This window comes from Cyrtonyx montezumae, unplaced genomic scaffold, assembly GCF_038088225.1.
Source record: "Cyrtonyx montezumae isolate F1298 unplaced genomic scaffold, pur_monq_1.0 scaffold_23, whole genome shotgun sequence".
NCBI classification, from domain to species: Eukaryota; Metazoa; Chordata; class Aves; order Galliformes; family Odontophoridae; genus Cyrtonyx; species Cyrtonyx montezumae.
The window spans coordinates 4,522,115-4,660,496 of NW_027071970.1; the positions used below are offsets into that span (position 1 = coordinate 4,522,115).

General features: G+C 43.5%; 6 protein-coding genes across 11 annotated transcripts; 3 read left to right on the plus strand and 3 right to left on the minus strand.

Moving 5' to 3' along the window:
- Positions 1-697: 697 nt before the first annotated feature.
- GGT5 (gamma-glutamyltransferase 5) lies at positions 698-17,271 on the minus strand. Its single transcript, XM_065738971.1, has 12 exons — positions 17,070-17,271; positions 9,032-9,162; positions 7,698-7,784; positions 6,810-6,999; positions 6,099-6,256; positions 5,528-5,677; positions 4,944-5,080; positions 4,088-4,290; positions 3,559-3,650; positions 3,010-3,119; positions 1,411-1,518; positions 698-1,185 (listed from the first exon to the last, which is right to left on the minus strand). Exons 1-12 carry the CDS (start codon positions 17,228-17,230, stop codon positions 1,039-1,041), a joined length of 1,674 nt encoding a protein of 557 aa, XP_065595043.1. The 5' UTR covers positions 17,231-17,271; the 3' UTR covers positions 698-1,038.
- A 16,225-nt stretch (positions 17,272-33,496) lies between these two features.
- SMPD4 (sphingomyelin phosphodiesterase 4) lies at positions 33,497-49,162 on the plus strand. 2 transcript variants are annotated; one of them, XM_065738961.1, is made up of 19 exons: positions 33,497-33,552; positions 33,754-33,840; positions 34,526-34,668; positions 34,805-34,880; positions 35,677-35,785; positions 36,146-36,198; positions 36,612-36,763; positions 37,410-37,542; positions 38,021-38,092; positions 41,170-41,259; positions 43,766-43,911; positions 44,361-44,451; positions 44,913-45,013; positions 45,260-45,423; positions 46,006-46,211; positions 46,710-46,937; positions 47,733-47,864; positions 48,028-48,156; positions 48,634-49,162. In XM_065738961.1, the coding sequence occupies exons 1-19, from the start codon at positions 33,514-33,516 to the stop codon at positions 48,958-48,960; spliced, it is 2,478 nt and encodes an 825-aa protein (XP_065595033.1). In that variant the 5' UTR covers positions 33,497-33,513; the 3' UTR covers positions 48,961-49,162. The 2 variants fall into 2 exon arrangements, with proteins under 2 accessions (XP_065595033.1, XP_065595034.1); XM_065738962.1 differs by lacking the exon at positions 41,170-41,259.
- A 1,984-nt stretch (positions 49,163-51,146) lies between these two features.
- On the minus strand, positions 51,147-75,003 carry MED15 (mediator complex subunit 15). 3 transcript variants are annotated; one of them, XM_065738964.1, is made up of 18 exons: positions 74,852-75,003; positions 71,358-71,445; positions 70,136-70,187; positions 69,559-69,588; positions 68,442-68,657; positions 67,580-67,839; positions 66,981-67,337; positions 65,909-66,001; positions 61,048-61,167; positions 56,493-56,635; positions 56,087-56,214; positions 55,358-55,492; positions 54,955-55,018; positions 54,723-54,789; positions 54,162-54,322; positions 53,797-53,963; positions 52,842-52,940; positions 51,147-52,727 (listed from the first exon to the last, which is right to left on the minus strand). In XM_065738964.1, exons 1-18 carry the CDS (start codon positions 74,917-74,919, stop codon positions 52,594-52,596), a joined length of 2,382 nt encoding a protein of 793 aa, XP_065595036.1. In that variant the 5' UTR covers positions 74,920-75,003; the 3' UTR covers positions 51,147-52,593. The 3 variants fall into 3 exon arrangements, with proteins under 3 accessions (XP_065595036.1, XP_065595035.1, XP_065595037.1); XM_065738963.1 differs by having other exon boundaries at positions 51,147-52,730; XM_065738965.1 differs by lacking the exon at positions 61,048-61,167 and having other exon boundaries at positions 51,147-52,730.
- A 177-nt stretch (positions 75,004-75,180) lies between these two features.
- Positions 75,181-90,349, plus strand: KLHL22 (kelch like family member 22). Of its 3 annotated transcripts, none has more exons than XM_065738970.1 (7): positions 75,181-75,392; positions 82,401-82,653; positions 83,300-83,465; positions 84,473-85,191; positions 86,137-86,329; positions 87,907-88,140; positions 89,148-90,349. In XM_065738970.1, the coding sequence occupies exons 2-7, from the start codon at positions 82,427-82,429 to the stop codon at positions 89,523-89,525; spliced, it is 1,917 nt and encodes a 638-aa protein (XP_065595042.1). In that variant the 5' UTR covers positions 75,181-75,392; positions 82,401-82,426; the 3' UTR covers positions 89,526-90,349. The 3 variants fall into 3 exon arrangements, with proteins under 3 accessions (XP_065595042.1, XP_065595040.1, XP_065595041.1); XM_065738968.1 differs by having other exon boundaries at positions 75,182-75,392; positions 82,384-82,653; XM_065738969.1 differs by lacking the exon at positions 75,181-75,392 and adding an exon at positions 80,814-81,304 and having other exon boundaries at positions 82,384-82,653.
- A 5,409-nt stretch (positions 90,350-95,758) lies between these two features.
- Positions 95,759-107,927, plus strand: CRKL (CRK like proto-oncogene, adaptor protein). The gene is made up of 3 exons (XM_065738990.1): positions 95,759-96,161; positions 98,861-99,323; positions 107,395-107,927. The coding sequence occupies exons 1-3, from the start codon at positions 95,848-95,850 to the stop codon at positions 107,527-107,529; spliced, it is 912 nt and encodes a 303-aa protein (XP_065595062.1). The 5' UTR covers positions 95,759-95,847; the 3' UTR covers positions 107,530-107,927.
- Positions 107,928-120,126: 12,199 nt separating this feature from the next.
- On the minus strand, positions 120,127-131,258 carry LOC136050047 (T-box-containing protein TBX6L). The gene is made up of 9 exons (XM_065738664.1): positions 130,982-131,258; positions 127,167-127,311; positions 126,110-126,212; positions 125,493-125,657; positions 125,015-125,161; positions 124,584-124,654; positions 123,348-123,439; positions 122,320-122,512; positions 120,127-121,450 (listed from the first exon to the last, which is right to left on the minus strand). Exons 1-9 carry the CDS (start codon positions 130,995-130,997, stop codon positions 121,024-121,026), a joined length of 1,359 nt encoding a protein of 452 aa, XP_065594736.1. The 5' UTR covers positions 130,998-131,258; the 3' UTR covers positions 120,127-121,023.
- Positions 131,259-138,382: the final 7,124 nt, after the last annotated feature.

A 138,382-nucleotide genomic window follows, 5' to 3' on the forward strand; every position in this document is an offset into this window, starting at 1 on the left:
GAAAAGTTCATGAGCTTTCAGAAAATTGAAGTTGGTGGGTAGTTGAGAAGTGCTTTGTTAGACTTGTATACTAACATCAGATTCCTTTGGCCATCTTAAGTAGGGCAATATTATGGCGTTAACATGAAAGAGCTCTTATGGCCAGATGAATGTGTTCAGGTCTCTCCTCCACAAGCTCTCAAATAGACATGCATTTTCATTCTTGTAATCTTCAGGGAACATCTGAGCCTAGTTGTGGTAAACAGGGAGTTACTCAGCATCAATTCTGGCTATGAGAGAAAAGTGTTTTGCAACTGCAACAACACTTTTAACAGTCTTGGTGTTTACCTGGCCAGGAGAAGCTAATGCCTATGGAAAGTCTTCAGATTATATGCCCTCTGCATTTTGAAGAAAGTTATAAAGCTTCAAAAGCAGTGCAGCGTTTCCTCAGCTGCTGTCTTCTTCTGCCTTCCCAAACGACTTATCTTCTGCAGGCACTGAGGAGGAAATGGCATAGATGGGACTCTTCTACTGCAGGGAGAGGTGTCAACAAGGAGCAAAGCAGAGGCCCTTCCCAACCAGGAGCAGCAACTTCACATTGACCCATAGGAGGTTTAGTCTTTAGGTGACCAGTAGGGAGGGTTGAATAAGGCTTCAGCTCATGGCTTCCATTCTCATGCTTGGCAGCAAGACTGTACTACGGTGCACAGATTTCATCTGCCATTCTTTGGAAAGAGTAGGGCTCCTCTGGATGGGAAAGCCAGGAGGTAGAGTGTGAAGTTTCACTTTCTTCTCTTTCCAAACCCACCCTCAAAACTCAAATGCATACAATTTTGTAATCCTGACCCAACAGACATTTCTTATAATCCTCAGAAACTTACTCAGTTACTTCACATTGCTGAGCCCCAGTAATTAGAAGCTTATCATGGCAACAGCCTGAAAGAAACCAACTCTGTTCTTAACCATGACTCTCCAGCAACAGTGGAAGACACATGAATCTGAATCTAGTTATCTCCTGTGGTTTTGACTAGAATAGAGATGTCAGGATGGTGTTTCATGCTAATATCCAGCTGATTTCCCCAGCTTCCTTTTATCAGAGTAAGCAGAGATGCATTTTCCTTCCTTGGAAACTCCCTGCACGACATTCATTGCTAATTCAACTTTCTGTTCTTTGTGTCCTCTTTTCAGCAGGCTGTTCTTAACATCCTGCAGGAGGGAGAGCAGAAAAAATTAAGTGGGGCAGGGACCTGAAGTCTTTGTGTTGCCAAGTGTAGAAATGAAGCTTGTATATGCAGGGTCGGGTCAAGAGAATGTGATTTAAGCAAGAAGAAGGTTAGCTAGAAGCAAAATGCAGATTATTCAGGAGAGTTACAGAAGCCATCTCCTTCCCATCAAAAGGGATGATAGGAAGATCCAACCAAGGCAGCTCACCTCACTGAAGTGTCCCTCAAACAGGATATTGTTTTTGTTGGTATGCATGATGGGAGATGAAATAGCACGTTCCAAGTCATAACCAAACCACAGCTTGTTTATAATGGCCTGCAATGAAACAAATCCCATGCTAACTGAAGATGTTGAATCAGAATCTGAACCACATCATCTTCCTCAACATTAGTGTAAACCCTTACCAAATCCTGCTAATGGGATTGTGCAAAACAGGACTGTAAGATTAGTCAGTCTAGCCTAAGCATCCTTTTGTGGCAACAAACAGGAGATGTTGAGGGCAAAATAGAGTGAACACATAATGATACTCCCATAATGCTTCTGCCACGCCAAAGAGCTGCCCTTCAACTCAATAGTAATATAATAGATACTTAATACCTTCCTACTGATGACTTTTCTATTTTCGTATTTCATAGGAAATGCCCCTTAGGGAGGAGTTCTGAGAAAATTGTATGTTACGTTTACAGGTTTTCTTGATAATCAGTTTTTGTTCTCTCTCTGGTATCAGCAACAGTGAACAATCCTTTCTTCACTTCTCCAAGTCACTACCTTTACAGATTTCTAACGTATCCTTTACCATCATCACTTCCACCCCAAGGAGTCCTAGACTATTTTAATCACTATTGCTCTAAGGCTGTTTCATATCCCTTCCTCATAGCTGTGGTTCACTTAGATGCAGTGCAGTTCCAGTAACCACTGACATCTCACAAAAGCTGCTTTTCTAGGTGGCTTGTGGATATGGTGTACTGTATAATGCCCATCCTTTACCCTCTGGTACTGAAGCAGTCTGATGGGACATTACATTTCAGATATTTGTATAATTTGTTTCTGATTCTGCTACTGCTTATTTATTTGTCCTGCCAACTATACTGACTCTGGATGTCCAGAAATAAAGTCTTCAGTTGGAATCCTTCCTCTGCTTCTTTCCACATGAATTAAAAAAGAAGACTTTCATTTCTTGATGTTTGTTAGACTTCATGCTTCAGCAAAGTATTTTTCTTTAAGATGTGTTACTCTCTGTATATGCCTGGAGGTGGCTTAGTGTTGTGGCTGTTTCCATCAGGTAACTTGTTGGTTTGGCTTAGGGGCCACAAGGTTTTTAGCAATGCTTTTCTTCTTTAACTTGCTATTTAATTCTTCCAGCTTCTTCCCTAACAAAAAAGAATTGAGGGAGCCAGCTAGCACTTGCTCTAACCTCCAACCTGCAGCCTTTAAAGGCTTCTAAACTGGAAACAGAACAAAGCATCAAGGAGTCAAAGCCCAAGAAGAGCTGAGTAGAAAGAGCAGGTGGGGACTGACTATGCTGGAAGTCTGGGAGGGCTGAAAGAGCTGGCAACTGCTGTGGGTTCTCCCACCTCCTCCATTCCTGTTCCCTCCTGGTAGAATTACAGTTCAACAGAGCTGAGGCTACCCTCGCCACAGAAAAGCTACAAGCAAGAAGTTGAAGATGGACTGAGTTTGTAGCACATCATCTTCACTGCCTTCCACTTAGCAGTACTAACAGCAGCAGACTTTTTTTTCATCCAGCCTTGTGTGTGCTCAGCCTGCTGGTTGCAAGGTGTTTCTGTGCAGTATCTGTTCACTCACCATAGAAGTAGCACTGATAATCCAGGCCCCACCTGCCCCTCCAATCACCAGCATGTCTCCTGACTTGGAGATGAGGATAGAAGGCACCATTGCTGAGGGAGGCCTCTCTCCTAGGGCAAAGGCAGAAAGTATTATACCTCCCACGTGTCTGCTGTGGGCATTAGGACACCGATTTACTTACCTCAGCTTTGCATTCCTCGTGGAGAACCAACCTGCTGCTCATTCCTCAAGAGACCCAAGTTTTCCAGAAATCTAGATTTCTTGTGCTGAGACCCCATATACAAGAAACTGGCCCTGCACAGTAGATGCTAAATAGGACGCTTTTCTTGGTGCAGGACAGAGCATCGAACAGTTCATTTCACAAACCACTGTGGAATGGTTTCTTTACCTCTTTCCTCCTTCCCTACCCACTCATCATTAGCTTCTGCATTTTTTCTCTCATCTAGAGAAAGATTACCTACTGTTTGTAGATCATCCCTGCCCATTTGTACATAGTCTGATTCTCCACCTTCTGGACTTGAGCTCTGCTTTGGGGTTGGGAATACTTACCTGCCGAAATAGTTTTCTGTGCTGTGCAGAAATCAGCAAGTTCATTATTCAAAATGATCCCAGTCTGGCTGGAATAAACAAAGGAGCCAAACCTGCAGGGAGAAAGAAAGCAGCCTGTCAGTAACCAGTGCTCTTCCACTGTGTGTGACATTAGCCTAACATGGTACCCTGCTGGCTTATCTCTGCCTTCTCCCAACCTGCAGCCACTCCGACCAAAGGTTTCTAAAAGTATTTGTCAGAAATAAGCTCTCTCAAGTGCATGTGAGAATTTGCTCAGCCCTCAGAACCTCATCATAGCTCAGGCAGTTGTTAGGTGTTAATGAATTGTGGTGTTCCTTTGGGCTGCTCTCACAGGCCTTTGCTATCACATAAAAAAAGCATTCACAAGCAAGAGATTGCCTAAATCACTGAAAACCAAAGTTGTTTGTTTGTTTGTTTTTCATTTATGGTAACTGGCCTTTGCACATACCCTGTGAGGCTGATATCATGAGCCCGTGTCACTGAAATACCAACCCCTTTGGCTACTCACGGATAGTTGATGGTACTGGTGGCAGACACAGCACTGCCATCTGCAGCAAGCACAGAGATGTGGCTTGTTCCTCTGCTTTCGTAGTTGTGGTTGGAGGCATACTTCCAGAAGTCATAATGGTCGAGTGGATGGTCACCACGGGCATCGATTTGGCTTCTGATACGCTCAGCAGTCTTGTCAGACAGTATCATTGCCACAACCGTCTGCAATCACAGCAAGGGCCTATGCCATATGGCACCACACTTCAGCAATAAAAGCACGGGGAATTAAGGAAGAAGGGGGGGGGGTAAATTCAAAGTGTTGGCATTTGTCTTCCAAATAAACCATTCCACATGATGAGCCCTGCTTTCCTGGGAGTGGCTGAACCCTGTGGTAGGAAGTAGCAAATTGATTCCTTGTTTTGCTTTAATTGCATGTACAGGTTTTGCTTTACCTAGTAGACTGTCTTTATCTCAATCCAAGAGTTCTTGTACTTTTACCTTTCTGACTCTCCCTCATCTCACCTGGGTAGATCAAACAAGTGGCTGAGTGGTGCTGAGCTGCCTGCTGGGGTTAAAGCACAATGCTTGGCCAGCTAACCAACACTGCTCTTGATTAGCACTTCTAAATAGTTTCTTTCCTCCTGTGGGTGCAAGACAGGAGGGTGTCAGTGCATCACTTGGTGCTGTAGCATTGTGCTGGCAGGCAGCATAGCCTGGGCAATAGGTGGCCTTCATGAGGGCTTAGCACGTTGGCTGAAATGAGTTTGGGAGAATGCAGGAAACTGTTGTTTCTCCTCTATCAAGTAGTGTAGAAGAAGCTGCCAGTGTTGTTGGTGTCTGTCAGTACTGCTGTGCACTGTACTATACTATCTTACCTTAACTTCAGAAGAGAAGACTGGGTCATGCATCTGGGGTTTTAACATATTGCCAAACTTTAAGGCCTCTGCAATGAGATGGTAGGTTTGTGCCTTTTCTTCTGGTGTCGCCAATGATGCTTCATGGAATTTATACTCTAGAGAGGAGAATTTATTTGTTCGGTTAACAGACCCACTGTTCATTATTTTTTCTTGAAGAATGTTATATACTGTTTAAAGGAGCCTCCTTTCCCCACTCCACTTTCTGGAAGAGAACTGTAGAATCGTTAAGGTTGGAAAAGACCTTTAAGATCATCCAGTCCAACCACCAACTTACCAACACCATGCCCACATTCCTCAATGCCACTTCTACATGTTTCTTGAACACCTCCAGGGAAGGTGACTCCATCACTTCCACAGAAAACATTTCACTGATGCTGAAACACTGTAAGAATGAGCCAGTTCCTCATCCTGCTGCACAGGATACTCACACTGCTTCTTTGGAGCCCATTCTAGCTCACCAAATTCTGCCAAATAATTTTCTATTGCTCTAGATCAGTTCTCTTTGCAAACCTCTTGCAGCACATTTTCTCTCAGCAATTTACCTTCCAATAATTTGAGGATGAACAGGAGCACAGCACCTCCCATGGGTGGTCCAGGAGAAAACACTGTGGTGTCGTTGTTCAGGGTAATGTTCAGAGCTGAGGATACTTCTGCTTTGTACCCCTTAAGGTCCTCCATTGTCATAACAGACTCTTCAACAGAAAACCAGAGGGACAGTATTAGCATGTTAACATACACTTCTAGTAGTAGGTGGTATTGGCTGGGCACATCAGAGCCTTAGGAAGGTTTCTGAAGGGTCTTTACACTGAATTTCTTGCACCAAACACAACAGTGTTTTCCTGTGTCCTTATCTAACACCAAACACTAGGACATTACAAAGCCTAAGGGGCCTGAAAAGGCCAGTACATGAGTGCTATGGGCAAATGCCTGAGCACTGGCTGGCTCTCATCCCTGCTTCTGAGCTAGGTTACAAGAACAGGGAAAAGGTGTTCACCCTGTACCATCCCAACACATGTAAATGGCATATGTTGGCTATGCCCAGGTACCTCCTGCTGTCACACAGATGATGGGAAGAAGCCTGTCTACTGGTATTACAATAAAACTGTTGCCTACCAGCTTTCCTAATGTCTTCCACCAGGGCTTTTCCAACCTGCCCCTCATAAAATGCTGTAGCTCCATTTTCTGCCAAAGTTTTCAGTGTCTTCTGCAGTGCTGGCCACCTGAAGGTCTCTCCACGTGTCAAAAACCTTTGACCATCACATATCAATGGGCTGTTAAAAAAGAACATCCATCAGATTACAGAACGTGCTGTTCCCAGTGCCAGACCTTCCTTCCTACCCACAGCTGATTTGGTTTCTGTGTGTCATATACTTTTCAAGCCAGCACTATACTGCAGTCTACATGGAGAAAAGTTCTCAGCCAGCTGCTACCCACAACACCAGGCACATTTTCCTGAAGACACAGTTTTTCCTCCATGGGAACTAATACTTTGACCCCAGCTTGGACCAGTGAGGCTTCCCTGAATAAATGCCTGCAATAGGGCCCTGCTGTCAGGGGACAATTTCCACATAGATGGAGGCAGGCTACATCCATCCAGCTCCTTATGAGCAGATGTGTTTAGCAAAAAGCTTTGCTGTGCCAAGCAAAAAAGTAAAAAAAAAAAAAAAAAAAAAAGTTGCTGACAGTAAAAGATTTCCAAAACAAACTTCTCTCTCTCTCTCCATAGCATTTACTGAGCAGCAGCTGCAGCAGCCTGTGCTATATGTTAGCAGAATGGCCAGAGCTGAGCGTCCCTTGCACTTCAATTTAATTTGTGGGTCTTACCACAGGTTTCGTCCCACTCGGGAGAAGTTTCGGTGATTGATTATTTTGTCCATAACTGAGTTAACAACAAGTGGCTCTGAAAGGAGCTGGATGGTTGGTTCAAACAGGGATTTCCATGGCAAGCGGCCGTGTCGCTTGTGGGCTTCTTCATACCCACGAATTTCTCCTGGTATAGCAATCCATCGGGGACCTGCAGAGCAGAAGTGCAGTGTTACACCTGGTAAGTCACTGGCCTGTGGATTAAACTCTCTGAAAGCACTCAAAAGTGTGGATACATAGAGGCAGAACTAAAAGCAGGTTTGTTTTTTCTTCCTTTTTCACTGTTCAATTGTTTCTTCCAGTACCTAATAGAAAGGATAGAGGTGCATGGTGAAAGCACATGTCACGGCAAAGGAGGCTGCAGCTAGCATGTTCATGCAGGGCACGGTCAAACACTGATATTGGGGTCAAGTAAGTCTGTGAAACTCCCCATTCTCAGAGAAGATAAAAAGCGTTACAGGACAAGGCCCTGAGCAGCCCGCCCCAGCTCTGACATCATCCTGCTTTGAGCAGGAATTGGAGCAGAGACCTCCAACCAAAGCCATTCGTGATTGCTTTCCAGCTCTTCTTCCAGAGGCAAGAAAATCTCCAGGAACAAGGACACTCCTCAAAACAAAATGTGCTAGGGGAGGAGAATGGACACAGAAAAAAAAAAAACATGGAGAGATCTAAGACGTGCTGCTAAATTTAGAGTGCCTGCTGCCAAATGGTGAGAGCCAACGGACATGGAGTGACCACAAGTGGAAGTGAGGTGACAAAGAGATGCTAAGCAGATCTGAAGCCCAGCAATTCAAGGCCCCCAGTTCCTCCACCCTGACTTCTGTGCACTACACACTCTGAGGTCCTTACCAACGGGTAAAGGAGCACAGCCAGACAACAGATTGTGAGGAACATCTCGGGGAGCTGTTTCACGGGCATTGATCACCTCAACTGTTCCTAGAAAAGAGGAGAAAATACGTGACAGTCTCTTCCAAAAGGCAAGTGAACATCACACAGCAAGTAAGCTCAGCAGACTGACCAGCACCTGCCTAGAGGCAATGAAGGTGCAAAGTCAAGGCCAGCATCCGCATCCCAGCAGCTGGGATATGCTGCTTCACATCTGATGCAGCTTCCTGTGTCTCCTCTACAGGTGGGACGTGTCAGAGACAAAACGTGAGCCTCATGCTGCTCGACTGGCCATTTTCCAAGTGATGACAAGGGAAGGCCATCATGTTTGTATCATCAGAGCCACTCGGGGCTCTGCACAGCAGGATAATTGGGGTAGCAGAAGAGAAGGGTTGTTGATAGGAGGGAAAGAGGCTCTTCTGAAAGAGGGGGAAAAAAAATAGCATAATTTGGCAAAGCAGTTACATTTCTTGAGAAACAATTGAGAATTTCCAGACTTGCAACTCTGTGATACTGCTTGGAAGGGTTTTTAAAACTGTGATATTGTTATTGTGTCCATCAACATCTATAAGCTCTGGGGGTTTTTGGTAGCCAAGGCAGTTAAAAAAAATTAAAAACACAAAAGCAGGAACACAGTAATGCAAGAGATTAAGCCAAACACACAAGGACTTCCCAGCAGGCCCTAAAAACTGCTAGATTCATATTTCTGAACAGAAGATGTGTCTCCTGGAGCAGGAGGTCTCAGCAGCACTTTGGGGAGTCTGACCCACACCAGAGACAGTGTGAGATGCTCCCCATAGCAGCATGCAATGCCTCAGCTGCTGCTGCTGCAGGATGAACCCATGAAGCCCTACCCCAAGGCTCCACCAAACCAGTGACAGCCCTGGGATGCTGCCCTTGATGCCAACACATACACCTCACTCCACTCCCAGCTGCTGCCATGGCAGTGCTCCCTCCAAGTGGCAGCTCAGACAGGACTGCTCATCTTGCTGCACCAGCCAGATATATGACTTGGAAATATAATTTGGGATTGCTTTACAGGCCAAGAAGAGGCAAAGTCAGTTCATTTTAAATGCAAAGCTCCTTCCCTACCACCACACACGTTCTAGCTGTGAACACCCGCACTCTTCAGCCCTGCTCTGCATGTGAAAAGCTTCTGGGACAGCTCCTGTAAATAATGCTTTGGATTAAGAGCAAATATATATTCTGTGTGTTTCCGTACACAGCTTTTATGTAAAAGGAATTACTCAGAGAACATGAAAGACTCTGACCAAGGAGAGTGCAGGGCTGGCCCATACCTGTGCTTGCATTATAGATTGTAAATACGACTCCACCACCCAGGCCTGAACTCTGGGGGTTCATCACTGATGTGCAGATCAACCCAGCAATGGCAGCATCCACAGCTGAGCCTCCTCTTTTCAGGATGTCCCTGGAGTAGAAAGGGAAGAAAGAAAAAGACAAAACAATGTTAAAATCCAGGGATGATGGAATGGAGGGCTCCCATGAAAATCACAGAATCACTGGCGTTGGAAAAGACCTCTAAGATCTTCTAGTCCCCCCACCACCAACACTGCCCACTAAAACATGTTCCTTAGTGTCATTTCTACACCTGAATGCTTCCGGGACAGTGACTCAAAAACATCCCTGAGCCTGTTCCAGTGCTGGAGCACAAGAAGTTTTTCCTTATATCCAATCTGAACCTCCTCTGGCTCAGTTTGAGGCAATTCTCTGTCTGTTATTCAGGAGAAGAGGTTGACCCCCACCTTGCCACAACCCCCTTTCAGGGAGTTGTGGAGGGCCATGAGGCCTCCTCTGAGCATCCTCAGCATCCAGTGCTGATCTTCCTCTGGGCAAGGAGTCATGAGACAAAGCGAACTGCAGCTGCTCACAAATGCTCTTGACAAAAAGAGAAGATGGGAAGGAACTCCCAGACACGGAGACAATGCTCAGTACAGAAGGGAGAGCACTTACATTCTGGGAACCAAACAGATTATTTTTGACTCCCTACCTACCATTCCCACTAAAAAGGCACATGCTATACAACAGAGATGTGGAAGCAGGAATAATGGGTCCATGTGCAGCAAGACTTCTGAGACTCACTGTATCAATTAGCATGAATTTCAAACCTTACTTCACTGTTTATGCAACGTGCTTTCCCAGGCTTCTGTAGTACCAGTACAAAAATTCCCCCACCATCCTCCTTTACCCACAAATAAAGGAAAAAAAAAAAAGTAGAAAAAAAAAGAAACCACCATGGAACAACTGATTGTACCCACATACAGCCACACCAAAAAACACAAGGGCATTGAGGCAGCCTCATGCTGTTGAAAGCAGAGAATTTCTGCTGAAGAAACATGTCTCAACAAACCATCCTTTGAGCACAGCCGTAACAAAACCTTCTCTTTTCAGTGGAAATATGCTGCTGGTGAAGCTGGATTTCCTCGTGTAGCATGCCAGCTACCAGCCCTGCTGTTTGCTAAGAATGCTTCTGAGTGGTCAGCTTGGGGTATTGCTTAGGAAGGACAAAGTCAGAATGGTAAGTGGAAGAATAGTTCATCAACTGGAGTGTAACTGCTCCCAGAGGCTGTGGCAGGAACACAGAGCGCTCAGAGGGACTGCTGTTTGTTTTACATCCATTGTTGTCGCTGGGACCGGCTGGGGCTGGGAACAGGATACACTGATTGTGGCTTTCCTTTGTTTAAGTGACCTTAGACCTGTTGCCTGCAAGGAAATGCTACATGGACAACTGGGGAAAAATGAAACCACAGGGAATCACGGGGCTTTCTGTTTGCAGCCTTGCACAGCTTTCAACCCAGCAGCAAAAAAGGCTGCTCCCTGGCTGTTGCTCCGAAAGTGGTGACTGAGGCTCAGGGTTATGCCTGCAGGAGTCCTGGGAGCGCATTAGAAAGCTGGGAAAGGAGAGGGAAGGACCACAGCAGTGACCTGGGACAGTGGTCCTCCGAGCCCATGTACAAAGCCTAGTGCCAGGGAGAAACAAAGTCCTGAGATAAACCTCCTGTGAAAAGCAACTTTCAGTGTAACCCAATGCAGTCAGATGTTAGAGAGGAGAATCAGGCACACAGCTGTCATTTTCCCAAAGCCTAAGAAGCATTCACACGTACCTAAGTGGTGGCACTCCTATGCTGTCTGTCACCCAGAGGCCCTCCTGCCACTCTTTCTCACTACATCTCCAAAAATACCTGAGCTTGCAGAAGCTTTCCCCAGTGAGGATCTGTGTCAGTTCTGTGTCATGGCCAGCTGCCTCCTCCAAAAGGTAGCAACAGAAAACATATTTAATACTTGTACACCCACGTGGCTCATTTCCAGCCACAGAACGGTGCAAAGATCATTTGGCATTGCCAAATAATTATTTACTTGGGAAAACACCCTTTACCTGCTGCTAATACGCTGCCATGGCAGTGGGCCAAGGCACACAAACATGAAGGTTTCTTATCAAGAGCTTATACACGCTCCCGCCCTCCAACAATCCCAATTATTCTGTGTTATTCTGGCTGTTTTTAACTTTGGCTCCCACTGATATCAGGGAGGAGAAAAGAGGTCTGAGCAGAAAAGGTGCACCCGGTTTAGGGTGACAGACCTCTCCGGGAGCTGAGATCTGAGCTGTGACTGCCAGTGGTGGAAGAGACACAAAATCCTTATCAAGAAACCAGCGGGAGGAGGATGTCCTCAGTGGACTCAGCAGCACTGCCCCAGGCTAATTAAGTGCTTGTTTATGAGCTCTGAATCACTCCATCCTGCCTTGCTACCTAAGTGTTTTCAGATGGGTCATACCCACGATGCCTGTTTTGTGAGTGCCCCAGGAAGACAGGAAAGCTGGAGGTAATATCGATTGCTCTTGCCCTGTGCCTCGTGTAGTGGGGCCCCAATTCCTGGCTTGATGTTACCATAATAGACAGCAAAAATAACAGCAGCAGCCAACACATGTACACCCTTTCACAGAAAAGCTAAGCAAGTTTTGCTTTGTCCTTGGTCACAACCCCTCATTAAACTCACTCTGCAATACAAACAAGACAACAAGAGAAAGAAAGGATTTCAGATGTTCCAAAAGCACTCTACATTCCTCCGTACCTCGTGGCAAGTGTAACTGTCACCTCTGGAAGCAAATACAGCTTGCTTCTTGCTCAAGGGAATGTGGGTTTCCAGGTACCCACTGCCTTCCAGAGAGCACCACGGGATGGAGAGTAAGGCTTCCCATCTGGGAGCACATCAGAACCCACATGGGATGAGCATGGTCCTCTGCCAGTGTTTCCATGGGAAACAAGGGGAAGGGGGAAGGAAGGCTGAGATTTCTCCCTCAGATGAGGCATTACACTGGCTCTTCAGAACATAGCAGGAAGCATGTCCAGCTCCAGGTCTCAAACATACATACCTTGGGGGGCTCACCAACTACACTGATGATGTTTCCAGGCTCTAGGGAATATTGCTGACATCCCAGCACTCCTGGGACCCATGATGTGGGATAGCTAAGGAAAAAAAAGCCTTACAGTGAGGCTTCTAGCTCAAGCTCAGAAGTCACTGATCCCAGCAAGGATAAAACCAAATCCTGGTCACAGTTACTAATGACTTCTTTGGAGCTGCTTTGTCCTTTTACCTTCGATGCCCTATATGCAATCAGAGCAGAGCCCAAAGCCCACAGCCATGCTGCTAGCTGCAGACTGGCTCCCAGTCTTGACAGCTTCCCACTCTCCCTCAAACCTATCTGAAAGACAAGGAAAAACGTTCTCTGATCTGGTTCTTGGCACATCATGGTCAGCTCCCCATGCCCAACTTGTCTGCCTTGAGCCAGAGTGCTGCCACTTCCCTGGAAGTGTCTGGGGAATTCAGGGCCATCACATCTTTCTCAGCCAGACAGACTAGATGAACACTCCCTGTTTCATTAGTTTGCCTTCCCTTATTTGGATCATTGCTGAAAATACCTTTATTATAATGCAAAACCTTAGAGAGAAATGTAACCTACAAGCAAAGCTGTCTGGAACCTTATCAGGTTTCTCTGGAGACAACTTAGTACTACAGCCAGCAAGATTTGATAACCATATCCTTCCTGCCACTTAGTTTCAGGTTCAGGGCTTTATCATTAACAGTGTTTCCTTAAAGTCAGGAGCAGAAATAGCGTTTCCTCATAGAAGAGGATGTTAACAGTCAGGTCTTGTTCCAGAAGTACTGAAAGAGCGCTGCACACACCCAGGAGGGGTGAATAAAGGCACTTCCTCACACTCATCTTTTCAGTAAAGCTGAGCAGTGCTGGACTAAGGTCTATAGTTCTGCTCTGGGTTAGAAGAAGCTGATGCTATTTAAATACACTTAAAATGCTGGGGTTTCAATTTAATTTTATTTTTCCCCTCTTAATTTAAGACCACCCATTACATAGCTGTCTGACTAGGATTTATGAGAAGCAAAAGCAACAGCTGCTTCTGTAAAAAAAATAATAAAAAAATACCAAACTTAGAGATGTTAAAACACAGAATGGGAAGGCAAATCCTTTGGGATATAAAGGTTTTCCAGAAAAGCTGCTGGGTCATCACTGAAAAGGGTTTTTGCAGATCCCCTGCTTAGAACAGCTTCCCAGGAAACAAACTTATTTTTTTTACTATTAAATTCTCACCCTCCCAGTGCCTTGTTCTCAGGGGGGTTCCTGAGGAAGCCAGTTCCCAGGGTTTGTGCTGTGCTGCACTATAGACATGAGATCTGAGGCAGCTGCTGGGTCAGGTCAGCTCAGCACACCTCTCTGCAGCAAATCTCACTGCTGAGAATGAACCTTTCTTCTAAAACTCTCCCTGACTTCATGCTGGCTCTTGTGTGTCATTTGGGAAACACATAGGTGTGAAGCAGTGGCACAGTTCAAACAGCACCCAGGAAGGGCATATAATGCTTTTTGCACTGTTGATGGAAAAAAACCTCCTCCACTGCGAGGAGAGAACAAGAGCTTCAGAGCTGGAGGTGAATGTCAGGTTGGGCACTGCTCGCTGCCAGGCAGGGCAATCAGCTCCTGCCTTCTCACGGCTTCCCAACATGAGGACAAATTACTGAGGTGGACTTTGGTACCGCATCTACATCCCAAAACTCACTCTATCTTCTCTTTCAGCCTCTTATCCCTCTCTATTTAAGGGAGGGGCAAGTTCAGGGGCAAGTTTTCACCAGACTAGGTCCCCTGGCTGTGTCTGAGAGGACAGACACTCATCAGTTGCTCAATATTTGCTTTCAGTCCCCAAATTCTAACAGTAAAACCATCTGCAGCGAGAGACTCAGCCTCATTCAGCACTGAAATCAGGCACCAATAGCTAAGAGACAGTCAAGCACAGGACCTGCCAACAAGGATGATGATGATGGAGGCTTGCCAAGGCTGCTGGCTTTCTGCAGGGAGCCAAAGAGTTGCATAAAAACTTCAGAAAACTCAACCTCACGCAATCCGAGCATACACAAACACCATCTCCAGAGACAGGAAACTGCAGCCTGAAGATGACAACGCAGCACGAGTTAAGAATAAGCAGCATAATGGGAGTTATGAATCCGTTCCACTCTCTCCATTTTGTAATAAGGAATTAGAGCTATGTGGTCCCCTCGCTGAGCCTTCCTTCACAGCTGAGCAGTCACAGAATTCAGACATACAAATGTCCTGAGGTGCTTTCCCCAGCTCACCATCCCACTTATTAAAAGACACTATCACTCTTAGTGCAAGAGGTTTGGTTCAGTTGTTCTCATTAAGTTCATTTAAAGGCCCTGTTAGGGGAGCACAAAGATTCTGCTTTGTCAGCCTTAATGCTGACAAAAAAAACCAAAAATCATCACTTAATGCCCCAAAAATTTCATTACTGCTAATGACAACTCACTGCAAATTGGACAGCAGAGCATATCGTTCAGGTTGTTGGGTTTTTGGATACGTGCTTTTTTTTTTTTTTTTGTAAAAGAAATAAGACTTTTGATTAAAGAATGAAGTTTGTGAGGAGGTCAGAGATTGGGTGCTGCCTTTTAACTTCAAGCATTTCAGGCACGGAACACATCCTGTACTTGGAGGTTCTCTGAGCATCCCCCAACATGGGCTTCTGGGAGTCCAGGGGGATTTGCTGGATAAAATAAATAAAAAAAAAGATGGCTGGGGGCCAGCCCAGGGCCCCAGCAAACAGAGGGACTGCAGAGTCATTGGGGACAGCAGGGACAAGGTGGCACTATTGAACCTCTCTTTGCACTTGCCTTTAGGAGCTGGTTGCCATTACCCCCACTCTCACCAGTCAGGCTGATAGATTCAATTACATCACGTTGTTTTCATTTGGTTATATAACTTTGCCATGAAGCCTAATTAGCTTGTTTTTCCCATGATGCTGTGGAGGTAACTCTTTTCTTCTACACATGTTTCCACTAAAAGCATCAACATAAATGAGTTTGAGGAAAGTCGTTCCATTTATTTCTCTCTTGCTCTTGAATTCCTCTAGAAGATTTTAAGCATGCATATATTAAGCCAGCAGTGGTCTGACTTTAGTCTTGACAGCTCACTTCAATTTAGCAAACCTGCTTGCCCTGAGGGGGAAAAATGTATATAAAATATAAGTTATGAAGTTTAAATCTACATACTGTATGTATGTATATGTGTGTCAAGAACATATTATTCATCTTTGGTAGATTAATTCTCTAGTGATTTTCCAGCAATGACAGTAGAAATTAGCCTGCTCCATCCCTGAGCTGTAAGGTTCCCCAAGAAGTCTGTCGCAGCTTTGGGTCTCAGAAAACAAGGAAGAAATGACTGTCCAGAGGGAGACAGGGAAATGTGAACAAGCAGACATGAGTAGCAAAGGGCCCAGCAGGGACTCAGGAGTTGCAGTACAAGTCCCAGCCCTTGTGCCAATGGGAATCTCATTATTCATTGTGCTCTTCTAACTCAACTCTTTGCATCAGCCCAAGCCCAAAGAGACAGTGCCAAACTTTGCAAATGTTTGCATAATTGCAGAAAAAGGAGATCTAAATACACTACTTACTAAAAGAAAAAACCTCCCCAAATTGATTATTTCTTCTTGCTTCCCCCCCTCCAACATCTCTTGACTTGGGGAACTAATCATTTCTGAACAGAAGTCAACAGCACTGTTGTAATCTCATAGCCACACAACTAACCAGCTGGGCAGAGTATGGAAAGGCACTAGGGCTGTGCACAGAAAGATGCTTGGCTTTGCCCAACTCCTCCTTTGTAGCTGAAGTTAGGGGCCAAATGAAGTGCAAGCTCACAAGTAGCAAACAGCAGGACCTAATAGATAAGGCTGCTTGGAGAAATGGGATTTCATTGCCACTGCTGTGACAAATTCCTGTTTGAGGCTAAAGATCTCAGCCAAAGTAAGCAGGAGGCCTAACCTGTGGTGTAGCATTAAGAAACAACTACTTGCTTCTTGACATACACACAGACACAATGCACTTCCCCCGGACACTCACAAGCACTGTGCCAGTTTGTCTCTGCACAAACTACAAGAACTGTGCTGCAATGACACCAATCCCTGCCTCACACCTCCAGCCACATGGCAGAGCACACAGCTTCAGCAGCTGCACGTGCTGCACTTACAAGCTACTGTAAGGGTTTAAGTTCCATCCTTCCACTTTAATTCATTTAAAGTTTTAAGATCTGAATTAATAGCAATAGTAAGAGTTAAGAGTTAGAATGTAAGAGAAAGAAGTTGTTGTAAAAACTAAAGTCTTACAACCAGGGCAGCTAGAGGATTTTCTTCACACCTACATTTTCCTTTCAACCAATGTAAGTTATGTCTTCTATACTTACACAGACTTGGTTGAATTTCAATTACACCTGCACTTTGCTTTCCGATACACAGTGCCTTTCCTGATAGCAGATGTGCCTGCTGCAGGCTTTGGTCCAGAAGTGCACTTCCTAAAGGCTGAGCCATCCACTCCTCTTTATCCCATCCACCTGCTTGCCTTCTCCCCCCAACTGCAGCCTGGCTGCAGCTCCCTGCTAGCCCTTCTCACTCCTTTCCTAACAAATTCCTAAGCCACTCATCCAACAGACATACCACCATGAAGTAAGCAGTTGATTTCTTTTCTCCTCTATTAAACATAACATTGCATTCACGTTCTATAAATATTTGCACCTTCCCGTAGGCCAATTATGTGACACAAGGTAACTAAGATAAGCATCAGAGGCGTATCCCCATCTGTTTTCTGAGCTGCCCTGCTGCCAACAAGCACCCAAGGAGCAGCATCTCTCAGCCCCAGGAACAGGGGATGGGGCAGAAACCCAGCTCGCTCCCAGTCACTGCGTGTACCTGTCTGCCAGCCCAAGCACACACAACACAGACTGATAAACCAAGACATCCAGGCACGTACCGGCTGATGTCAGAGCAGGTCTCGGTGTCAGCAGCCACAGCACCGTGCAAATACTGCTGAGGACCACACTTGGGTTGAGTCAGGGTGACCAGGAGCACAACCACCACCGCCAGCACCCCGAGGGTCAGCAGCACCAGGCAGCAGATCCTTCCTGTCGTCATGTCTACTCCTGCACAGCCAGAGGTGCCTGGGAAGCTCTCAGTCCTCCTGTGAAGGCGCTAGGGGAAGTGGAGGGAGGTCTCGCTGAAGTGGGCTCTTCCTCCTCTGATTGACGATTACATTCTTTAAGATCAGAAGCCAAGACAAAGGTAACGGCACGCTTTTTCTGTCCTGCTCTCTTATGCGTGAGACAGCTCTCACTCTCTTTTACAAACTAAAAGTATTTTCTGACAAATCCTCCTTGTACCCCTCCACTTCTCCACTTTTTTTTTTAAGTCTCTGATGAAAACATTTAACTCATTCATTGCTGGAGCACTTCGAAGTGAAATCTCTGCACTGTTTTTTTGGGTCCATGCACTTTCTCTTTCCTTTCATTCTTGCCACACAAAACAAACTACAAAGCAAAGGCAGCCCACGTGCTGAATCACTGGGAAAAATCACAGCACCCATCCTACATTGCACTCGGGGCATTTTCTTTCCACAAGACTACTCGAAGAAGTAAAAGCAAATCACTTAAGAAATACAAACTGGAACATTCACGTTTACCTTAACGTTTACTCCACCCTTCTCAGTGACTTGCTTTATATCTTGCCATTATCCACTCCATACATCTGTAAAAGAGCATAACAAAGTTGCTTTAAAACAACAGCACATTTCTGCAGTAATCCACAACTTTAGAGTTAAAAGCTCTGGGGGGTCCAGCTTGCATCACTCAGCAATCACAGCACCTGGGAGGGAAAGGGCTCTTGAAAAACTCAGAGCAGATTTCCAGCACAGCACTGATGAGCAGCACAGCTGGTCCCAGTTAGCTCATTCAGAGCCTCCTGGTCACACTGCTCCTCACACACTTAAAAAGCTAAAGATAAGGCTTTGTATCTGCCTGCTGCCTTTATCAGAATTGCTATCTGCGATAGTTTCCCAGCTAAATTTTGGGGGAGCATTAGGCTGGGCAGATTTATTGCTGTATTCCAGTATACACTTCTAACCTGTGCACATTGAACTGCACCTCATAGCTAAGTAATGCTACTTCATGTACCATACCTCAATAAATGGCTTTGATAGACGAACGTGTGGTTTTTGTATCTTCCCACAAGTTCATCTGGGGGAACTGAGAATACTCCAAGAAAAATATGTAGTATTGTCCAAGATAAACCATGGGCCCTGGGGACTCATTCTTGGCCTCCATGTCTCCATCTGACTTAGAAACACCAGGTATATTTGCCAACAAGCACAGCTCTAATGTGACTTCGCATTTCACCCCATTGCAAAACATCCCTAATCTTGTAAGATTTCTCAATCTCTGTGTGACTTTCATTATTTATTTATGCATTATTCCATAACACACCTGAAGAACAAATCACAGTGGGTTTAGGGAACAATTTTTCTGTAAATAGTAACCGTGGCCACTGAGAGACTCAAGTGGATTTTGCCCACGTGCTTTCATCAAATGCCACGGAGAAGTTAACTGTACACTCTCCAGATTTCTTTGAAATTCGGTTTTCAGCTCAGCAAGACAAACACCTGTACACCTGGATATCTGGCAAATAACTCTTGTGCTGCCAAGGAGGAGTCCTGAAAGTGGCTGAGATCATTATCCCCCAGACAACTTCCAGACGTGCCAGAGCATGGCTGGGATCCACCACAACAGGTAACTCCCATAGGCAAACCCTTCACACTCAGGAGTGAAGGCTCAGCCTCCCTCCCTTTTTTGATGCACTATCTCTACAGTCCTGACAATATACATTTTCAGCTTTGACAATATGATGCTGCAAAGTCTGCACCGGCTTTATAATCTAAATTATACTGATAAATAAACGTATTTCAGTATTAGTTTAATTAGAACTGCAATTATTAACAGAATTTATTAACTAACAAATAGGCCCAGAATCAGTGGTGTTCTTTACACTGTTTGGGGTCCCACTGTATTGTTTTCCAACTATTTGACTGAGAAAAAGTTTGAAAATTGTTAACCTCTGAAGTACAGCATTATGAAGGTTAACACAACACCCCAGTTACGTTATAGACAGTAATAAATCACTAAGGGGTACAGAACCTCAAATTTTAAGAGCATAGTATCGCTACAGAGTGGAGGAGCTGGGAAGAAATTCCCTTGCAGGCAGCTTACTGCAAATCAAGGAGCCACCTTCTGAGAGCACTGAGATGCCAGATGTTTCTAAGTCAGCGGAGAAAAGCTACGATACAGACCCTCCATTCAGCACTCTCCATCTCATCTTTGATAAACAAAGAGCACCCTAAGCACACCTCACACTCAAAGCGATCTGTTAGTGTCCTGACCATCCTTCTCTGCCTTTTGTCTTCGCACTGCTCAGATCACATTGCAGCATACTCAAGGGGATGCCACGTTCTGATGGTGCTTGACTGCAGAGCAGCATCTGCAGTCGCTGTGCTCTTACCGTAATAAAAAAGAAGTGCATTTTATATTTCTCAACCTTAAATTAAGTTTAAGTGGTTGGATAAGAATCTAGGAAAGTTTCCAAAAGCATGCAGCCAAAGCCAAATTGGATGGACTCCATACACTGTTTGTTTCCTCATCATCAATCATGCTACAATCCAGAAACATCCCTTGCCTTTGTGCAATAATCCAATAGCAAAAATAGAGGCAGTACTCTGAATTTATTGTTCAGACCTTCTCAGAGACATATCGAAGGATGTAGGCTGCAGATGTTGGCGCTCATGATGCACCAGGTAGGGAAACCCTAACCTTTGCAAGTGGCTTTCTTTGCACACAAACAAATTTTCTTTACTGATGGCCATGATTTTCTCCCGTGAAAACTGTTTGTATAGTTTTTAGACCTCTGAAAAAAAAAAGAGATACTCAGAAATTGCAAATCCTGGTACCAAAGAGCTTATCATTCATACTTATGATGAAAACTAAATGCATAATCTCCCCTAAATTCATGAAAACCAAATTATGTTTCTTTTGTTACTGAAACACTCTCTAGAATTACTCCTGTACTTATGCGTCAGCATTCAATTCTTTTTATGACAGAGCAGCAACACTCAAGATTGGATTAAAAGTGAAACCACCTGATGCAGCATTTAACTCTTTTTGGGAGCAAATCCAGTGGGAAATGTTTTCTTAAAGACTAAACCTCATCTGTAGAATTACCACAGTAGCTGGAAATACTGACGCTAGGAAATAAAAGGGAGTCTTTTGTGCATCCAAAGACACCAAGAGCAAATGTTGTCAGAACTCTGCTTTGACAAAACGAGGCAAAAGTACTATGGTAGTGACCACAGAAAATATCTCTGATGGGTATTAACTTACTTGAAAGCATCAAACTCACTGAAAGTATTAAATAAAATGCATTTTATAATTAAATACACATTTACCCATGTATGACAACTTATAAAGCATGCAGTGATGGTTGTGTAAGATCTCAGTGAGACACAATCTGTGATATTATCCCAGTTGAATCCTTCTATTATTAAGTGCAACAAAATACTGCTGAAGTCAAAAGCAATTACTGTGATGCTATAATGAAGTCAATAAACAGAGAATATGGCTCAAACCCACAAGCCCTTTGGGAAAACATCTTTTTTTAGGGATGCTTTAGATGCTATACACTACATACATGATGGTCAACGACTAACAGCTCTGTTCAATCCTGACACAGTATGTCACTATAAATAACAAACATCTGCTCAGCCAGTGCTTGCAGCAAATGAAGACCTTCCAACTTTAAAGATCTCTGGCAAGCCAGTGCTCTTAGCTGTTCATTGAGATCCCAGGCTGCAAAAGCCCACGTCTAATGCTGGGTTCCCCATGCCAAAGGCTGGCACTCTGCTTGCTGCACTGTTGTGCTGGAGTGGAACTGGGGGAGGTGTAAACTCCCCTGTTCAAAGGAATCTCACTTTCTGCAGCCCAGGCAAGGCCTGCCATTTTTGCCTGCATTAGAGAACTGGCTAGAAAATAAGAATCACAGTTTGAATCATTTATATTTTGGAGTTCATTCACATTTCGGAGTTAACTAAAAAAATTCCCAAGTTACTCAGTAATTTGCCTCTGTTTAGTTTTCTAATGAACAAGATACTTGCCAAGAGAGTGGAGCCAAGAATCAGATTTAAAATCCAATGTATTTGTTTAAAACTCATGTCGGACACCAAGCTGTACAGGAGCTTCTAAGCCAGGTCCTCAGCTGGGCAAAAATCAGAGCACTGCTCTGCTGTCAGCAGGGCTCATCTGCTCCATAGTGGCTGAGGACCTGACCTTGCTTGCTCTCAGCAAGGCAGGTATACAGGAGAAAATTATCTGAAAGCAGAGAGCAGCTAATTTTCTCTTCCCTTCTTGTCCCTTCTTCTCTCCTCTCTACTTCTTCCACCGTTGTATTTTACAGAACCTTAGCACAGTTATTTATGCTCTTTAGAAGACCTTACTTGACACTGATGGGAAGCACTCCCATTAATCTCAACAGAGACTGACCTACGGCCTCACAGCCTGCCCCCAGCCATTTGTCCACGAGACTCTTGCTCTCTTTTGGCCATTTTGTAGAGCAGGAAGTTCAAAGGCAGCATAACTGTCTCCTCTGGCTGCCTTGACTTTCATATCTCAGCAGTGCTGAGCTGGGAATGGAGGAGCTTACAAAGCAGAAAGGCACGTTCAAGTGCTCCCAGCCACGGTCAGCACCAGAGCTGTGTACAGCAGGGTTTGCTCAGTGCTCTTCAGCCTGGAAGTCCCTTGATCTGATCACATCTGAAATGCTGAGATCTGCCCTGAGAGCTCAGCCCTGGAAGCTCAGCTGAAGGACTTAAGGAGCTTAGTAAAAGCCAAATTCCTGGTGAGAGGAGGTGTAACAAGCACAAGGGGGAAATTCAAAGGGATCTCCCTGCCTGAGCAGTGGTGATTCCTTAGGTCAGCTTGAGCTGTCCTCTTTAACCTCCCACAGGGGTTTTGGAAACCTCTGTGGTTTCATTACAGCCAGGTATGGGAGGCTGTGAAGACCTGAGAAGACCTGTGAGCTTTGTGCTGGGCCAGGCTGTTGGTGGCTGAGAGCAGAGCAGGCAGAAAGAAGCTGCTGTGCCCAACAGAGCTAAACCCTGCTCAGGCACAGCCCCCCCTGAGACAGCCCAGGATCTCAAGCAGCAACGGAGATGCGAATAACAGCATTTAAATTGTGGCAAAACCCACAAGTTTGCCTGCTTGTCCTTTCCCAAGCCTCTCTAGCCCCTGTCCTCTGGTTCCTAACTCCAGCCCCTGCCTCCTGCAGCCAGCTGATGCCTGCTGCCACCACCCAGGAGGTGTTTGGCAAACAGTGCATACACCATGCCCCAAGCAACTGCGATGCTACAGCTGCCCTAGGCTGCCTGTGCAGCTAGTGCAACTTGGTGTTGTTTTCTCCTGTTGAAGTACTTGATTTTAGTTGAGTGTATAGAAACAATAGAGACCTTTGTCTTAAGAAGCCATTTGAAAACACACTCCTGCTCTCAGAAAGAGAAACAAGGAGGGGATATATATAATATATATATATGTATTTAAATCCCCTAACTGAGAACTGAAGAAAAAAAAAAGCCAGGAGCAGGCTTTTCTGGGATTCCCAGGTAAATGGCAAAGCTGTTCTGAGTACAGCAAGTCTTTCCAAGTGCTTCATCACACTGAAATCCATGAGACAGGAAGATCAGGACTAGCATCTGGACTTCATTTTCTCCTCTCCAAAATGAGCAAAACTGCTCGATCAGAGGACAAACAAAAAGAGCCAAACAGATCCCGTTTTCCTCTGGAGATGGCAGGCCCCTTCTCTCCTATTCCTGCAGCTGTTTCTGAGCAACAAGAGCTTACACACAGTGTTTGTGCTGGAGTTTCGTTTCACACCAAATCCTACATCTTATGGGAAACCAGCACATCCACCTCTCTAGCTAAGCACAGCAGCTTATTCATTCACCCATTTACGTGGCAGCTCTGTCTAAAGCCAGTTTCTCTTTTGCACACCCTTACTTGTCACCCACTCACGCTGCAGAACAAGGGAACAGCTGAGCTGCCTGGCAGCTTGCTGCCTTCACGTCCCAGCTGTGGGTCTGGCATCCCTCCTAAGCAAAACCTAACCCTTGCTTCAGTCCTTCCTAAAATAATTCAAGTTGCTAACTCTGAAAATACAATTACCTTTTCACTGCTGGGTGCTGTTCTAGCAAAAGTAAAACAAATGAGCTCAGACAGGAGCTCTGCATCTCCAGGAAGCTGCACACAGGGATCTCTACAAGGGATAGTGGGAACAGCAGGATCTTAACTGCCTTCATGATCTGATGTACTTCACAAGCAGAGCAAAAGAAAGAGAAAAAGCAGCTCTACAAACAGCCAGTGCTGTGTCCTGGAGCACAGTTATTGGGTTAGTGCTGACTGTACAACTGTGCTGATGGTGCAAGTACTATTCCACAGACGCTCCCTGATGACTTCTTTTCCTTGTGCAAGAACACAAGAAAGTGCTTTCTTCACCAGAAAGCAGCATCCAGGGTGGGAGAAATTCAGCCTTCTGGGGTTTGTTTTCTATCCCTTTTTCTTTGCTCCCACTCATCTCTCAATGATTTTTTACTTAGGAAATTCCCCAGCATTCAAATCCTTTCAAGAAATAGTGTTTCCAGGCTCTTGCACAATTCCCTTTGGAGTTGTTGTATTTACCCTTAGCCACTTTCCCACACACTGATCAACGTGAATGGCTTCTTTCCTCCTTCAGAATTTTACACCCTTTCCTCATGGGACACACTGGTATCATGATCCCAAAACTTACTCAGCTGGAACACAGGGCAAAAATTGAAGAAATTGCTCATGAATAGGAATGAGCAACTGCAATGGAAAACCATCCTGCTTTCCCACATTCAGAACTAGAATATTAATTAATCTTTGTCGATGTTAAGCATGTAGTATAAAAATACCAGAAGAGAGCTGGATGAACATACTGTTATTTCAATAGAGAAAAAGCTGTTTTTAGAATTGTGTGCATATCCCAATCTTCTACGTGGCATACTTAATGTTGTGTGCTGTTGAGAGCTGTATAGGATGCCACACACAGTACTGCAGGATTACCAAGACACTGCTATAGTCTTTTCCCAAAGCATATGGCAGTAACTGTACCAGCACAGAACTTTTTGTCTCTTTGGTTCAATTTACTTCTGCTTTATTCACCACAAGCTTCATCTAGCCTCCAGCCCAGGGACAGTAATGCATGGACTTCCATAAAAGAAAGATAGCAGCACAATGAAAAATAACTCCAAAAAATCTAAGATGTTACATTTTTTAACATAAAAAGCAGAGCCACTGGTGTCAATATCAAAGCACAGATAAAAGCAGCAGCTTTTCACAAAAAGTAGATCAGTCTCCGCTGCACTGAGGCCACTGTAGAAAGGACAGAGTAAATAATGCACACAGAAACACCTGGTTTGTGTCTGCTACAGATTAAAGGACTTTCAGCAGGGAGTCCTATTTTAATTAAATTCACTTGAAAGCTTCAGGAACACAGAAAGAGGATCTCATTGTGGGCATCTCCAGGGCTTCGTGCTAGCAGCCAGAATTGCTCTGAAACAAAAAGTTAATGGACTTGGTCCTTCAGCCTCCAAAATGGAAATCAAGAACACAAAACCCAGGTCCAGGTGCCACAGCCTGGGGCTATCTGGCTTCCTTTCTGACCTTCTCTGCCTGTCCTAGCAGCTTTCACAGTACTTTCACTTCTAATGTGTGGTTCAGGCAGTGTTCTGGACACTTTACTGGGCTAAGAGCCCCTCTCCCATCCAGGCAACACTAATACTTTGACAGAAACCTGCTGCTCATTTGCTCCCCTTTAACACCCTCCTGCCTTGATCTTGATCCCTTAAGCCTCAGTGAGGAATCCACACAAGGACCTGGAATAAAGGCTTTGGGAATGTGCTCTAAAAGAACAAGCAAAGAGAAACAAAACCTTTGAAAGTGCTGCCTGTCTTGTGACAGACCCCTTAGCCAACCAAGCCAGTTCTTAGGGGCCCCTTCTGAAAAACAAGACGAAGCACAGTCACAGCCCAGTGGGAGTCCTGGAATATGAACTGAAAGGAGATTTACAGTAAGAAAGAAAAAGGGAGATTTGAGTAACTGCTTTCTGTTATCAACAAAAACAGGCTTTATCTGTTCAACCATAACCCTATGCCTACCACCAGTGTTTGGCTCCTGCCTCATGGGTGCCTTGGACAGCTAGGTGGAGTTTCCTGATAAATAAATGCATGTATGCTGTGACCAAAGAGTCCAGTGTAAACACAGAACTATCCCAAATTACAGCTCAAAAACAAAAAACTACACTTATCAGGACCCACTGGAAACCAAAACCAAATTCCTGTCCCGGTTGTATTTGTGCTGGCACTTAGATGAAAGGTTTTGACAATCACAACAGAAGCAGCAGCAACGCAGCTACTGCACTGAAAGCACACTACCAGATGAACATCATGTATTTCCAACAGATTACATGACAGAGTAATATTTGGGTCAGCCTATAGTTAGGAGCTGCTACTCACAATAGTCAACTTTCACATTAAATGGAAGACTATACTTGCTTGTGAAGTCCAAAGAGCTTCACTGGTGGTTCTTCAGCAGCAAGATGAGGATTAAAGGTAACTACTTGCTGCAGTTTAACTCTCGGAGGACAGGTACCTACATTTTTTAAATCAAAGTAGCATTCTTGATAAGAAGGTCAGAAGTTGGAACTAGGCCTGGCTCTCCTCACTTTGTGCTGATGCTTATTCATTTGCAAAAGCAAATTCCCATCCTCCTGATACTGCTCCTGTGAGAGTGCTGAGGTGATTTCGACTTGGGGTTGTAATCTGGTATCTCCAATCAGCCTTAAAGTGTCAGTAACATTAAAGTGGCATAGAAGAAATGGAAATATTTAAAAGCTGACTAGTGACCTTGGTGAACTTCTTCATGGTTGACTCAATTCAGCTGCAGCCAGAGTGCAGTCAGAGCAAAGGGATTCTTGCCAAGGGGCAGCCTTTTCAAGACATTGCCAGGAACTCCCTAAGAAGGAGACATGCATATAACAACAGCTTTATATATATTTAAGAATTAGCACCCCATCAGCACTGCATTCTGGGTAAATAGACTGCAACATTCACACAATATGATGTCAAATAAAGAGGGATCTCTTCTGTATTCCTCAGTGTTTAGCCATTTCCTTTTAGTAAAATTAGCAGGAATGTCACATTGAAATATTCTACAAGCAAAACTGCCAGCAAGAGGCAAGGAATCACACAGCCGCAGCTTGCCAGCAGTGGTGAAGCAATGTGAACGCCTAGAGGTTAAGCTAGCAAGGACAGGACGTAAAGTAACTGGGATCACTCAGCATGCTACAGACACGAGGAATGAATGCAAATGGCTCAAAAGCAGAACACATTTCTGGGAAACAGAGGAGAGTCTAAGAACAGAAAATAAAACAGGCTTGAAAATGATGCTCATCAGTTCCTTACTGAAACTGCAAACTCTATGCTCTCCCTGGACCTAATGCAGTTTCAAAATGGGGCCCTTTATAAGGGCATGGTGAACTTAATCTCTATTTAGATAGGAGAGCAGCTCCAAGAAAAATGAGTGGGTGCTGCAGTGGTATTGTTTTAACCTTGGTTGTGCTAGGGAAGACAGCTATGGTATGTTCTTTTGCTTTCCAGGGCTGACATCTCTAATCCTTTCAGTTCATGTGGATCTCCATGGCAGGCTGTGCTAGAAGAAACATCCCTGCATGATCCATCTGAGCCTCAACACGTTTAGAAACTAATGCTCCATTTAATTAATAGTCTGGGAGACGAGGACACCTGCAGGAAGAGGGCTAAGGGATTTTCTCCAGGCTTTTGCTTACCTGCTTGAAAAATAGTAATCAGGAAGAGCTCTAAGGTGACACCCGAGTGCTGCAGCAATTTTCCAGTGTTCAATGTTATTCCTCACTATAACCTTATGAAAGAAGGAAAGCACTATAAGCTCAGTAGAGAAAGGGGAAAATGAGGGTCAGAAAAGCGAAATGACTAGTGGTAACTCCAGCTAAACTGCTGCTGTGAGACTCCTTGCCTACTTAACAGGCACATACAAGTTGCTCACTTGCTGACATGTGCTTGGAGATGTCAGATAAGGAGCAAAGCATAAGGCATTAAAAGAACACTCATTTGAAAGCATTTTTCTTCCAGACAATCACTCTGCATATTGAGGCTGTTTCCCAGTACTTGGTTCAACATCACATGCTGATGGGAAGCTGGGAATAATTTTTTTTCTCCTTTTGCTTCCAAGGATTATTAGTGCACTCCTATCTCAAACCTGCAAGCTTTTCCTGCATCTCATTTCCTGCCCCATGAGGGAAAGTGAGTGATTGAGTGAGTGAGGCTGTGTGTCACTTCACTGCCTATCAGTGTTAAACCACAACAGTCCTTTCAACACTCAGCATGGAGTTCTGGAGGAAGCTGAGGCAAGGATGATAACAGGAAGAAATCATGGGGAAAACGTGCTGGAGTCATGCAGCCCTGGGAAGCCCAGGACCAAGACTGGAGCAGGAAGGATGGCAACCCAAGGTGGGGACCCCACACTGGAGCAGGGAATCATAGAATCACAAGGTTGGAAACCACCTATAAGATCATCTAATCCAACCTGGAGAGTTCTCCTCAGAGAGTGAGGATGAAGGAGCAGCAAAGACGTTACTGACTGTCCACAGCCCCCTCTGCCCTGTGCTGCTTGGGGATAGGAAGCAGAAGGTGGATGGGAGGTTCCTTGGAGAACAATTAGCTTCCTTGCTCTTTATCTTAAAAGGTCCACAGGCAAATAGCTTTGAAAACTATCACTTCTCAGCAGAGAGGTCAACTAAAGCTCTTCCACTGGTTCCTGTTGACTCAGAGCCCTGTCCAGCATTCACAGAAGTTTCCCACTAGTTTTAAGAAACAGTTTCTTTCCACCTCAAAGGATCATCCTTATTTGCTCTTCCTTTTTTTGTTTTGTTTTGTTTTTCTTCTTGAGGTCCTGCAGCAGATCCTCGTTCACAAGCTCTGTGCAGTGTCCCATTTGTGCATTCTTCATCTTGCTTGTCAGGCTGAAATACCCAATTTCCAAGGCTTTCAACTGTCATCTCCTGGTCAATCACCCCAGCAATTTATGTTGATTTCTCTCATCTTGATAGCTAGGGGCTAAAAACTGCATGTTCTAAAAAGCAAATTCTTCAGATGGGTAAATGACTGCAGAACCAGAAAGGATGCAGATGAAAGACCGTTGGCAGACAGCCATTAGTGGGGGAGAGACATTCTGTTTCTCAAACAGTGCTTTCAAAGGGGGAAGAGGAGATTATTAAAGGTATCATTAAATAGATTCACTGCTCTTTGAGAACAGTACTATCTGGTTTTAACTGGAAGGATAAAAGTAAAGGATAAAAATATCACAACAGTCACAAAAGCAATGAGCTACAGCTTACTCCACCCATACTACAACTCTGGACTGTCTCCCTTCCCAAGGCAATTATTTATTCTATACTGTATTTTATTAAGCAGCTCCATTTATAGAGCTCCATTTACTTGTTAAGTGATATTTTTGTGTGTGTGTGTGTGTTCTGGGGATATAAAAGTACCCGGATGCTAACCTAATCCAAGGACATCTTGCCATGGTGGTGGGTATATAGCAACCTGGGGGAAACTGCCTCTCAGACACACCAGGGCCATCACACTTGCTTGGAACCAGCACAGCCTAGCAAGGAGTGTCCCCATCCACCCTGTGGACACATCTCCCTATCACAGCTTATGTCATGAAATTACAGAAGGTGCTGGGAAGCAGCATGGGAACATGGAGACATTTGTTCTGAGAACAATCGTTACCTGACACTCATCAGATTCGCTCTGGAAAGTGCAGACTCTAGAGCTGGAAGTGCAGAACTGACAGCCAGATCTGGGGCTGTGTAACAAAGCCTCCAGCCAGTCCAGTGCTCCATGTTTCACCCCTCCCATGAGTGCTGTCTGGGGAAGTGTGGGCACACAGTGCTAGGATGGAGACACAGCCAAAGGCAGCCCCAATATAGCACTGCAACTCAAAGAAGAAAAAGTGACACGTGGTCAGTAGCATTTTGCAGGAATATGGTGAACTGGGAAATGGAAATTTTAGTTGGGCAAAATATAAACAGCAAGCAGAGCTCTAACAGCATGCTTGAAGTCAATACTGAGCAACTCAGGCCTATCTTACTGCACAAAGGCCTTGCTTCAGACATATGGGAAATATCTAGAAACAAACAAAGCCATATATTTCATCTTGAAGAGTTGCTTCCTTCAAAATCAACAGGAAAAGATTCTCAGAAATGGAACAAAGTGTTTTTTCCTCCAGCTTAACCCCAGTAAATTAAAAATCAGAACATGGATCACTTGTCAACTAGAATGGAAAATGCTATATGAAAAAAGTCACTACTTCCCATAGCCCAAACCTTAGCCCTCAATCCCTATGTTAAGAAAGCAAACTCAGTTTCAGTAGCAGTAATTCTCACTGTATTCAATTTAGCCCGAACTCTGGACCCAACAGCTGCTTTAGCTCCCTGCTTAATGCATCACCCACTATACTGCCAATAGTCACATCTTATCACAGGTTTTGAAAAGTTGAAGTTGCTTACTCCTCAAGCTTCTGGATTCATATAATAATGGAAGAAATCCAGATTTCATGAAAAAAAAAAGTATATTCTAGCACACATTGATAAGAATATCTTCAGTCCTAAATTTGGAAACCTGAGAGTACTTGTAAAAAGGCACAAAATACACTCTTCAGTAAATCAGAGGATTGCTAAGGTACCTCCAAGACTGCGGGAGGCAAACTGGAGGTGGGACTACTGACACAAAGCTGCCAAGCAGCATCCTATACAATATCTGCTTGCAGAAATTAAGCACAAATGTAACACATTTGCGGAAACCATTAGGAGAAATGAATGCATATAATAGAAATTAACTGAAATAAGGAAAAAAATGTGTTTTTTTTTCTCTCCTTCATGTATACAGTGGAAGTTACTTCAAAGATCCCTTTTTCCAGCAGAGCTTCCCAGCAGCCCCTGGAGATGACACATTTCAGTAGGTACCCATTCTGATGCACTCCTGTCCTCTGCTTCTGGGCCTTCTCAAACCAAAGAGTTTCTGCACGTTTTACTTTGTATTAATAGACAAAGAAAATGCTCTCAGACCTAATATAATAGCTATAGCATAAGCAAAAAGCCAGAGCTACGTTTGTAGGGAGCCTTCATTTCTGCCTGAGAGTGCCCTGTGATCCACAGTGCATACATGCACAATAGCCTCACATTTGAAGAGGAATCCCATGCAGAAGGCCCTATCCTTAGAGAATCATCAGTTTTCTGTTAAGATCCTACTACAATATATGGTTTTTTTTTTCAGAGAGAAGTTTAATACTTGATTTTCTCTTTGTCCTGACTACATAAGTTAAAGGTACAATAAATTACTCATAGGTCTATACACTAAACGCAGTCAGATGGGGATGCTTTGCCATGCAATGGTTAAGCACACACTGAGAACCTGTTGTCACTTCACTCAGAAGAGGTTAGATATAATGTGTGGGTCTCATCTTTATCCAACAAACTCTGACTTCAAGCTTTAGCAGGTCTGTGCATGTAAGGAAAGGGACAGTGTAATGTTGACATCTGCATGTGCTGAACAGGTTTGGACAGAAATGTTGCTTCAACTGAACCAGAAACATTTCCACTGCTCAGAAAATGCCCCTTTCACTTCACCTAAGGACTCTAAGCCTTGTTCCAGCTGAATTCTCATTATCTGGTAGTCTGCTTTTGCTCCAATCAGACCATATTTTCTAATCGTTTCATCTATCCTTGACATCCCTGACACCCAAACAACTCTCCAGCCAAAAGAACATATTTGACAGAGCTCCTTGCTGTTATGACATTCTAACCTGTCCTTACAGTAAGTGATGAAATCAATTTAATTTTGCACAAGCAACATCGTCTAATTTATCAGAAATCAATGCTGTTTCTTTAAATTAGATTATTTCTACTTGACTGCTTTCTCTCAGATTTATTGATCAATGTAATCAAGTTAAATGCATGTGAACTTGTTCCCAGCTGGGACTTCTGGCTGCTGCATCTGAGTCAGACATCCGAAGATGCCAGTGGCCAAACGCTCACCTGCTTCTCCCACCCCTGACTTTAAAATAAAGACTCTATCTTTTGCTGCAAGCTCTGCTTTACTTTGAAGTGCACTACAAAGTCATTTGTTTTTATGACAATTATAAGAATTTGGCTACCTCTGTTAAGCTTGACCAAAACCAGAACACTGTCATGACTGCACCAAGGTGACAAAAGGATGGGTTACTCAGGTGAAGTGTTGGCATGGCTGAAGTTAATCACTTCAGCTGTGCACTTCCTCGCCCTATAGAAAACTCTAGCAAAGTGACTGATAAAAAGTCAGAGCAAGCACCAAAGCATATGAATGAATGCAAACCACGCTTTGAGAAAAGAGCACAAACTCTGGCTATGTTTCTCTCTGGAAAAAACACACCACTGATATTTTAAAAAGCCCTTCCTGCTGCTATGGCTTAAAGGCTGCTATAACCTGGGAGAAGGAGAAGGAAATCTAGGTAAACAACATATCACAGGATGGCATAACGTTTCTGGACCTCAAATTCTCCATCTGCAAAATGGGAAAAAAAATACATACACTACCCACAGATACATGTTTGTATGCTGTGTGTAAGAGTGACAGCAGAGCTATACCACTGATTTCAGCTTGCTCAAGAACAGACCTGTAAATATAAATGGACCATCACTCCATGGTCCTCCTTATCAGTTCCATAGTTATTAAAATTGTTTAATAAACTTCTCCCGTTAAACTATTTTATGAAGTTAATTACATGAGTGTTACTGGGCCATTCATACAAAGCACCTCGCAGCATTCAGTTTCCACTTATTCTTCGTGTCACTTACTTGTAATTGTTTTCTTTATCACACACTGGAAACGCAACAGTCCTCCCATTTTCTTACCTTCTGGTAACCGGAGCCATAACTTTCACAGCTGAACGCATTGCAGCAGCTTTGCAATCAAGTCACAGCTGCTTTTTTCCGAGCTAAAATAGCTCTTTATCCCCACCTGGAGGAGGGTCCTTTCAAACAGGAATGTTCATGCTCTGCCCGTAACGGCTTACAACTGCAAATGCTCTTGTAAAACAGTGCCAGCATCCCACCTGGGCCATGCATTGCATCCCAGCAAACACAGATCCAACAGTTCTGTTTCACGGCACTTTTGCACGTGTCAGAGTCTCTTGCATGTTACCAGCATGCTACATTCAAAATACTGGGCAGTTGTTAAAGATAATAATAATCATACGGAACATAAAACAAGAAATAAGTGTATGAATTCCCTGGCTGAGTTCCACTCGGGGCTGTCAGGCAAGCTGATATTTTCCCTTTCCTATAGTCGATTGCTCTGCTGCTTGCTTTCCCTCTTTGTATGCAGCAAGGGTTGTGAGACACAAAGCTGGCTGGAATGCAAGCCCACATCCACCCCAAGAAACAACGTACTGCTTTTAATGTTGATCCTGTGAACCTTTATGTATGCACTGAATGATTTTACACTTGTGAATGTCACCTCATCAGACATGATGAATAAAGTCACCTTGCAGGGCCAACCTTTCCAAAGGAATTCCTCTATTCAAACGCAATTTTTACACTTCTTTTTTTCTCCCAGTGATGAAGTATAAGGGCAGCATCACCTTGTCTGAACTTGTACACAACCTAAACCAGAACATTTTGCTTAGCTATTCCTCCATCGTGCATAAAATACAGCCAAAACAGCCATGTAAACCTACACATGAACCACATGAATCTTTCTGGACCAAACTGGTAACCCTTAGCACAAATCAACTGAACAGGATTATTTTCTGTAATCGTGCTTAGTGTACTGGCATTAACTGCACAGCTGACTTCAGAGCATCATACAAATCATTATTACTTTCCAGGCCTTGGGCTGAAATTTCCTCTCTAAGCGTTACTACATGCGTACTGCTGAAATTTCTGCAAAAATCCCATTCAAAAGAAAAAAAAAAAAGTAGCAGATAGGTCTTCTATATATTTTTTAAATATTATTATTATTTTGGCACACATATTACTGGTGCTCCAGTAATCACAGTGTACTATTTTTTTTTTCTTTTTTAAAGGCATCCATTAGAACAGCTGGGAAGCGCGTCGCCATAGCAACAAGAGCACTGGAGAGGGCGCATGATGTGACGTCATCACTGCGCGCCGGACGAGCGATGACGCCAAAGAACTGCGACAGCTGAGGCGCGGCGGGAGGCCTGGCTGCGGACATGGCCGCTCCATACCTGCAGCAGCCCAGCTTCCTGTTGGTGAGTGGGGTTGGGCTGAGGTCTGGGGGAGGTTATCAGCGCTGAGCTGATGCGCCTTTCGTTATCAGAATGGCGGTGTTGCTTTAGTAACGCCGACAGGAATGCTTTGTGGGGAGCGGTGTAGCGGGGCTCGGTGCCGTGGCTGTGGTCAGCGTTGCCTTTCTTGGCGCCGGGGTCTGATTCTCGTGTCGCTTGTAACAGGCCACGCTGAAGGCGGACTGTGTCAATAAGCCGTTTGCTCAGAGGTGCCACGATCTGGAAACGCTGATTGAGGAGTTTCCTGCCAAGGTGAGCGGCTGCGGGCTGCCCGGGAGGACCCAGCTCTGGTCGTGGGGGTCTCTTTGGGTTACAGTTGTCTTTGTTCTTATTACTCTAAGAGTTAGAATCACAGAATCCTTAGAGTTGGAAGGGACCTCTGAGGGCCACCTAGTCCAACTCCCCTGCAGCAAACACGGGCACCACAGCTAGATCAGGTTGCCCGGGCCTCGCCTTGGAAGTCTCCAGGGATGGGGCATCAACCACATAACAGCAACCTGTGCCAGTGCCTCACCGTGCTCACTGTAAAAGACTTCTTCCTTCTGGGGATCTTGGTTGAAACGTTGAGTGTCTGCTACTTCCCAAGTGTTGAACAAACATTTCAAGTCACAAAGGGCTGTTTCAGTTGACTGCACTTTGTTTATACCTTTCAACCTGCATTTATAGGGAGAACTAGAATTTAGAGTGGTGTGCTGCTAATTGGTGTTGTGGCAACTCCAGTTGGAACAGAAATGAGGATAAATTTCCTGTAATTGCCATAATATATTATTTTGGGTGGAAGCTCTGCCCAGACATTAATAATCTGGAAGCAGTAATAACTAATTGTGTGCTGTTATTAGCTGGTAGAAAGTAGCGTTGTATATTCTGAAGCCTGCAATAGGGATTGATCGAGCAAGGAACCATAAATGCTCACTTGTGGTGTCTGTTCTCCTGGCAGGAACTACATGGCATCTTCCCGTGGTTGGTGGAGAGCATTTTTGGTAGCCTGGATGGCATCATCGTGGGCTGGAATCTTCGCTGTTTGCAAGGAAGAACAAATCCTACTGAGTATTCTGTGGCTTTGGATTTCCTGGATCCCAGGTAAGCTCGTGCATTTCAGTACAGTAAAAAGCACCGTGAAGAACTGACTTTTTTACATTGGTGCAAACATGTAATTGCAGAAGAGAGACAAAAAAGAATGCTTACCATGTATTTTCTTTTCAATGCTGGTTTGCAGTGGTCCAATGATGAAACTGGTTTACAAGCTCCAAGCAGAAGAGTACAGATATGACTTCCCAGTCTCCTATCTTCCAGTGAGTACCTGAAACATTTATAAGAAGTAGGTGTTGCAGCTATTGGAACATTGCACACATTTCATACGCAAGGTTCAACCTAGGTCATGTTACAACATACATGTCTCGTTAAATGGCTGCAGAGGAGAATTCCCAGCCATAAATTTATAGGAGATGGTGGCTATCAGCAGCTAGATATTTGTTCTGCTAAACCAACAATGTTGCACTTTGATTCTTGTTGCATCATGAGAGAAAGTGGTGCACTTCATAGTGGTTACCAGTAGTTGTAGGGTGGAAAACAGTTTTCCATGCTCATCAGGGAGCAGTGCTTTGAGGCCATGAGTTTGAAGGCCAACTACTGTCCTGGAGATGAAGTATAATATTTCACAGCTATACAGAAATGGTTATCTGCCAAGTTGTTCCACTATATTTCTTCTATTCTTACCACTCATTACCTAGTGACCTCAGTACTTCCCATAGTTTTTAAGTAAAAGAATAATTGTTACTCCACAGCTCAGTTACTCTAACAAAGCTATCAGATAGACACCACTGTACTGCTGCTCCCACTCCAACTGGAAAAAGTCTTAATGAATGTTTTTTTTTTCTTGCACTGAAATACTCATTTTTCTGTGAAGAAGTTGGCAGTTACCTAAAGAGAGTGGATTTGCACAAGTAACAGCTGCAATGCAGTGAAATCCCACTGAGCTGAATTTTGATATGTTCCCAGAATCCTGGAAGGCAGCAGTTTCAGAATCTGAAAAGATTCACTGTAATTACGTCAAGTAGTCCAACTGACATTCCATCCTCTCTCTTTCAGGGTCCTGTGAAAGCATCAATACAAGAGCAGGTCCTACCAGAATGCTCTTTATACCACAACAAAGTCCAGTTTCCTTCATCTGGTGGTTCAGGTTTGAATTTGGCTCTGAGTATCCTTTCAGCAGTTAGATAAAGAGTCTTCTAAGCCAAAAGGCTTGTTCAGTTTCCTGCTTTTTACTTTTTATTTGTTTACTTTGCTTTTTTTTGTTTGTTGGAAGCCATTATGGGTTTCAGTTCGAGACAAGCTTTCTCTGTGTGTAGCAAGATGTGTTTGCATTCCTCTGACTTACTGGTTATGTTTGGTCAATTGGAAAGCAAGAAGGCAGACCTGAATTTGCTGTTAAGCTCTCTAGCAAATCGACATACCTGTGACAAAAGAGAAATGCAATGTCCAGTCATCATCCCCAGATATCTAACAGATGTACCTGTTGTTTTTTCCTATTATTTGATCCTTGACTCTGTTATTCCAGATCCATTTGAATATTACATGTTTTATTTTGCAATTAGTTTAATTACACAGAAGGTAAGTACCTTTCACCATTTTAAATAGTGTGAGTCTTTTGTAGCAGTGCTTTAAGAGCCTTCTTAGGGGCTGTCCAGCTAAATGGACAGTTTTATCTATCCTAGAATTTGTTACTGCTTTAGTTATCTAAGGAGATGATGTTGATAGAAGAAATATCCATCTGGAATGTACCAGTAAGCAGTGTGTCCAATGATACGTGAATGTGGAGCAGGCAATGGATTCCAAAAGAGCTTTCTACCAGTAGCACAATTCATACAGTCAAAATCACAGTAGTGTGTGCTGTGCTGTCTGGTTATGTGGTTCCCCCTCCTGATGTTACCTGTGCCACAAAGTGGGATGCTCTTCTCATACTTAGTTAGATTCACTGCAACAGTTCCCATACAACTAGTTATTCTACCTGCTGTTTGTTTCAGAACTCATCCATCACCCAACATATCAGCCCTTCCAACAGTGCTTATTTCATCTTGGTGGACACATATCTGAAGTGTTTCCTACCCACAGAAGGAAGTGTCCTTCCTCCACCTTCTTCAAACCCTGGGGGAGCCATCCCTTCTCCAACTCCCAGGTAATGACTGCAGAGCCAGAGGCACATTGTGATAGCACTGCATAAAGAATGTGGCTTGTTGGAAATAAATCTCTATCAGGAAGAGGCTCTCTGTCATCACTACGTACTTGTTACATAATTAGAGAAATAAAATAATAAATATTTACTTAAATGAAACCTCTGTGGTAAAACTGTAAGTCTGAAAAATAGCTTCACCTTGAACAGGAAAGTACATGCATCAGAACCTACATAACAAGATCACTGCATTTTGAGTGCTGTCAATATTAGAAGTTTTATATTAATGTAGAAAACAAAGGGCAGTGCTACCCTTTATAATTGCATTTTGAATACATTTCATGAACATGAATGGAAAAGAGAAAACAATAATAGGAGAATGTTGTTTTTAAAGACAGCATTACTGAATATAACAAGGGCTGTGTCAAGCTGGCTCGATGCAGTGTGAATAATAACGTGGTGTTGGATTTTGTTAATTTAAATGAAAATGACTTGTAATTACAGCATCATTCAGAATTTCAAAATGTGCTATCAACTGTGCAATTTTCCTTCTTCAATTGTTTTTTCAATTAAGAAACCAGTAATCAAAAGTAATGATATATTTCCCTGTACTGAGGCTTAATGACTTCAGCATTTCTATTCACCTTCAAAGGTCTCCAGCTGTGCCTTTCACTTCCTATGGCATGCATCACACCAGCCTGCTGAAACGGCACATTGCCCATCAGCCTTCTGTGAATGCTGACCCAGCTTCCCAGGAGATATGGAGATCAGAAACACTACTTCAAGTAGGTTGGATTTAAGGGAAGGGGGGAAAAAAGACCCAGCACATTTCTTGTTGCTAACTGAGGAATATTTTTCCTGAGAAGTTTCTAAATCTGGTTCTTTTCTATATGTATGTGTGTATATATATATAAATGTTACATCAGCTCTGTGCTTTAAGCAAAGGTTAAATGCAGAAAAGTTGCTTCTCCTCACCATCAGGAAAGGGAAAGGAAAATCTGGATTTAACAGTTGTTCTGAAACAAGTTCCTATCACATCGCTGAGCTCAATTACCTGATGTTTATTTAGCAGGTGCAGCAGTGCACCAACACTCACTTATGTTGATTGGATGATAACCTGAAACATCCGTGAACATCTGCATGCCTTATTTACAAGTACAGATTGGTTTCCAAATGACCCACTGTGGTCTTCATTACCTTGATAGCAACTGACAAATTCTGGAATAGTTGTTCCCCTAGCTGAGAAAATATTTGTTTTTGCAGATCTTTGTTGAGATGTGGCTTCATCATTATTCACTGGAAATGTACCAGAAAATGCAGTCCCCTCATGTCAAGGTAATCGATTGTATTTCGCTCATGTACATCATCTGAGGTTTGATTTATCTTGGAGTAAATCTGTAGAGAATTATTTTGGTATGCTGCTCTGATGGAAAGAAAACTTACCTAAGTATCTACATGAGTGTGTCCAAATTGCTACTCTCCAGTTATGGAAAGTGCTGTGCGTCATCCAGATTTGGCTTCACTGCAGAAACAGTGGTGTTTCTTTTTCGTTTTATTTTGGGATGGTCACAACCATCTGAATATCATCTGAGCATCAAAGTGCTAAATGATGGGAAAGATGCCACTGTAAAACCAGGTTAAATTGCACTGGGGTAAAAAAAACTGCTAAAATAATCAAAAATTGATTTCCAGGAGAAATAGCAATTCAGTGTTACTGTTAACCCTGAGAAATTTCAAAATTCTTTATCCACCTTTTAGGATAAAGCCAAATTCAAAAGAGAAATTTTACTGAATTGTCTTTCAGTTCTAAGTGCATAAACCATTTTGTTGTTTCGTATTCCAAAATAGATTTTTTACCATAAAATGGTGTCAGAAGCACTTTGTGGCTACAAGTTTAGAACAAGTTCTTGCCCATTTAATGTACTGTTTTAAGGAGTTTGTGATGGCCTGTCCAGTAAAACTATTGTATATGATAACTATGTAATAGGGAGGATAAGATCAGAGGCACTATAAATGCAAAAGGAACTTTATGGAGAATATGTTGATCCTTAAAACTCTTTCTGAGTTTAGTGGGATTTCTGTATGAGGGGAGAAAAACACAAAAACTACTCAAGATTTATTCTTGTTTGAAGGAGTAACAAGAGCTCATTAACAGAAATTCTCCTCAGCTTCACCAGGCTGTAAAGTAACAAACATGTATGTTTTGTTGGGGAAGAGCTGCTGGGTTCTCTTTTAATCTTAACACTGCAGTCAGACTTCAAGCTCTTATTAATACTGAAGCATTTACACTTGAGAATCCCAGCAGTATGGCTGTGCACCAGTGCTTTGCTTGTCTGTCTGTCTGTCTAGTCTTTGTGCATCAAGTGCTGTGCTTAAGCCAGAAGTGATGACTGCTAAACTTCTCTCCTCTGTTTGCTCTCTGTGTTCCAGATGCTTTCTTAATTAGAGAGACAATTTAGGCAGGAACTCTGATGTAGAATAAGGCCTAAGAGAAGCTTAAAGTTACTGAAAAATCATCACTACATGCTCCTCTATGAGGTGTGTTAAGTTGCAATTTGAGGCCACTGCTGCCTGCTGATACCTTCATCCTTTATGAGAAGCAATCATGGACGTGCAAAAACAGTCTTTTTTTTAATGCCTGAGAAAGGGACAGGAATTGCCTGCAATATCCAAAAATGGATGAAGGATCACTTTTGGAGGACTGAGGAGAGGTTCCATTTGAGTTGGGGACAGAACTGTTCAAAGTCATTGTTGCTTAAACTATCCTCCTGAAATCACTGTATGAAGCTTTAATAGTCTGCTTAATAGTTCCTCAAACAAGGAAGCAGAATATGCAGAAGTACAAGCTTTGTTTTAACTTAAGGGTTAAAGGGTTTGACTGAAAATCCAAGATCACTCTAAACCTTATTTATAAAATGATGACTAGTTAGGCACATTCACTTGATGCCATTTAGTCAAGAATTAGTAGGAAATAAAGTTATTTTGAGAAGGTACTTTCCTGCTGTACTGTTTTGAATTCATCCTGGGTCTGGTTCAAACCTGCGTGGTCACTGTTATGCTGAGTTTCTCTGCACTCTCTGTTAATTCAGCTGTTTCCCTGTTCTTTTACATTCTCCGTTCACTTTCTCCTCAGATGATCCAGAGCCCAAGCATGCAGCATTTCTTTTCCTATTCCCTTCTGCTGTGATCACAATGAACTCTTACTAAAAAGTTGTTGGTTCTTTATGTAATGCTTCCTGACCTTCCAGTGCCAGGTGCCACAGACCCCAGCACTGCATGCAAACACCTGTTAGAGGACAGGCTCTTGTTACTGATTCTGCAGCAGATGATGTGCTTGAGATGTTGAGGAACTTGCAGTAACAATTCTACCACTCCAAGAAGAGTATAAAACCAAAGGATACCAAACTGGCCCTAGAGAAGATTGAGTGAGGACTGATCAAAGGCAACAGAGGTGTGATCAGGGGAGTTAGTTTAGATGCCTGACAACAGTTGCTGGGATCAGTGTAGTGTACATTGTTTCATGTTTATTCATTGATTTCATACATGTGTGTCACTGTTTGCCACAGTATCCTTTTCACCATCACACTGTCAAGAAATTTATCTTCATCCAAGAAGGGAACTGGTGGAGGCTTGCAGGGATTTCAGTGTTAAGGCAAGTTGCCATTTGCATGAGCATAACACTGTATGTTAGATCTCCTTTTGCTTTTGTGTGTGTTCAATGTTTCCCAAACAGTAAAAGCAATACCCTCTTCTGAGGAAGTTCACAAGACCTGCAAACCTACCAGATGGCCTTGAAGTACAAGAAAGGTGACTGATCACACTAACACTGATCATGAAAAGCCAACCTCTTCCCCTTCTTCCTCTTTGGGAGGAAGAAGAAAGTATGAATTTGAGTATCTTCCTAGTACACAAATCCTGCTTCTCCAGCACTGCAGGAAAAAATGATAAAGCTTTCAATTAGTATAAAAAAAGCATGCAGAAAAATGAACATTTATTAACTATTGGGAAAGAAATAAAACCAACACTGTAAAGCCCTGTTGCTGAACTGGGGGTTTAGGATCAGTTGTTCTTGTGGACCTGATGTAGTTCCATAGTTTATTGGGGAAAAGCTCCTTTTCCTGTACTGCTACTTGATCTGGGGACAGCAAAAAGAACAGTCCACAGCCACACTTCTTTCACTTGTATCTGCAAGTTGGTAAAGGCTGTGAATCACTGTGGAACCATGCTACTGGATAACTCAAGAGGATACTGTGGCTGCAGTTGTTATTGTGATATGTTGTCCCTGACTGTATTTGTGATGTTCATTTTTCCCCACACCCTTCTTCCTTGGGCTCATTCTCACTTTTTTTTTCTCTTGCTCTCTTCTCTCCTTTTCCCCCTCACCCCTTCCTTTTTTGTTTCTGTTGTCTCAGCTGGAGGTTCTCCACTACAGACTCAGTATCTCCAGTAAACACCACGGTAGTCCTGCCCAATCCAGCTACCAGGCCCTCCACGCATACCAAGTATTATCATCTTTTCATTGTTTCCTTTTTAAAAATCTTGTTCCATCTTATAATCTGCAGAGTGTACCGCTGCTCATAGAAGAAGCTGCTATACAACTACCTCATGGTTTAATAACCTGAGTACAAAATAGTGAGGTACAATTAATTTTTAGTAAGAGCAGATAGTGAGAAATACTAGCAAAGGTCGTGGAGAAAGCATTTGAAGTTTAGTGTGTATGAGGACTAATTGGGAACTCCATGTTTAGAATGCATTCTTTTAATGCATTGTAGGAGGACATTTGTTATCAGCTGTGCTAACTTCTGACATCCATACTGGCCTCACTGACTGCAGACTTCTGCCTCTCAAAAACTAATAATCTATGCAAACTCTGACTGGAAAAGAAGATCAGAATTTGCATGGCTGTAATCCAGAATGAAAACAGTTGATGCCTAGTTTGTTCGGGTGGGTTTTGTTTGTTTTTTCAGCCAGGGAAATGCCATGGGATAGTGCTAAATTTGTAGTGGCTGTGTGAACTTGATAGTCCTGCTTTGCAAAATGACACAAGTGGTACACTTGCAGATTGTTCAGGAAATGTGCATGCAAGAACATTCCTGCTGGACCAGATTGCTGATTCTTCTTTCCTTACTCCAGCCCTTTGTTCACTGGGTTTTCATTCTGGGAAAGGGGAGGGCTAAGCACATGCAGTATAAAGCTCTTAGTACAGTATAAAGCTCTTTAGTACTGGATGGAATTTTCCTGCTTTTACATCTGTTATTTTTGTGCAACATCTCAAGATGCTGCTTAAAAACAAAAATAGGAATGACTGCTTGGCTACCACTGCTTTTTTTTTTCTGCTTTTTTTTTTTTTTTGCTACTTACCTAATTACTGTGGTAAGAATAGCATACATGCATACATCCTGTAACCTAAGGTTTGGGGGAAAAAAAACCAGCAATGGTTATGAGGAAAAATACCTTTAAAGCAGTAATGTTCCTTGTGTTGCTGATCTGGACTAGGAGAATAAGAACTCCTAAATGGAAAAGCTGTTGTGACCTGAAGTCATGTACTGAAATGGTATTTCTGCAGGTTCCAAAGGTACTTTCAAGTGCAGCCTAGAATGACACCTCTTGGCATACAGCAGGATACTAAATGTCTTTGATTAGTTCTGGACATCTTTATCTAAACTCCTTAGGACTCTAGAAAGCATGCTTACTTACTAGGGGCTGTCAAGAACACAAGCAAGACCTTCAGTAGAACTGGTAATAGGTTATCTGAGGTTCCTCTAGTGGAGCAGATCTGTCTGTACAATAGTAAGAGATCTGTCAAGCTTTGGTTCTTCTGGAGTCATCTTTAACATGTAAGAAAACCTTAAGAAAAACTTTTGACCCAATAAAAAATGTGAAAGAGCATCTGTTAGCTCAGGCATCACAGGCAAGAGGACATGGACACGCACAGTAGCTATATGCATATATCCATGTACATACATAGCTAGAGCAGTCAAGAAGCAGAGGCTTTTTATATGAAATACCAGTCAGTCTCCTAGAGCCACATTCAGAAATCTTACCTCAGCATAGCTTCATTATGGCATTCTGGAAATGTCTTGCAGCTACTAATACACTTTTCCAGCCTCTTCCGTTATATTTGCAGCTGTAACTTCAGTTTCATATACACTCTTTCTAGAAATATGAAAGCTGTGAGACAGAATATAAATGGTATCTTAAACTTCACCTTCAGTAGCGGATTGAGGTTAGTTCACTGTTCCTAAAGCAGATTACAGTAGCAAAGGAGTTAAGGGTTTGTCTCCAGACTGTGCAGCAGCCCAGCTCTGGTGTTGGGCCCAGAGCTAGTTCCTTTTTTTACCACATTCATCTCCCTGCTATGTCATATACTTGCTCATTTGCTAGCAATGTCACTGTGGCTCACCATCACTCCTTGTGCTATTCCTACCTGGGCTACTTCTACCTGTAACAATGCTAGAAGTAATAGGATCATGCAGGGCTTGAAGCAGTACATATTCCTACTGTAACTCTTTCCAGCATTATTCTTATAGGACAGATGAGTACCAGCAGAGTAAGGAGAACTCTAAGGAAACTCAGCCAAGAGCATAACAAAAGATCTTTTGTGCTGTTCACAGCAGTGAACTTATAGCCATAGTGAAAGGCTGAACACCCTTCCTTCAGACAGGGATAGACTGAAATCTACACAGATTCTGTTCTGTTATGCTCGCCCATAGAGAGTGCTATTGTGGAATTCAGTGCCTTAGAATACTGCAGATGCTTTTTCTTACAATCACGTTATCAAAAATGCACTATTATTTTATTAGTGAACTGGTGATGGCAGAAGGCTGATGCAGTTTGTCCTGGGGAGCATGTCTGTGTAAGGTTACCTGGCACCAAACTACAGTGAAAAACCTAAAAGAGAGCAATTGTGTTTAAATTTCTATTCTGAAAATGCCACTTTTGTGAATGATCTTCTGGAGAGTTAGCATGTAATGGCTACTCTCTTCATGTCTTTTGCTTTAAATGTAGGAATCATTTAAACCCACTGAAGAGCACGTGCTGGTGGTAAGACTGCTTGTGAAACATCTGCACACTTTCAGTAACAGCCTGAAACCAGAGCCTCTCTCCCCTTCAGCCCATTCCCACACTGCCAGCCCACTAGAAGAGTTTAAAAGGTAGGTAGGTGCATGAGCAGTCTGTCTCTGGAACAAATAGATTTTCTGCCTGACAAACTGTGTTTTCCATGAGATGTTTTGATAGCTAAATTGAGGAGTACATCACTCAAAGCATGGGAGTATGTATGTGAGAGCTTATGGAAAATATCTGTCATACTTATTAGGTAGGAAATCAACTTCAGAATGCAGATGCCTTGCCTGCTAAACTAGTCTTGTTTTGGTACCAGTCAAAAAAAAAAAGAAAATGCTACCAGAGGCTTCCAACTAAGGTTAATGGAAGGTTTTACACGTGTATTTAAGTTGAAACTAAGTGGCTGATGGCTTCCATTAAGGAAAAAAAAGTCTGGGTCAGTCTGTTCTGTATTTGCCTTTCTGGAAGTGGATTGGGTTGTTAGTTTTAAGACTCAGTGTTGGTTTATATGTTTGACTGTGTCCAAATCCCTATACAGGGTTGTGATTCCTCGGTTTGTCCAGCAGAAACTTTACATCTTTCTGCAGCACTGCTTTGGTCACTGGCCACTGGATGCCTCTTTCAGAGCGGTATGTACCTGCTTAGCAGAGAATGTGCTCAACAAAATTGCTATTAATTACTACTGCCTAGCACCATTCACTTGCTTGTTTTGTTTTTTTCTTAAAGCAGTGAAATCTTTTTATAACACATACACTTGATGTTAGGGAAAGACTACCAGTTAGAGGTATTTAAAAAGAAAAAAGACTAACGGATTTTGTGACAGAGGCTTTTTCTGACATTGAAAGTGGTGGCTGCTTGGAAAGAGTAGCTACTCTTAAAACAGATAGAAGGCATTATTTCTTATCTAATAAAACATACCATGAATATAAATTATACAGCATTAATGATAGCAAGTTCCTGCAAACATTACTTTCTACAAGCAGGAAAACTAATAGGTCGTGATTTAAAGTAATTAAGAGTTGAAAAATAAAGTAAGACTTCACTGTTTTGTGTGGCTTTTGCTTAGGTTTTTTGTGTGGTTTTTGCTTAGGTTCTTGAGATGTGGTTAAGTTACTTACAGCCTTGGAGATACGCTCCTGAAAAGCCACCTCAAACTGCAGAGCTCCTGCCTCGCAGCGTGTCAGAGAAATGGTAAGCAGGAAAGCAGCCATGAGTCTGAAACACATCTCAAGGTATCCCCTAACGTGAATTAGCTTCCTGCACAAGATCAGAAATTATTTCTTACAGCCTTTTGTTGTATTCTTTTTGTCTCAGTGCAAAGAGATAAATCTTTCCAGAGATGATAGTACAAAAACGTTCCCTTAGTGAATTTCTAGCAGACAAATAAAAATATATCTAAGTAGCTGTACTCACAAATCCTGTACTCACTCCTTACAGGGCTGCCTTCATTCAAGAAAACCTACTGATGTACACCAAGCTGTTTGTAGGATTTTTGAACAGAACTCTTCGAACAGACTTGGTCAGCCCAAAAAATGCCCTCATGGTGTTCCGAGTAGCCAAGGTCTTTGCTCAGCCCAACCTAGCTGAAATGATCCTGAAAGGTAAATGGATATTTTGACATCTTATGCTGTCCTGTCTCTTTCTTCTCAATAGGTACCAACCTACTTCAGAAGTACTGAACAGATATACTGTCCTGTTTTACATGCCACTTTACCATTAAGATATCTGTGTCTTCACATTTATTTCTAACGTTACATTTCAAATTTTCCCTGAAGAACACAACATTGGGTGTTTACAGTAAAGTTAGTATTTCTTACAATAGTCTTATGTGGTTATTTAGCTCAGGATTGGAACTTCTTATATTCCTAAGTGTGCTTATGCTTAGAAAAGAACTAGGCAGCTAGTTACATTTTCACTTAAGGATAACTAGGAAACTGGAAATTCAGGAGAGGCAAGATTTAACAAGTATTAATTCTTTAAATGTTGTGATTTTCCAATGCCTTAGTTGAAAACTAATTATAGGCTTAAAATGCTGTCTGTACAGCTGGCATTTAAGTATGCTCTGATGTAAGAAAATGTAAAATACCCTAACCCAACTGCCTTAAGATGCTTTGCAGCTAGACTTTGTTCAGACAAAACCTGAAATATTATGTGTAAGCTTCTTCACTACTCTTAAATTCTAGGAGAACAGTTATTCCTGGAGCCCGAGCTCGTTATTCCTCATCGTCAACACCGACTTTTTATGACTCCCACACTTGGTGGAAGCTTCTTGTCATCATGGCCTCCAACTATTACAGATGCCTCCTTTAAGGTGAAGAGCCATGTTTACAGCCTGGAAGGACAGGACTTCCAGTACAAACAGATGTTTGGTACAGAAGTCAGGAACTTGGTAAGCAACAGGCATCTCATCACGTCTTTTGATTTTGACAAGTGTTCTCTTAATTCTGAGCATCTATAGCATCCATGTTATGAGAAGTTAGGAGTAGAAAACTTCACTTGGCACAGCTTTAAAGATCTGCTTGCACTTTGGTAAATAAGATGATGATGTAAGGGATTAATAGTTTTTATTTCCAAATGTTTACTGTGAATTTCTGATTCATTATATTGAGCAATATCCATCAGCCATTCAGATAACACTAGCAGGAAGAAGGAAAAAAAAAAAAAACAGGTGGAAAAAAATCAAGCATTTATTAAATACTTCAGCTGCAAAGAACTTATGTTCACCTCATTGAAACGCAACTAACAGACCTAGTACAAGTTCCTGTGAGCAAAGTGAGCAAGTCTGCTGTGCTTGCTCCCTCGGTCAGGTATGAAGGCACAGTTTTATCCATGTATTGATGTTTAACAGTCCTCTACAGCCTATATTTAATTACTGTGTTTGTTTCAGGTGTTAAAACTGGCTCAGCTGATCTGCCAGGCACAGCAGACAGCAAAATCCATATCAGACCATTCTGCAGAGACAACAGCTAGCCATTCCTTCTTCTCGTGGTTTAAGTTTACAACATCTGAGATGAATGGCACAGGCAATGACCTTGATGAAATTGGACAAGACAGCATCAAAAAAACAGATGAATATTTAGAAAAGGCACTGGAATACTTGTGTCAAATCTTTAAGGTATGCATAACACCTTTTTAATGAGTTCCAGTGAGGCAGCGTGAACAAAAGCCAGGATTTCTCAAATACAGTTCTAGCTCTCTTACACTTTTTGGAGTCACAAAGCCATGCAGTGACCCTGCCAGAAAACTTCTAAATACAGTATTAGGCTTGACTTCACCTAAGTACTTCAGAATGCATTTCAATATAAACAGAACTGAATTTATAATGATCAAGCCCACTTTAAGTAACCATTTTATTGAACTCTTCTTTAGCTTATGTAACTTAAGTTGTACCTACTCTCACATTTACAGAGACAGTGCCCAGCCTAGACTTGAAAACCAGTCCTGTGTCTTCTAAATGTAGAGAAGTACAAGAAATACAACATACAGCTGCAGCTCTACATAAAGGGATGCACTTGATGTTGTCTCTTCAGTTAAACTTGGAACAGATTAAGTTCAGTTTGCTGCATACACTCAGAACTAATTGTAAGACAGCTATTTTGGTCCTCTTGTGGAGAAAGGGGGTATCAAACAGAGTGCTTCTCTGGCATTTGATAAGTACAGAAATCTCAAGACTTAATCTCCTTTTTATTTCTCATGAGGTGCTTTTAAAGGATTTGGTACTTGTGCTGTTTGTCAAAGGCATCCACTGCTAAGGAGTTTGTGAAAGGGAAGGCAGATAAAATAGATCTTTGTTATGGTTCTATGATTTTTGTTGTATTATTGATATTCCACATCATAACATCATGTGGTATATTGGGAGGTCAATCTTTCTTCTAAAAATGTACTTTAGCACAGTGTTGTTCTTCAACAGCTGAATGAAGCGCAGCTGACCCAGATGATGATGAAGTGTGGGACAGCTCAAGATGAGAATGGAAAAAAACAGCTTCCAGACTGCACTGAAAGTGAGGATGGCCTCATTCTTACACCCCTTGGCCGGTACCAGGTGAGAGGAGAATAATTCCATACTGCTGCCCGAGATCGTTCTTAAGAAAACAAGCTGTCCTACATCTCAAGAAATGCAGTTTTCCTGGGGCTAAGCAAGCTGCATGTATAAAGGCATTTCAGGTGGGAGCTACAAGATACAGGGTTTATTTCTTCGTTTCTAGATGATAAATGGCTTACGCAGGTTTGATGTACAGTATCAAGGGGATGCTGAGCTTCAGCCCATACGCAGTTATGAAAATGCCACTCTTGTCCGCCTCCTGTATCGTTTATCCTCAGCCCTTAATGAAAGGGTAAGTACAGCACAGTCTTTCACTGCAAATTCCTGTTCTTTATTAATCTACACATATGCGATGCTTGATTTGTTCTTGCATTCTCTTCTTTATTGAGGGTGTGCAATGGTATATACTGACAATGGATGTGTGCATAAGTATTTCCTAATAGCATTAAGCCTGCTAGTTTACCTCTAATTTTGCTTTCCCTACACAAAACACTCAATATTTTAAATTATCTTTGCTTGAGCATAATATAATTCCGAATAAATACTCCTAAAACTGGAAAAAGGAAGTCTTTTTCTTCCTATGGACACAATGGAAGTCCACAGTTAAACAGAATTGCTTTAGTGTATTTGATACATTTTTAACATCTCTTGTTAACACTTTCCCCTTATAACCTCATGCTACAAATGAAGAAAACTGTAAAATAAGTGATGCTTACCTTATACCATTAGTTGCAGTAGAATACTGATGTTTAAATTTTCCTTGCCTCAGTTTGCTGATCGGATGGATGTGCTTTGCTCCAGGGAAGATTTTGTCGGCAGATTTTGTCGCTACCATCTTACAAACCCTCACCTCGTACAGAAAATCAGGTACAGCCCTGTGCTGAAGGACAGAACAAACCAGAACTGGGGACCAAGAATCAGTCTGAGGTTTCTGGCTAGCTACAGGACTCTTATTTCCTTGCTAATGCTGTACTTCATTGCATCCTGGTTTCACGTTGGGCCAGTGGGTTGCACATTCATTATCCTATGTAGTTATTTTCTGTATGCTGTAATAATGACTTTCTTCTTTGAAGGACAGAAACCACATGAACAGTAACTTCCTTCTCTCATTATATTTGTAAAAATAAATGTGCAAAGGATAATTATCCTAGGCTATCCAATGAGTAAAGTGTTTTGAGTTATTAGATATCTTAATATTTTCAATATCAAATTCAATTGAGTTTTTATAAACAACTGTGAAGTTGTGTGGAACAGTTAATGTAAATTTTATTTTTATAAAAGTCTTCTTATGCGTTTGAGTGAGTGTGACTTTTTTCCAGGATGAGAAGAACAAGCCATCACACTGAGAACACAAAGTCATTGGTCTCTACAATGCAATCTAGTCTAGAGCCATAAGGGATATTTCACTGCATGGTGCAGAACTCACAGGGGTTGTATGAACTTACTAAGTTATCCAGACCTATGGTTCAAGTTATTCCATGCTGGAGTAGAGCATCTGGAGGACTCTATCCTTCAAATTAACCTGCACATTATTAGATACCTCAAGCATAGCATTCATTAAGTTTGTTCTCCAAACCACGTTAGGGATACACCACAAATACTGCTTTGTTTCTTTAGCAAAGAAACAAAAAAATACATGTACAAACATTTTTATTCAGTAATACAAGTTACATGCTTGCCAAAACTGCCTATCAGGAATACTCCTAAAAACAGTGAGTACCTGAAAAACAGAAATTGCACCTACACGATAGAATCAGTTGTTCACCACAAAGTTCTCTCTAGTTTGAAAAATCCTATTAAAAATAATTTTTTTCTTGGACGATTTGAACTCATCTCTGTCCTCCATGTTCTTCCTTTAGAAGCAGGACTGCTTAACCTTGGGAGATCACCTGGCTCAAAGAAAATTAAGGGAAAGTAATTTCAGAATAACAGCTTAAAAATCAGAATAATGCCTGTCACTCCCTCAGCTGAATCCATGCAAACAGACTATACTAATTTCCAAAGCTGTCTCTGTTTATACCCAGCCACTTCAGTGCCAACCAAAAGCCAGGTAAGACAGTTCATCAGCTAATCTGTGGAGCTCATTAGGATGAGAATTCTTAAAGGTACTGAGTTAAAAGGAAATAGTTTCAGACAATCACGGTAACATTTATTTAGCAATCAGTTTGATTGCTACTCCACTGCCCATTAGAAGTAAAGTTTTGTCACCACTGAAATGGAAAAAAAAACAACCACCAAACCATCTTCAAACTGTACTTGAAAGTCAAAACTTATTGTTCATCTTGCTTGACTGCTGTGAGCATTTAATGCTGTACTTATATGGCTCAGCTCCTATTATCATTTCATTTCAATTAGAAGCCAATTATGACTGTTTTGTTCAAGGAATGAGAGGATCAGACTGCCATATTTTTGATTTCACAACATATTGTGTATTTCTGAGAGATGGGAATCTGAATTTTTCATATATGTTTTCTGTGTTCACATTAATTTATTGCCAATTCAGTGCATCTTTCCAAGAATTTGGGTTTAATGCTTTTATATTAACAAGATTTATAAACAGTTTATTATCATTTGCCCATCAAAACAAACAAGCTATGTTGATTTCCAGCTATTAATTTGACATGCTGCAAACACTATTCATTTTCTGTTTTCAGTGTTTATTTCTTAATTGAGATGCTGCAGAATGCCAGAACGCCTACGCCACACTGATCTTAGTCTAACACCTCCTGCCATCTTGTTTGAAGGAAAGCCACAACAGCACAAGGGAAGTACTGGAAACCTGAAAGACATTTACAGCGTGGATATATTTTTAAATAAATTAAGGAATCCTATTAGTGTTTCAGAATTAGACCCTAGCAAAGCTTAAAGAAAAGGTACAGAAGAAAAAAAACACCACTTCCATCCTCACTGAGTTATGACAATTATGTAGTTACATAAGCGTATAAAGCTTTTGTGATAAAAATATCTCTGCAGCAGAACTGTATTGTTGCCACTGGTTCTTCTGCCCAAAGAAGCAGCCATGTAACAGTACTGGTTAAAAAGCTGTATCTTTTCTTGTAGACATAATCACTTATCTCCTGACCAGGTCTTTCAATTATTTTGCTATGAGGAGCATAAGGATGGTGCTGCTTGAAATGAAGAGCTATTTAGATTTCTTCTCCTAACCCTCAAAGTGCATGAGTTTCCACTTACCCTAGAACAAAGTACCCATCATCCAAGGGATGCAACAGAACTGGTATCTGAAGATCAACATGGGGAGAGTAGTGTAATGTTAGCATCCAACACAGGAATAATAATAAATTTATTACAATAGAAACAAACAGAGAAAGCATTTGTTCATGTACAAAATACTGATAGCATTCTGCTGCCTCAGTCCGTAGTTATTAAGTACCCACACTGGAAAAGATATTAAAACTGATGACATCACTCAGATTTACAAAGGTCAATGCAATTTCTTGACAGTACTATAAGAGTGCAGCTACTCTTTATGGTTGGCTGCACACTACAGGGAGACAGAGCAGGATATAACTGGGACATCTGAAAACTGAATTTGTTTCTGCATTAGGAAAATAAGAGCAAACAAATTATGAGAACAGGGAAAACAGTGAATTAAATTAATTACTCATGGCAACTCTTTTCATTGGAAGTGCCCAACAATACAGCAACTGACAACCAACCAGAGTGCTTGTTATCGCTCAAGGCACAAAATATTGCTGTCAGCTCTGCTACTGAGCTATGTGATTTTTTGTTGGTTTTTACTTTTTTTTGTCCTTTTCTCTTTAAAGGGAAGCAAAACAAAACAAAACTCACCACTGTAGCCACTAAACTGCAACAACTCCGCCAAGCAAGTCAGATGCCTCAGACGGACTCTTTTCCATTAGGAAGGAAGATATGGCTACAAGCCTGCTGGATTGATCTGTGGTGCTAGAGCTTTAAACTGTAGCTTCACCATCACCTTTACACACACATTTACTTATGTGGGAAGCCTGTGTGCACATTACTATCTCCTCTTTCTAACTGCCACACTTTTGGAACAGGAGAACTGTGGTCCGTGCTAACCAAAACTCATTTATGCAAAGTAACATGTAAAATAAGCTATAAAATATTTTCTTTCCTTCTGTTTAGTCATTTCCCCCCACCAATATAATTATCCTGATTTATCTCACATATGTGAGTAATGCCCCAAAAGGCTGTAATGTATCCCAACACTGGGCAAAGCTAATAGGCAAAAGATTCCTGCAAAGACTAGGAAGTTTGCAAGCAGATTCTAGTTGCAGGGTTTTTTTTTTTTTTATTTCTGGGGGAGTATCAGGTCACAAAACATACAGTGTGAAAGGAATACTGGCACTCAGCAAACTTTTTGAAGCAAATTATGGCCTTCTCTCCCCGCTTCCTCTTTTATCAATGAGACTCCCTGATTGAAGTCCACAAATAATTTCTTCTCTAAGAAGACAATAAAAACTCCTAATACAGTCTCGAGAACCATATATACACATTCTGCATATTTGAAAATGCTGACACAAGTCCACAGAGCCAGAAGATAAAAAGCATGAAATCCAGAACAAAAACCAGGTCCTCTACTGAACCTGACACCTAGAAACAAAAAAACCATAAGGCTTCTTTCTTCTGAAGTAACCTCCTCAAAATGCCCATGACTTTAGCAATGGTACGTGGAAAAGGCCAGCTCTTGAGACTTAATTTCTTGCTTCATGATTTAGAAAGTGACATGTTATGCAGCAGAGAGGCAGGCTTGACGAATACTTTGTGCCCAGGTGTTTAAGAGTGCCGTGACTGAATGCTTGTCTGGAAGTTGCAATAGTTTTGAAGTCATGTATCGATACACTGACTGCAAGAAGGGATTGGCTGCTGGAAAAAAAAAAAAGGTAATTATTTCAAAAACAATTACATGAGGTGTTCACATTTCCCCAGTGCTACTGTATGCACATGCCCCCAAATAACATGCTAGAGTCCTCATACCATACTGTCTAGGGTTTTTTATCCACAGAGGGCTCTGATCTGGATAGTCTGCTGGAACGCTGAGCTGTAGCGGTGGGACATTTGGAAGATTCTTGTCATCTAGAATGCAAGCACATTTCCCATCAGAATAAAGCCTTTTTTTTTTTTTTTCCATCCTGTAGGAACACCTTTTTCATACGTAATTCAGCTCAGTTTCTAGCCTCTGAGCCCCAAGAAGGAACCAAGAAGTATACTGATATAAAACAAAAATGGAAAATCTTGTTGCTTGGAGTTTGTTTATTAGAAGGCTGGCCTGGCAAAGACAAATCTCTCTCTTAAGCAATTCTGCATATTACTGATCATTTAATCATCTGACCTCCATTAAGCTAGACACCTCATTTTGGAGGATTAGGTGTCCTCTGTTCTAGATGTGAACAGTTCCCCAAACAAAGGGGGTGAAAAAGTACCTGTTTTGCTCTGATCCCCATCTGGAAAATAAGTTCACAGACTATAACACTTTCTGCTTACTCAGCTGAGAAGGAACAAAGATGTCTGAATTCCTTCTTCAAACATATGTAATTACCAGTCACGATTAGTACCAATTGGTAGACCCTTCCAAAAATTAACTCACCATTTCTCTAGCTCTATCCGAGTTGGAAAAAGAACAAGTCTCACATATCAGGTAGCAAGGCCATTGCTAGCAACAAGTAATTTTCTACACACAATGAGATTAATGGTTACAGCCTCAGGGTGAGTAAAGGATGGGTCAACCAGGAATGAAATTTCCATGTGTACCCTAAAGAAGACTGTACAGAATATCATGATTAAGTTGCTCTGTGATACTGGTAAGTACAGATTTCATGCAGAAGTCACAGGTTGACAAGATTCAAGACTCAGCCAAAAGGAAATAAAAAACAAAAAAAACCACACCTCAGGCTCAGCAGTTATTTCCAAATTCAGCTTTGTTTCTTCTTACCTAGCTTGCATATGAGATGAACTGTGCCATTATTACTGCAATGGGAGGGGTCCAGGTTCACCAGGAACTTAGGATTTAATCTTGCAACTTCCCCTTGTAATACATTTGGTATAGTCTGTCTGTCATCTTCTTCATATTTTCGTTTTCGAGAGGAGATAACTGGGGCCCTATGTACAATACAGTTCACAAAAGAACTAGGTGACAGTGTGATGCCAACACTTCATTTGCCAAACATTGTACAGGAATAGAAAGGTACAACGCACACCTGGCCATAAACCCATCCCCAATCTTTTGACAGTTGGAATAAAGAAACATTTTTTCCTCAAAAAATGAACATTTAAAGACAGTCAGTTAACGATACATACGTGATTGGTGGACCATGAATGGCAGTCATAGCTGGCATAAAGGTGCGGTAAAGGGAATGGTTGAAGACTGGTGAACGGATGTTGGCCAAGACAGCATCCAAAAGTGGCTGACACAAGTACTGCTGCTTGGTGGGAGGCACTGGGGGAGGTGGTGGAGTAGGCTAAAACACAAAAGGCCCTTTTGTTCTTAATCGTCACCAAAAATAAAAACATCTTTCTGCAAAACTTTATAGCAGTAAACTTCCAATGCATGAAATGCAAAGAATTCCCAAAACTGCACACAGTAAAATTAAATAAGTCTGCAGCTTTCTCCTGAAATCAGCTGCAGAAGTTCACAGAAAGCATTACTCAGATATCTGCACAAAACCCAAGAATGTGAAAGCTCCACTAAAAGATGCACACAAGGTGATTCATATGAACAGCTTGTCAGTTTTTTCCTGTTTCCTTATATTGTCCAACCTCACTTGAATTCATAACAGCATAAGCAACAAGAAACACAAAAACGTATCAAAGACTTTCTGGAATTGATTGCTTATATTTTGTTCAGCAAGGATTACATACCACAGCCATATCATTCTTAAGCTTCTCCAGTGCAATTTCACATTTCTGCAGTGTCTTCAGAGGGCATCTACAGAAGATAACAAAGTTCATCACCACAAAACAGTCACTGCAGCTCAATTGTTTCTGCTGTCTGAGCCCCACGGGAAACTTCAATGCTGACATGGCCAGATGCTAAACAGCGCACGTCTGGAAGAGCTGGGGAACATACAACCACTCAGAAGGAGAAAGTTACCGTTTTGAAGGGTCAGTCAGGATATCCAGAAGACTCTTCATTTTACTCAGGTCCTTCTTTCTATCTGAAAAAATATCAAGAGATAAGCATTAACTGTGAGGACAGCTTCCTTGCATACAGAAATATATCATGCTGTTAAAAGTAAAAATATTAGCAAACACTGAAGAAAACAGTGAGACCCATTGAATAAACTATCAGAATACATCCCAAAAATATCAAAAGTTAAGGAAAACTGATAGGAATTTAAGGATTTACCCACTCTTTCTAGTAAAATAGTTACAATTGTGAGGAAAAAAGCTGTAACTGCCATTTCTAATCCCTGGAATAGAAACCATCATAAAAAGGTAATGCACTGCTTCTTCCATTAGAAGAGAGAGTTGACATACATGAAAATTAAACTCACCTTCATTTTTATCAATTTTATTGATCATCCTCCGGAGTGGTTCAATGTATTTTGACAGCTGTTTCAGTTTCTCCAGATACTGTTGCTCCTCTGACTGGCTAGAACTGGCTGGACTCATGACAGAGTTTGGGTTTCCTGGCAAGAAGTAAAGACTGCATGTTGCATGGTTGATAAAAGAACATAGATCTGAAACATGGCAACTCTCAAACTGTAGTTCAAGTCAAACACAGAAATCCACATCTCGGTGCACTCCACAGCTTAAGTACTTATTCAATCCTGTAATCTTTTTGCAGAAATAACATGTTCTGTGGACAGTGCAGCAATTCCCATTTATTACTTTTTTTTTTTTTTTTTTAATTTTCTGAAAAGGTCCAAAAGTTTCATATGCTCTTTTCCCAGATTCTCATTTTCCCTCACTCTGGTACACTAAATGCTAAATCAGCACACAGAACCTGCTGCAGTTTTCCTTCAGCCTGCGCTTTCTAAACTGCAGAGCACACAACACTGTCAGCATGTTAACTCACAGAAACAGAAATTGTTTTTTGCAACTGGGATAGAGAAGAGCTCCATGATACATTTAACTTGCCCACTATTTGTTGTTGTTTTTTTTTGTTCAGCAGAACTGTTTAATGTTTATGTCGTGCCAAATAATAGCTGTAGTAATTCCTGGGAAATCTGTTATCAAAATAGATCCCAATCCACAGTCTGCGATATAGATCTCACATTCACCTGGAGTGTTTAAAGGACCTGGGGATGGGACACTAAAGTTCTGAGGCGTTCGTGCAGCTGCTGGGCTCTGTGATGGTTGTGGAGAAGGACTGGGGAGAAAGCTGCTGGGTGAGGGAGCTGGGCCAGAGCTGAAAAATAAGAAGAAAAACAAACCTGCCAGAGTCTGACAAGGAAGCATGATCAGCCTGCACACAGATACACTTCTAGTAATCAATGCTATGGCACTTCGGAGATCCACCAGTAGATTTGGGAAGGATTTCATATATAGGGGGGTTTTCAGAGTGTATTTGGCATAACACCACCTATACTCTCACAAAGTTAACATTAAAATGTATTGAATTCAATGGAAACAGTGTAAGCATGTCAAATGCTTCTAAAAAGCTTCCTAAGTTTCAGTCCAGCTCACCTCACATTTGAGTTTGGCTGAGAATTTGGTTGGCCTGGTTGAGGAGATGGCTGTGGCTGAGGTGGTGGAGGCATTGATTGAGGTGTTTGAGCTTGCTGGACTGGAGATGGGGATGACATCATGGTAATGCTGTTCTGGCTGACCTGAAACATGGAAAAAGAGTAAGGTCAACAACAACAAAAGAGAGTAGGCAACGGGAGCCTAACTAACACACTTTAACTATGAAGAGAAGCATATCTTCAGCCCTATAAGGAATGAAAATGTTAGTTTACTGTTCTTCTCCATAGTGAAACAGTCCCATCTGTATCACTGTTGAGACCTTTATGGCAGTACTTCCTATTAACTTTACCAGAAATAACAGTTAAAACTGCATGCAATTTGGATAACTGTGTAATGACTGTTTTTCATTTCCCAAACCAACATGCTGCAATTAAAATGTCAGAAGTGCCACCTGAAAAACCTGTGCTTTATTCAAACTAGGGTAAAGAAAAGCAGGGAAAAAAAAACCAAAAGACAGTTCTAACATGAATTAACAATCCTAAAAAAAAAAAAACCTTTGTGTTTGAATTTTGATTACAGACTTCAAAGGTCTGTCAGATCTAACTGTAGCTTTTCAACTCATTTTCTTCAGGTTGAAAGAAGAAAAGTAATTAGGTAAATCAAACCACCAGTGTCTTATACAGCTTTGCAAATCAGAGTGGAGAGAGAAACAGTACAAACTGAATGGCTGGGTGGAAAAAAGTGAAGTAGCTTTCTGACCTCTGGAGAAAGATGAGGTACACCTAAAGGACAAAAAGACAAATAAGGAATTTTCAGAACAGCACCAAACTCTGGGTAAAAGTGAAGTTTATTCTGCACACAATGAAGTACTAGAGCCAGATGATCTTCAAACTAAAGCAATCTCTCACCTGTGCTCACGTCACAGTCTTTTTCTCTTTCATCACTTAAAACCAACAACAACAAAAAAAAACCCAAACCTTTTATCATGGCTAGGAGTACGGTACAGTGATGCAGATATTACATGAGCATATTTGTTTAAGGCAAGTTCTATGACCTTAGGCTACACATATAAAACAGTAAGTTAAATTAGCCTACTCAGCAACTTACAGAACTCCTGAGTTGAGCATCTTTAAGAATTAGCAACTCTTTCCATCAGTATAAACCACCTTAAGCATAGATCCCTACCAGACCAACGTTTCATGGACACTAAGTTTGGTGTTGTCCTTCACTCATTCATTAACAATCCATCTAACTCACCCATTTTCAAAGGATACTAAATGTGACACAATATGCTTTCTTGGAAAACCATACAACTATGCAAGAGAGTAAATACATTATAAGATAAACCGAATCTCGTCTCCCACAGTCTAGCTCTCACAGAAACCAACCACCTCAGCATCATTTGGAAGTTACAGTATGAACACTCCAAAAAACAATTCCTGACTTTCTGCAGTTCTATTTAACACTCTTCTAAACAGTAAGTGATTTAGATGTCGCACTCATTTTTGTGGAGCCAAACTATGACCACTTCCAAGTGGTTTAGCACTTCCTGAAAAACAGGCCCTTTTAAAGTATGTGAGGCTGATTACATAAAATTAGTTTTGAAGACTTAAATCTTTGTGTTTTGGGAAGGAAGAAGAAAGGCTGCTTCAAGATTTTTACCCAGATTTAAGCTTCTGTATCTACTTCAACATCAAGATCCCTTCACATTAATTTACAGATGTAGAAAAGCAAAGAAAAAAAAGCATGTAGCATCTACTGCACACATAAGCATAAAATGAATTAGTGTTATCTGTTTAATAGTATTACCTCTTCTCATTAAGTATACCCATAGGCAAACAGCCTTCCTTCTTACAACGTTTGCTCTGCGTTAGCCTCATTTCAGAACTCCAAAGGCTAATGCCTAATATTACAAAAAACTTAGATATTTTCAGCAACTGACTCAGAAGTATGCAATGCCAAACTTACTTCCTTATGATCCTTTGAAAGCAGTTCATTTGATACATAATCATTTCAGTGAAGGGAGGGAGAGAACTTTCTTCAGGAGGTTTAGATCCATTGAACTCATTTAGCTCCTCATTTAACTCCAGAGTTAAACCACGGATACTAGACCCTTCATTTTCAACATATATAAGGCATATATTTAGATCTTTGCATTTTGCCACTGGAGGGTAAGATTTTATGCATCCAAAAGCATACTCAAGGACAGATACTACAGTCCACCGAACACTATATAACTGCAGTTACCTGAACACTCTATGAAACCACAGTTTTATGAAGCTTTACCCAGATGATATTTAGGTTTGCACAACATAAGTTTTCACTTAATAATAGCCACTAAATCAAAGCTATTCTTAGTGTTATTCGTAGATTATATCATGCTGGAAGATGAATGTAGCTGAGATCTACCTCCAATAACTGAGTCTCAGGCAAGGAACAGCACTCAGGGCTAGTGAGTTTTTCAGAAGCTTCCAGATAAGTCAGTAGAACATGCAGAAACCAACACAAGGAAAAGGAGACTGCAACAAGGAAGTATATATTCTTTTGCTGAACTCATAGTAAAAGAAATCAACAGCCAAACAACAACAAAAAAAAAACCCACTGCATAATTAGCTGAGCCTTGCAATAAAAGGACAGACAAAATGTGTCGATGGAATGAAAACAAAGAGTCACAAAATACTGATACAGCATCTGGTTCATTTGTTGAAAGAGATTCTTCAGGATAACACCAAAATTCTCTCAGATTCTGAGTGACTAATGACCAGATGTATGCTGCAGCCATTCACTCCTATTGTGAACAGCTGCAAGGGCTCTGATGACATGGTAATGACAGCATATCCAGCAGACAATATTGCTCAAGCATTTAACAAAACTAAGAGGTGTAAATGTCAACAGTTCTAAATTTTAATTCACCTAGAACTAGAGAAGTGTTTTGGCACTGAACGGTAGAGATTCACACTGAGTCAGAGCTATCAAATTATATGGTATGCAAGACTAGTTTTTCCCCAAAAGCATAAAACACTTTCTTGCCCATTTTGCCACATGGTTATTACCCACTTTCATGAACAGATTTCCTTTCCTCTTCTGCCTTCTTTGGTTGTTCAATTTTCTATATCATTTTCCACAGTCACTTGGAAATTAAAGCCCCTCAACAAACACAGACATGACAGCAACAAAGCACTATGGCACTGAATACTAAAACTAATCTAATGCCTAAGTATCTATCAGAAGCCTCCCCACATCAGTCCAAAAATGACTGCCTCAGTCAATCTAAACTGCTACAGCAGATTAAGCTCTTAGCACACTCTTCTATGATTCAAAAGCTATGCCTGGGTTTTATTTTAGTTCACATACACAGTTACCTGCTCTGAAATGATTGCCCATCTTAAATCAGAAGTGACAGATGTCTTCCCTGCACCACCTTTCTGATCACTGTAACTACCTTAGCAGACTTCTGACAAAAACAGGCTGCACCTACTAGACTTGATGCAGTGGCAATAAGCAGTTTCCAGCACTCCACATCCCCCAGAAAAGATTGCAAAGGAATCAAAAATGAAGGAACTTACACAAAACCTATGAGCAAAATGCAACAGTGTTAAGTAAAACTACACACCTGGCAGTAAATTTAAAAATTAATACCTAGACAAACAAGACATTAGGTTCACAAACACCAGATTTTAAAAATGCAGTTGAACATTCTCCCACCACCATTATGTGATGCATATGTAAAGCAGCACCAATTACACAGGTTACAGCAAACCACAGAGTTCAGCTGAGTAGTACCCCATTTTATGACATACTAGTAAGAACTCAGTCCTATTTCATTTTAGTTTTTCCCACTTTTGCTCCCCTCAAAAGACAGATTTTGCTTGTTAAACACGTCTGTGGGGTCTTCAGAAGACCAGGACCTGCACCAGGTAAATGCAGTACTCTGATCTCTAGCATCTTCCAGCAACACATGGCTAGGTGCTGCCCACCTGCCTACACAGGCTCTTCTCAGGCAGATGCAAGTGGAGCCCTTCTGGTAGCTTCTCCTTCACAACTGTGAAGGAAGAGAACAGCTCAATTTTTCTTGGACCTTGATTACATGCCAAATTGCTATTCAAACTGAAATGAGTTATTATTAATGCAAGAGGCACTTGTAAAGAATGTGAATACATGACAACTAAGATCCTGGACACAACTCAACCAGTGCATTACAGTACATTGCAACACTTCTGGAGACACTCCTAAATGCAAACTCATTGTGGACTAAATAGAAATTTGGAGTTCTAATTTGTGATTTGCATCAGTTACGAACATTAAAAAGTTCTAAGTGTTCTAAGAAAGACCTGTGCAACTTGGAAACCCCTTGATATCCCATGCTCTTAGAAAACCTGCTGTTTGAAATGAAAAACGTTCCGTGATAAACCTAAACAGCCCAATACCCTAACACCACCAACTTACTGTTCCACGAAAAGGTGAACTTCCCCTTGCTCGAAAGCAAGGGCCATACAATCACATATTGAATGCTTTGTGCCATACCTGACACAATGTGCTTTGACTCAGTAAATACCTGTGGCATTTGCTGTCCGCCCATAGGAATGGAGCTTGGCGGTGTAGCAGACACTGCGGTGGTAGGCGGGAACCGTGGTCTTATTTGCATCCCACCTCGGGCCATAGGTGCGGTGATCATCTTTGAGGACAGAGGGACAACAGACAAAAGTAATCGCAAAACAAGAAATGCAGTGCACTGGCAGGATGAGAAGCACATGCAACCTCCAGGAATCAGGGGGAGGGGGAGCATGAAGGGAAGGTTAGTGAGCTTTCCTCTAACAGTTACCCTAACACGCTAGCTTATAAATCAAACTCTTTTTTACGTCATTTCTATCCCTTATTAGAAATAATTGAATGAATTCTAGATATCTTGAAAGCACTGATACGTAGGTTCAGAACTGTCAAGGGCTGATAACACTACCAACAGCAGGAAGAGTTTCTCCTACATTTTAAGTTTCTACAATTACTGGAAATAAGTGCTTGAAGACTGCTGTTAAGAGCGTTCTAGATAAGAAGCTTCTCTGCCTCTGTAAGATCATAGGTTTCTGATGTTCTTTCCCTCACTGTGGTCTCGAAGGATTTAGCAGTATTTGCATATGCCACTTTCCACTGCCACAGAATACAACAGACAGTTCAGAAGCCACTGCCAACAGCAATGCTCCAAAGAGCTGGCCAACAGTGAGCAAAATTTCAGAGCAACCTATAACACTACAAAACAACAAAAAGGACTTCCACTTGAAGAAGCTATTCCCTTCCTTCTGTGTCCCATAGAATAAGTGAAATACATCCTTGTAATTTCCATCATTTTGGCAGATACCCACTCCTCTACTTTTAGCTTACACTAAGATTTTCTGTTATGAAGCCATCATCTGCCTCAAGCTCTTTCTCACACTATTCGATTCCAGAGTGGTGTAGACAGAGCACACCCTAAAGTATCACCATTGGTCTTAAATAATGAATGTTAGTGCTAGATTTGTATTCTAAAATAGTATCAGGAATGCACTACTCTGCAACATCTACAAATGCCTTTCAGACCCCTCTACACAAACCACGCAGACTATATGTAACTGTATAGCCTTCCATTACTTAGCATCACACCAGATATGCTCTGAGTTAGCATTCAGATAACTCTGTCAGTTTCTGTTTTATACTTTTAGAGATCTACAGTGAGGTTATCTGGACCACTTTTTTCCCCAATATATACATTATTGAGGGAACCTACACATGCTCTAACTACCCTAGGACTTATAACAGTCTCATTTCAGTAAATGATTCGGGACATTCTTGTTTAGTGTTCTGTGTAAATGGACTGAAGCAGCCAGCAACACATCTAGAGAGTCAGAGAATGCATGTGCTTACAACTGTTAAAAAAATAAATCAAATATAACATAGCAAGACTGAAAAAGGAAAGAAATAACTGAAAGAAAATAAGTGTCAAATTCAGCACAACTGTTAGTTCACGACAGCACAATGCAGTCACTTTCCATCGAGGCAAAGAGGGATGGTCAGAGACAGGATTTCAAAAGAGAAACAAATGAGAGTGCTCCAGACATCACACACACATGCACATGTACACACACGGCATGCAACAGCCACCACAAGCAAACACAACAACCCAGCACTGGCACAAAGCACGGGTGGATGCTACAAAGTACAGTGAAGAGCTACTTTATCAACATGAGAGCTGGTGAAGCAACAAAACCCTAACAAACAAACAAAAAAAAAAAAAAAAAAAAAGAAAATTGCTGGGAAAAAAAATAAATAAAATCCTTCCAGGCACAATCATCCCATCTCAGACCCTCGTGAATGCACACGGATCTCTGGAGTGTGTGAAATCCCAGGGATGCTTTGGCGACTCACATGTGCCACCTCGGTCCCATTTCTCATGCCACACCACCAGAGTGTGCAGATTTAGATTACTTCCTCCAAGGTCACAGAAATTAGCAGCTTATTCATAGTTTAGTCATCTGGCAAACTACTGAACACCAGCAGGACCAACTCTGAACCAAAGACATTCAGCTGCTGTATCGTGGTTGAATGAACATGTGTACACATGCACTTTTAAAAAATGTGTGCTTTGGAAAGGAAGTATATATAAATGACACCAATTCCAGTCTTAGTGAAAATAATTTATTTTTCCCATTCTTCCAGCTGATTTACATTTATGAAACCTGTCACTCTTCAAAGTAATCGAGAAAGGAGATTTTAAAGATCACATTTTTTTATGCAAAGCAATATATCTATGAAGGAGCTCATCAGTCTTAAAATGGAAGACACCCAGAAGTGTTCAGGTATTTTTGTGAAAAACTTAAACTGAAGGCAAATCCTTCTCCACAGCTGAAATCAAGAAATATCAATTTATAATGAGAATTTCACCCCACAAAACCAGAAAGCAGAGGAATAAAGTATTTCTCTCCTGTAAGATGCTAAATGTGCCATTTGGTAAAAATGTTGAGGAGGAATACAACTATTAGAATCCTGAACTTGTTTCCTTACATTTAAAATCCAGGGGCTCCGAGTTCCTCAAACGCAGATTCTGGTAAGAATATATAATTACTTTGCCACTATCACTCTACTAAAGACAGGCCAGGCCTAATTTTCAGATGGTCAGCAACAGATAATTTCATTCTGAGCATCTGCAGGAGAGCAGTAATTTAAACTTCATTAACACTTAACTGCAGTTGGCTACCAGTTTCTCTTGGTACTCTAAGTGCTTGTGTAGCACTCTGTGGTCACTAGGACACTATTTTGCTCATCTGTGTGAGTTACACACTCACAAGGACTGGACATCCAAGTGGGACAGCATTCACCTGAACAGTCTTTATGACTTCAGAGAAGAATTTCAAAGCTTACATGGATCCGCATTTGAATTTAGGATTTTATTTTTATTTTTTTACATATGAAAGCTTCAGAAACTTTATAGAAAAGGAAAAAAAACAACCACATCAACCCAAATTCCCAGACCGAAAGAGCCTAGAGACCAAGCTGAAGTGTAACAAGCAAGCATTAGGACAGGGTTTGTTTATAATAAAAGCTTCCCGGAATCAAATAAGGAAATCTAGGCAGATTTATTAAGAATTGTGCTGCTAGTGGAAAACAGACTAAATACAAAGAAAAATCTGTCCTCAGAAGAAACTTCCCATTAATCAAAGAAAACGTAACCATATAGTCAACACCAAAACTGAACTGCAAAATTGTTCACAACCTTGAAAGAAAGCACTATATACATAAAATAGTTACACAAGTACAAGAAGCCAGTTAAAAATTGTACTTCATAGCAGGTTTTTCAGTTTTGTGAACTCCATCTGTGATAATGAGCAATCCTTGAGGTTACTACATGTCTGAATAAAGCCACAATGCAAAAACAGCTGTCAACCATCTCATAACCCAAAACCTTTCAAATGCACCGTGCTGTTAAGCCACTGGCATATGATTTCACTAAGCAGGGCAAGAATTAAGTTGAGTCTACATAAGCACAATCCACCTGGTTAGGGGCTGGAAAAAGCACCATTAAGTTAGTAGAAAGGAAAAAAACAAGTAAATGTCTCCTTTTAGTCACCCTAAGTCCCTGAAGCTCTCACCTGGAAATTATTTGAAAAATAAAAAAAAAGTTTTAATATGTATTTTAACTTTAGAAAAAGAATTCTACATTACTGCCAATACTGCACCAATTGTACTTACCACTGCTCAGCTTTTATATCCTGTGTTACACTGACAAAAGCAGAAGGACCAGAAACAGAACTTAACCACCCACATGTACATGGGCCACATGAGAGTTAGGATGATGTACAAAACACTATCCCTAACACAAGTTTGTGAGATGAACGTTCAAGATCAAATTGTTATCCCTCAGTCCACGTAAAAATCTTCTAAAGAACTTACTGAGCCTAAAAACACATCTTGTGTGATGAAGGAAAATTGGTGCAATACATGAAATGGCAGAGTTATTTTTGTATTCCCAGGCATTAACCCTGGTCAGCCTCTTTTCATCTGTCTGCCTCAGCCTCTCCATATACAAAGTAGTGATAACTGTACTTACCCATGTCTGTAAAATGACTCAACATGAAACAGAGGCAAAACATGAAAGACTATTTCATGTTCTTGTGGAAAATGGAATGAGAGGATCAGCTCAAATCACTCCCAGTTTTTCTCCCCCATGTTTCCTTCACACCAAATACACATCAAGGAACAATTACTGGGGTTACAAGTGTATTGCAGGTTAAAAAAAAACAAAACAGTTTGTTAGACAATAAGCTTTCACCCAGCACTTTTTTTTTAAAATGTAACTCTGCACTCACAACACATGCTAGTTTATTTCTCAACAATTCACATCCAGAACAAAAGCATCTATATCTACAGCCCATTTCATTCAGAAAAAATACGAAAGATGAAAGGAATGAAGGGAGAGTATGGAAAGATTTAACTATCTATACTACTTTTTTATGCTTTGTACATGGAGATGGAAGGTGGACCACATGTGAGTTAAGAGAGCAGGCAAAGATTCACAGTATGGAAATCAGTTTACACAACAAAGCAGTTACCTACAAAAGGATAACAAAAAGAGAGGTGAGAAACTCCAGGAACCACCAGTCAGACTGTGTTGTGGCCACAGTAGGCCACCTTGTTGCTGTGCATTCCTGTGTAACTACAGGCAACAATCTCACCTACCAGGACAGAGAGCATGCACAGAAAGGTTGTCAACGAAATCCTGCCTCTGAGTCCAGGCAAAAGGAAAACAGCATAAAGGAGATGTGAGCTTTTATGTAGGGAAGACTGCTTAAACCTCATCAGAAAGCCACCAGAAACCCATCTCCATGCTCATCTTTAGCATGCACTTGTTACAGGCGAGTAACTACAGATACTGGCTCCAGGGCCCTTACCTGTGCTGAAGCTCCCATCTGAGCAGCTTGAGCCTGAGCTGCCTGCACTGCTGCTGCTGCTGCATGCTGCTGCTGGACCAGTTGAGCTCTTACCTTGAGTTTACAAAAGATAGAACAAAGTAAACACGTATCTGATTAGGGTATGACATTTCTCTTTCAAATGTACTGACTACACTCATGAAAAAGGTTTCCTTTGGATACAAGGCTAAGATCAGCTTCATGCATCTTCTCCTAGAACTGTTTTGGAACTTTCCTATGAAAATAGGTTTCTGTACATCTAACATGTGGAACAACCTTGCCTTAGGCTGTGCACCAACACTGGACTTCTTGTAACTTCTCTATACCATGATGTCTTCCTATGACAATACCAGATATTCCAGCTTTCTAGCAAACACACAGATGTTGATTTCCCTCAAGCATGCTATTTTATGCACATATAAATAGTTGAAATGCTGATCATTCATACATTCACTGTGACAATTCAGAGGGATGCACACATCAAACTACTCAGAGTAATGGGCAGGAGCTCAAAAATAACTATGCAACAGTTTGAAAAGTTGCAACATTAACAGAATTAATCAGTTTCTAAGATGAAGTAGTAAGGTGATCACAGTAAAGCAATTATGTTCAAAGCAGGAACTACCAGTGTCTTAAATTTTGGCCAAATCATCTGAACACGGCCAGAGAAGCAAAATCAGTATGCTAAAGAGCCAACATGTGCTATGCATCAAAGCACTTGGTAGTGTTCTAGAACACTAATCAACACGGCAGCAATTTTTATTGAACCAGAATTTATTTCTCTCCTACTTATCCAACAAATAAAAACAGAGAAAATTATTTTTAAAACATCAGATTAATAAGTAGCTTTCATAATTCAAAAATTTCTGCTCTTTGTTGATTAAAAAAAACCCAAAATCTTATTCTCTGCTGACCATACTCATTACAATCTAACGACAGATCTCTTAATAAGCTTTTTTTTCCCTATGCCGTTATTAACAAAAATCAAAGAATTTTTTTTTATTACTCCAGCAGATCATAATGAACCCACATCAAACTGGTCACGAGCCCTTACCTGCATTGCTTTTAACTGCTGTGGTGTAAGAGTAACAGGCATAACCTGACCAGGAATTTGTCCCGAGATTGCCTGTGCCTGAGATACCATGGGCTGGGGTTGAGGCTGAGATTGTGGTGGAAGCTGAGATTGTTGTGCCTGAGCAACCTGCTGCTGTTGTTGCTGCTGCTGCATCTGTTGCATCTGCTGTTGCATTACTTGTTGAGGTGGCTGCTGCTGTAGCTGTTGCTGTGGTATTTGCTGCTGCTGTTGCTGCTGTTGTTGCTGCTGCTGTTGCACCTGCATAGCCTGTGCTGCCTGCAGCTGCTGTATTTGGGCAATTCGCTGTAGTTGCTGCTGCTGCTGTTGCTGCTGCATCTGAAAAACAGGAGAAGCCAGGACAGTAAAGCTTCCAGCAATGCAATAGCAGCCTTATTTTTACAGAGTAAACCAACAGCAAATAGAATGATAATATGTCAGGCTGTATTTTCAAGCCTGTGTTATCCAGCCCTTTTATCCATTCACTTTTCTGCCCTTTATCCATCCATCCAATCCTTTTAGCCATTCGCTTTTCAGATATCTCAACCCCACATTTACCATTTTAATTATTTTGTCATCACCTGCTGTTGGTTTTGTTGCTGCTGCATCTGTAGTTTCAACATGTGTTGCTGCTGCTGGACGGCCTGCAACTGCTGCTGTTGCTGCTGCTGCTGTTGGGCTGCTGCAGCTGCTGCTGCCTGCTGCTGCTGCACCTGAAACTGTTGTTGCATGGCTGATTGCTGGGCCTGGAACTGCTGCTGCTGCAAAGCTACCTGTTGCTGCTGGAATTGTTGCTGCTGCTGCTGTTGTTGCTGAGCTATCTGCTGAAGCTGAAGTTGGGCTAAAAAGGTGGTAGACTGTACTTAAAATCATGAAAGCCAAACAGGACAAGAGACAGTTATACAGTACAATTTCACAATCAAAGATAACTCTGAAGCATGAGGATAACCAGTATATACCTCTGCATCCTTAAATGGAGAAGGTACATTAACAGCAGAACTGATGACACACCTTTCTAACTACCTCTACAGCTCGCTGCCTGTACTGAGTCAGCAACCAAAGCAGAGTGTAAAAATGTGCAGAAGTTGTGTGGCTCAAAGATCGACCACAATGGGATCCATGTCATTCTCTGAGAAGTAAGGGTTCTTAGTGAAAACATGCACAGAGGTCACCAATAAAAAGCAGGGTAGCCTCAAAAAACGTGAGTTCAACAGAACAAAGTTCTGAAGTTGACACCTTGGAGGACAGAAGAAGCATCTGCTCATAGAAGAGACAGGCTCTCTCTCACTATGCTAAGACATTTATCTCAGTAAATAGCAATATCTGAAATCAGTTCTTCCACCAGAAGATACATTCCTTCAGCACCTTATCCTCAGGGAAAAGAATTGTTCACTGAAAGACCAACCCAACAGTTTCAGTGACTGAAACACAGTGAATACTTACTTTGCTGAGTTGCTGTAGAGACACCAGGCATACCATGAGGGGCCATTCCTGAATTTCCAGGAGGCTGCTGCTGTCCTGGAAGACTCATTTGTTGCCCCATTGGGCCAAGGCCACCCATCCCGCTCATCGGTGCTCCTTGAGCTCGGGAAGCAATGGCCATTCCAGGTGCCCCTGCTGGGGGACCCCCAGTTAGATTTTGCAGGGCATTCATCGGATCTACAAAGAAAATAGTTACCAATATGCAGCCAGCCATGCAACTGCTTCCCCAGAATCCTCAGCTTTTCAGTACCCACTCTCTGAGCTACTGGCTTCAAAACATAACTAGATCCTAACTCTCACTGCAAGAGGCTTCTGGCAGGTTTTTACCTCTCTGTAAACAGAATGAATATTATCTTACGTGCTTCAGATTTGCAAGTTTCCAATCAGATTCTAAATATATTAGAGAATGGAATTGTTTAGCCATCTTTGAATGCACACACGAGTCAAAACAGGATGCCAGCAAAGCCCCATGAGGTTAAACCACTTGTAACCTCAAAAAACAAGAACGGAGTTCCTACTATGGATTCAATTAACATTCTCCTCCTGAGGTGCAGTGCTTAAAATGGAGGAAGTACTTTGTTGTGCATTTCCCCTAGTTCCCATCATAACATTTTAATACAGTGAAAAAATTCAGTGCCTTTCAAGAGAATTATCACAATCTCAATCATAAAGAAAAGTGAAGTTAAAGAGAGAACAGCAATTCCAAAAGGCAAAACAGAACACGAGGTGACAAAGTAGTACTGATCAGGTACAGAATTCAATACTCTCTTCCTTAAGAATAATTATCAAACAATTTTTAACTGTGTAGTGGAGATGCTGATCAATCCCAGCCACTGCATGGTTTGCCCATGGGGGGGTAATAACGACACACTTGTTTACTTAATCACTAGGAACATCCCTTTATGTTCCTAGTACAACTGCTTTAAGAGTTACCACAGAGGTGGAAGACACAAGAAGCTATTGTAGTACCTTTCCATCCTCCACCTAGGAAATTTACCACCTTCTCAGTGCATAACAGCCCCAGTTTTTGAGGTGTTCAATTTAGGAAGGGAAAGGAAATTAAAAAATGACCTCTTACCACTGACTGAGGCTTGAGATTTCTTATTGTCTGCAAAAGAAAAATACATTGATTACCTTTGTCAATCTTGTCACACAGATTTGGAAATTCAGATATATTCACATTTCTTAAGGACAGTATGTCACTTTTTTTAAATCACCGTCTATTGTACTTATACCCATTCACAAACAATTTATCCATAATCCCAGACAGCTCTATCATAGCTGTAACAAGCATACTGAGAAGGCAGAAGAAAAAAGATTTTCATCTTTGTAATCAAATTAAACAAAACAAATTAAATTAACCAAATCTGGTAACCACAACACTACATAAACACTGAAAAGAAAGCAAAAAATACAGGAAAAATAAAAAGGAAGATGCAAAAGTAGCAACTTGAAATCGTTTCTCAAAGGCTTTTCAACTATCAATATATGTTGTAAAAGAAAGAGTGTTTAGAAATTAAGCATATGTATCACAGGGGAAATTTCTGAAGCAATTTGTGATGAGTCACGTATAGAACCACATATTTAAATCCTGAAATCTACTATTATTTCCCATGCCTCTAATAAGCAATCACTGGCAAAAGAAGATTACTTACGGATATCTCGAAAATGGATAATAAGCCTGGCCACAAGAGAAAGATATTCCTCCTGAAGGCAAAAATTAACAATTTAGCATAGGAAATAGAAACAGATAACTATGACTTTCTAGCCCTTCAGTATTCATCCTCAGCGATTTTACTGAGTGAATCACCCTCAACAAATTTTACTTTAAAAAGCCTGTGAGCTCTTCAGAGTAGTTCATTTGCAGGGACTGACCTTCATGAGCTAAGTGGGAATGCTTCCACAGAAGGCTGATGGTACAAGAAGGCTCAAACCCACAAAATTCATTAGAAATAATATCCATGATAGTCACATTGATAAGACCACAATATGTCTATTTGATTGTATACCAATACATCCATTTTCCATTTTTCACCCATTCTAGTTCTTACGTATTGAATTTGATTATGGGGTATCTTGACTCACTTCAGTCCTTTGTCACAGTCACACTACAAGAACTACTTTATGCTGTTAGTATTACAAAAGCAAACAAGCTAGTATATTTAAAAACTAACACCCAGAAGTACCAGAAGTGAAAGGACAAACAGCCTTTACATCAATTTATGAGCGTGCTACAAAATGCACAAGGGAATCTGCCACAGTGCTGAGATGACACACTACTGGTACTTCCAGGGTCAGAGAGGCTATTAGCAGGAATGAACCCAGGACATAAGCAATATAAGGCAAGCTCCACCTCAAACACATCACATTTGAAAACAGTAATAATATCCACTTTCTTGTAACAGAAGTCCAGGAAAGAAGGTTACATGTTTGGGTAGAGCCCAGAACTGTACCTGATAACCAGATTTTCACAGGGACTACAGAACTTCTCTTACTCCTAACTCAGCCTTTTCATTGGTATCTTAGTCCCTCTCAATCACCAAACTGATCATATGTAAGAGTGCTAAGAGTGCTACACTGTAGATAAGGAAACTTCTGTGCAATTCACTTCCTAAGAATTTAATCTAGCAAAATCCCATACATGCATTAAATGCTGCAGTCTCAGCAACACTCTCTTGGCCTGAAATCCACTTTGCTGCACCTGTAAGATGCAAAATGATTCACTTTCCCCCAGGGTAAGAGAAACACAAATCCAAAGTCTTCATAACTAGTTACTCTAGGCAGAGGCCAACACTTGACATGCAGTGGATTTTCTGTTTCTGTGGCTCTTCCAAAATGTTAACATACCAGTAACATCTGAAAACAGAGAAATTTTACCCTTGTTTTGGCCTTCATAAACACATGGCTTTCCATATCTTTGCTGGACTTATTATGGGCAACACCAGCCTTCCTCATAGCTTCATCACTGGAAAAGAAGAGAAGAAAGGAGGCTGGGCATTATCTGAGGACATTAAAAAAAACTAAAAAACTTCCTGTAGTTAGAAAAGTCCATACAGCAGTTTTTACCACCTTCTAAACATAAGGTAGAAAAAAAGATTGGTAAAATATCTCAGCCTTCAGGCAATGAGGAGTAACAAGGAGCTGAAACACTGATCAGGACAGAGAAGGGCAGAAGTGTACAGAAGGGAAAGGACAATCTGCATGACAGCATCAGATGAAGCCTTATTGATGAACACCGGTCACAAAAAGCTTCCCCCCCCACCCTTACTGTTCTTTACCATCCAGAATCACACAGCCATCAAAGCTCTAGTAAACTAGACCTAGGATGAGAAATTAAAAGGGCAAGATGAAAAGGAAATAAACCCCCAGCACAAACACACTCTGCTATGCAGGAGTTCAGACAGGTGAACAGCCCTATTCAAATCCTCCAGACATTCTTGTTTTTAGAAATGTCTCACTTCACTGTAAAACCTGTTCTGTTTTAAAGCAGCCTAGTAGCTGCAGTCTACATTCCATGAACAAGTTACCAGGAAATACTTTCACACTGTAATTAATAGCTCAGCAACCTATCCCTCAGTACCTGCTCTTGCGTGAGCGACTATCTGACATTAAATGCAAGGTGGGGACTCCCAAAAGCTTCAGCCAGCCTGAAAAAGACTACTGTTTTATTCCCCCTGAATTCTGACCACTCCCCTTGCAGCAGGACTGGTGTTTGTATGAGCAGCGGGCTAGCTCAGCTTCCTGAAATAACTCAGTAAACCCCTCACACAAGTGAGAAGAGCAGATGCGACAGCCTTAAAACGCATGAGCTTAAACTGCCACAACTCACACCCTCACCGTGCAAAGTAGTAGTGTAGTAGGGTACAGCTCATCTTCTGTGTCTTGCAAAGAAACACACGGGTAACTGTGCTTTACTGACTAAGTCTCCCTCCTGCTACCTTGCTCACGTGGCCAGACAGACACTACAAAACACCTTTGACACATAAAGGGTATTTAAAAAGAAACAGACTCTCAGAATAAAGCACAGTAACTATTCCTTCGTGGGCAAGCAAGCCCTAAAATAAACTAGTAAAGAAACTGTTGCAGTGGAAGAAAATGCATCCAGATATTCATTCATGCCTTCCTCTGTCCAATGGTTTCTCTTTCAGAAAGGTTTCTTCTAAGTCCACGCTACACTCTGACTCACCATTAACTTGTTAGCCCCACTGTAAAACATCCCTTATTTTGAGAGTAGCGAGAGCTGAGCAGGCAGAAAGACAAGATTATGCAAATGCTAGTAAAAAAAAAGTAACACAGAGATAAGTGGCCACGATACAAAGACAGTGATCCACATACTATCAGGAACTTGAAAATAAAAATCCACAATAAACAATTCATTTACTCTTATATGCATATCTGTCTACCATTTCTTTTTGACATTACAGAGCAAGAAAAATGTTCTACAATAACTGCATTTGCATTACAAATAATGCCACTCCAAACACTCCACATCATATCTCTTGGTATTCTAACAGAAGTTTAGATTAGGAGGGGCAAAAAAACAAACAAAAAAACACACAACTGGGGTTTTTTGTCCACGTTTTTATCTTCAATCAGCATAAAAATATTTATGTTAAAAGAGTGGGAAAATCACTAGGCAAAGACACAGCTTTTGCATAAAGTTCACCAAATAACAGTCTGCACAGAATGAACTACACCAAATCACATATCACATCCTTCCAGAAACCAAACTCAAAACCTTGAGTACTCGATGTACCAGCCAATCCAACCCCCATCTGCCTCAGAAGCACTCACTAAACATACTGTTAAAGTTCACTCTAAAACTCTGCCTTCACACACAACACACAAAATTGTGGTTCAGTGAGATAAAGCATTCAACATCAATACCAGCTGCAGCAATCCCCCCCCCCTTCACAGTGTCACAGAACTGTAAGGGCCGGACGAGACCTTCCAGAGATCCCCAATCCACCCCCCCAAGGCTGAAGCAGGTTCCTTACAGTATGTTCCTTACAGTATGTTACACTGCAAAGTGCCCTGGTGGGTCTGAGTATATCCAGAGGAGCAGACTCTACCACCTGCTTGGGCAGCTTCTTCCAGTGCTCTGTCACCCTCAAAGCAAAGCATTTTTTCCTCAGTTCAGAAGGAACTTCCTGTGTTTCAGTTTGTGCCTGCTGCCCCTTGTCTTGTCACTGGGCATCGCTGAGAAGAGCCTGGCCCTATCCACTCGGCCCTATCCACTTTACTCCTGCTTTCTCCACTGTTGACCTGTTCAATCTTAATCTCTTACAGCATGCTTCCTATTCAAGCATTTAATGCTTACTGCTTACAGAAAAATAGTCACAATTTGCAGAGCAAACAAACAACAAACGTTCACTGTGTTAAGGTGAATCAATTAAGTTGAAAGGCACTGGAAGGCAGCTCTGCTTGCTTGCTTGCACTGGAGAAGGAGTACGAGAGGAAAACACAAGAGAGTCACCCAACAAGATAAATTGCCTTGCACAAAGTTTAGACAGTAAAACAGCTAGAACAGCTTTAAACAGCTCTGAACACCAAAAAAATTTTGACAAACTTCATCATATCTTTCATGAAAACCATAACACTCCAAAGCTGAAACATCAGTCAGGAAAACCCTGATTCTCAAGAGCTCCAGTTCTTCAAACATTCGTAAATAAGGATTTAAAAAGCACTTTCACTTCTATGATAACCATCTTCTGTAGGGTAAAAGAACCTTCCCTGTAATAGGAAAAGGGCATTGTGCAGCAAAGTAACTCAAGTGAAGAGATTACTTCACAGAGGAAAGTGAAAAGGGAACAAACGGAATTTAATTTAAGCAACGTTTATACATCATGTAGATATCAACTAAGACACTTGTTCTAGAACTGCTAAAGTGACCCCCTGTACCAAATAACCAGCAAATTCAGGCACTGACATTTTCATTTCGTTTTTGCTATTCAGAAGTCAGATGCAAGGTGACAATGGCATTTTTCATATAACAGATTTGGCAGAACTATGCATCACAAAGTGGAAACCCTAAAAGAGAGGCTCCCCAGCAGGCCAAGCAGCCGCTATTCCTGGCGAAGAGGAAAGCGCAAAGGAATGGGGATTGGAGAAGCGAAGCCACACAGGGGCCGGGACCCCCCGCACAAGCTCTGAGCAGGAGCCGGTGGTGCGGGCTTCTCGCAGGGCTAACGAGGACCAGGGACAGAGCCAGGCAACAGCGGGAGACCTGCGAAGGGCCCGCGGACAGCGGACACGGATGAGCCGCGGCCGCTCGAGCACGGGCAGCCCCGGGGCAGCGGGAGTCGCTGGAGCTGCTCCGGCAGCGGCCGAAGCGCGGCCTACCCAGCAGCCGGGCCGCGGCGAGCACTCACATCTGGCTGACGAGCTTCTGCCGGAAGTTGGTGCTGCGCCAGTCGGTCTCGGGCCCGGTCACGTCCATCCCCGCCGCCGCTCTCCCCGCCCGCTGCCGGCCCTCGCAGTTCCCGAAGCACCGCGCTCCGCGCCGCCGCCGCTCCCCACACACCGCAGCGCGGAAGTCGCACGGCACCGCTTCCGGCGCGCTGAAGGCCAGAGGGAAATGAAGTCCGGGCGTTAGCTGTGGATCTCGCGAGAGCTGCCGCTCTGCTCGGCGTGGGGCACGCCGGGAATTGTAGTCCCGTTCCACGCAACCTCCCTGCGGGCACAGCCCGGCCGGTCCCGGCCACGCACAGCCGCACTGCGCAGGCGGCGGTCCCGAGTGCCGCTGCCCGGGGTCGCCTCCTCGCCGCCAGGTGCCCGGGTCCCGCACGCCACGCCCGCCTCCAGCCGCCGTCCGTCCCTCCCCCGGCGGGCGGGCGCGTCAGGCGGGGGCGCCGAGGTTCCGGGGCGCATGAAGGCGGAAGCCGCAGGCGGAGGCCGCCGGCGCCGCTCTCGGTAGGTGGACGGGCGGCGGGGGAGGGGCTGAGCGGAGCGGAGCGGAGCGGAGCTGTCTCTGGAGGAGGGGGCGGGGGGGGCTGTAGGGCCGTCCCGGCTCCGCGGAGTACGTGGGGTGAGCGAGCCGGGGTGGTGGGGGGCCGGGGCCCGAAGGCGGTGTCGGCAGGGAAAGGGAAAGCAAAAGCAGAACTGTGCTTGAACGTCCTTCACCCCGCGGCCACACGCCTGGGGCAGAATCCAGGCGCTTGGGAGCGGTGTGCGGCTCCAGGCAGCCTCCTCTGCAGAGGAAACTGCGCGCTCTGTTTTCCTGGTGTGCAAACATGTAAGTGACAGAGAGGAATAACAACAGCCGAACAGCGCGGGTCCTCGCAGGAAAGAAACAAACAGACATGGTAAACAGTGCAAATGAATTCCTGTTTAATACAGAAAGCAGAGCTGGAATGTGTTGGATGTGCTCCACCCGGTCACTTAATTGTGTTTGGCACAGAACTAATTACTTCTCTGACGTTTTTTTCTTCCATGTACTTTAGGCAATTAAAAATGCATGATGTGACTGAAGTAGTTCAACAAAGCAGCCTTGCCAACTCGCCAGGCCTCTCAGGCGTCCCAGAACACGAACCATTGGCCAATTGATAAGCTCTCCGTTTCACCATAGTAACTATGCCTGATTCTGTGGAAGGTTTACAGATCTCTGCAGCTGTAGAGCTAAATGTTGAGGACGCCATCCTCGGTCTGGAGAAAGCTGAAGCCCTAATGTAGGCCATGTGGTTTGAGGATGGACAGGTACATGCTGTCCAAACACAGCTGGTTAACGTTCCTTCCTTCCTCCAAACACAACAGAGCTCTGTCCAAACCAGAACATCACTACTGAAAGGCTGGGATGGATGGATGCAGCGAATCTTGTTTCGCAAGGAGGAACAACAGGAAAGTAGATAGAGACAAAGAAATGATGAGGCCACAGGAGAAAGTGTTTTAGCACTGTACCGAACTTGTTTTCCTCACTACAACTTCCCATTAGTAGTATCTGGGCCACGAGCCACCTCCCAGAAATACCCAACAGAAAACTATAGTTCCGTGTATTTGGGCAGGCTGTAAGAGGCCATCAGTGCATGGAAAGGGCAAAAATACAGGTTAGAAAGAAGGTTTTTAGGTTATGCTGCAGTTGGTGGGGAAAAAAATTCTTTTTTAATATTTGTATGTCTAAACATGGATAGATTTCAGGGAAGTTTTGCTGTGTCTATGTTAAATGAGATGTTTTATTCTCAGCGTGTCTGAGAAATGCATTGTTAAAGGCATTGGGGGAAAAAAACCCAAACAAACGTTTGTTTCTGAAAGGAATGAACATCAACATTTGTGAGACAGCAGTGTTTGCTGAAGCTGTTCCCCAGACCACGCCTTGAGGTTTCCTCCCGCACTTCAAGTGTAGCATAGCACTAATGCTGGGAGCTGAAAATGACTCAGAAATCCAGCTCAGGGGGATGTGCTAAAGAAGATGGCGTAGCTAGACCTAGCAAAAACCTGACTGATCACTGAGCGCTCAGAACTAAAACTCCAATGCCGTGTGGTACCAGGTGCCACTGCTTCTTTTTGTGAGGACCTCAGACCAAAGGAATTGTTGGGTTATTTCCCCTACTTGTAGAAGGTTCTGTAAATTAAAAGGCACGTCAGGAAGATGTGTAATTTTTTGCACAGTGGTGACTGCACAGAGGGATCATTCTGAAAGAAGCACAAAGCTTGATTTTCTTTTAGCCCTCCTCTGTTTCGATTTTCTTCAAAAACCATGGAGCTAACTTAACTGTGCCTACACAAAATGGTATACTCGCATATCTTACACAGCAAACAAACTCAGGAGTGCCCATTACGAATCATGGTATAGTTGGTAAATCATTCCAGTATTTGCACTCCAGTTATGCTGAACAATAGTTTTGCTTTTCAGTTTACATTGTTTGTGGCATTACATCTGTTTTCTCAGCTATTCTGGCAGGCACCCAGCTGCCTCCCCACTCTGCATGCTCTCTGACTAGTTGATTTATTTGTTTGCATACCCTCTGCCCTGTTGAATTCTGGTACCTCGCCAGGTTCTGCCTATTCACATTTGCAACCCCTCAGAGTCAGCATAACTAGCACTTTGTTCTAGTCTTGTATCTTGCTGTCTCATATCAGACTGTCAGCTGAAGCCTGGCTTACATCCTAATTCTTCCTACTCCTTTGGGAGAGATGGAGGTGTAGGAAGCCTTAGGGCATGGATATTATGTTTCTTTCAATGTGCAGGGTGAGGATGAGAGGGCAAGTGTCATAAACTGAAGGAGAGGAATTCAGACAGGATAAAAAAGAAAACAAGTCTGGTGGTCAAGCATGCAGATTTCTTCCCAAGGTTCTTTCCAGCCTGAATTATTCCACAATTCTAAGAAAGCACTGGACCCCTACCAGGCTTGAACCACCTGTCCATATGGCTGCAAGCTAAACAGGATTAGGATACCCGACACCAGCAAGTTCTAGTTTATTTTGGGCACAGCTGATGCTGAAGAAAATATCATGTTCTGCGTAAGTTACCTCCTCATACAGAGATGTAACCGACAGCCAGAAGCTCTTTGATACAAAAATGTCTGAGTTTCCATAGAAACTAACTTGGATACTCCCCCTCCTGTAACCAAGTTGTCAGAACAACGCACCACCCACAGCACATGCTAGTAAGCATCTCTGTCTGACTTAGATACCAGTCACAGAATCCAGGCCTCTGTTGTACCATGCAATACCAATAACAGATTTCAACACTAAATTCTTTACGCTCTGCTTAAAGCACGTGATCAGTGCATAGCGTGTCTTGCCAAAGTGTAAAGGTTGGATATACCTATACTGACATCAGGATGTACCCAGAATATGCCCAGACCCAGCTGCTGGAAGGTGCATCCAGGTACAACACAGATTATTTTGTAGGGAAGCAGGACTTTGTTCTCAGTCTCATGAAGCATATACCTGTAAACCAGATCAATTGCCAGTCCCCAGAATGGTCTTTACTGGAGCAGTACACAAACATCTTGATGTGACAGTTGCTCTGGATTCAAAAATTCAGGTAGGACAGACACTGCATTCTCCTTTACATCACATCTCTTTTAGCATACCTTTAATTTTCCCTTTCCCTGTTTTAAGTAAGCTACCCCATTCCTGTACTCTGTGTTCTTAAACAGATGATTTTTTTCGGTGAGCACAAGAGCAAGCCAGCATACCAGTCTCGCCATTTTGCCTTTTGAATGATCAGGCTGCAGTCTATTCCCTCTTCCTGTCCCACTGCCAACCTCCTCAGTCATAGGCTAGGTACCTTTAGTGTAAAGGCAAGTATTGCCATTGATCAGGAAGGGGATTTTGTTAAAACACCAAGCCACAGTTCTTTCATATGTTGATAAACAGTTTCTTCAGTTGAATAATCAAAACCTTATTAAGTTTCTTGTATTTTTTTCCACACAAGTGTTTAGCAGAAGCATGCTGTGGTAATGAGAATTGAATACAAGATGATCACAGAGCTATCAGCATGCCTTTAAAATACTTCCAGTACTCCCATACCTTGTTTCAAGAGACCACTAATAATACCTGAACTGTGAGCATAGTATAGGAAACGCTGATTTCCTTCAGATGCTTCCTCTGTCTCTATGGTTGCAAGGCACCGTTGCTTTCTCCTGGTTTCTAACTGGAATCCAGGCACAAACATAGAAAATTTCAGTCTACTGAATAAGATCAGTCATGCCGTGCTAGATAGCTCTGAAGGTTTTCAGTTTAGTTTTTTTGGGAGTGATTTCATCTCCTTGATGTAAAGTGACCGAACAGTACCTCTTCCTACATTATGCTATAGAAGTGCACATGCAATTACTGACCTCACATATCTCTTTACACTTCATGTACTAGATATTCAGTTGTAATGCCCCAGTATCAATCAGTCCACTAACCCATGCCTTTTGAAAGGTGAATGCAAACCAACCTATCTGTAGAACCTTGTGCAGTCACCTAAAATCCATAGCCTGATTTTATCCAGTTTTTAAGTGCTTAGAAAGAGTTAGAACAAGGACTTGCCTTCCCTTGTTTCTGAAGACAGAATTCCACAGCATGTGAGAAGATGCTTTTTGTTTTTGCTGCTGTTAAAGAGTTCATCTCTTCCACCTTAAGGTCAGTCTTGCAATTCTCAGCCTTCAAATCTCACAATTAACAGCTGCCCAACACTAATAAACTCACAAGAGGAAAAATAAAGAAAAAATAGTAGATTTCTAGGAACGTTACTCAGTTGTGGACCAATTTTCTAAGTAAGAGAAATGGAACAGAAATGCCACAGGAACATTCTACTGTCAAGAAGCTGATGCTACAGAGGCCCACAACAGAAGAGACTCAGCTGTGTGGTTCAAGGGATTGTGACGGCAGGCAACTGAGCAAAACGCAGATTTGAGATGGGGTTAGATAATGTAGTTACAATAAAGTCCCTTGTCATTTTTAAGTTTGGCAGACACTTAAAAGGGATAAGAATTCCTAGATATATTAGCAGTGATTCCCTGCATCCAGCTGGTACACTGCACATGAAATAGCACACTTCTACTGTTTGGGCTGTCAGATTTTAGGTTGTAACAAAGGCATAAAATGCACCAGAGAAAAACTGCAGTTAGAGCACACAGTCTGTAAAGCAAGACACTCTTGTACTAACACTGATAGCCCTCCATAGCAACTTTGTAGTCTATATTTAACACAATGGAGACATTTGTAAAATTATCAGCTAACCAAGAACACTTAATTCAGAAAATCAGGATATCAGACCAATTTTTCCCCACACTCACTCAAGCAACCACTTTCCACAACTGTACCCACCCAAACCCAGCTGCTTATTGTACAGCTATTATGAAGCTGAAGGCACTCCATATATCAGCTAAGTGATTCCTTCTGGTCATCTCCCACTCACTGTTCAATGGCAAGTAGTCAACAGCTCATGAAAACTTCTTTTATATACATATATATATAATTAAGCTACTTCTACAATACATGCTTTGCAAATGTTTGTTGTGCAGATGCAATGTCCAATGTAGTTGTGACACATCTCACTTTTTTCCTCCTCCAGCCTCATTTCCACCTGCACTAATGCTAAGGCTGCATGCTGTTTTCTCTACCTGACAGAAGTCTTAGAATTCAGAAAACAGCTCATTTATTACATGTAATTCTGCTTTTTGTTGCAATTATTTCACTTTTCAGAGGGTTAATGTGATACACCTTCCGCATTTGTTGAAAAGGTACATTTTTTTGGAGCACTAACCACATTAGAACACACCGATTCTGTGGTTTGAGTTTGTTCCTCATTTGGATAATATCTCAGCCTGGTTTGTTTTTGCTGCATTTACTCTTAGTGAATTTCTAGACACCTAGTAACACTCTCTCCTTCACTTGTCTTTCTTACAATATTATCTACCTTGCCTCAATCTATCACTTGTATCTCCCAGGAGCAAATAAAATGATGCAGTAATGTTTTGTCTGCTTCAAAGGCAGTCATCTCATTTCCAGGAAAAATGTCTACCTGTCATGAAAAAGAATCCATTATTCATCTCCTCAGCTGATGATGGATAGCTTCCCTGTATAATCAACCTGAATGTGCTTCCTAGAAGGTAGTCTCATCAGAGCTCTTCTTCTGAGCTCGATGCCCTGGTTTTGCTGGCAAAGAGCAGACAACCATTAATATACATTTGCAATTTTTTTCCACCCCACCCAGCAAGCAATGCCACCTAGCTTCCTTTTGTTTTGGACAGCATAAGGTAACTTCCTGCAGGCAGTGCAATGACTGTTGTCATATTTCTTAGTGCAATCCAGACAGCTTCTCCCTCACTGACCATGCACAGAATACTCCGCAGTACTTTGGGAGATTTCTAATGTGGCATTCACTGTTTATGGTGGGTACAGTTAAACAGCAGTTTCATCTCATCATTGTTTGTTTGGATTTGTTCCGCTTTTGCTTTTCTGACTGCTGATAACCCCTTGTGACTGTCCCTCATGCCACTAAGCCATTTCCCAGAACCACTGGAGGACAGGCTGTGCCTTAAGTGGCCATGTCAGTTAAGGTATTTCCTTTTGCTAATGTGTTTGTATTTGAGTGTCTGCTCTGACAACTAGACATAGTCTGTCAGATCTAACTGCTACAGCTTCTCATGTGCTTCAGAGACGATGGAAAGGGTAAATTACAGGATGCCAAGAGAGGAATCATGAGATTCTGAGAGCTTAACTACAGGCATGGAACAGTGACTTCCAGCTAGCTCTTTGTAGGCACTTCCCCATATGCTGTAAGGATCATCCTACAGTGTCAACTGCAGCAGTACAAAGAGGTATAGGATAGCCCTCTACAGTGCCTACACCAAAGGAAACATCCTCTCTGCAGAGACCCACACTGAAGTCAAAAGGTACATGCTAGCTTGAAGTTGGCACAGTAAAGAAACTCAGTGCAAAAGCTGTAGTTTCAGATGGTATTGTATGGAATGGAAACGTGCTCAGCAAAGGAAAATAAAGCAAAAGCAGGAGAGATTAAAGCTTTCAGATTCTGTGGTAAAATATCAAGAAAAACACCGAACATGCAGTGTACATTACAACAAAGTCATCTGGGGATATTAGGCAATGTGGAATTTGGCAAAACATTGTGATAGATTTGCTATTTGTTCTAAATGTCATAGAAATGCAAAGGAAGCAGGAGGTTCTGGCAGTAGATTGGGAAGTGATATATCCCCACATGCAACATACTTTTGGACTGGAAAACCAGGAGTCAAAAATTGTTTGTAATGCCATGTTCTGCCAGTTTGATATGCTGATGTATACCTGTCTATTTTCAGTATCATTCGGGATAATTTCTCTGGGGTAGAATTGTTTTTGATGGTTCTCCATTGACTGAAGAGTTGGTTTGATTTATTTACTGTGATAGATGAGTCAGAGGACCATTTGTAAGCCAAAGACACAAACCTTTGCTGATTCTGTTGTCTCACAGATTTCATTCTGCTACAGCTTTTGGCTGAGCATTTCTGCCTGGGATGGCGGAGGATCAGGAGCTGACTCAGCCACACAAAGCTCAACTCGAGTCCCCCCTTCAGCAGCGCACCAGCAACACGTACCGCAGTGCAGAGCACTCTCAGGCTTTGCTCAGTGGCTTGGTATCTCTCCGAGACAGCAGCATCCTCTTTGATGTAGTTCTGGTAGTGGAAGAGAAACCTATTGAGGCTCATCGGATACTGCTAGCTGCATCTTGTGACTACTTCAGGTACATTTTCAGTACAGCTGTAACAAGCATGTGTATGAGTGTAACACAAAATTGCAACTTCCAAATCTTCTGTTAGCACACTCAGCACGCTGCTTCCACGAGTAAAATTAGACCCTTAAGGAAGAGCTGAATGGAGTTCAGAATGCTACATATGGCTTTACTCATCTCTCTGTTATATGTCTGTAGAAATATAAGCTCCTGTTAGTTCACAGTGAGCTTTCCTCCACTAAATCCACAGCCTTGGAGGTACGTAAAGGGGAGAAGCTAACTTGCTTTATTTTTGTAAGGCACTTCAGACAAATCTGGAAGAACAACTGCTCTAGTTTAAAAATCTCAAGTTCCTTTTTTTCTCTTCCCCCATCCCTAGAGTATCTGCCTTTACCCACTGACATCCATATGTACTGGGTCTGTATTTAAATCCTTCCTTACACATTTCAGGTGGTCCCCGCTGTTTTCCCGCAGAGTGAGAGGTATAACTTTCTTAGGTTCTGGAAGTCTGTACTTTTTGTATCATTGGCTTAGAAAAGAGCTAATCCCAAAGAGGTTTCTGACTGGGATTTATCCTTTTAAATACTTTGTGGTCTCAGGACAGCGTAAGATAAGCAAACTGAATATAGTTACAATGCAAATCTGTTTTTTCTTGCAGAGGAATGTTTGCAGGAGGACTGAGAGAGATGGAACAAGAGGAAGTTCACATTCATGGCATCTCCTACAATGCAATGTGTAAAATCTTGAATTTCATTTATACTTCTGAGCTGGAACTCAGTGTGAACAGTGTACAGGAAACCTTATCTGCAGCCTGTCAGCTTCAGGTGAGGTGCTGGGACGTATGAGGAAAAAAAAGTGAGAAACAAAAGCAAGAATGAAAGAAACAGAAAACATGGCTGGAGGGCTAAGGAGTGAAACGGAATGATTCCAATGAGAAGAATTTCTTTAGGATGCAGTAACCAATGGAAGGGCTGAAACAATGAATGAGTGCTTGCATGTCTGATCTGTGCTAGTGGTTTCATCACTTACAGACCATATTGTCTAGAAGACTAGTTTATGTTGCACTCACATTCACTGAGCAGCATATGAAAGCTTCCCTTGAATAGAATGCTGCTGGCCTATGGTAAAGGACAGGGTGTGCTGCTCAGAAACTATTGTGCTGCTTAAACCTGCCAAGATCTAGCCCAGATTGAGTCTACAGGCACATAACCTTACCTGACCTCATCACTACCACCATGATTTCTGCACAAAGTGCAGAAAAGCCCTTTAAGACAATTTTTTTCTCTAATTTTCCCTGCAGCTGTACAGGATTTGGTTAAGTTTTCCAGGTGCTTTGGTTGGCTACATGCTCAGCACCAGTTTGTTGGTGGAGGGACTCTTGGTCAGCTGTTACTTTGCCAGTTGTCCTCCTGCTAGTACAACTTCATGTAATACTCAGAAGACAATGCTGAATACCGATTTTCTTTTAAAATGGCTTTCCATGCTCTTGAGTGATGGGGATATTTTTGTTATAGTTACAATGTGTGATACACTGTGTCTGTAGTGCTCTGAGAGACCAACTGAAGGAGTGGTTGTTGCCATTGATCCTGCATGTGAAGCAAAACTCAAGAGTCTTGCAGTATAGTGTGGCTAGAAGATCTGTGTTATATTCATCAAGCATCCGTATTGAGTTGTCATTTTTCTCTGGAGAATGGTGAACAACGGTGACCAGACTCTGTGAGAAGAGCAGTTTTCTTGTCAACAGCTTTATTAGTTTTTGGATGTTTCCTGTTCTATGCTTCTGTCATCTGTATCTTGAATGTCTGAAATAAAAGATCTCTCTCTCTTGCAGATACCAGAAGTCATAAAGTTCTGTTGTGATTTTCTAATGTCCTGGGTAGATGAAGAGAACATCCTTGATGTCTACAAACTAGCTGACCATTACGACTTGAGACATTTGAGCGATCAGCTGGACTCCTACATTCTGAAGAACTTTGCAGCTTTCTCAAGGACACAAGCGTACCGACAGCTACCCTTGCAGAAGGTCTACTCCCTTCTCAGTAGCAACCGTTTGGAGGTTAACTATGAATTTGAAGTTTATGATGGTGCACTTTTTTATCATTATTCTCCAGAGCAACTGGAGACAGATCAGGTCTCCCTGATGGAGCCCCTTAAGCTACTTGAGACAGTTCGTTTTCCTCTGATGGAACCCCAGATCCTGCAAAGGCTTCATGACAAATTAAGTCCATGTCCTTTAAAAGATACAGTCGCAGATGCACTAATGTACCACAAGAATGAATGTCTTCAGCCAATGCTCCAGAGCTCCCAGACACAGCTGAGATCAGAGTTCCAGTGTGTAGTGGGATTTGGAGGGATGCATTCTACTCCATCCATTGTTCTCAGTGATCAAGCCAAGTATCTGAACCCCCTGTTGGGAGAGTGGAGGCACTTTACAGCTGCACTAGCCCCCAGAATGTCCAACCAGGGGATTGCTGTTCTCAATAATTTTGTATATTTAATTGGCGGAGACAACAATGTAAGTGGTTTTCGAGCAGAGTCAAGGTGTTGGAGGTAAGATAAGGATAATCCTGCTACTATTCTAATTTCCACCCTGTTGCCCACCTCTGAGTCAGTAAGCCTTTAGCACAGTCTGTATGCTTGCTGGCAAAAAAGATAGGAGCCTCTCACTGGAAGAAATCATAATAAATAAGGAAATTAGCATCATAGCAACAGGAAGCTTCCAGCAATCCTTACAGAACAAAGCCAAGCCTGACTGGGTAGAAACAGCTGCTTATTCAGGAGTATTACATGTGCAGTATTCTCTTCTTTGTCTGAGGGAGTGAAGTATTAAAAGTGTGGGAAATGGTAATGAACTAGAATTCTCAGGAATCCTAGACTGTCTAGATGCTCTTGAAATGAGATTTTCTGAAATTCCTCAGTGTGTAGTTCTCATCCCAGTATGAAGGGATTTAGCTCCCAGAAAGGATTTTTAAAGAAAACGCTGTTATTAGTTGATTATTGAGAAAATGCATGCACAGTAGCAACATTCCAGGGTTGTCTTAAGTTCTGTGCCAAGAAAAATGTACAGGAGAAAGGAACAGTTTTAGATCTTGATGCCCATTACATTGCAACAACAGATACTAACTCTTTTGTTTTTATGATGTAATCTCTTGATGTCTTGAAGATCCAGATTCAGTCCATGCTATTATTAGAATCTTTTACATTGTAGTACGGCAAGTGGAGATTTTGATACATAATCTGAAGGCATGTGTAAGTCAAGGGAAAACCTAGGCTTTTATAGCATGATTCTGTCAGCTAAAATACATCTTCTAAAAACAGACTAAAAGAACTTCACTAATAATAAAATGCTGACAAGGCCACATCTCGCTCCACTTACAGCTGAGCTTAATTTCGACCAAAGACAGTACAGCAACCCCACGTGTGGAGATGTCTTGTATTCCAGCAATGATTCTGTTGATATATGAATCACTTTCTTTGATCCCATTCTTTTACAAGGTATGACCCACGACACAACAAATGGTTCCAGATCCAGTCCCTACAGCAAGAGCATGCTGACCTCAGTGTTTGTGTCGTGGACAATTATATATATGCCGTCGCAGGCCGAGATTACCATGAAGACCTGAGAGAAGTGGAGAGGTATGACCCTAAAAGCAACACTTGGGAATATGTGACACCTCTGAAGAAGGAGGTAAGGAGTGCATTAGCCACACACACTGATACAGTTCCCCAGTTCATAATTTCATCTTTTTAGGTGCTCTTCTCATGCCTAGCTTTCATTTTACTGATACTCACATGGAAAGCAGGAGCTTCAGTATTTGAGATAAATGTACCAATCAAGAATAATAACATTAATTTTGAGGTTTAATGATTCTTTTTCTTGTTTTTTTCCTGTCTTCCCCTGCACCTCTGTTGTATTAATCATTAAAACCATTTCAAATTGAACATATAACTCAGGGAACTTGCCGTTCCTCCTGGGGCAGGTAAACCATGAGTAGTACAAGCTTCTCATCTACAGTCCTGATAGCGTGCTTCATTCCCAATCAGAAGAAACCATCAGATACTAGGAAGTTACCATAGGATCAAGGACGTTAAAGATCATCTAGTTCCAACGCTCCCTGCCACAGGCAGGATTGCCAGCCACTAAATCAGGCACTAGATCAGATACTACCATCAGATGCCCAGGGTCTTATCCAGCCTGGCCTTGAACAGCCCCAAAGATGGGGCATCCACAGCTTTTCTGGGCAACCTGTCCCAGCACCTCACCACCCTCTGAGTGAGGGTACAGCAGTTTCTACATACTACTTAGTTCACAGACACATCTGAGATTATGTAACAAGATCTGGTAGTTATAGCTAATGTGATGCAGAATTACGTCTCAGCTCAAGTGAGACCATTATTCATCTGAAATATGAATGAGCAGCTGTCTTTTGTTATTGGTACCATTTATCCTAAAACAGCAATTGCAGTTGTAATCCCAGGAATCAGGAAATGGTGTAGTAACATAGGAATTGGGGTTAGGAATGGACAAGTTTGTTCTGAGTTCTAATACAACTAGTAACAGGCAGAATTCCCATTTTCAGGTTGCAAAGGAGGAAAGTAAACACAACCATCTGACAAATCTTGGTTAGGGGAGAAAACTGAAATCCTAAGTAATCTTTCGAGAAACTATGCTGGTTTTCACTATGTTTTTTTTTTTAAATGCTTTGGAGCAAGCAACCAGCACACTTGTCATTCCATACTGCTTCTCAATTGAGAACCTCAGGACACCTTAAAAACATAAGTACTATTACCATTTTATAGAAGGGATACAGAGGCAGAAGATAAAGAGCTTGCATGAGGTCATAAATAAAAAATCTGTGTCAGTGCTGAGAATATAAAGATTCAATTGAGTACTACTACGTGGGATATGTGGCATTCCTGAAAACATTGCTTGTATAATAATCTGCAACAGAAAGACTTCCAAGTAGACAAGGGAGTAAAGTAACTATATGGATGCCTTTCTAATTAAGAAATAGTGAAGAATGACAACCCACTGCAATTCTGGAAGTTTTTGAAATTCTAGGGTAATTAATTTAGAAATTCACACTTTCAACATAATTATCTCAAAAGGAGTTGTCTATAAGAAAATAGAAAATCCTTCCAAATGTTAATGTCTGCGTAATTCGTGAAAAATGTCAGTTGTTTAATGTCTGTTCTATACTTTGAAGCTGGGAGAAATACATAAATACAGACCTCAACCTCTTGCTTTCCCACGTGGTGATGCAGGTATATGCACATGCTGGAGCAGCACTGGATGGGAAGATGTATATTACCTGCGGGAGGAGAGGAGAAGATTATTTGAAGGAGCTGCAATGTTATGATCCAAAGACTGACCGCTGGGAAGTTCTAGCAGATGGTCCAGAGAGACGTGCTTGGCATGGCATGGCTGCACTGCTGGGAAAGCTCTATGTAATTGGAGGAAGCAACAATGATTCTGGCTACAGAAGGGATGTTCACCAGGTAAGCATATCATACCTAAGTCTTGGAAGAGTCCATTTCTTACAGATGCTTGCACACTGATGTAATGTCTTCCTCCTAAATACACAAGTAAAACTGTCTGCCAAGCAGCAGCACAGGCTCTCTTCTACATAACTGCAGAACTTGCCATATGTACTTACTGTGTCTTGAATGCATTAGCTAAGCATTAAAGCTGCAGCATGTGAGATTCATGTAAATTTTAAAACATCTTTGGTGGATAACATTCATTGGCATGCACATAGCCCATAAGTAGCACAACAGCTGAGTTTCCTTCTTGCCTTCTCATGTGCATTTTTTACTAAGTCAGGAACTTTGGAATTAGCAACGTACAGTTCAGGACAGAATTTGTTAAGGATATGTTGGAAAGTGCAATTAATGGATTGGATGGCAATTGTATAAAGCAATAAAATATACAGTAAGTGATGGGCAGTGATGACTGGAGAATTTTCTTGTGTCTTATTCCAACTTCTAAGAAATGAAAAAAAGACAAAGTAATCACTTATAAGGCCAATGAAGATAGCAAAATTGAAGCTAGTGAAAAATATTTCTGAGTTATAAGAAGATCCTTACAAACGGAGTTAGTGAAGTGGGTACCCACTGGAATCTGGAACCTTCCAGCATGTGGTGCTGAGACAGTTCAGCAGATTTGTCGTGTTTGTATGATACAGCACATTTTTTCCTAATGCAAACAGGCACACTGTCTGAGCTTGTATTAACATCTAAGACTTCAGTGTGTATTTTTTGGAATGACATACAGCTGTTAGCACAACAGCTGGGTCAGATGTTGTGATTCAGTTATATGGCAAATATGCACACAGTTTTCCACTGAGCACTGTACTTCTACTGCATGGGGATACATGCTCTCCACTGTCAATACCCCACCCTGACTGATGGTATTGTGTGGCTACATAAGTGGTTTGCCACACAGCCAGGCTCTGTCACTAAGATCCAAGTTCGGTTTTGGCTAATCTGTTTCTTACTTTTTACAGGTTGCCTGCTACAGGCCAAGCACTGATCAGTGGACAAATGTATGTCCACTTCCTGCAGGACATGGAGAGCCAGGTATTGCTGTCTTAGACAACAGGATCTATGTCCTGGGAGGCAGGTCCCACAACAGAGGAATCCGCATGGACTATGTCCACATTTACGATGCAGAGAGAGACTGTTGGGAGGATGGACCCCAGCTGGAGGATGACATTTCTGGGATGGCTGCCTGCGTCCTCACCTTGCCCAGGGCTATCTTAATGGAAACAGAGAAGTGGTTCTCAGAATGGCATGCAGACCGCATGAAGTATCACCTTGACCTTCCATCAGAAGTTATGAGCGTATCAGACTGGGAGGAATTTGACAATTCAAGTGAAGATTAAAAAATGTAGTATTTATTTTTTGCCAGTAGTTGAGGAAATTAAGTCTTGAAATCAAAAAAAAAAAAAAAACCACGAAGATTTTATATGTCTTTCTTATATACATAAATATGTATTTAAAAGTTTGAAAAAATAAGTGTTCTGCACAAAATTGACATTTGCTGTCATTATCTGCTCATCTGCAAGTGTTTTGCACAAAATGCCACTACCACTCAGTATCTGCTCACCTGTCAGAAAGCAGAATTTTAACGTAACCACTGAACTGCCATTTCCCCCCAGATAAAGTAGAGAGGTTTTTTTCCTCTGAAGGAGACTTCTCTTAACATTCATCATGGACAGAAAAAAAAAAAAGGCACAGAAAGCTCAGCTTGACTAGCTCCTTTCCTTCCAGCTTTTAGTGTGAAATAGCTTTTTGAGTTTTGGGAGATTTTTGAGTTTTGGGAGATTTATTTTTTCTTCTGATAATCAAACCTTCTAGCAAGCTTAACATAGGAAGGTAAGAACTAGCATCTCCCTCCTGTGCCAGGCATCAGACAGCTTGATCATTTTTAGCCAGACTGAACATACAGAAGCAGGAACAGTAGCAAGAAGACAGAACCTTCATCTCATCTGGGCATGCAGCCATCCTCATAACTGGGCTAGAGTCTGTGAACTGACACCCACTCCTACATTTCTATACTACAGGTGCTGTCAACACAGCGGAAAGAAGATCTCTAGAAAAAGCTCTTTGTACAGAATATGGCAATCTCATCATTTGACTGTCAGACACACTTGTTCAGAAGCATAAATTAATTAATAAATCTTTGTCAGAACTTTTTTTTCTTTTTAACTACTGTCACAGTTTTATTAACCATGATGAGGAATCTAAAAGATGGAAAGTTCAATTAGATCCCATGTTACTATATTAATATCAGAGAAGATATACCAGCTTGTGGGATAGGCCAATTTTTTATTCACTCTTCTAATATACACTTTACAAAAAGATAGAGAACAGAACTGGGTTTGCCTCAGCTGAAGAAAGTAAGTAATAAGCAGCTAGCAAGCAGTAGCAAAGATGCCACTCATCCAAGACCTTGTGGTAGCTGAACTAATGACAGGAAAATAACAGAATCACCACAGCTCAAAAAGATAAAGCAGAGAAAAGCCTTCATTAAGGAGACCTAAACGATTCACTTCTGACTGCCATTTTGCTTGACATTAGTTTATAAGCTGATTTAAAGTCCAAACGATTGTGATGTGTTTATTATGGGATCCTTTCCTCCTGGATGGGCAGGGACTGACTAATCAATACCACAGGAAAATCACGAGTACCAAAAGCATTAAATCTTCCAGCAGTAGTGGGGTTGCAGGAGGAAGGGTGTAACCAAAGTGGTGATCAATGATACAACACCTCTCAGTTATCATCACACGGCAAATAATCATTGGCCTGCTACTTCAGAGGAATGCTCTTTCATCACTTAGGGATATTTAGTTTATGGAGAAAAATGATTTCAAAACAAATTTAATTGACTCCACATCAGTACACTGGGCTTCCGGAAGAAGTTTGGGAGGAGTTGAATCACTTGGGCTGGGGAGTTGGATTTTTTTCTCTTCAGCACTGTCAGTTTTTACCTCAGTGTTGGACCCTTTGCCAATTGGCAAATACAAAGCAGAAGATCTGATATAAACACAGGAAACCCTATACATGAGCATCCTCAGAAAATCCTTTTTGATAATAAACTCTGACTGTACACTGCAATACAAGAGCCTGTGGTGTATTTATCCTACCGAGCTATTTTTAATGTGTAAGAATTCAACGCAGCTCTCACGTGTAAGGACAGATCTATCTGATGTGGACATCACAAAACCATCCCTTCCAGACTGCAAGAGTTGCAGTGGCAATCTGTTGTGCCTGCACACTGACCAAGTGATTCTGGACTCCTAGTGATTCCTGACATGTACTAGATCCAGATGTTCCAACTAAACCCCAGCACCTAGCACACATCTACCTGAGCTGCTTGCAGTGTGTTTCACATTCTAACTAGTTTGTCTTAACAGATCAGTGTTAAGCAGTGTATTTCAAGTGAAAATGATTTTTAGCCCCTCACGATAATTAAAAACGGGATCATTCTTTGTCTGGCTTATTTTCCTTTTCCAATGTATACCACTAGAGGGCATTACTATTTTAAATAACCACACAGCCAGGCTAATTCTTAGATTATGAAGGAGAATGTAACATGTAATTACTAAGCTAAAGAAACACCGTGAGTAAAATTCATGCTTCTATTTTTTTCCAGCCTTTTCCTATCACTCCTTCAGAGTTTGGACAGCGATCTTTAGAAAGTCAGGTGATCAATTTTTCTACTTGATCAGTACATGCAATTCAGTGATGGTGTTATTTACTGAATTCACAGTTGGGTGCTGTGCAAAGCAGCTTTCCTTTAAGGCATTATATACCTTAGGAACGTTGCATTATTTTTTTCTGTCTTTGATTTTATGCTGCCAGCAGCCATCTACATTACACGAACCAATTCTAAGGACAGGTATCCTGTATTCTGATTTGGTAAAAACAAATCTTTGTTTGCTTTCAGACCCCAGATTTCATCTGAGCATAATATGACAGCTACAAGTTACCATATGCACTCAATTGCACACATTTTGTTGTAGTGATAAAAACAAGCACATTTCCTTTAGGACAAACCATCCCAATCATTCAGCAGTGACATGCTCTAGTGCAGCATCCCCCTTTTCAAACCAACACACAGGCTAACGAGAATTAAATTGTTTTGCACAAAAATTGTATCTAAATCATGCAAAGAGCTTTGTTGTTCTTGCTCATTGCAGTTACCCACACAAAGAAATCGCAGGAGATGTTACAGATTGATATGCTGCAGTGTGATCATCATCATCTATTCTCGTATTGAGGCTGATACTTCAGGAACTTCATTAGCCCTCATTAGCACACATAAACTTCGTGTTATCTCAAGGAAAACATGCTCTCATGGGGATTTTAGGCTGACTCTGGTTTTTTATTCTTTTAATTAAAAAATCCTCTAGTCTCCTAGATATGTCAGTCTCGTTCCTTGCAGTAAGAAGCATTCACAGCACAGCACAAGACTTTGCAGACAGATAAATGATGAACTAAGAAAACTTTAGATTATTTCTGGTCTGTAAGACAAGAGACAAACAATTCTTCCAGAACAGAGTGACCACAATATCAAAGCTTTAACAGCCAATACGCTAGGAAGTCCAGAAGAATAACAACTTGATTTCTTGATGATCTATTTTCCTATTTCCTGCCAGGACAGAGGTAAAGCTATAGAGGCATATTTGCTAGATTTGTAATTAGTGGACTTGTATCCTGAAGTATTTTAGGCTTCCTTATTTGCACAAGCGATGGTAATTGCTTCAGGTTTTGTTTCATAAGTGCTTTCACTGCTGTATTTCTTTTCCAGCTGTCTACCCCCAAATCCAACATATCCTTTCTCACTTCCTCTTCATTTCAATTAGGATTGTTAAATTTTGCCTTGGAAGCATACCCAGTGCTTGATTTGAAAGACATAAGGATTCTCATTCTATACCCTTGATGCAAGGTTATTCCTCCTTACACAGGAATCAGCCACATGGACAATTTACTTGGCATTCAGCACTATTGATGGGGGCTTTTGGCAAAAAAAAGAGGAAGAAGCATCTGGACATGAGGTAAGAGGGACAGCAATTACTCGAGGGAATATTCTGCCAACTGAGTTTTTATTTCATTGCAGCTGATGCACTTTAAGGGATCCCTACTTTGTCAGTTGTGCTGCAGCAAATATCTGGCATAAACTTATTCATACGTAATAAAAAGATAGTGGCCTAAACAGCCATAAAAATCCATACATCTCTCCACTCCTCCTAAACAAAACGTAGTCGTAGGGATGTGGCATGTCTGAGATGACTGTTATCTAAGAAGCTGCTGCCCTTCCTTACCTGGTAACAGTAATAGGCTTGAATATGTCACCATTTTCTCTTCATGTAAGTAGAAGATGGTGTGTTTTACTTAGATCTCATTTATGTCATTTATCCTGTTATTGAAACTTAAGGGAGGAATGACTTGAAGGGGGAATGGTGCACATAGTCTGCACAAGCATGAGTAACAGCAAATAATTGTGGCAGTTCCTTCCAAAGTGAAAAGCCTGCTATGCCTCAGTGTCTTTTTGTAGAGGTGGCTGTGCTGGCTCCTCAGCCATCAGTTGAGTCCTGTGCAGTACTGCATTGAAACTGGTTTGTAATCAAGCACTATTTATTCCTGACATGTTTCAACTCTTTAGAGATATTCATACTATTTACATGAAATGGAGGCAGGATAATTACACGTTTGACTTACATTCGATTTTTATCATACTATAAAACTAATTATAATTCAATAAAAATGCAGCATTCATTTTTATTTCCTTTTTATATGCTATGTAATACTGATTCTGCTTCTAACATGTGGCTTTTGTCATTATTTTTTAACCATTATTTGGCTTATTATTTCAAGTACTGTCTTGTAGTTTGGCCACAGCTGCATGGAAAATGATCCAAACGCATTCAAATGACCAAGTTTCATAATCTATTGCAGCTTGCTTACTGTGCTTAAAACTGACTCTCATTGGCAGGTAGAAGTACTTAAACCAGAAAGAATGGATCAAAGGTAGAGCTATGAGGTAAGTCTCCCTAAAAGAAAAAAAAGTCTGCATGGGTGTAAATTTTCAGATGGAACTAATCATCTCTGGCCCTATTGTTTTGCTCATGTTGCTCTGCATGATTAAACAGCTGTTGTTTTCCACCCAGGAGATGGCTGTACTTAACAGCTGGCAAAGTGACACCTGCACATGTATTTAAGGCCTAGTTTAAAATCCTTCTGTATCAGTGACATGAAGAGGTTTTCCTGAATATATATGTATTTTTTTCTAAAACCTAAGGATCTGAGCTTTTGTTATCTGAACTCTGCTCAGCGCTTGCAGAGGTGCAGCCCATATGTTGCAATCTAAACACCTCAGTTGGCACTGGCTGCCAACATAGGAAATAAAGTGAAAAAAACCTGAGCTTTTGGAAAAAACGGATTGTGAAAGGAAGACGGCAAAGCTGGAGCTCGGCTGGGCAGGTTGTGGCTGTCACCTCCAATCTGCTTCTCCATTTGAAACTTTACTTCACCTGCTCCACTTCACACCAACAGCCTCACAAGCAAAACAGAAAAAAAAATGAAATCAACCAAAAATCACAGAGACAGCCTAAAAAACATATCATTTGTGGCACTCCTGGGGTGTTTATTTTGTCACGTCCTTACCTAGGGCAGCCGGGCACGATGATACCACAGCAGCTGCCTCACATGGGCCAGGGCTGGTGCTGCTCCTTCAGCTCACAGCTGCAGCCTGCCCCTAACTCATGCACCCAGTGCTGCCAGGCCTCGCCGAGACCTTTCCTGGACTTCTTCCTTCTCCTTCTTTTCCTTCTTTCCTCCCTCTTCACCCCTCATGCCTTCACCCCCACCCGCACCCCTAAGGGCTTTGACCTCGTCGTCTGGCAACAGCCCGAGGGGAAACTGTGAGCATGTAGGAAAGCATCTAGATCTGGGGTTATCACAGCGGTACGCTTCGTCCTTTAACAAATAAAAACGAATAAAACCCAAATTCCTTAGGAGAGGCAACGCGGGTGCTAATTGAGCTCAGTGAGCTGTGAGGGGCGAGGGGCCCAAGGGCAGGCATAGACACACACCGAGCAGAGCGGCCCCGCGAAGATGGAGGCGCAGCACGGATCCCTCTGTTCCCTCCTTCCCGCGCCGGGCGGGCTCTGAATCCCTCCCGCCCACCGCTCCCCTCACGCCGGCGCGAGCCGCAGCGCGCCTGCGCGGGGCGGTGTCTCCGGAGGGCTCCCATCGCCGGCGCCGCCGCCATTTTGGTTTTCGGCTCTGAGAGAGGAGTGAACCCAGAGGAGAAAGCGGGAGCCCGGCGCTTCGCCCCTCTCCCGTTCCCCCCTTCGTCCGGCGCCGAGGCACCGCAGCGGGATTTCCTCGCCCGCCTTCTCGGGCCGCCGGCCGCCGCCGCTCTTCGCAGTCCGCCCGGGCCTGAGAGAGGCGGGAAGGATGCTGCCCCGCACGCCGCGCCGCTGAGCACATCGGGGCCCTGAGCGCGCCGCGCCCGGCCGGCCCCGCCCGGCTCCCCTCGGGCCTCCGCCTCAGAGGCGCGGGGCTTCCTTCTCCGCACCCCCCGTCCCCGGGCCGCCCATCCGCCGGGCCTTCCCCTCCCCGGCTCTCTTCTTCCCGCCGAGCCTCAGGGCTCTTGGCCTTCTGTCCCCGCTCCGTCGCCCTTCCCCGCCCGGAGCCATGTCCTCCGCCGCCCGGTTCGATTCGTCGGACCGCTCCAGCTGGTACGTGGGCCCGGTGTCGCGGGCGGAGGCGCAGACGCGGCTGCAGGGGCAGCGGCACGGCATGTTCCTGGTGCGGGACTCGTCCACCTGCCCGGGGGACTACGTGCTGTCGGTGTCCGAGAACTCCCGCGTATCGCACTACATCATTAACTCCTTACCCAACCGCCGCTTTAAGATCGGCGATCAGGAGTTCGAGCACCTGCCGGCCCTGCTGGAGTTCTACAAGATCCACTACCTGGACACCACCACCCTCATCGAGCCCGCGCCCAGGTGAGTGCCGCCGCACCCGGCTCTCCCACCTCGGAGCTGCGGTGCCGTGCTGTGCCCGGGGCCCACTGCTTTGGACCGCTTTCTGACATGGGTCTTCCTCGGTGGCCGCCGTGGGTTGTTCGTTGTCATTCTCGTCGGTGTAGTGCATAGGGCCTGTCCTCATGGTGAATATAGGCAGATGCGAAGGCTCCGCGAACATCCCTGCCACCCGGTGTGATTGTCTTGCAGGAGGGTGTGGTCTTGCTTTGTATCAGCCTTCTGGTATTGTCCCTTTGCTAGGAAGGCTGAAAAGCCGGCTCAGAAGTCTTCCCCTCCCTGGCTGAAGCATGGCCTCAGAACTCAGTTGTTCTGTGCTTGCATCCACAGCGAATCCAACAGGTCGTGCTGCTGTGATTCCTGCTTCACCGTGCTCACTGAATCCTCATGCGTTCTAAAACGTTGTTTCCAAAACTTCTAGAGTGGCTTTTCCCCAAAAGAGGGGAAAAGCATTTAGCTCTGTTTGGTTATGGCAGTCTTTGTCTCTGCATATGCATACACTGAGAAAAGCTCTTTTAGGAGGATGGGAAAATGTGACTTGGCTGCGAGCTCATTCTTTGTCCTGCACTCAGTGTGGGGCATACCTGCAGCCTGCATCACTAAACACCTCACCACTAACTCTGGAACGTATTTATTCTGTCCTTTGGACTCCCTGGATAGAACAAGGAGAAAAGCTATTAATGTAGTGGCACAGTAAAAAAAAAAATAAATTCAAATAGCTTCAATTCTAAATTCTGCAGCTTAAGGGATTTCTTTCAGGTTAACAGGTTATTGTGGAGGGGGAATAACATTGAGTTTTAGAATCACAATTTAACGTTGTTATAGTCCAGCTCACAGTCACAATCAGTAAGTTGTCAGAAGTTGACAGTAGCATTAAATTGAAAAACGCAAGTGGTCAGCAGCTTCTGCAGAGCTGTCAGGGGTGGGAGGAGCGCGACAAAGCCTCAGGAGTTCCTAAAGCTGCTGAGAAACCTTCTGCTAGTGGTTGTGCTGTGGCTAAAGAAATGGGTAGGTGACAGATTCCCTCATCCTTCACAGGTGCAGAAACACTTAACTGGAGCTGCCCATGGTTATGTGCACATTTAAACTTACGGACAGTTTGGAGGAAAAAAAAAAAGTCTATACTGCAGTGATCTTCTTGCTCATCTCTGTTCTCCTTAACCCGAGCACTGTCAGACCTTTCTGAAAACAGAAAACCTCATTCTTAGTCATGGATGGCAATGACTTGGCTTTCGTAACTTAAACTTACTTGATTCCACTTGTTCTCTTGGTATTTGTGTCATACCTTGTGTGAAACGTTTCCTGAACATCTCAGTGCCACCTTATTTTCAAGGGTTTCACTGCATGCAGATGTTGGTGGTTCTCAGCACACAGAGCCAGATGGGACCTAGTGTACTGTGAACCAGCAGGCTCTTTTGTAAAGCTGCAGAGGGGGGAGTGGAGGTGGTTATCTGCAGCATAATTCCTGCTCTAAAATCTTGGAAAAACTCAGTGATGTGGTTGATTGTGTGAACTTCTGTTTAAAGGAGACTTTTATATGATGCAAGAGGGAGAAGGAGGGGCAGCACTTCCAGATTTACTTTCTTTAAATTAATGGACTAGATTTAGAAAGGGGTGGACAGGAGTTTCTTTCAGAACTGTTATTGCTAATTCTCATTTCTCTTTAAAATGTGGCATTTTCAGTGGAACATCTCAGGTGCTTGTGCTTTTGAAGGCTGTTAATTCTTCTGACTTCATGAAGTGTACAGACATGGTAGAAAGCAGTGTTGTTTGTGCTATGATCTTTCCAGTGGATGTTAGTTCATGTTTTTTATGGAGAATGTCACTTTATGTTATTAGGTACTTAAATACTCAGGAAAGATGACTACTCTTAAATAGTAATAATCTTTCTTTTGTAACGACCCTTTGAGAGCTGATGTTATGACAGTAAGATTAGGGAGCTTAATTCTGTATCCCTTTCCAGAATGGAAGGGAAATGTATTGTCTCCTAAAAACATAAGAGCTATCTCTGTTCCTAAGCAAAGGAGTTCTTGGTGTTAATGTGACTGTCCCTCAAATCCTGAATATAAACAACAACATTCTGGTACAAAGATGCTCTGCTGCCTACAGAATCAGAAAGCCTGAGGAGTTTATTGTATTCTTCCTTTTTTTCCTTGTTCCCTTTTTTTCTGCTGTGCTCTCTCAAGTCAAGAGTTACAGAATTCTCAACAGAGATGGATGCTGAGGTTAAAGATGGAAATGTGATGAACTGAAGAGGATTAAATAGCCAAGAGCTCCTCCCTAGTCACCCAAAACTTTTTTTTAATATATAATGACCTCTCGTAACTTTAAGCCACAGAGATCTTTATTCTACCCTAACATCTTCACAATAATCCAAAAGAGAGAGTAAAGCAATAGTTAAGGTCTTATTATATCTTTTTTTTTTTTTTCATCTATGATAGATTTTGATTTGATTGGGAAATAATTTAGATACCTAAGTAATTGTTGAGAGCATGAGTTAAACTAATTAAATGCTTCACAGTGCTACCAAGCAGTATTTTGTTACAAAGGTGAATGTAGGTAGTTCCCCTTTAACTGGTGTTCCTAGTGTGCAGCTGGTGGCTAGCTTTGTTACTGGAAATGCCAAACAATAGCTGTTGATAACTGGAACTTCTTAAACTTAGGTACCCAAGTCCACCAATGGGATCTGGATCTGCTCCTACTATGTCCACTGCCGAAGAAAACGTGGAGTATGTTCGGACTCTCTATGACTTTCCTGGCAATGATGCTGAGGATCTCCCATTTAAAAAGGGTGAAATACTGGTGATCGTAGAGAAGCCAGAAGAACAGTGGTGGAGTGCCAGGAACAAGGATGGTCGGATTGGGATGATTCCTGTTCCCTACGTAGAAAAGCTAGTCAGATCTTCTATTGGGAAGCATGGGAACAGGAATTCCAACAGTTATGGTATTCCAGAACCCGCCCATGCTTATGCCCAGCCCCAGACCACAAGTCCCCTTCCCACAGTATCCAGTACACCCGGAGCAGTGATCAGTCCTCTGCCATCGACACAGAATGGACCAGTCTATGCCAAAGCCATCCAAAAGAGAGTACCCTGCGCTTATGACAAGACTGCACTGGCATTAGAGGTGAGTTTCCCTTTTGTTTTCCAGTGATTTTGAAAAATAAACTCAATATTGTTAGTGGCAGAGCTGGTGTGGATGACTTCACGTGGAGTCTGTTTATCTGTGTCAGCAGACTGAAAAGTTCTATTATGTTCTGAAGAGAGATGTATAAAAATTTCTTTATCTATACCACTTCCTTTGAGAAAAGTGACTAAGCTACTGCAGAAGTTAGGCTTAATGCACTGCTGTCTTGCCTATGGAACGGTGAAATATGCTGCAGAATACATCCTTCTGTGGAAGTGCTAGGGAGAGATGATTTTGCTTCTCCTCTTAATCTTGGAGAAGGAAAGGGATGTTTAATTGGTCATTCCAGGCTGAGAATTGAAATAGAAAGGTAAGGACTGCTGATGAATTATTTTATTATATTATATTATATTGAATTATAACAATTATTTTTTCTGATTCTCAACTGTATCATAGAATCATAGAGGTTGGAAGGGACCTCAAGAGAGCGAGTCTAACTGTAGCTTATTGGGTGTGTGGGGGGGGTGAGGGCAGACACTGTTTATAAGAAGCAAGGGAAGCAACAATCTTAGCAAGTAGAAGAGTGGCTTTAAAAATATTTTTGAACTTTTCTTGTTGCCTTTTCTCAGCTTGCAAATGAAAGCTCCTGCCAAAGCTGGCACTTTTCACTGAGATTTGAAAGGTTTAGTTTGTGACTTCTGGTTATTCGTAAAATTTTCCCAAAGATGCCCTCCTGTACAACCTCTACAGGTAACAGAGAGTTGAAAATGAAACGTATCACTGTGTTTTCCTGGAGTCTTACAAAAGCTAGCAGCCTGTCATTTGTGAACAGTGTGTGAAAATTATCATAGGAAGAAAAGTAAATTCTCTGCCAACTGCACTGTATGGAAGATTCCTGCCAAAACTATTCATGCTTCTGAAGAGAGCAAGGCAAGCAGTTGATTTTGTCAGGTTAGCAGTGTGTCATAGAATGACTTCAGGGGACTTGCTTTGCTGCAGGGTAGCAGAATGCTGGGGAGGATGGCTCTCACCAGTGACGTTCTCTTATTCGCTGTTTAGTGACCTAGTTAATCCTGTTGTTTTAGCTGCCCTGATCTACTGGTAGGATTAATTCTCAGTCCAACATGCAGGTTTGAATCGTTTTGATCCTTTAAACTGCTGAAATTCTTTGAAAGATTCTCATGCTGAATTCTAATGGCTTAATACCTCCCGTTTTTTGTCTCCCATCACAGGTATGTTTTGTCCTCCTGTGCAGTCTGTTTTCTTTACAGACTCACCTTGGCCACACTGTGGCTTTTCAGGAAGCTTCAGGTGTAGGATTTCAGGAGCTGATCTATTAAATTTTTTTTAATTGGTCGTTATAGCTTTTCCATCCTTGCACAGGGAGAGTGAGCAACCTCCTTTTACAGTGACTTTTTTTTTTTTGTCCCATGTACTATTTTTAAGAAAGCTCCAGAGTGTTTTCATGATCTTCCTTTCGCTTGAACACCTTTTGCTGGCTCAACCTTGTCAGGGCACTGCATGTCACTTAATGATCCAAACTACTGGAGGTCATAATTAAATGTGGTTGAAAATAATAGGGTTCACTTAGACTACAAGTTTTGTTAAGAGCACAGGCAGTAACTAGTGGGAGGGAAAGAAAAGCTTTTGGGTATGTTTTGGGGAAGAAAGTTAGCAGTGAATAGAATAACAGTACATTACAGTATTCAGCCTCAGTCACAGTTCAGCTTGTGTGGATGAAAACACCTTGGTACAGTTGTACTGATTTTGTAATCTCGTCTAAACTGATACAGCAGTATGAAAGCAGAGTATCTGCTTGCTGGTTCTAGCTTTCTGTGGTCAGCATGCAGACGATGCTTGAAAGAAGCAGAATACCATCTGGAGTAAATAAAGTTGTTGCATAGTAATCTGCTCAGCTTCCTTTTAAGTGGAGAGATGTCATTTCCCAGGGTTCAGCTTGAAAATGGGACAAGCTCTCTGCTTTCATACTGCTGATTGTTGTGTTGTATGCCATTGTTTACATATACTGTCAGAATGTAGGACAAAATAAAGATCTACAGCCCATTAGAGACAAGAAACTTGTTTGGTAAGGAAGGTAAATTTTTTTAAAGGTATCATTTATAAAGTGAATATTCTACTGAAAATCCTTGTTCAAATGTTTGGTAGGATAATGAGGAAGCATTTAACTTTGGAAAAGTTTATAAAATGGGACAGCTTTATGGCAGGCAAGTTTAAGGGTAACTGCCATGTTGTTTTCCCCCATAAGGACACTTGTTAGGAAGCATAGCATTTGTTACTGCTTGGACTTGCTGGACTAACTCTGATACTCATTAATGTGTAAATACTGATTTGATACTGCACTATATGCTCTATTTTTATTATCTAAATTAAAGAGTGAATTATCTTTCCAGAGGCTAAAAACCAGTTTATACTGTTGCTACTATCAGAGTTACTACATACATTGTCTTGAGCATTTCCTTCCAGCAGTGAACCACTAGTGAAGTTTGCTGTGTTTATTTCTAATATTGATGTGCTACTGTAGTCAGTCCAGTTAATTACATTGGCAGTGCAGATTTAACATCTTTAATGAAATGATGGAAGTTTGCAGTTCCTCCCTGCAACCTTTCTGAGTTCTGTTACTGCCGTGTGGAGCATTTCCAGAGGTACTGCACACATGCATAAAAAACCCACTCAATAAAAGCAACAGCCAAGATCTGTTTTCTCTAGTTGTGTGCTGTCGGCAAGAGGCAATTTCCTTCCTTTCTGGTGCTCTAGAGGAAGGAATATGAAGGACAGGGATACAGTGTCCTGTATTTGTTGGAACTAGCCCTCCATGTGACAGGGTTACGTACTGCTCTTCTTCAACCCTGGTTTTCCTTGGGAAAACTAGGAGGGCAACCCCGTGCTCAAGGGTCACACAAGAGAGTGCTTTGAGAAGGTGATGAGTTTTGTAAGAGCGGAGATTACTGGCACTGTTCATGCAGTACAGTCTGCCTTCAGGTTTCTCAGCATTAATAATCTGTAGTTGTGCAGCCAGCCTGATGGCAGTAATATACTAATGAAGCTTTGTCTTAAGACGGTGCATGATGTACAGGTTTAAGTGCCTGGCAGCCCAAGACCTGGTGCATTCTTCCGCAGAGCAGCAGCTGATGTGTTGGTGGTTGAGTACTCCTTGCTTGGATCTACACAACAAAGTTCTTCTTGTCTAGCAAAGTCAGTAGCAAAGCTATGGGTAGGTAATTCCCTTTAAGGGAAGCTGTAAAGGCCAATTCAGATTGTGAACAATAAATTCCCTATATAAAACGGAGTGGAATAACTTAAGGAACCAGAAAATGGGAGAGCAGCAGCAGCTGCCACTCTTTGGTCTGCCAGGTGACTAAACAGCAGTTCCTACCATTATTTGCAGTGCTTGTGGGATATTGGTCATACACCATTCTGAGGGCAGCAGCAGTCCAGGAGTTCACATCCGGATTTGGAATATAGGGAATCTTAAGACTATTTTTTCTATACGTACACAGAGTTTCATTATATAAGAACTGTTAGAAAAATAAGTGCCTTTTTTTTCCTCTGCACCTGTGCCAGCATTGTATAGTATTAAGCAGCTTGATCTGTGCATCTGTATCAAACATATAGATGCCTTCAGTTCCTAGCATGGAGTTAAGGTTTCACTGAAACGTATTGGTGAAGTGAATATCTGTTGGCCACAGTTACATAACTGACACCATATTTCTCCTGAGCTTGTTGAAATTAGGTTACAGGTAACTTTTCCTCTTTATTTTAAAGTAGAGACAAGTAGGGCAAAATGTGCTTGTAGTAGAACTTCCTTAATTAGGAAATTAGGTTGCTCCTATCACTTGACAACAAGCATAGTGCTTTTCTTAGCCAAGGAAATCTTGTATTCCTGTGTTAAATATTAAAATGCATCTAACTACAAGGATGTCTGTTTTGCTTAAATTATACAAGCATAGATCCTGGTTTTCAAAGTTGATCATGGAGCTTTATTTCTGAGAGCTATTAATTGAAAATGATGCTGGTGGCAGGATTTCTGTGTCTGTGCTGACAGGTACTGACTTTCCAGCGTGCTACATCAGAAAATGCAGCTAACAGTTACATTGGAGATGGTGTGCACTTGGTATCTTTGTGACCTCCTTTTCCAGTCAATTTGTTCCCATTGTGACTGCATTCAGTGCCTTACAGTGCAGAGCACCTTCACACTCAGAACTGATTGCAGTGTTAATTTTCAGATGAAACTGAAAGCAGTAGGGATAAACTAGACAAGTTCCTGTGCTAAAGCTGTCGCTTGCATGGCTCAGGAACAGTCCCCCATTGAAGCGTTGTGCTCTCCAAATTCCTTACAGTCACAACATGCTTAGCAGGAGACAGGCTGTCATAATTGAATGAAAAGCTGTGCTTTCTTGTACTACAACCCCAACTCTGCTCTTCAAGCATAGGTACGACAATTGCCAAACAACATGACTCGGTTCCTAGATGAGGCTAGACTAACTGCATCTAGGCCAGCAGCATTTCTCTGCTGCCCTTTGACCTGTTCTCACATCTCCAGAATGGACTTTCCTCAGGTCTGAATGACTTGATGCTCTGGTTTGGGCAATTTTGGGCAAATACCAAGCATGGAAATTAGGGTAACAGAGGTGTGTTATCAGCTTTTTGGTTTCCTCGGTCTTCCAATATCTGGAGCTTCAGAGTCTTGTTTTGTCCTGCTTGTAGTTCAGCCAAACTCTGCTTTCTTTGTTTAGCTTTATGTCTTTTGGGGACAGTGTGATTTCAAATAATTTAGTTGCTGGAATATCTGTAGAACGTGCTAAATTAGCTGCCTACGTGACACAAATGGCATGCAGGAAACCTTTCCAGTGTATGAATCAGCTTCAAATGGAGACAGGTATGGAAGAGTTTAGAGTGAATGAAGTAAGCTTTCTGACTGGCATATTCCACAACTTGCATTCCCCCGGGGCTTTGAATTCATGCTGTAACAGGGACATAATGAAAGGATGCTATCTCAAATGCATTTTGATTTTTATCATTAGGGTGGAACCACATGGCTGCATTTCAGAAGTATTACTCACGTCAGCAGTTGCTGCTTCCATGCAGTGATGCTGGCATACTTTACAAGTGAATTACTTATCTGAGGGATGCTGACACTAAGGAAGTGTTATCCTCATTTACAGATAAGGGCTCATGAGCTGTCCAGAATCGTACAGGAAGTTGGTGGCAGCAGTGAGAATAGAACCAGATCTCCTGACTGTCCTGTTCCTGATCATAAGACAGTCCTTCTGTCTGGGCTGAAACGCTCTCTAAGAGCAGCAGCATGTTAAATAATTTTCATGCAGAATCACACCTCAGCTGATCACACTGTAGAGCAGGGGGTCTAAAGGGAATGTATCAAATACTGTGCTTAGTGTTTGGGGAGGGGAAAATGCACAGAGGGACTGCTTGACCAGATTCTTTCAGATATTGCTAATCCAGAGCTCATTAACGTGGATCCAGCAATTACTTGGTCATGACATCAAGGTTCCTTGCCCAGAACCTTGTTTCAGCATGCCATTGCATTTCATCTTTATAAGGCAACTGCATTTTGTTTAAAACCAGCCTGGTGTGAGAGGGCATCCAGCTGTCCCTGGTATATGACAGGATACTTTGAGAGCATTTCCCAGCTACTGTTCCTTTAACTGCCACTTGAGATCCCTAGCAGCCCCACCAGCCCAGCAGTCTGAAGAACCTCTTGCATTGTTGATCTATGTGGTGCTTTATTGAAAGGTGATACACTCACTGTATTTTTAAGTTTTTGCTCAGCTGAAGTCAGACTTCCAAAGCCCATTCACACCATAGAATCAGACAAATTGAAGGATATTTTTCTAGGCCTTCTGCACAGACTTTGGATGGAGCCCTGCAACACATGAACAGAATTAAATCTGGCTCAGAGAATGTGAGTCCATGTGTTTCTTTGGCTCTGTGTACTACTGTTGTGGGTTTTTTTTCCATTAATAAATTAAAATGCTTCCAGGTGAATTGTTTGTGGTGTGGTGCAAGTGCAGCTTCCTGTTAGGTGCTGACTTGTGATGAGTCTTCTTAAATTTGAGTCTGAAAGCTGGAACTCAAATCTGTCTCAAAAGTTACTTAACTCAATGTTACTCTGCTGGATTTATTTATAGATGTTATCAGCCTTTTCCTAAAGAGGCTTCTGTTAGGTTCCTGTTTAAGCCGTCTTGTTACTATATAAAGCTTTCTCTAGACTTTCCATTGAATGAGAAGTCAGACAAATTGTCCTTTTTCTCAAGCACACCATCAAGGCAAGCTGCAGCATTCCAAGAAGAGATGAAAACCAGCCACACTGATGCTGCAGGAGCGTGCTAACTCTCGGGCAGTGTGTAGCTACTTGTAGGAAATGCAGCCTTCAGCTCTGAGGTTATGAGCAGCACACAGGAAAATGACAATTTAAAGTCTCACAACTATCACAGAAACGTATGGGTGTTCACAGGGGATTTTCCTCTCTGGAAAGTACAAGGTGAAGATTGTTCCATGTGTGACATGCAGAACGTCAGTGGGAAGTGGAAAAAACCTACAAGTAGAGATAAAAGCAGGGTGAGGGGGCAGGGGCAAACACATTTAATTAATGGTTGCATCCTAACACACAGCATCGAGCTTACATTTCTGAGAAACTCAGAGCTGCCCAGTGCTGAGTGACGGCCAGAGTTCACTGTAACACCTTAAGCCTCACTTAAGGTTCAGAATGATTCTGAGCGGTCTTCAAAGAACAAACACACATTGCAGCAATGGTAACTGGTTTCAGTGGGCTCTAGTGATGTGTTACTAAAGTCAGCTTTTTCCTTTGATGGAAGATGCACACCTCTTAACTGCGAAGTTTTACACTAAAGTCCTTTACCAAGGACCTGCATCAGTTCTCCATGTTAACACATACAAATTGTTACACGTACTATGGCAGTAAATTAATGCAGTTTTTCCTTCAAGAAGATCACAGCCCGTTACCTCCAGAGCTTACAGAAGCAGGCTGCAGATCTGAAACCCAGCTGCACAGCACTTGGTCCTCATTTGGGGAAGGACCTTCTGAAGTGCTCCCCATTGGTTATAGTGTGGTTCTACCTCTTGTGACCTTAGCTATTAGCTGCTAATGTCACTTCTCTAATATTTACTATAGTTACCACATAGATGCAATTAAGTAAACAGGAAGGGAGGTGTAGTTAGAGAGCTGCTGCAACAGGCCACAAGCTCAGCTCTTCTGAAGCAGTTCAGGGAGAAGTGACTGTGTAGGTAGTCCTCAGCACTGCCCGAGGTATCAGTCTGCTCTGTGAAGTAACCTAATTCAGATTAAACGCAGGCACTGAACATTTGTCACTTGAGCTGATGGTTTGGGGTTTTTTTGCTTGCTCATAGCTCAGCTCTGCTTGTCTTTGGCCAAATAGGAAGAGACACAGCTGTGATAGGAAAGGCTTGACAAGTCATTGTTCCTGTTTCAAATTCTTTGACAGGAAGTGGAGGTGAAAGCAACAAGCCAAGCTCGAATTTGTGCATCTCATACTTGGGATGAAGTGTTTGAGAATGCTTTTGTCTGCTTTGGAAGTGTATCAAGTTTAGAGAACTAAATCAGTTTCTTAGAGCACAATAGCCAGAACTAGAACTTTGAGTATTTTTGCTACAGGAATCTCTTTGAAAAAAGAGCATTCTTCCATGAAATAAACCTCCTAATGCTAAAAATGAGTACTGTGCTCTTGTGAATGCATGTTGCATCTCATTACCCATGGTAGCTTTAGTGATGTCAGCCCCTCCAAGCTAAATATACTGTAGCATGATGAAGTAAGCTTCTCTACAGGAAAAGGTGTGGCTCAGCAATTTATTGCAACATGTAAATATACATTTAGTTAAGTTTTTCCAAAAAGGGTGCAGACTTCCAGCAACCAAGCATTTGCTTAAGTTAAATCAGAATAACTGCTTTCCCTCCAAAGGTATTTTTTAAATTATGAAGTTGTATTATTATTCTTTGACTTGTATCAAAGTGAGATTCTTGTCTGTGCTAACTGGTGTTTCTTTAATGGTGCAGGTTGGAGATATTGTGAAGGTGACAAGGATGAATATCAACGGGCAGTGGGAAGGAGAAGTCAACGGGAGAAAAGGGCTCTTCCCATTCACACATGTCAAAATATTTGACCCTCAAAACCCAGAGGAGAGTGAATGATTCCCATGATCTGATTCTACACTGTTGCTTCCCTTTCCTGGCTCTCATTAGCGTTGTTTGAGGTGGGATGATGGCTAAATGGCACATTGCTAGCATTGCCCATTTTTCCAGCTTGCTGCAGTTTGACAGTTCTTTTAATACACATTTGGAATACATGCAACTGAAGTCACTGCCTGACCTTCATACCATAGATACAGCAACCAGAATTTGGTTTCACTTTTAAAACTGTATTGGGCCTTAAGCTGGAGAAGACTGAAGCATACAGGTATATAGCAGACAAGCATGGGAAGAAAACCTTTCCTCTTGAGACTTCCATGGACTTGTTCTGGCCTGCTCAGTAGGAAGAGCCCTAACCTTAGAGAAAACATGCGACTCATATGTTACTGTCCAACAAAAAGCAACAACAAAAATGCAATTTTAGGACTGAAGAAGACTTAGTTTTAAGAGAACCTGCCCTGAGGTTACTACCATTTACAATGATGGTCTCTTTCAAGGACATTAATTGAAGCTTATGTATTCTAAGCAGTTGCATTAGAAGCTGCTCATTTCTGTTAACTCTTAAGCTTGTTGTTGACCTCCCTGAAAGTGTGTGTTAAATACAAATAACCATTGATTGAGCTGCATTGAAGCTGAGGCATTTATTTATAAGGAAATTTAGGAGGGTTTCATACTTGTGACCCATTTTTGACATACTTAAAAGTATTGCTGTTGATTTTGCAAGCACTAACTGTAGTAATTGAGTTTTAAAGGGAGATACTTTGGCCTGGTTTACACAGAGCCCTTCTGCAGTGTTGGAAATAATTTTACTAACATAGTAGTGCTTGTCACCAAGCTGATACTTGGTAGGCAAATGGATCAGATTGCCATGGCATGAAGGAGTACAAAAGGAATGGGACAGAAGACCTTGGTAAATATTGATCAAATCCTATTATTTAAACACAGATCTCTTACACCCATTTCTCTGCAGTGTCCTTTATCACTCCCAAGTTTCCTGGCTATGCCCACCCCAACCAGCTGAAGACTCCTCTTTGAATACAGTACCTTTTTCCTCCAGGGTGTCCCCCCATTGCTGTGCTCCTCTTCCAGGACTGCTTTCTTCTTTCTTTTTTTACCCTCCTATCACAAATCTTTTGCATGCTGCAGTTTTTACCCTTCCAGAACAGGTGGCTCTGGCTTACATGTGCCCAAGGTCCCTCCTACTCCCAGCATCCTCTAGGAAATGGTTCATTGGAGTCAGCTGCCAAGGCTTTCACCTGGGAATTAATGCGGAGGCTGGAGGAGCCCACACGGGTGTCTGTTATGGGTATAGCTTTCTCTGCCCTCTTCTGTACATAAGCTGTACTGTTGTAATTGCACCTTTGGTAGGGAACGATGTGGCTGTAGCTATGTGAGTATTACTGATGTCACACAGGGCAAGTCCTCAGCCTGTGTACAGGTCACAAAAGCTTAGGTACAGCAGTTATCTTCTGCCTTCTTTAAATGTGTTTTCTAGGTGAACTGGAACGTGTATTTTAAATGATTTGAGCACCGATTTAACAGAATGCAGCCTGGGTAAAGGAACACATCCGCTGCAGAAAACCAGGAATATCTGACAGGAAAACAGTAGTGCCCCAATGGTTCATTTTTCAACATCTGAAGCTGTCTGTTGTAGCAAAAAGAGAAACTTCAGGCACTGCAGAACCTTCCTGCTTCTTGCAGATGTCAGCCGGTATCGTCTTCGGTTCCAGTGCGTTTCCTTGTTGACTGTGTCACTTGATCCTCGAAGGAGTACATTTGTTCTCACTCATCTGAAAGTGCCGTGAGGTCCCTGAATGGAAGACACTGAAGAAGTGTAAAAGTGGCATTTCCAGCAGGAGATGTAAAATGCTGTGGTGTGTGGTTTTTAAAGAAGCCCTCGGTTCATCTGTTAGTTATCTGTTGTAGTATTAATCAAGTGGCTGACAGTCTAGAAGTTCTTGTAGAGCATTTTACTACCAGATTAACTGTGAAGTAGAGTAGCATTGACTGAAGTGTTTGGTGCTGTAAGAGTAATCCTTGACAATAGGCATCGACAGTTTGTCTTGCAATGAAAAGCTATGCAGCTCTCTGAACTAAAGGAGGTCGTGAATTTCTGTGCCCCAGCTCCACCTGTACATTTACTACATGGATTGTACTACTGAAAGTCACCTTGTGAACAGCAGTGGCACTGAGCTCAGTGCTGCAGAGAAATCTGCCTTCAGCCGTGCCCTCGGTACGGGCAGCTCTTCTGAAGACTGCTTGTGGAATTCCTCCTTTGCATGTCCCAGTCCGTAAATAAATACTGTGACATTTGAGACCTTGAGCACAGCTTTTAACCTGTTGTTTTTTCACGACAAACAGCGTCCTGCCTCATCCCCCGTGGGATAAGGTGTACGCCGTGAGCACAGGCGTCGCTTTAGGTTTCACTGTGTTCTGAGACGCAGAAAAGCAGAAGATTTTTCCTTCAAAACTATGCAAACACGGTGTGTAGTGGCATCCGATGCAAAGAGCAGAGCCCTCACCTTGCTGTGAATTTCGGGCCCCAGACGAGCAGTGTTTCCCCGTCCCAGCGGCGCGGTTCGGTGACGTTGGGTGCTTGAAATGCAGCATGCTGCCCAGCCCCCGCTGACGGTAAACTTGCTTCAAAACGTCTCTGCCATGTTCCTCTGCCAGGTATTTTCATGCAAAGACTGCACCTGCTCGTGTGTGTTCTCCTCTGAAGGACTGTCTGGCTTCTCTGTCTCTCGCTGCCGTTCTGTACGAGGGCTCCCACACGAGGGCCTGAAGCCCTCCGTGTATCCGTACTGCACAGCGTGACTGTGAGCTTCACGTGAGCTCCACTAACAGCTCGTGCTTTCCAACCAGCAGCTGGGCTCAGGCCGTGGCTCAGGCTGTGGCTCAGGCTGTGGCTCAGGCCGTGGTGCCACACTAGCTGTCCATCACGAAGGGCTCTCACTGCTGCTCTGCTTCCCGCTGTGTGTACGTTCACGAGGCCGCTGACCGGTCTGAAAGTGTCCATGGGAACTTCTGATCGGTGTCCATCACTGGATAAGTGCTAATTTAATTCATGATTGTTTACAAATTGGAACGAATGAGCAAAAGGGAACATCCTGTTTGGGGTGGGGCTCTGAGGAGCCCGAGTGTTACCTTTGTAAAGGGACAAACAGCATTCCTTGTGCCATTTCACGTGCCTGTCAAGTAATTCTTTTACACGATGTTAACACCCTGGGACCGAGTGGGCTGCCTTTGTTTTCTAGTGAAGTTTTGGAGCATTTTTCCTCAGTACCCACATTTGAAGGTGAGAGCTGCCTGGAAGAGCTGCCTTCAGGGAGCAGGGAAGCGCCCTACAGCTGTGCTCTTGGTTTGGTAAATGCTTTTGAGACGAGGATACGGTAACTGCAGTGGGAAAGGTGGCCTTGTATTTGAGACAGTCTTCACTGTGTAAACTTTAAAACACAATATGTAATTTAAAGACCGTGAACTTCAGGCAATAATATTAAAGTGTAAGCTTTTAAAGTTTATTTTGGGGATCACAGCTTGTTTTATTTTTTGTGCTACAAAATTAACAGTATTAAATGAACTATATTCTTAGAATACACGGAGTGTCTTTTCTTAAGATTAGTGCCTTTTTGATTTCATACTCCACAGAGCTGGTCCCAACATCAAGCCACTGTTGTTTTGTTTTTTTTTCCAGTGCCCTGCTTGTACAGTCTCAATAAAAGTTGCCTCAACTTCCAGTATCCGTTGTTTTGAGTCTCGAAGCCCCGGGTGAGGAGTGCCAGTGGGAGTGGGGTGGGCAGCAGAGCTGCAGCCACCAGCAGTGCTCCCACGTTCCCTCCTCGCCGTGCTGCAGCACAGTGCCACTGAAGGCACAGCTTCCTTCCCCATACCACCCCGCGGTGCTCTTCCCATCACTGTCCTCAACTCTGCACGTTTCGCTTTTGCTGTGACCCTGCATACCCTTTAATTTTGCTTTTTGTCTGAGTAAACGTGGAGCAGCGCAGGGGGAACATGGGGCACCAGAGCCCCCGCTGACGGCGTCAACATGAGATGTCACGAACTGCTGCTTTGGCAAATCGAGCACACAAAGTCCTTCTGCCTTTCTCCAGTCATTGCAAATTAAGAATGGAGATAAAGCTACAACTTTTTGTTCTCAGTGTTTGGGATTGTGCAGTTACATCATCACAACAATGGTTCTGAAACTTGAACTGAGCCACGTAGGAGAAAGAAAAAGATACTGAGGAACATCAGGCTCTTAGATGCTGCAAGGCAGCAGTCCTAAAGCTTGCACCGTGTCCCTGGACTCATCACAGCGCAGTGTTGAGTCCGTGTTCTCTGACACACAGCTGCCCAGGGCAGCAGCTCACGCTGGCTTTGCTTGGGGCTTGGCTGCACACCAGCTTTCACTACCACTGAGCTGAGTTAGGTCAGCACAAACAGAAGGCAGCAGAGGCCTTGAGCTGAGCACGAGCTCTGTGGAATGAGCAGGGCTGACCCCTCTGTCACCCTCATTCAATTCAAAGGTTTCCTTTCTGAACCAATGCCATAGTAAGACACTCCGTTATAGATTCAGCCAGGTGGAAACCTGCTTGAGCAAGTACACCTGGAAACACCACGATAAAATGCTGTCACAGCGTATGAATAGTTTTACTTTAAAAAAAAACACATTATTTCCAATAACCAGGGCAATCTGCACACAGGACAGCTCCTGTCTGCAGTCACAGCGGTGATGACTCACCTTGAGCAGCTGTAGTGGGTTCTGTCCCACACTGTGTCCTCTGCTCCTTTTTTAGAGCTATCAGCTGCTCCCGCAGCAGCTGCTGAACCACAAGTCTCAGCTCAGTGTATGAAGGTACAGCAGTTCCAATTTCAGGTTACCTTCATACCCTGAGCTGCAAAGTGTGACAGTCGCTGTGCAGACAGCTGAGCCGCCCCGAGCAGGACAGGCGTGCAGCGAGGAGGAAACCATCACAGCTGCCCCAAAGAGATCCTCCTGCTCTGACGTGTGAGCCCAGAGCCGCTGCCTTCAAGCAGAAGTTGCATCAACCACACAGCTCGTTAAGGTGTGCTGTTACACGCCCGCCTGGGATCGGTCAGCAAGCACTGCTCCCGCAGGACCGCCCTCTCCCTCAGTGATGGGGGACCCCAGCGCCCACCACGGACACTCAGACCCATTTCTGCTCTCTGGGGCACGACCCACGGGCACTACAAGCTGAGCTGCTGCCACTGCTCGGGGCCTCAGCTCCCGCAGGACGCAGCCTCACCTGCAGAGTGCCTGCCGTGCTGCTGGAGGGGGACAGGGGTGAGTGAGAGGCAGCCAGGAACTGGCACGGCGCTCTCCTCAGATGACCTTCCCGGCACCTGCTTGCTTCATTCCGGGCGTTTGTAACCGGAGCCCTCCCTGCACACACCAGTACTCTCACCCGCACCGAACAATTGGGATCAGAGCTAAATCTGGGGCGCCCGCAGGGACCCAGCTCCTGCTTTGTACATCCCGGCTGGTCCAACAAGGGCAACTGAAAGTCAGCACCGAGTAATCCTTCACTTGTAACCATGCATTTGGTCAGGAATTTAAGAACTAAAGCGCAAGAGAAAGCGGGACTCTTCAGTGACTGTCAGCACTCCTGTGGTGTACACTGTTTCCAGTCTGACCATCCACTGAACCCCACGGAGGCTGAGGCAGGAAGAGCTCTGCTCACACTCAGGGCACAGCAGTGATGGTTGTGTGCGTAGCTCTGCCTTTCTCAGCCCCAGAGATGCAGCTGATGCAGGAGGAGTGAGTCAGAGGAGGGACTGACAGAAGTGAACAAGAGGATGTGGTTGGAAAGCCCCGGTGCTCAGCTCCCATTATTCCTCCTGCACACTGCCCTCAGCAGCCAAACCCTGCCACGACAGCCCCAGGATGCTCCCAACCTGCCAGGTCTGGGAGTGCACCATCACTACATGTAACTTGTTATTAAAAAAGCATACAGAACAAATTCACCCCCTTCTTCCATCACTGTGAAGCACCTCAGGTAATGCACGAGCCTTAGGGCTCCTACCTGTGCCTGGACCCCAACCCCACGGTTCTTCCATTATATTCTGTCACTCCACTGGTTTGATCTGCGTAAGGAGGCAGGTCAGGGAGCTCTCACTGGGACTTCCATTTGCTGAATCTGTTTCTGAAATGTGGATTGCCTCTTTTTTGCATGTATGAGCAGTGATACCATTAAGCAACCGACCTTGAAGAGGAACAGCTTTTCTCTTCCCAGGTAACGCAGCTGAGGAGCAGTGGATTGTGGCTCTGTTGGCAGTGACGGCCGCTGGGCTGGCATCCTGGGCACCCCTCCCAGAGCAGCACCTGGCACAAAGGCAATGCAATTCATCTCAGTGGGGCTTCATGTCAGAAAAAGCCATAGCCTTCAAAGACTGAAAACCTCCCACTGCCCCAACTGCCTTCAGGAGAGGGAAATTCCAGGGGGAATCTAGATTTCCCCGCTAGAAATTGCACCCAGGGTCTGGGCATGGGACACCTCAACGTGGGGGGAGTCTGCCTCTGACAAAGGCTCAGATTGGCTCAGGTCGGGGTTCTGCTGGACAGGTTAACACAGGGCTGACCAACACAAGCAGTGCGCTGTCACCAATGGAAACCTGCAGCCATGGCACACGGCAGGGCGTGCCCCAGGAACAGCACCACGGTTACTTCCAGCACGCAGCAGCAGCTCCTGCCTGTACAGGTGCCCACCTCCATCAGAACAGTTGGCAGGGACCACCAGATGGAGGCAGAGGTGATGGGATGGAAACGGCTCTGACTGCAGCGTGCTGGGTTTGTGCTGCTTGGCGCTGGCAGCTCGCAGACCTTCACAATGCCGTGTTATCAGCACAGGCCTACATTTACATAGACAAAAATAAAGACACATGGGGAAGCAGCCCAGGAGCAGAAAGTTTGCACAGCCCTTGTCAGGGCACTGAAGATTTAGGACTTTCAGCCACCAAACATGCAGGACTCGTGCCTCCCTTGCTGCAGTGGCCTCATTTCAGCCTCACGTCGCAGTCCTGCAGCCCTAAGGCAGTGGCACAGAGACAGCTACAGAAAACGGAGGGGAGTGGAGGAAGGAGAGAGCATACCTGGAGAAGGACGGGCAGCTCAACCCCTCCCTGCAGCCCAATGCTCCGTGGGCTCTGCAGCCATCACCCAGAACACAGCCTTACATCTCCGTGCCTCCATGAGACAGTCCCTGCTGGAAGCATGTCAGGGCACTGCTGGGAGACAATCCGCAGCACCGGGAGCCACCCTGGGATCTGCTGACACCGCACCCCGCTGCAGCTGGCTGCATTCCCCTTGCCCCACCACTAAAGCTGCGTGCTGACACTTGCTCACCTGGGAACGGGACACAGGGCTCTACCCAGCGAGGAAGGAGCACAAAGCCGCGCTCGGCTCCCGCGGTCACTGGGTGGCACTGTGTCCCCGTCACCGCAGTAAGACGAGCTCGGAGTGATGCTGGGAGCCCTGCGCCCGACCATCCCGACACCACAGCCCCGTGTCAGAGCCCTGCGGGGACGGCAGCGCTCGGTGCACATGAGCACCTTCTTCCCTTCCCTTCCCTTCCCTTCCCTTCCCTTCCCTTCCCTTCCCTTCCCTTCCCTTCCCTTCCCTTCCCTTCCCTTCCCTTCCCTTCCCTTCCCTTCCCTCCCCTTCCCTCCCCTTCCCTCCCCTTCCCTTCCCTCCCCTCCCCTTCCCTTCCCTTCCCTTCCCCATTACTGATCCTGCCCAGCTGTATAGAAAAGCAACCGCGCACCGCAGGGACCGCTTCACCAGAGAACTGTGAGCTCATCTCCATCCAGCACCGGGATGGATCGAACAAACTGAAGTGGTATTTTACTGCCGAAGTGTAAAACATGAGAGTAAACAAGCACCGAAGTGCTACTGATCATTACAAGCAGATGGGAGCACACTGACTGCCTCCAGCTGCGAGGTGCCACCGCTGCGCTGCCGAAGCCCCATTGAAATTGGAAACCCACGGCACCATCTGGGAGGCGCAGCCACACGTAGCCCTCCATTCAGGGCTGCAAAGAGCTGGGCTGTGCTCCTTGCACAACCCCGGGCGCAGCCAAGGAGCAACACTTGCTCCAGCACAGTCACTTCTGTGTGGCTGTGGCTGAGAAACAGCTCAGCCCTGAGCTCAGCCTCTCACGTGGACGGGGCTTTGCACCTTCATCCCCATCCTCCCACACCGCTGGGCACAGCCCGGCGCTGCGTGGGGCTGCAGGATGCGCCGGTAGCTGGGGAGGAGATGCAAATGGCACAGGAGACTGCTGGAAAAGCAGAGAGACAGACGGATGTGTTTACACTTCAAAGGCAACAGGGCCCTGTGAGGCTTTCAGGGATACGCACAGATCGATAGACTCCTTTTAAACCCCGAGCACATTTGCTCAAGTGTGAGGCAATTAGTCCCCGAGGACGCATGCAGGGCAGGCCCATTAACAGCCACAGGGGCAGGATGGAGTGAAGGTAGGAAACGTGGGGCACAGCTCCACGTGAGCCCATCAGCCTGCGGGCTGCAGGCTGCCCTCAGCTTCAGCCCCAGAGCAGCAGCCAGGCCGGCTGTGTGCGGGCAGGAGGGCAGCTGTTCTGCACAGCACTACCCTGTGGCATCGGGAGAGCAGAAGTGTGTCTGCAGGGCTGGAGCACAGCCTGGGCACTGGCACTCCAGGCTCGTTTCTTTTAGTGACACTGTCACTCATCCTGCCCCTAAGGGCAGCACAATCACCATTCAGCACAACGCTGAGCACGTCCCTGTGGCAAACAGGGTGCTGTGGATACCTCTGCTGCTCAGCTGCCTGCTGTTCTCACCCCCTGAGTCTTACAGCTGGAGATGCCCCGAAGGGCCGACTTAACATTTCCTGAGTCAGAATCTCATTCCACCCTCATCTGAATGCTGCTGGCTGTCTGAGCTGCTCTGAGCAGTTCACCCTCTCCAGAGCCTCTTCCAGATGGCAAGGCAGAGCCAAAGCCAGACTGCAGAGAGCATCCTGCACTGCTGTGAGGCCCGCAGCTCAGCACCGCAGGAGCAGCAGTGCCAGCACACAGGGGGCACAGACAGCTGACCTGATCCACACCCTGTGCCCAGCTGAGTGGCTGTGCTGTGCCTCCCTGTGCTGCTAGCTGCCCTCTCTGATTCTCCTTTCCAGACGTGCAACATTTTCCCTCTTCAGTAAAAATCAGGAAGATATACAAATCTCAGCATGCCCCCAAAGAGCTGTAGGGGATGGAGATGAAATCCATCCATCACACTCACCGAGCAGGGCACCGTCTGGGCAGGAACACTGCAGTCACACACCTGCACATACAAAGAAAAAAAGCAGAGCATTACAGAAGCGTCAGAGGCAATTCAGCACCCTACAGCAAAGTGCCATAAAACTAACTCACATGACTTGGAAAAACAAAAAAGGAACATCACTAAATCAAGCAGAGCAGCACACATGGTGACGGGCTGCTTATCATGGCTGCGGGGCCTCTTGTTACCACTGCATGAAAGAATTGCTTCACACTTGTTTAAAGTTTTGTCTAACACTGCTGCTCAGGCCCAGAGCTCGATACTTCAGCAGTGGTTCTGGGCAGTGCACTCTGTGCTGCAGGGAGCACGGGTTGTGGAGGAGAAATGCTTTTCCAACTTGCTTGGCATCCTGCTGAGAGCCTGCAAGCTGCTGTTACCCGTGCCTGGCTTTCTCTTGCTGGCTGCAACCCCAAGAAACCACACTTACACCTCATTACAGCTCTACAAAGCACAGCAGCTAAACCAGCTTACCTGGAGCCATAGGAGCCCACCAGGAGTGCGCCTGCTTCTCCCAGCTGGGAAACTGAGAGCTGAGCCCTGGAGAAACAGGCAGAAACTGGCACAACACACAGCAAAACCATCACTCTGAGTTCTGCAGGGACCCAGGCAGACTCAGGGTGGGCTGCAGGATGAGCATCACTCAGCACAAAGGGCGAAAGCTCAGCAGAGCACCCACTCCCCGTGCTTAAGGCAAAACCCTTCATGCTCCCTTCTGCTGCACCGTTTGGGTGAGGGTGGGATGCTGAGCGCAGACACCAGCACCCTGTGCTCCTGGAGGCCATCAGCACTACTGCAGCTGCTGGGATGGCCCGAGGCAGGCAGGGGCTGTGTGCTGGTGCAGCCTCACACAGTGGGTGATGGCTGCTGTTTGTTGTTGTTGGCCAAATGCTGCTCTGCCCCCTGCTAGGACCCAACCTGGTGTTCCCAAATTAAGTGTCTGTTAAGGTCTGTAATAAAAAACCATTTGACTCAAAGAATGTTGTTGTTCCTGGAAAGGGGTGGATGCTGCTTGCTTGGCCTGTTAAGGTGACCCAGGATACGAGTGAATGCAGGAAACACTGCGGGGCACTCACAGAGGACCAAATGATGGACACTGTGGGGCCCACACTGAGCTGCTCCTCCTGCAGGGCCAGGAGAGAGGGGGCTGCTCCACTGGGAGGACCCACAGTGTCTTTTGAGTGGGCACAGCATGGGCTGTGGGGCAGCAGCATCATGGTGCCATGCCCACCTCCACTGAAGCAGCCTCTAACAAGACTTAAGGCTGCAAAAAACTGGCAGGACAACACAACGTAAATCAGGATCCTTATTTCCCACAGGAAATTTACCTAGATCCCATTTAGAGTCCATTTGTCCTCATCCTTATGTAACTCCTCTGCAGGAGAGGAGTAAAAATGTAGAGAAAATAAACTATTTGCTGCCAAGAATTAGTACAAGAGACTGAGTCATATCTAGCAATGCAAGCAGATAACCTGGGGCTCTCTGAATACACTGAGAGAACAAAGAACACTGAGATCAACAGCATGTGTCATGTAGGAACTGGCCCCAGGTAACAGAATTGAAGTGGAGCCAGTGGTGTGCTTGAAAGAGATGCACAAAAAAAACCCAAAAACCCCACACTTTGGAGTTTATTTTATTGCTCTTAATGGCCTGCCTTCTGCATGTCTCATTTCCTTTTATTGAAGCTGTCAGAGACGCATTACATTATCTCACATGCGTGCAAAAACAGAGTTTCAGTCGAGCTCGTACAGATTTTAAATGCCACAGCTGAAGAAAACAAGACAGGGGAAGCTGAAGAGGGAGGAGGCAGCAGCAGAGTCCACAGCACACACCTACAGGCATCGTGTGTCAGGGCTTCAGCAAGCAGCAGAGCTGCAGCCTCAAACAAGAGAAGGATGAGTGGAAGCAAAGGTACGTGGCTAACAAGCCGGGTGATTCACCTCAGGAGGGCAAGGCGTCCTGCTGCAACAGCAGGCCATGAGTAATGAACAGCAATCCTATGCACCAGGCTGAGGCTCGCCCAGTGCAGCATCCTCCTGCCAAAACTGCTCCAGCTGCAGCACTCCCAAAGCCACGCTGGTGATCTGCTGCAGCACCTCGCTCTGCTGTTGGCACCCAGGTTTCCCTGCGCTGCCCTGTTCCCTTCAGTTGGCCATGCTCACCACCAGACTATGACAGAGGGAAAAACAACACAGCTCCAAAGACAAGAAACAGAGCTAACCAACTGGCCAGGGGGTGTTACATCAGGTTTTGTCCGCAGTGGGAATCTCACTGACCTCACGGAGCACCTCAGCTCATCTGACTGCCACGAGGTAGGAGCCAGAGCAGCAGTTGACTACTGATGAGTGGAGACACAGCTCACTCCCACTCGAAGAGGACAGGCTCCTGCAGCCCACTCACTGCCACGCAGGTGGCACTTGGACAGCAGGAAATCATGGCATTCAGGGCTCAAACCAACCTCCTCCACAATCTTCCTCAACCAGGCTTTGTTTTTGGTGGGTCACTCACATCCACACGCATGTCACACACAGCAGTATGGATCAGTGCACACACTGAGGTCTGACACAGCTCTCACCTGCCCCAGGAAGCTGCTCTGTACGTATCATCACTGCAGTACAAACCCGTCAGCAATACTCTATGTCAGTAAGGATGCAGTCACTGCAGCTGTTTCACAAACACGTAGGGCTGCTTTGCGAAGCAGTTCCACACCTGTAGGCTGCACAGGGCTGGTACCCAGGCAGAGCAGCTTGCGCCTGCACACCACTCCTGCTGCACAGTGCACACAGAATGCCATCTGCCACAAGCACCTCACTGCCCACTGATGGCTATGGACCACAGAGCAGCTTATCTCAAGTGTTACAAGAAAACATTCTCTGCTAACAGAAAGGAACACTTCCATCCTCCCTCAGAAGCAAAGGCCCTGTCTCAAAAATGACCCCACAGCCAGGGTGACCTGGGCAAACAGAGACACCTTCCCCATCTAACACAAGGACACAAACAAACCCTCCGCCACGCAGGACATGGGCTGCTCACCAACAGCACAGCTCCTCCACGAGAGGGGACCACAGCAGTAATAAAGGTGAAACTGCTCTGGCAAGGGCAGGGACATTGAAGCACATCCCTGAGCCCAAAAGAAGATGGCACTGACCAGCCAGGAGGCACCGAGCACTGCGTCAGGGAGCAGTGCAGCACGCAGCTCAGTGCCTGCAGTGTTCATCATTTTAAAGTACATGGCTGATGAACAACACCAGACCAGAAGCATCTGTAGGCAAAGCTTTCTCACAGCAACAATAGCTATAAATTATATTCTCTGCGGGTGGCTGGGGGTGGAAGAAGAAGTTCACAGTGAAAGATTTCCTTCAAAAGAAAGAGGCTGGAGTGTGAAAGCCAGCACTGCTATTCCTGGCAAGCACAGGCCTTTGGAGACCCCTGGAGCAGCCCCAACGTCTGTGAACAACCTCCCTCCACCACCAGCAGAAAGAAAAGTGTTTCACTAACCTCGCGTCTAGGGGACACGGGATAGGGGTGGGCATGAGGGACACAGACAACACAGAGCCTTGCTGCTGGTTCCTGTGCAGAAGACAAGCTGTTCCCTGCCTGGGTGATCCACAGCCGCATGCACCGCTGCGAGTTTTACTGTCATATGCTCCTGGAAAAGAAGGCAAGACTTTAGTTTGACTATACTAAGCAATGAAACTGCTCAAGGGGTCACTGGAATTGCTTTTTTTGCTCATCCTTGCAAAAATCCTCTACAGCTTCTTGGCCCAGCTTACTGCAACTCCTCAGCCTCTATCTCCTTGCACACATGTCCTGGGAAGAAAAGATTTTGTAAACTGCCAAATGTGAGCACGTGCTGGGACAGAGGTCGGCAGCTCTTTCCCCACTGCTCTCACAGTTCCTGAAGTTTCCTATTTCTGCTGGAGAAAAAACACTGCAGAACACACAGACTGAGGCCAGACGTGCCCTGACACAGCTGGGACTGCTAGCAGTGTAGCTGCTGCTTGTGAAATACTGTGAGGGTTGTTGTGCAAGGAGACAAGGAAGTGAAGGTGTCCCGTGCCACCATCTGCAGCAATGCCTCTTTGCCTACTACAGACAAGGGTTCAAGGCTAACACCCCAGAACAAATCAGTTCTCATTTACAATTTACTTTCAGTCTCTTCATTAGGAAGGCTCCTCCCTGCTCACCAGCAGGCATAAGGGAACAGTGGGTACTGGCTCCACTCTGCCATGGTCCCGTGGGCATGTCCCGAGGCCCCTTGTGTGTTGTAATCTGTGGAGAAGGCTGAGTAGCTCACTGCCCTGTACTGGCTGTGGGGTGGCACCACCCACTGCCCAAGGCCTTGCTCGGTGCTGTAAGGACTGTACACGGGCGCTCGAGCTCCAGGTTTCCCCACGGAGTCCAGTGCCATGTTCACCACTCCAGTGTAGTCCTGGGGAGGGGGCAGAGGCGGGGGCAGCGGAGGCAGGTTGGTGAAGCCCTCTGGGAGCTGTTTGGAGTCGTGCTCGGGCACTGTGGCGAGATCCAAAGGGTGACACCTCGCCCGGAAGTCGTTCAAGGCAGTGACGTCGCGGGTGGGGAGCTGCTGGCTGTCCCCAGCTTCGTGGAACCTGTTCCCCAAGGGCAGAGAGAGCAGCGAGTCAAACCCACCGCAGCAGAAAACCACTGAAAACACACAGATCCCCGGGGGAGGCATGCTAAGAGCTTGCCATCCTCCTCTGCCATTTCAAACATACACTTTCCATTCAAAACAAGCACACCCTACATGGACAACCTGGCTTTGTATGGGCTTGTGTTCCCTGTGTGTTCCTGCACCCAGAAGAAGTGGCCTGGGGTGGGAATTGACAATGTGTCAGCTATTTCACACTCATTTATCATGTGCAGATGCTTGCACGAAAGCCAGGTGAGCCATCCTGTACTCCAATGGAATTACACACTTTGCATATTCAGAAGGGTTCTCCACCTTCACATGTTGGTTTATAGCACATTAATTCTCCTGTGCAGCTACAGCCTTACCTACAGCTTTGTCTTACTACTAACACGAATTTTAGTCCAACTCCTGCTGTCATTCATGCAGAGAAATTAAGTGCCAAAAGAAGGTAAGCCCACTCACTACAACGCAGGGAGGAAGGAACAACCACTGGAGTCCTCCACTCCTCCAACACACTTCCTCCAAAGGACAGCTAAGTTCTGTGCTACACAGGGTTGGATAGGAAAGCATTTCAGGACAGGGAAAGAAAGAGCACTACTAAGACATGAAGATGCTCAGAAGCAGTGGGTTAGAAGTAAAACAGCAAAGCTTTGTTGCAGAGACATCTCCATGCTGATCTAGCACCCATCACCCAAGTATGGCATCAACAGAAAGACAACCTTCTCACTCACACTGGCTGTTTTTCTTAGGAAATACACCATAGAAGAGGAGGAATCCCATCAATTAAAGGGTGGCTTTGTGACATGAGCACCAGGAGACAGGACTCACCGGTATGCCTGGTAGGATGGTGTAGGCACTTGCTGCTCTCTGGCTGGACCCTCCCTCTGTTCTGCCGGCACCGGCGATGCTGCAGGAAAGGCATGGCTGCTGTTATGCTCTGAGATCCAGAAGGGGTATCCACTGCTGACCACGATGGGGTTACTCTCTTCCTTCACATCCACACTCTCATCTTTCTCAAAATCTGACTCACAGTAGGGAAAGAAAGAACAGAAAAAAGTGAGAATGGGGAATAGAGGGCTGGAGTTCACAACAGTCTATTAGCAGCCAAATTAACTGCAGGACTGGGGAAGGAAACACCATTACCTCTTCTGCAGACACACTACCTTAAAGGACAAGCCCTTTGCTGTTTTTTTTCTGCCCTTACACTGTGGCTTTCAGTTCTGCCCCCTCCCCTCACCCTAGCAAGGAATGACCAAGCTTAAAAATAACCTAACAGAAAGAGTAAAGATTATTTTTAGATGGTATCAGTTCCCCTATCTGCATCACAGCCCTGCTGCACAACTGCACAGTCCAGAACCAAGGCAGATGTGCAGAAGAAAGCCACGGATGACACTGCAAGATGGTATCAGTGTTTAGGAGAAAACATTATGAAAGCACAGCCCTCAACCACACGCAGTCACAAAGCAAGGCTGGAGGCTGGTGTATGGAGAGCTGGGGAGTAGTCACTAACAACAAGAGATGTGAGCAGGGTCCTGTGGACCACACACAGAGACTTAATCCTGAGACAGACAAAGTGAATGCACACGTGGGGTTTCCAGGCAGAAATTAAGAGAGGGAAAGGCCTCATAAAGGATTGCCAGTCATCATTTGTTGGCTAAAAGAAAGATACCCCCCCCTGAATTAGAGAGTTAGCACCACTTCCCAGCTTTGCAAAACCGTATGCTGCAGCCTTTAGGGCTGCACAGACCATTCTCCCCAGAGGGGATGCACAGCAGAGATACATCACTGCCTCTTTTTCCTCCTGTGGTCCAGGCACTGTTTGTGACCAACTCTGAGTTTGTTCTTGTTAAAATTACCAGGTTCCTCAGCACTGGACACCTTCTCCTCAGGCAGCTTTCTCTTCTGGCCCTTGGTTGGACTTGGCTTCTGGGATTTGGCTCGTCCTTCCCTGGGAAAGTAACAGTGCACAGGGGTGGGTTAGCTTACTAAGCTAGCTTTCTACCTAGATAAGCATGCAAAGGATGCAGGACAAAGGCCTGGGAAAACAAAAGGTGGGATGAACTGCTCTGAAGTTCTGCATGTTACACCTCCCTGCAAAGCAACATGACAGGTCCACAGGGAATGTGTGCCAGAGTCAAATTACAGAGTTATCCAGCACTGCCAGGAGAGCAGCATGTCAGCCGTGCTTCCAGGAGAGCCCTCACCCTGCAGGATACTGCAGGTTAGGTGGTGTTTGCTGCCTGATTCTTGCTTGTACAGAAGTTCAAAATAGCATGGAAACCTCAGTACTGGAGCTTTCAGCACAGAGTTTGTGTACTGCAAAGCTGGATGCACATTCTGTACACACAGGCATACATACAGTGGGTACTTTTCCTAAATGGACAATAACACAAAGCTTAGTCAGTAACAGTCCTGTTATGAGGAGGAGAAAGGGTATCCCTGACATTTTCAAAAAGAGCCACTTTTGCCTTTTTTCATTAGAAAATAAGATTTTATTTTCAGACATAAATAACACAGAACTCTCAGCTATTTTCATACCATTTTCTGGTTGGGAATAAATAGTTTTCCCCCTCTCTGTTACCAGTTTACAGCTTGCCTTTAGGGTTATTCATTTAAGCCTTAATCACTGGCTGCCCTCAGAGCAGACAGATCACCTCACTGGTTTTGGCATCCAACCTCCACCTCACAGACAAAATTTCCTTTTGGTAGAGACACTTTTCCATGCAAGAGGAAAGGAGATGTGAGAGGTTTCAAATGTCAGAATCAAGAGGGACAATCTCAGAGGGACAGAAGGATCTACTGTAGACTCTCTTTATCACTGCTATTAACGTGTCAGATTGCAGCCTAGACCCAAATTGCAGGGGCATGCAGGCCTCAAATCTGTCACATCTCACATATTTCTGTAGGAAATTCTCTATTCCCTCCCATTCCCCATGTCTCCTGCATAGCAGCATCATTCCCAGACACAAATAAATGCAATGTGCAAAGCAAAATGCTCTGCAGAGCTAGCTGCTCTATTTTGCTCAGTGGACTTGGACAGAATTCAGATAAACTCATGTTATACATAAATTGAGATGAAAAAAACAGTTTACCTTCGAGTGTTCTTCCCATGCTCCCGGAAACCTTTAGCAAACGGATTGTTGTCAATCTTCAGCTTTGTGATCTTAAAGTAAAGGAGCAGGATTCAGTACTGGTTGTGTTATTTATTATTTCAAGATCTTCACAGCATGGTTTATCACAACAGCTTTTTCAGGGGCTGGGGGATGCCCTTGGCACAGTATGTGAGCTCTCCCAGCAGTTCTTTCTATGAATTAGGAAGTGAGTTACAGAGAGAAGTGACTTTCCCACGATCAGTGGGATTTGGGGTGGGATTCAAGTGATCAGAGGTCAAAAGGTCAATACCTAATATCTGGACTTTTATCTGCACTTTTTACTACATTTGGGGTTCTGATAGTCACTGACACTGCACTTAAGATTTGTAGGAGCAAAGCATTTAGCAATGCTTTGGACTCACACACTGTACCTGCTCGTTCTGGTAGGCAGTAACAGAAGTGAAGACAGTCTCAGGGAAGCTGAAGACTTGGAAGATGCTCCAGCGAACACTGAAGAGGTCATCTGCCTGCACAATGTGGAAGCGAGGCTTGTAACGGTGCATGGAGTGGAGGATGATCTGGCACAGAGACAAAGGCAAAGGTTTCCATGTGCAACTGCTGCTAACACGCTGAGCAAAGATTTCTGTGGAGGCCCACAGGACTTCCCTTTCAAACCAGGGATGCCTGCCTGAGATTGGTGCCTCCACCATGCCATTTATATGGACAGCACAGGCTAGCACCTTCCCTAGCAGGCAGGTAAGAGGGTTGGACTGAGGAAGAAAGAGAGGGCACTTGGATAACTTTTGATTTCCACATGATCTAATGTTTCACACTTTTCACTTATTTCCCTTTACATCTATCAGTAACAAATTCCAAGAAAGCCTGGCCCAAAGGCCACCAACAACCTACATGCCCATGTTGATCCAGAGTGTTGTTGGTGAGCTTCAGCTTTTGGAAAGAAACAGGCTCCTTCATCCAGTGGCTGCCAGGAGCTGGGGAGTCTGGGTGGACGTAGGTGCGACAAGGGAGCTGGGGCTCTGCTTTTCCAGCAACTTCCCACTGATCTTTATTCCACTGTGAAGAGAAAGATGGAAATCTAGAGCTAAAAAAAATGACTTTTTTAAAGAGCCTGAGCAACTCTGCTTCCCTGTCTGTGGAGGGTTCCTGTGAGGCACGCAGTCCCGACGAGCAGCAGATTATCTCTTGTGAGCCATGATCGTGTTACCAAAACAGCTACAAGTTTGAGCCTCATTTTTTCTCCCCCTCTCCCAGTGGCCATCAGAGAAGTCTGACATTAATCGTGACCAAAACCGTACTAGTTACAATGGAGATCAGTTACCTTTCCAGCTTTTCCCCAAGCAAAAGTGACAAATAGCTCCAGAGAGGCATAAAATCCACCAATTAATTCTGAACTTTGTCCAAAGACTATTTATTTATCATCCTGGCCAGTGAAGCATAAAGATTAATCTGCTTCAAAAAAAAAAAAAAGGAATTAAAGCATAACGTCGATCATCTAAAGCGCTTACCTTGTACCTGAAGTTGTCCACAGGCACAAAATCCACCAGCATGAGGTACTTGGCATATGGGATTAAGCCAGAAACTTTGATTTTGCATTGTGGAAACATTCGTCTGAAGGAGAAATGAGTGTAAGAATTTCTGTACGTAGCAAATGCTGTTTCATGACCTCCTGAAGCAGCAGGTCGTGTTTACTCACTGCTGCTCTGAGTTCTGGTAGTGGTATCTGAACAGGCCAGCTACCAAATGGTTTTACCCTCTCACTGATGAACTGATTATCTAATCCTACGGGTTTAGGTGGAATAGGCACAAACATGGCAGCAGTCTCTAATGGCCTGATATTGTTTTTGCTTTTGTGCCTCCGATTCCTGAAATACAGCAGTGGAAAACTTAAAGGAAATATGTGGAATTCGTATGCAGCTGCCAGCTCCATGCAGCTACCACAGACCTGGAGCATAGATTAAAGCATTTTCTAGCATGGGCTGTGCTCACCTGGGAGCACATCTTCCTTTCCATTCCAGCACTCCCTACCACCACTTTCATCTTCTTACTCTGCAAAAAAGCCTCGACACCCCCCTCCCTACCAAAGGGATTACTTTAGCTCCCAGCAGCTCTGACATAATACATTACTATTTCATATTCTTTCACCGCAAGCTCCACAAAATGACTCAGTCTCAGAGCAGCCTGCTGATCATTATGTGCCATGTTTTCATCTGCAAATGCAGAATCAACACTAGGCATTGACTGCTCCTATGCTGCTGCCTGTGACCGAGGCAAAGGAAGCCCAGGGCACTTCCCAGAGCAACCTCACAGCAACAGGAAGAACATCAGTGTTAAGTACTGAGATAAGAGCAGAGGAGTTTTCTCAACACATCAGCCCCACGGTGACCTTTTGCACTTTGCAGTTTGGATCTCTAGGGCAGCCTGAAAGCACAACTCTTGTGCTAGAGGGAGGGAGATGTGCACAACTGACTACAAGTTTGAGTGTCACCATGCTAACCAAGAATGCTCACAGTTTTGCAGACAGATTGGAAAGGTGCGGTGCGGGCAGCTGTCCTCTCCCCTCACCTGCCAGATTTGGTGATGATCATCTCTGTTCCTATCTGATGAAACTTCATCCAGAGACCCATGTCCTCCAGGGTGACTGTGATGGAGCTCTGTGGGTAGGGCTCCAGGCTGGGGGAAGCAAGTGCATCACATGGCGCTTTAATGTCTACCAGGGAGAGAGAAAACAGGAACTTCAGATGGGCAGGAGGGCACCAGCATGGAACAGCTGCTCCTGCTCAGACAGGGCTCTGGGAAGCAGTACCCGAGTCGGCCTTCCCAGTTCCAATACCCAAAGCTACCAAATTCCACATGCTGCTGTGACAACAGGCTCTGGCCATATGCTCCTGCCTGGCCCCAGGAATTCTCAGCCCCAAATCACTGCAGCGCACAGCACTGGTATAGCTCAGGTAGGTGAATGGTGGGAGCTCACCCAGAAAGGTCCCAAGTGCTGCCAAGAACCTGTGCCACAATAATTCTCTCAAGGAAAATCCATTACTTTTCCTTCCAAGGCTCTTTTTCTTACTTAGAAAGCTCAGAAGACATAAAGGCTTATTCAACAAGTTTGGCTTTCACTGTAAGGTTCTTTTGTAAAGATTTGTGTGTTGTAAAACCCAGCCTGGTTCCCTCATCCTACAAGTCAGACAGGTAGATGGCCACAATCTGCTTACACTCCTGTTCTGGTATGATCAGGGCTACACAAAACACTTCACCAAAAGAGTACCACGAAAGCTGAAAGGATTGGAAATATTTTACGTGTAGCAGTGGGCAAGGGGAGAAAACAAGAGATAGTTGGTTGGCAGCAGAGGTGAAAAATCACTGCAGAGGACTACGAAGGGCCGGACAGCAGGCTGACATGTAAGAGGAGACAAGAAAGGCAGGAAACAGAGCTGAATATTCAAAAGGAAAAAAAGAAAACAACAGCCTGAAGCAGACCTGGAGATGGAGATCACCGAGACGTGCATGAGGGCGGTGGAAGCTGCTCTCTTCAGCAGCACACAGCTGTCAGCTTTCCTGGCAATGCACTATCAGCCACACTTGGCTATTTGTTAAAAACAGAAACTTCCCCACATCTAGCTTGGACTGAATTTTATTCAGAGCACATCAGAAATATGGCATTTTATCTGTTTTTATTTATTTTTTTTTTCCCCTGGGTAATATCTGTATGAAAACAGTCACAGAAAGAAGACAACTCCTTCCAGAGAAAACAGCTTCTTCCTGAAAGTGACATAGGTCCACAAAAGCAACCTGATGGGAGCCTACTACATCAGGAATTAAGAAGCATTTAAACATAATTCCGTCAATCTGTAAAAGCCTTCAGGCATTAAAAAAAATACCCTTTACCCTTTTTTCTGCTTTGATCCGACATTAATGAACTGGCTAAGAAGTGACACCTAGTCTGCTCGCTAAGATTAGCCTGTTAACATCTTCTTACTAAAGCTTCCCTCATATCCTCTTGCAAAGACATGAAAGTGCCACGAGACGATGCATTGGGCAGCCCAGCGCAGCACATGTATCAAAAGGAGTTACAATAAAATCGGGCTGATTTCCCACAGGAGCCATCCAGTCACAAATACATGCAAACAGATTTTGATTAGCTCGACAGATGCTCACTCCTTCCCCCAAATGAATTTTACAATTAACATTTTTGTAAGCAAATTCCTACGCCATTAAATGAGACTGCAACACGGCAGATCTCAGGGGTCCTCACTCAGAGACTTCCAAAGAAATCAAAAGGAATTAAAGCAAAAGGAGTTCTATACTGAACTAAAAATCAAAGACAGATGTTATAATCTGGTTTCACCAAAATGAGTCCGACGCAACGGACCTGTATGAGTGATGAGGACAAAGAGCCAGGCACACAATCAACACTGCAGCAAAGGCTTTAAAATGTTGTTAAAATCCTTCTCGTCGCAGGTTTTGTGTGCTCTGTCTGAGGCTGAGAAACAGGATATTAACAGTTTGCATACAAAGGTATGGGCTTGCTAATAGAGGCACACAGCTGCCACCAAAGTCATGTCAATCAGCTTCGATGGGAGTCTTTGCCTGGCAGAGCCCAGCGCTGCCTTGCAAGGCACTTCAGATTCACTCCCAGCTGGTGCCCCTTCAACAACCACAGCCCCGTGCTCACATCTCCCCACAGAGACGCTGAACTACGGCACAAAGAGGTTTGCAGCGCCGTGTCCAAGCACTGAACTGTGTTCCTGAAGTCCCTGCTTCTGATGTTTCCTCTTCTACATAGTTTAGTTTTTATTTTAAGGATGGTTTGAAAGAACTTCAAACAATTTTCCAAGACTTTTAGTTTTAAGTCACTTTAAAACCAACCATTGCTATTACTGTTCTCATGGTAGCACCGCATGTAGCACATTTTAAAGCATACACTTCCTGAGGTTGCAAGGGAAGACAGCTGCTACGATAAAGGCCAGCACTCAAAATTAAGAGATCTTCACTCAATTCCATACTGGACTTTGAAGTCCTGTTACAAATAAGAACAGTTTGTGCTTTGGTTTATGTCTAGAATAGGCTGCACACACCTTTTTCCTATTTTGGAGATGGAAAGAGAAAGGGAAATGAGAGTAAGATGCTGATTTTGTCTCAGCGAGGAAGCCTGATGTGAACAGCTACCTAGAATCCTCCGGGAAGGAAGGCACAAATATATATAAAGCTATTTGATAGATTAATCTTGCCAACAGCCAAAGAGACCCAGGTTCTCTGACATAAATGCCAGAAACACTCCACGCTCTGGAGGACACCTTGTTTCCCAGAACACAAAGGTTTCTGGCTCTAACAAGGCACTGTTTCTACTTAGCAGGATGGCTTCACCTCTCAAACACATGCAGTCCTTTCTCTGCTGTGCAAGGTCCCACACCGAGAAAGAGTCCGTAAGAACATGAGGTAACTTCTGAAACACAATGAGGTAATGCACTTTTGCTTTTTAAGTCAAAATTCTCTCAGTGCAGCAGTACGGATCAGTACCCTACGGAAGGCTTGATAAACCAAAACCATGGCGAAGGTGGGAGTTGTCTGAGTCACTGTACGTGTATTTTGCCAATGAAAAAACACTACAGCAGCAGCAGAGAAAAGAAGCTGAGAATATCCATCCACCTCAGTGTAGGTGAACTGCACAGCTCAACAACACAAGCAGTCTCTTCCTCGCAATGCATTGGAAAACACAGGACTAAACCTGGGTTTCAGCTATACTGACAAATGCAGTACCTCTGGTCTGGTCCTCAGTTTCCCAAAGCATATCTGTCATCGTGCCCAGTCTGATCATGTCCCATGGAGAAGAGGTTAATAGTATGTTATGAGAAGGGCTGACGAAGAAGAACATAAATAATACCTTCTGGAAACAAAAAATTACCGTGCTTGAGCATAAAAAGATGGTTGAAATTGTAGCCTATGTCTCCTTGGGGTTTCCACTTCCACAGGGCAGAAAAAAGACAGGGGCAGACAAAACAGAGTTTGCATCTGAACTGTTCTTAGCAATTTCCAAACCTTCTGTGGCCTTCAATCCAAAGGAACTTACGCTACTTCACACACAATATGCAAACAATACCTCTATCCTTCAGGGAAGGATTACACCGTACAAGGTGATACAGACAAGGGAGTTTTGGGCACAGCTGTGAGCAGACATCTACTACCCTTGCAAAACATCTTCCAAAGCTCACAGAGAACGCTCAAAACTCCAATAACAATAATAATAATGATTATCTCTAGTCAGACAATTACAAATGCTGGTACCCCTAGGAGCACTTCCTCTTTTTCTAAAATTATTGTACATTTTTGGCATAATCCTCAGACCTTTCTGCACGTAGAATAGGAGGGAGTCCCACACCTACCTGGTAAAACTTGCATTTTTCCATGTAATGTGGAGTCTAGGTATTCACACAGCCAAGAGAGCCACCAGAGTTCTCAACAAAGGAGCCAAAATAGTCCAGTTCAAAAGCAGGTCTGATGTCCTGAGGCAAGTAAAAGCTCTTCCATCTGAGATCCAGTGTCAAGAGTGACTGAGATGCGGATGGGACTCCAAGCACAGCTAGCCAAGGTGAGTTCCTGTTTTATGGAGGCTAATGAGCAGGGAGGAGCCTCTCTCCAGGGCTGTCCCCTTGCAATCCTTTGATGTCCAAAGGGACAAAGAGAGGAAGGATCTGCAGCAATGGCTGGGGCTAAGGGAAGAAAATCAAAGAAAATTAACATGGCTTTGACATACAGGAAACCCTACAGGGGAAATGCACCTTGATTTACTGCTAACACACTTCTAAACAAATAGACCAAAATCACTACGGAAAGACTTACCTACAAATAAATAAATACATAAAAACCCCTTAACCTGCAAGGAAAGAATTCTATCTGGCTACTCCAAGGATTTGGGACCATTCTCATCTCCAGAGCACAGAATCACTTGACATCAGGAAAGGTGTTGGACTCAGGAAGCTGTTTCTTTCCTTCCTGAGCGATTAATAGTTTGTGGGAATCTGGAGGTCTGAGACCATCTCAAAACAGAGATCCTGCAACAAACAGAGTATGCATTCACCAAAAGATGCCTTCTCCACTATCAGAAATGCACTGGGTAAGGCTACCTACCTGTCCATCTCCCCATCCACAGCCTCCACCTACAGTTAGTTTTCCTATTTTACCATTTTTCACTGGCATGACTCTCCTCTCACTGCTGCATCAGATGTCCTCAAGCTCACAACTGAGGCTGCTCTACATGAGATATCTTTTCAGCAGAGCCTCACCAATGAAAGCTGCGTGGCTTTAACTGCAGTCCTGCTAGCACACCGTTTTACTGGCACCAACCTCCTTCAGCTGGCACCTTCCAGGACTGGTGCAAGTGACCTAAAAATCTGAGGTGTGGGTCAGGCACTGGTTTTATTTAGGCCTGCTCTTACTGAATGAAAGGCTGTGCACAAACCGAAGGACTGCGGTGTTTTCCCTTAATTAGTTTATTCTGCAAGTGTGACCATTAGCTTTTGTACTTACAAGTGCTTACAAGTGCTAAGAGGCAGCAATCAAGCCTCATGCTTCAGGTCACAAACCAGCCACTACACCTGGTGAGGAGCGAGTTCCACGCATTCACGTATACAGACAGCTATACTAACATTCATAGGTCAAATATAGAGTTCAAAAAGAGGAGGTCAAAAGCAGTTTCAATGAGCCAGAGCTGGATCCTGCACAACAGATTTACGAGTTCTTTGCATTATCTCAAAAAGCATCACTGTAAGGCTGCAGCTGATTCATGCTCTAGTTTTGCTCCCAATAAAATAAACACTTTTTATTCAGTCAGTGACATTATTGGGACATCTGATTTTTAGTTTGACATGCAAAGAATTCTGAATTTTACAGTCAGTTCCTAGAAACATCCCTCAGTTCTGCACGTAGTGCCTTTCAGAGCAGGGAATGTAATGACATGCAATGAGGACAAAGGAGTTTACTCAGAGGATTTTCATTACGGGTCTCTTTCATCAGTACTCTGAATTTCAGGCACCTCAGTACTGTGCAGGGAGTACAAGAAAGGTCACTGTTTATTGTGGCAAGAAGTACATTTACAAGAACGGGGTTGGAGATTTTGGTAAGTCCTGAGGAGTGTTTCGTAGCGGGAGATGGTTCATTGGCCCCCAGCAACTTTGTGGGACATCCTCCAAAGGCTTTCCTGACCTCCCATCTATAGCACTGTGCAACACAGAAGACCACAGGCTCTTCTTCAGCTAAATCCAAACCCAGGGTCTCAGTACCACTGAGGAGGAGGCTGTCATAACTCATAGCTCAACTGAAGGTTATTACGTGTGTCAAAGACAAATAGGAAAGAAAAAGATCAACTGTGAACGCTATTAAGGTCAAATCTCCTCTGCTTGTGCTTGCACAGTCACTACCAGACACAAATGGAACAGGATGCCAAAATGCTTTTCTGCTCTGCTACAGAAGGGAAGCCAGCATCCAATCTGCTTCCCATGTCCTGCTTTTGCAACGCTAGTATTTTAACTGCAGAAAGCAGAAACAATGACTGTAATCAGAATCTGAAAAGGGAAAATGGAACAAAAATTGGGTCAGATTCAAGATACTAGTGAGATGGATCTACATCCCACACAAGCAGAAACTGCACAGCAGCAGCAGCAGCACTGGGGATTTCAGACTTCACCTGACAGGAGCGTGGGATGTATCATGACTTACTGTTTCTTCCATGAAAAGGCATCAGATGGTCTCCTGCTGCCACTTCATTTGCACACTGCCTATCAACTTGCCTGGAGAACGCACATTTGCCACAAGCACTCAAATCCTTTTGGCTTTTCCCAGCTGATTGATGGGGAAGGTGGAGCCATTAATTACCCATGACTAGTTAAGAACTAGCTATCTCCCAGCCAGGCTAGTTGCACTGGAGAGGCTTTAAAAGTGAAAAAAAAAAGTGAATTTGTCATTATTCCTGGGAAGTATGGCTAACAGGAGTAATCTCCATGAAATTCATTACTAGCCAAAGGGGAATTTAGCACATTATCCTGTTGTCTGTCTGTCCATCGAATGCCTTGGGCTGTTTGCTGAGAAATCAGAGGTGAACAGTGTCTAACAATTCACTGGCAAACTGGAGGACTGAGGGAGGAAAGGGAAGGGAGAGAGAATGGACATGTGGGCATGCAATGTGTAAGTCAGTGATGTACACTGCTCTGCTCAAAGCTCATTACCAGCAGCAGGTAAAAATCCTGCTTTGCCTAGCTCTAACAGTAGGTTCTCCTGCTATGCTGAAGAGGATGAGCTAGGGAAGCGTGGAGGGAAGGGATGAGTGATGACAAAAGCAGAAGCCAAGAGCTTTTGCTTTGCATCTCTTTGAGGAGGTAATTAGAAATTAACATTCCCTTCTGTGTTTTGTAGTAAGGCAAATGTTCTCTGGCAGTTCTCCTGCATGTGAAGCTTTAACCCTTAGCACTCCTCTCATTTCTCCCTTCTGAACTGCAAGCCCTTGAGCTGGGGTGATCACTTTGCCATCTCTGGCTTGTGATGAGGGCTCTCCAGCCACAGAAGAACAGATAATGTGTGTCAGCTGGCAGGAGACTTTGGTTATCAGGATCTGAGTGCAAGTGGCTGCACCACCTCCATCCAGGCAGAATTTCTAGGACACCACTTTGCCCTAAGAACAAGATCAAGCACAAGGTGTAAAAGTTACTGTCAGGCAGTGAGCTGAATTCAATGATCCTTATAGGCCTCTTCGAGCTTGGGATATTCCATGGTTCTAAGTGAAGCAGTGTTGTCTGCCTTTATACATACTAGAAAAAGTAATAAAGGGAAGTAATACAGGGAAGTGCTAACTACATTTAAGAAATGCATCCCTCAGAAGCATGAGGACAGCTTTACTGCCATTTAAATGCAACTCAGCAGACTCCCACCTGGTGTACGTAGGCCAAAGAGCATCAGAAACTCTATATGATGGACGCTGCCATCTACAGAGGATCAATACCGAAAATGTAAAAAGCGTGTCACTAACAGGACTCAGAATCAAATAAATAGCTACCTATTTTCATACTTAGAAAACATGAAGCAGCCTCAACCTCTCCAGTTGGCTTTAGAGCCTGCCAATCTGTCCCTTAAATACAGGTTTAACCTGAACAAACCAAATGGTCTGGCTATGCTCAGGGAGGGCTCTGGGGAAACACAGCGTTCTTCAGAGGAAAAAACCTGATGGAAGTATTGCTCCTGGGCTATGCAAGCCTCAGAATGTGCAACTGCCTGTCCTGGTTAGTGACCAACTCCAGCTTCCACAGTACAGTGTCTTCTCACGGTGGCAGATGGTTCCAATGACTTTTTCCTGGTCAAAGTTGCCTGGTGTCTTCAGGTGTGTCACACTGCATTTGTGTTCAGCCATTCCTACCCCAGGACCGTGGCAAGGGGCCCCACAGCAGGCTGACCTTTGAAAGGCCAAAAGCCCCACGCTGAGCCCCACACTGTATTACCCCCAAATCTTCCCTGTGCTCTCAGAAAGCAAAATCACATTTGGTTAAAAAAAACAACTTGGTTGTAGAGGGCCTGTTGGTAGCAGCTCAATGTGAACTCACAACTGGGCTTCTGCACACAGCGTGCTGCGGGGTGGGCTGCTTGTCCATGCCCCTGGAGCAGGGATGGGGATCAATTTTGGAAGGGAACATGTGAAAGTGGCCCATGCAAATGAAAAGTAGTGCATTAGATGTTTAACACAGGCTTTTCCTCTAGGGCAGGTTTGTGGATTGAGGTATCTGGCCACAAAGCTGTGGCTCCTGAACTAAAAAGATGCTCCTCTGTCTCCCCCTTTATCACATCCGCCCTCCCCAGCCGTCCTGGAATATGCACCCAGCAGTTAGTTAGCATTGAGACAAGAAGGGAAATGCTTAACAGCCACTTAACACTGAAGGCTGTGTTTGGCCTCAAAGGCTGCAGTCCAGAGTCAAATGCAAACTATTTCTGTCTGGAGCTCTTTCAAGTTTTCGCAGACTCCTGATGTTAGGTGCACCGCTTTCCTGTCAGCCCATTGTGCTTCCCAGACACAGCTCAGCACTCTGTCCCACTCAAATCCACAAAAGGTGCATTCTGTAAGGACTCGCAGCTCAGGGGCAGCAAAGGGCCACCCAGCGCAACGCTGCCAGTGCTGCGGGTCCCCTCCTGCCCCGGGGAAGGCTCTGCTCCTGCTCTGCTTCTACAGGAAAAGCAGCAGGCCAAAGCCAGACTTTCGGATTTCTGAAACTGCAGATACACTAATACTACTTTGGGTTCTGCAAAGGATTCTTTCTATTGGTGTGCAAGCATTGATAGAGTCAATATATTAACAGTTAAAAAGCCAAACTCAATTAATGCTTTGCAAGCTGCTTAGTTTTGCCAATGCAGATTTGTTCCATCGGTTTCCTAAGAAAGTTATCATATACTGTTTATCACAGAAGGTTCTAATCAAAACATGAAGTCAATAAACAGTATAACTCCCTATCAAAGGGACCGTCTTCAAAGTGAGACTGTTGTGAGCTCTGCAGAGCGGAGCACAGCTCAGCTCCTGCAGCATCAGTGACCCTAAAGAATGTTGAGAAAGATAATGAACATTACCAGGAAGCATGAGAGAGCAGAACTATTAAAACCTACGTAGCAGATTTTGATTAAAAGCATTTCACAACAAATTGTGTTTCACTTTATTAAGGTAAAATGCAATAAGCATTTGTTTCATATTTTTATCATTTCTTTAGAAATGAACTATAAAAAGTTATATAGCCACAGTTATGTACTATTCTCTGCCTACATCTTACAGGAAGAAAGGAGCTGAACCCATAGGATGCCTAACCAACCTGTAGAGTACATCCTACAAGGCAGTTTTTTGAAAGGTGACTATAATAGAGTATTATGATGGGACATATATAATCTGTAGGAGAGACTGAAGCCAGTAATGAAGAGCTGGAAATATCTAGGCATTTAAGTAGAAAGTCCTTAGAGAGAATCCAAGCTGTACTTTTTCTCATCCAACTTGTTCATCACTTGATAGCAAAGTAACACTGGTGTCCACAGTGACAGTAATCAAGTAATAATCCTTCAGCATCACCAGTAACAGTCAAACAGCACCTGCCAGATTTCAGGGGTCCCTCAAGCCTGCAGTGAGACATAAACACATGTTAATGTACATGACTGAGTGCAGCTCACGCTTCACTGCTTTGCTGCAATCTCTATTTGACTAGATTTTTCTTCCATTCTTATGTTCACTAATTCCTCATACTCATTCTTTGCTACATCCATGGGCCAGGGCACAAACTTCAGGCAGGATCACAGACCCACAGCTCCCTCCCCCTACCCAGCAAATTGTGAAATGTTTATGACCTGGCTCTTATGGCTCTAGAGGTGCTGAATGGCCTTTTTCCCCTCTGAGTCTCAGCTCCTGATGGGCAGCTACAGACCAACTTCGAGCCGGTTTGGTCCGTAGTTGTGGATTTTATTGCCCAGTTTGTCTCTTCAACTCACATTTGTAAGCTCCAGAGTAGATTTTTCCCTGGGTAACACTCTGCAGCTCAAAGAACTCTTCTTGTTTTTATTACATCCTTAGTGATTAAAGGGATATTTAAACCTCACAGTGCTCCCTGCTGTGAATATAAAAGCCTAGCATCATTTTGGATAGATGTGTTTAAAAAAAAAATTAAAAATGAGCCTTCCTATAGCAGACAAATGCTTTTAAGTTGTTAAAAACATCAGGTACTTGAATGATTCAAATACATTGTTTGCAATTCCTTGGGAGACCGAGGAACGACCCATGGCTTTGAGCTACACAACATTATGCAGACATGTTCCACACAGAGTTAGGACAATGAGGGTATCTAAGAACTGCATTACATTGAAAATCCTGGATTAAATCTAGTGAGGAATAAACGACACATCATTATTTTCCCCTCTAGCTTGGCAGTCACTAATGCACACATAACAGGTTCCATTCTTAAAATCAGACTTTGCTTTTGTGATGGAAAAACTTTCTTTCAACGACTGGCAATTCACAAGCCAATCTATGCCTGCCCATCAAATGTAGATACAAACAACATCATGTAAATTCCATAGAAATATTAAAGTTCTTCTAGGAGTGCTGGTCAGTGTGCAGGAGGAAAGGAAGTCATATTTAAAAGCAAGCCTTCCTCTTGAGCACAGATTAAATAATTATCGATCATGGCCCTGCTGGTTTTGCCACCCCCCTCAATACTGTGGTTACAAGTTTAAGCTTCTACAGGGAGCTGCTGCTGGAGTCATTTTCATCACGATCTTTATCTGCCTTCCAGACTTCTTATCAAGAGTGGTCTTAAAACACTGCCTGCATCTCCTGTCTCTAACAGTGTTCCTGCCACCACTGATGAAACTGCTGCCAGGAAAGTAAAAGGGTGGGTGGTTTTCACTGAAGAAGCCCAGATCTTTGATAGAACTGGAACCTGTAGTTAAAAACTACTTACTGATAGATCCTTACAGCTGCATCTTCTTTCCTGGAAGCCTTTTTATCAATGCATCGTTGCCCACCTTCAGTTGGGTAACCTGGGACAGCAACACACGATACACAATGACAAACAGAAAGAAAAACCAGACCAGTTGGACGTGTAGAGTTAGCGAAGTGAAAGATGAAAAGGAAAGGTAAAAAATGGAAACAAAAGATAATGAACAGATGATAGGGGAGGAGAGAGCAGAAGGGAGCATCATGCTAATGTTTTCTGACCAGAAATGGACAGTACAAAGAAGCACACAGGAACTGTTGGTGGCAAAGTAAAAGAACAGCT

What these genes read in the sequence shown, in the direction of transcription:
- GGT5 (XM_065738971.1), bottom strand. Translation starts at nt 17,230, where the DNA reads ATGACGACAGGAAGGATCTGCTGCCTGGTGCTGCTGACCCTCGGGGTG. An exon ending in GGAAGACATTAGGAAAGCTG is followed by an intron (nt 5,678 to 6,098) that starts GTAGGCAACAGT and finishes TTTCTGTTGAAG; the next exon opens with AGTCTGTTATGACAATGGAG. An exon ending in TCTTCTCTTCTGAAGTTAAG is followed by an intron (nt 4,291 to 4,943) that starts GTAAGATAGTAT and finishes CTGTGATTGCAG; the next exon opens with ACGGTTGTGGCAATGATACT.
- SMPD4 (XM_065738961.1), top strand. Translation starts at nt 33,514, where the DNA reads ATGGCCGCTCCATACCTGCAGCAGCCCAGCTTCCTGTTG. An exon ending in AGCAGCCCAGCTTCCTGTTG is followed by an intron (nt 33,553 to 33,753) that starts GTGAGTGGGGTT and finishes CGCTTGTAACAG; the next exon opens with GCCACGCTGAAGGCGGACTG. An exon ending in TTGAGGAGTTTCCTGCCAAG is followed by an intron (nt 33,841 to 34,525) that starts GTGAGCGGCTGC and finishes TTCTCCTGGCAG; the next exon opens with GAACTACATGGCATCTTCCC.
- MED15 (XM_065738963.1), bottom strand. Translation starts at nt 74,919, where the DNA reads ATGGACGTGACCGGGCCCGAGACCGACTGGCGCAGCACCAACTTCCGG. An exon ending in AGCAACAAAACCAACAGCAG is followed by an intron (nt 67,338 to 67,579) that starts GTGATGACAAAA and finishes CCTGTTTTTCAG; the next exon opens with ATGCAGCAGCAACAGCAGCA. An exon ending in AGGTCCTTTAAACACTCCAG is followed by an intron (nt 55,493 to 56,086) that starts GTGAATGTGAGA and finishes ACTTCTTGCCAG; the next exon opens with GAAACCCAAACTCTGTCATG.
- KLHL22 (XM_065738970.1), top strand. Translation starts at nt 82,427, where the DNA reads ATGGCGGAGGATCAGGAGCTGACTCAGCCACACAAAGCTCAACTCGAG. An exon ending in CTGCAGCCTGTCAGCTTCAG is followed by an intron (nt 83,466 to 84,472) that starts GTGAGGTGCTGG and finishes TCTCTCTTGCAG; the next exon opens with ATACCAGAAGTCATAAAGTT. An exon ending in ACAGAAGGGATGTTCACCAG is followed by an intron (nt 88,141 to 89,147) that starts GTAAGCATATCA and finishes TACTTTTTACAG; the next exon opens with GTTGCCTGCTACAGGCCAAG.
- CRKL (XM_065738990.1), top strand. Translation starts at nt 95,848, where the DNA reads ATGTCCTCCGCCGCCCGGTTCGATTCGTCGGACCGCTCCAGCTGGTAC. An exon ending in CTCATCGAGCCCGCGCCCAG is followed by an intron (nt 96,162 to 98,860) that starts GTGAGTGCCGCC and finishes TCTTAAACTTAG; the next exon opens with GTACCCAAGTCCACCAATGG. An exon ending in AGACTGCACTGGCATTAGAG is followed by an intron (nt 99,324 to 107,394) that starts GTGAGTTTCCCT and finishes TTAATGGTGCAG; the next exon opens with GTTGGAGATATTGTGAAGGT.
- LOC136050047 (XM_065738664.1), bottom strand. An exon ending in CTCTGGATCAACATGGGCAT is followed by an intron (nt 125,162 to 125,492) that starts GTAGGTTGTTGG and finishes TCTCTGTGCCAG; the next exon opens with ATCATCCTCCACTCCATGCA. An exon ending in CCATCCTACCAGGCATACCG is followed by an intron (nt 121,451 to 122,319) that starts GTGAGTCCTGTC and finishes CTTGGGGAACAG; the next exon opens with GTTCCACGAAGCTGGGGACA.